General features: G+C 44.2%; 1 protein-coding gene across 4 annotated transcripts; it reads right to left on the bottom strand.

The window, feature by feature from the left end:
• Positions 1–38,460: 38,460 nt before the first annotated feature.
• On the bottom strand, positions 38,461–119,761 carry LONRF2 (LON peptidase N-terminal domain and ring finger 2). 4 transcript variants are annotated; one of them, XR_003857169.1, is made up of 14 exons: positions 118,455–119,760; positions 103,564–103,682; positions 102,136–102,258; positions 99,739–99,897; positions 98,594–98,677; positions 97,826–98,048; positions 86,667–86,769; positions 86,070–86,184; positions 80,574–80,695; positions 67,662–67,820; positions 66,442–66,604; positions 61,824–61,973; positions 52,321–52,511; positions 40,341–40,473 (listed from the first exon to the last, which is right to left on the bottom strand). XR_003857169.1 is itself a non-coding variant. In XM_029604788.1 (13 exons), the coding sequence occupies exons 1-13, from the start codon at positions 119,161–119,163 to the stop codon at positions 40,315–40,317; spliced, it is 2,388 nt and encodes a 795-aa protein (XP_029460648.1). In that variant the 5' UTR covers positions 119,164–119,758; the 3' UTR covers positions 38,461–40,314. The 4 variants fall into 4 exon arrangements, 3 of the variants coding, with proteins under 3 accessions (XP_029460648.1, XP_029460649.1, XP_029460650.1); XM_029604788.1 differs by lacking the exon at positions 52,321–52,511 and having other exon boundaries at positions 38,461–40,473; positions 118,455–119,758; XM_029604789.1 differs by lacking the exons at positions 52,321–52,511; positions 61,824–61,973 and having other exon boundaries at positions 38,461–40,473; positions 118,455–119,761.
• Positions 119,762–144,179: the final 24,418 nt, after the last annotated feature.

The following is a 144,179-nucleotide window of genomic DNA, read 5'->3' on the forward strand; positions in this document are numbered from 1 at the left end:
CAAAACATTTCTGTGTGTAAAATTTGCATATATGCGCGTCAGTAGCTCTTACTCGCTTTTATAAACATCAAACGTATGGGTGTATTTTTGGTTTTGCAAGCACATTTACCCCCGGGGCATTTCGGAGCAGGGCCAAGAAGTACATGTCCACGCAAACTGCGGTTTTATAAGAGGCTTTCACGCGAACGTTCGTCAGCTTATTTATGTAATTTTACACCTGATAATTATCGTGTGCGACTGATATCAGACTCATCTATTGCTTGCTATTGGCTGGGTGTGAGGTTTGGATGAACTGGAGGAAGTTCAGAATGAAGAACTAGGAGGGTCTGGATGACCTGGGGAAAAACTGGGCGAACCAGTGGAGGTTTCTGCAAACTGGTAATTTCAATTACGCGCGCATATGTTAAAATATACCGACAGTGTTTTACGCAAGCAAGGCAAAATGTTCTTATTGCGTAAAATGTATCACATAAGGGTACATTTTTAAAGCCCGGCACACGCAAATACCGGGGGGATACGCGCGTGGCCGGGCTGTGCGCGCGCCAAGTGCATTTTTGACACAGCCCGGCCACGCGTGTTTCTCCCGGTACACGCGGAAGTGCCAGGGTCTGTGAAAGGGGGGGGTGGGCTGGGGGAAGGGGCTGGAGCCGGCCAGGACAGCAGCCTTTAGGCCCTGCCCTGGGGATGCGCGCAGCAGCAGCCGGCCAGTGCGCTGAACTTACTTGACCTCCGAAGAGGAAGTAAGTTTTACAACAGAAAGAAAATTCAAATGGTTGGGGGAGGGATGGGATTAGGGGGTCGGGGAGGAGAAGGAAAAAGGGAGGAAGAGTAGGTGAGGGGATAGGGAACTGGGAATAGCCCGTACTGACCAGAAGCTAGACGGAGGGCTATAATGTCTGGAATTTGTCTGGAGTTTAACCCCCCCATCAAGCACAGCTAGTTCACATTTACACCTCCTAATACAACCTGAAGACACTTGTTCTAACTCCACAGCCAACAGTGGCGCTACAGCTGAAAGTTGCATGCATATGCAGGCACAACCCCTTCCCTTACTGTAGTCTCGGCCGCTGGCACACACCTTCCCGCCCATGGCCCAAGTTCAGTAACAAGCTCAGCAGCGGCACCAGCATCTACCTGCCCGCCCACCGTCCATCAATAAAAAGACCCGCGGAACTGCTGGCTTCTTCTCTTCCGCCTGTGACACAACTAATAGAGGTTCGGCATGGCAGTCAACACCTTTCCTGCCTGCGCCAAACAAGAAAAGTCTCCTGCGGCGTCACCAACATCTCACCTCCAGTCCATGGTACAAAGAATAAGGCATCAGCACTTCTCCCTCCTGCAGTGCAAAAGATAAATGCCGCCAGCGCAGTACCTCACCTCCCGCCGTGCAGCACAACAAGAAGCCCGGTGTGTGTATGTGTGTGTGCTTAGAACTGGGACAGCCTATGAGTGTGAGAGAGGTTGGGGGTAGGGAAGAGCCTGTGAGTGTGAGAGAGCTTGAGGGGGGAAGCCTTGAGTGTGAGAGAGCTTGGGGGGGGGGGAAGCCTGTGAATGTAAGAGAGCCTGGGGGGGGGGGGGAGATAGCACCTGTCTGTGTGAGGAAGAGAGCACCAGTAAGTGTGAGAGAATCTGTGTGTGTGTGTGTGTGTGTGTGCAGGCCAGAGTTTGTTTGGGTGTGTGAGAGAGCAATAACATAAGAACATAAGAACATGCCATACTGGGTCAGACCAAGGATCCATCAAGCCCAGCATCCTGTTTCCAAAAGTAGCCAATCCAGGCTACAAGTACCTGGCAAGTACCCAAACACTAAGTAGATCCCATGCTACTGATGCTAGTATTAAGAGTGGCTATTTTCTAAGTCAACTTGATTAATCACAGTAGGGATGTGATTCGTTTTGAACGAATGTGCAATCCGCAACGTATAGGTCCCTATTCGTTACATTCATGAGGTTCTGAAATGTATGGCGAACCCCACAAACACAGCGTATCACTAACGAATAAAACCCCCACCCTCCTGACCCCTCCAAGACTTGCCAAAAGTCCCTGGTGGTCCAGCGGGGGTCCTGGAGCGATCTCCTGCACTCGGACCGTCGGCTGCCGGTATTCAAAATGGCGCCGATAGCCTTTGCACTTACTATGTCACAGGGGCTACCGATGCCATTGGTCGGCCCCTGTCACATGGTAGGAGCAATGGACGGCCGGCCCCAATTTAATTTACGGTACTATGTTGAACCTACCAAGCCTTTGTTGTTTTTCTTGTGGCGCATAGGGGTATGGATACGGATAGGACTGGTGGCAGGAGAGAGCAAGAGGAGGGGGTGGGAGCAGGGGAAAGGAGAAGGAGGGTGCAGAAGGGAGAGGAGGAGATGGAGCAGGGAGCCCCTCCCCCCAACAAAAATGATGACCAGGTCTCTCTTCTCAGCCTCTTCCTCTTTCTTCATGCCAACAGCCCCCCCCCCCCCGATCCCACCTCTCTACCCACCCCCTCTTCTCCTTCAGCCCCTTTTCTCTCCTCCTAATCCCACACCCACTTGCTTTTGTCCCCTTCCCCAGCCCTCCACTCCCCAACCTTACTCTCTCCCCCTTGCCCTGCCTCCTTTCCCCCTCACCCACTCTCGTTCACACCCCAATAATCCTCTCATTCACGCTGACCCCTCCACCTTGAATCGCACCCCCACAATCCCTTCACTTCCTCCCTCTCATCCTTATCCATGTCCTCCTTGTTTCATTTCTATCTTCTGTTGGCCATGCCTGGTGAAGTACAGCAGGAATGCAAATGAGCAGCCTAACACTAACTTCATCAGACTCCATCCCCTCACCCATATCCTTTTCTCCCAATCCTCTCCCATTCTCCTTGGTACTGCTGTGATAAAACATCCATCAGAGTCAGTCATTTACCCCCCTGGCCAGCTCCTAAAACAATCGCAGCCTTGCAAGGACACGGGTCTCTTTCTGCTCCGTGGCTGTCGGTGCCTGATGATGTCATCAGATGGTGACAGCCACGGAGCAGGAAGAGGGACTGAGGTTTTTCCATACCAGCACTGAGTGAGTGACAGGGATCGCGGCAGAGGTACTGCAGGAGCTGCTGCAGTGGCAGCTGCTGCCTCTACTAGGAGACTGAGATAGCACCGGGCCAAAAGCTTCACTTTTGACGTTCCTGTTGCCATGACCCCAGCACGCCCCTGCTTCCGATGCCTGCCAATTAGGATGAAAATCGGTTTAAACCAAAAATGAAGGTCCCTAACTGTATACAGTCTGGCTTGTTGCAGTTTCCAACTGCAGGTTTCTATTTAAACTTTATGGTCACTATTGTCCGTATTTGGTGAGGTTCTCTCTGCGTTCTGTATGTGTGAGTGAATTTAGTAGTGTGTAGTTTCTGTGTAAGGATCTATAGCAGCCTAGCTTATTTCATTTTCCTGATAGGTGTATTAGTGTTTTAGGGCCTGGGGTAATATTTGCAGTATTGTCGTTACTTAGGTAGGGTTTTTACTATTTGCATGCTGGCAGTTAGTGCTGTTTTGCTTTGGGAGGTTTACTATATTGTAATTGTAATTCACTTTTACTCCTGGCTTTCTGGTGGCCAAGCCCCCACCCAACACATGTTACAATAAGGTTAATCATTAGGTATACAACACAAGAAGGTAATCAACACAATAAAACTAATAATTTCAAAAACTGTCTTGCTCTCCATATCTGGGAACTTGTGATTTCTTGTCACCCTGACCCCAAGATTGTTGTGGATTAGTTCCTACTCCCTGTTCCATGTAATGCCTCTGTTTTGTCACTTGTAAACCGATATGATGTATATTCGAATACCGGTATATAAAAGCTGTTAAATAAACAAATAAATGTGTGATGTGAGGTGTGTGTGTGCTGGGGCATACAGAAGCTTTCTCTTTTCTCTCTCATACACACATGCGCTCGCTCTCTCACACATACATACATGTGCTCACACATACACACACACAATGCTCTCTCCCTCCTTAGACACATGCTCGCTTTCCCCATTCACACACACACACATGCTCTAACATCATCATCACCTCCCTCCAACCCACCAATGTCCCCTTCTCTGTTCCTGCCTCCACTTTTCTTCACACTTCCTGGAACTTTCGCCTCTCTCCCTCAGGACATCACTAACATCCCTCCCCTTGCTGCCCTCTCCTTCTCCCAATTCCATCAACATCCCGGGCTCAAGTTACCCTCCCTCCCATAGCCTTTTCCTGCCAGGTGGCCTGCACTGCAATGCTCTCTGAGCCTGTCTCCTCCAAAGCCTTTGCTGCGGTAGAGCCTCCCCTTTCATGTGCTTTTATTTCAGCTCTCACTGCTGGATCAGCTGGGCCCCAGTGTTCTTCTTTGAGACAGCAGCCAGCCGCAGCCACAGTACCTGCTTAGTTCCCTGCACTGCCTGCCCTGCCTCTGTGCGGTACGTGCTTAGCACTGCGCATGCTTGGCTGCAAGTGTCTCAGCATGCCACACGGGAAGCGCTGTTACTTTTGGAAGGCAGGGACATTGTGGCAGGCATGTTAGTAGCCGCAATGCAGAAGTCTCCAGTATGGCTGACGGTAGTGGTGCCCTTTGGGTCTGGTGCCTATCCCGACCTAAAGCACCTAATGCCCTTGTACCACCCTTGTGATGGCAATAGTGGATAAATGGATGTGATAGATGAAAAAGACAAGATGTTGGGAATATGTATGTTCATCTACCCAAAACAGAGGAATCTTAACTGGGCAGACTGGATGGACCAGTTTGGGCTTTATCTGCCATCATCTGTATCCTGCTATGAGACTAGTCACTGGCTCAAGGGATAAGCAACAGTAGTGGTCAAAATACATTTAATTAGTTGTTTGAAAGTTTGTGAGACCTGATAAGTGACAAATATTTGTGATTCTTCTTCAAATCAAGTGCATGTATTCTTAATAGTGGGGGATACAGTTATTAAGTAATTGTAATTTTCCTGACTGTTCTAATGGAATGATTTTGGAATGATTATATTTGGGATCATTTTGTTGTACCTCGCTTTGTACACAGTTTTCTAGTAATAAGGCAAGTAATACGTTTTTGTTTTTGTTGTTTTTTTAAATAAATAATCATGTAAAAGGACTAAGGTGAAAATTTTACTCCATGCATCCAAGTGTTCGGAATTTTCACAGTTGAAAGTTGGCAGCCCCAGGAGGAAGTAATGTCATCGACAGAGATGGCAGCCTAAATCACGAGCTCCCAGCGCCGCTCACTTAATCTGCCTTAATCCGCTGTAAGTGAAGCTGTTTTTTAACTCACTGTGATAACCAATAGTCACGTCGAAGTCTTAGCAGCGATGACATGTCTTCCAAACACAAAACCATCGAATTTCAATGCTTCTCCTACTGTAAAGACGGAGAGGCATCGGCCAAGGGACAAGATGATGGCACCTGCGAGACCCAAGATGGCGCCGCTACACTGCATATAGAGGAAGAAGCGCCTAGCCTGGACCTCGCTGCCATTCCGGACTCTGAAATTCCCACTAGAACAGAATTCTGTGAGTGCTTTTCTAACCTGCAAAAAGAAATAAAAACATATTGGCAGGAAATGCTAGAACACATTGCAGAAATTCGGGAGGACATAGCTACACTAGGTCACCGAGTAGATGACCTGGATACCCGTCTGGACAGTCAGGCTGAAATAGCTAAAAGTCTTAAATCAACATGTGCCGACCTGCAGGAGGATAATCAAAATCTGAAGGCAAAGCTGGCTGACCTGAAAAACAGCGCGAAGAAGGAATTTGCACTTTAGGGGTGTTGTGCCCGTCGGTCGCAGATGGCTGCGACCTCTCATGCTCACCTCTTTTTTCCCTGCACCGTCAATCATTGGGAGAATGGCGACCTCCGCCAACAAACGCCAACTTCCTCAGTGTCCCCAGGACAGCGTGGGTGCTGCCGACCGCCATCTTCTTTCTTCTGGCATCACCTAGGCGCACGTGCGCACAGGGCCTCCTTATGAATATGTCATGATGGGAACCTTGGGGGCATCCCCTCCCGTTGAAGTCAGCACCGCTAGTGTATTTATACTGACTGGCCCATTGCTAAGACGAGTTAGCAAGGAGTTCTCTCGCTTGTTAAATCCGCTCTAACTTGGATCTTCTGTTCCAGACTCTCCTCCTGGCATTTGGATGCTCTGAGTGCCCACTCCTCGGGGGCTCTTCCGCATCTTGGCTATCTGCTCCTCGGAGGGCCCTCCTGCCTGGGACATCCTGACCCGCTCCTCGGGTATCTCTGCTGGGACTTCCTTGTGTGAGTTCATTCTCCACTTCTACCACAGTGTACCCCATTCCTCAGGCCACTAACGTTCTTCAGCCTATCTATGATACTCTATCTGTGCCTCAGGACTACACCATCAATACAAGGTCTATGGCCTGGTTCCTGTATTACCAACCTCTGCCTCCTTGGCATCTATTGTACAGTGTCTTCAGCATACCCCACGCTGCGGGCCACTACCGGATCTGCACTCAGACGTATTTACAACAGCTTGCAGGAATCCCCGGGTGTACCCCGCGCTGCGGACCACTACCGGACCTCTGTATTTACATCTTCATCCTGACTACAGTATTTAATCAAAGACTGTGTTTTATTACATTTCCCGCTCCTCGGGTTATGTGCTGTCTTTTCTCCTTAATAAAGTCTCTCTCACAGCTGTGTCCTATGTCACTGAGACCATACCCACCGACGGTGAGGCCCATGGGGCTCCTCCCTGTGGGCAGAGACATCTCTCACCTCGGCCAGGGGTTCACAATTCATCAAACCCATAACAAGGGGTCTTATAGAGTCTCCGGGGACCGAGGACTGTAGGCAATAATTGTACATTTTTGCCAGTTCCTCCTAGCTACATCCAACACCGAGGCTGGACCTAACGCTCCTGATATTCAGCTTGATATAGGGCTCATCGTGCCCTCCGTGCTCCAATGGCTAACCGTCATCGCGATATCGTGGTTTACTTCCACGACTTCTCTGTTAAGGAGATGGTGGCCCTAGCAGCAAGAAAACAAAACACCTGGCACTGGGAGGACCAAGAAATTTCCATCTTTGCAGACCTCTCTCAAGCCACCCTCCAAAATAGACAAAATTTAAAGGAGGTCACTGCATTCTTAAGAAAAGAAAATGTTAAATATAGATGGCTATATCCATTTGGACTTTCTTTTGCTATCGAAGGCATCTCCTACAAGCTGCATTCTCCAGAAACCCACGGTTTTATCTTCAAGAGGCTTTACCAGCTCTACAATACCTGCCAAAACAGCGAAACAGTCCAATGTGAGAGCTGTACTTCCCCTGTGGCAGAGGGTGGGAAAACGGAACAGCAGGTTCCGCCGACATTCTGGAGGGTCTGCATCCAGCCAGAGGACATAATCTATAAATCTGGGTAAGGTCACAATTGTTGTTTTGGATTCCTATAGTCTGGTGCTTTTATGCTTATGACTTAGGATTCTTCCTTCTACCTTTTTTAATTAATCTGACGAATCATTTGCTATACAGCACTCTTATGTTTAAACGTGTGTGTGGCGCTGGAGCTCCACTCCGCTGATGATGATAATTCCTCCCTGGAAAGATGTTGCAAAGGCCTGCAAGGAGGAATATGCAGACCAGTTCCAATCTGGGGGGGGGGTTTAGTAGTGGGTTGGGATTCTGCTGCCTGTCTGCTCTTTCTAACAGTATTTACACTGGATATCCTGTTTTACTCTAAATCCACTTGCCTTGAATGGATAATTATATTTACTATTATTCCCAATTTGTGCTCTTGAGAGGCTCCTTTGTATGGAAAATTACACAGCCTCCTAAAGCTCTCTTTGACCTACAGACTTGAGAGCTTTGGCAATAATGAGATATTTTAGTAAATAACAATTATTGATAATGTAAATGCCACCCTTTCGCATAACTTCCATCAATGCCAAGGGGCTTAACTTGCCTCATAAGAGGAGCTTATTATTTCGAGAAATGAGACTGAATGAATCTGAGATCATGTTTATACAGGAAACACATTTGTCCCGTTGCTATGAATATCTTCTTAAATCACCTAGATTTCCCTAACAATTCTTTACCCCCTGCAGTAAGTGTGCAAAATATACAGGGGTCTGTATTTTATTTTCCAAGAATTTCATATGCGAGTGCACCGTATGTATCTCCGATCCTCAAGGAAGGTTTCTTCTTCTACGTATTGTGGTTAATGGATTACCGTATACCCTAATCAGTCTATACGCCCCCAACAAAGAGCAGGCCACTTTTGTTAGTCAACTGCAACAACTTATTCTCATACATTGTACTGGGGCCCTAATTTTGGGAGGAGATTTTAACATAGCTCAATCCCCCAACCTCAACACTTCGAAGAACACCTCTTCCCTAGATAAATCTCATGTAGCTGCTCTGAGAACCCTTATGGAAGATCTACAGCTGGTTGATACCTGGCACTTATGCTACCCTAAATCTTGGTCCTATACCTTCTATTCAGCGACACATGATCTATACACAAGAATCGGTTATCATTTCATGGACAAATCACTGACTCATAACATCAGGAAAGTGGATGTAGGCATTATCTCCTGGTCTGACTATGCCCCTATTTCTTTAGACATTATGTTTGATCACTACGATACATCCTGAAACATCAGGAAGAAGCAACATGCATTTCGTCATAAAATTCAAGTTCTCTGTATCAACATTCTCTCAACTTGTCAAGACTAGTGTTATGGTTTTGAGGTGTTTGAGTGGATTCATGGTTACTGTGGGGGATGACTACGCCCACGGGGAGGAGCCCTGTGGGGAGCCACAGTACTGGGCTAGACACGAGATGCACAAACACAGAGTTTTGTCTTTTATTGTACAGCTGATGTATACCAGAGGTGACAGTAGTGAGGTGATCCAGAGGTAGCAGTCCAGGGACCCTCGGCAGAGGGAACCCGTCTCACCAAGATGGTATACAGAGATCCAGGTGTAGGTTCCCAGCACAGCAGAGCTATAGATGAGACTGAGAAATAGATTACTCACTAGATGGTAGCTGTAAGGTTGATGATTCCACAAGGCAGAAGTAGATGGTTTCAGGCACCAAGGCAGGGAGAGCAGGCCCTCAAGGAGTGAGTACCTGATCCCAGTAAGGCACCTGAAAGAAAGCAAAGGGCCCCCGAGGAGCGGGTACCCAAGTTAGAGAATACCCCGAAGGGCAGAGGGGGCTTCCAGCGGCAGCACGGAAGTGGCAGAGCAGCTTAGACCGGACAAGTCCAATTCTTGCTAACTCAAAGAGCTAGCAAACAAGCGCAGGCTAAATACCCGGATGGCGTGACATCACTCGAGAGGACGCCCCCGAGGTTCCCGCCATGACATGGATAAAGACATGGGTGGCGTGCACGCGCACCCTAGGAGGCCCTTAGGAGAAACATGGCATGAGGCTTTGCCATAGCCTTGGGAAGGCTAGCGGGGAGAGCAGAGAAAAAGGTGAGGCACAAAGGTTGAAGCCATCTGAGACCGAAGGACGCAACACTATCCTTCTAATCCCTTTACAACTCAGACACCTCAATAACCACAGAGGTGATAGAGGGTTACCTGAATTCCGTTCCAATACCGCAAATAACTGAGGTTATGAGGGAATCATTGGATTGTGAAATCACTACTCCTGAGATCCTTGCTGCTATTAAAATCTAAAGGTGGGCAAGACCCCAGACCCTGAAGGCCTAACAGCTAAATTTTATAAGCAATTTGCCCCTTTATTAGTAGCACACCTACAAAAGGTTTTCAATTACTTATGCAATGGAGGATCTTTATTACCAGACTCTAATCTGGCTAGTATCACAGTCATTGCAAAACCGGGTCGTGACCCTTCTATATGCGGTTCTTATAGACCTATCTCTTTCATAGACCTTAAACTGCTAGCTAAAATATTAGCAGACTGTCTTAATTGCTTTATCTCCCAACTCATCCATCAGGACCAAGCAGGATTTATCCCAGGTAGAATGGCCAATGACAATGTCTGCAAAATTTTGAATATTATATGGGGGCCCCATAAAAATCACTTAGCGACCCTCCTATTAGCTACAGATGCTGAAAAGGCATTTGATATGGTCCACTGGCCATTCTTGTTCACTACTTTTAAATAAAATGGGATTCGGGGTCTCCTTCCAAATTTGGCTGCACTTCCTCTACCACAATCCTAAAGCATGTCTAAAAATCAATGGAGGGTACTCTGACCCTTTTGAAGTCGAGAAGTATCAGGCAAGGTTGCCCTCTTTCACTTCTACTCATCGCTATTTTCCATGAGCCATTGGCCGTTACCATAAGAAATAACCCCCTTATCTCCGGATTTCAATTGGGGCCCCAATCATTTAAGTTATCACTGTTTGAGGACGATATTCTATTTACTATTAGCGATCCCCATGCTTCATTGTTAGAAATCGAATCGAACCTGGCATCCTTCAGTGCTGTCTCTGGCTTTAAAATTAACTGGGAAAAGTCAGAACTTCTTAATATCTCCTGTGATCCACACTTAGTATCATATTTGCAGTCGCACCATCCTTTTAAATGGGTGCAGCATAAGTTTAAATATCTGGGCGCATACATTGGCAGACACTTGGAAGACCTTTACTCTCTAAATTATGGACCACGCTTAAAGAAAATTGGGCAAGACTTAGATAACTGGGACCGTCTTACATTAACCTGGCTATGGAGGATTTCAACAATAAAAATGAAAATGCACGTATTACCCAGATTTCTTTTCCCCCTCTTGGTACCCAATTCCATTTTGAGAATCTGGTAGAAGAAACTTTTCAGGTTTATCTGGAAATGTAGACCTCCTAGGGTTGCTCGCATCTCTTTATACCAGCCTAAATCTGCAGGTGGCTAATTTACAGTGGTACTACACAGCTGCCCAGTTGCGCCCATTATTGGTTGGCACAATTCTAAACTGATTAAGTACTGGGTTCAAATGGAACAATTCTGACTCCAAGATATGCCTTTGCAGGCTACTCTTTGGCAACCTCGTCGTTCCTGGCATCACTGCCCTAATATAGCACCCACTACCCGACACACCCTGAATTTATGGACAACTTGGAAACACCAATTGGTAGGTCCAGCATCTTACTTTCTATCTACTTTTCTTTTTCATAATCTTTTGTTTGCTCCCTGTTTACCCCTTCCATCCTTCAAAGCTTGGAAAGATAAAGGGATTTGTTGTTTTGAACAAATATATGCTTTTAACGAATTACAGATTAAATATCTACTCTCTCAATCTGAATTCCTTCCTTATCTTCAGATCAAACACTTCATCTCTGAGCTACAGGTGAAATCTCTCTTACCCCTGAATAAATCTCTCTTTGAAAGTTACTACTCTCATGCCCACAGTATGAAAGGACTGATTTCTAAAATGCATATGATATTGAATGCTCGCCTAAAGAGTAAGTCCGCCCACATAAAAGCTTGGGAACATGATTTAGGACCTACACTTCTTGATGAAGACTTGTCTTTTGTTTTTCAGTCAATCAAGAAATCCTCTGTCTCCTCTACACTACTTGAGAATAGTTATAAATTATTATATAGGTGGTATTACATCCCGGATAGGCTGAATAAACTTTGTCCTCACATAAGCAATCAATGTTGGAGGGGCTGCTCTGCTCAAGGTACTTTTCTGGACATGTGGTGGATCTGCTCTCCTATTCAAACCCTGTGGTACCAGACATCCACCATCCTAACTCAGATTTTACAGAAAACAACTGAGTTATCCAGGGAATCGGCATTATTGAGCGTTCCACTCTCCTTTGAAGATCCATATGCCAAAGTCTTGATTCAACATTTCTGTATCGCCATAAGAATGGAGATAGCCTTATTTTGGAGACAGGATCATCTGCCGACGAGACAGGAGTGATCTCTCATATGGACAGACTATGCACTCTGAGCAAAATTACTGCTTTAAAACATTGTACTACGCCCATGTTTATTCTGTGCTGTTGTTGGTTGGTCCTTATTTTTATGTCTTTTTATTGTCTATGTTTTGTCACCAATTTTTAATTTTATGCTTGTTTTACTGTAAATCGCTTAGGCCTGTTTTGTGTTAAGCGAGTGATAAAATTTAATAAATACAAATACAAATCAAAAGCTCAATCGATTTCTCTCTGTATGGGACCCTTACCTGAGTTGGAGACAGACTAACTCATAATGATGTTTTGAATAAGTTGAGATCTCAGTCATTTCTTCTTTTGATTATTTGGATTTTACAATGCTCTGTCCGGTGTTATACATTTTAATGTACTAATCTTCCACTATATTTCCAATTTTGAATGCACGACGGGAAACGGGGGAGGGGGGACTTTATGTAAAACTTTGGATGTAACTGAAACATTCCAATTGTTATAATAGCAGTATACTTGTTAAACTTTTGCATATTGGATTTGTGGTTCTGTAAACACCAATAAAAATTTCTAATTGAAAAAAAAAAAAGAAAGTTGGCAGCCTTAGAGGAAAGGTGAGAGTTGCAGTCTGTGGGGCTAGCCCTCGGGCCACCAATCGTAACAATAAATACATAAAAAGATAATTTTCTGGATTTTTAAGTGAAAAAGAAAGAATTACTTCAGAGATTATTTGGCCGGCTGAAAGAGAGAGGGAATTTATTAACAGCCTGGGTGAGGCAAAAGTTAGGTTTTCCTTCTTAAAAATAGAGCATAACGGTCTGCTGGAAGAGGTGAAAATTCAGAGAGAAAACGTGGCTATTTATGAGGCACAAGTGCATTCCGTGTCTCAGCTAAAAGCAGAAAATACATCTTTGCAAGAACAGTTGGCAGTTTTACAGTTGACCATGATTTTTATTTTAACCTTTGCAAAAGGCAGAAGGAACAGATAATTAACTGGGAGGCACAAGTACATTCCTTGTTCCAGTTGAAAGAATGCAATAAAAATTTACAATCTCAGCTGGCAAAGGCTGAGTAGCACATAAGAATGCATGTTGAATAAATACATTCTCTTAGTCATCAGGTAGACACAGAAACAGAGTAATTATGTAAGAGATTAAATGCAGAAAATGAGATAGTACAAGCTGAATATGAACGACTTAATAATGAACTACAAATTAGCATTTAAAGTCCTTCAAACACTTAAAAGACAAAGTCCTGAATCTGCACTTCATTCCAGCAGTTGAACTGGAAATCTGTGATTTTAAACAAGCCAATAGTGTCTCGAGGAAGTATCAGTTTATTAGCAACCATCCTAATGCAGACGCATTCCCTCCCAGCCTTGGATGCCTGCAGTCAGGCTGGGTTGTCAGGAGATGCCTGAGGTATATGCATGAAAGAGATTTTGCATGAGAGAGGTAATGAGCATGCAAGCCCATCGCATGCATATTCATGAGAGAAGTCCTGAAAACCTGGCCTTTTTGCGTCCCCTTGAGGATTGGGAGTGAATACCGCTGCCCTAAAGGCTGTGACTGGCAGAAGGAAAACTGTTCCTGAGCATACATCCCTTTTCCTTGTTAAGAAAGAAAAGGTTCCTCCCTTCTGTGACCCCTCTCTCTGGATTGCTATTGTTCCAAGGGTGCACAAAAGAAATGTATATCTGGAGTTGACCACTAGAAATCTCTTCCCTCTCACTTGTCCCCCCAAGGTGTGGGTTCTTTCTGTAGGGATGAAGGCAGACCTTCTTGGCCCAGGCAATGGTGGGGATTCTTCCCTAAGTGTGTGTATCTCACTGGCTCGCTCTCTCTTGATCTCCGTGGTGCTGTGCTGTAGGAACATGCATGTTGGACACAGATTGGGTGTTCAAATTAAATTGACACTGATTCTTCAAAGTGATATGAATGTCTAACAATCAACCAAAAAAATGTGAGATTGCAGCTGTCTTTCTTACAAGGGTTTCTCTTTCTCTAGGTAGGTGTCCCTTCTTGCAGATTCCTGAGGTTTATCCCTCCTTTTCTGAGTATATAAACGGTCCCAGTAGGTCAGGAAAACCCTATAAATGAGGGATCCCCTTAATCCCATAAAAATCCTACCTGAGTCCAAATGTTCAGTCTCTTTCACCCAGCCTGTGTCCTGGTCCCTTGGGGTGGACATCCAGTTGTGGGTCCCCAGATTTTGTTCTTTCTTCCTGAACTTCTGATGACTGTGACCTCTTTGAAGGAAAGGTCTTTTGAAAGACAGAACTAGGCTATTACAGCCCAGTCCCAAGCTGAGGAGGAGATGGATCAAAAACCTCCTTACAAAACGAAAGGAGACAACTCTTAAATCCCAAAATTCTCACTATGGGGTGACGCTGTCACCACTGCTCCTTCTCTGGACCAGAAGGATGGCTCACAGGTCTTCAGCTCCCTGGCCCTTGGATCCAGGAATTACCATCAACCAAAGATGACACTAGTCTATCACAAAACTAAAACATCTTAATAAATTCTCTCTCAAAAAAGGAGGCAGATTCTCAAAGCAGACTTGGCACTGATGGGAATCTCCTCAGCAACAAAATACTGAATGAGGCATGTAGGCCTCACTCAGTATCGGGGAAACCAACAAATAGCTCCTTCTTCCTCAAAGGCTAACTCAAACTGACCACATTTACCAAGCCACTAGCCCCCTCCCCTCCCCCCAAGTGCGCTAAGGAGATACCATTCACAGCCAGCCTTAAAGGCAGGTGCTGTAAGGAATGGTCTGTCCTTCTAGCTATCACCTACCAGAGCAGGGATCTAGGGCCATCTAGTGGACAACTAGGGGGGTCCCCACACGTTCAAACCAACTTTTCCGAAAAGATAAAATGTGACCCCCATCCTCATTCCTGGTAGGGAAAAGGATGATGGGTGCTTACAGAATGCAACAGCTAGAGAAGATGTCTTTAGTCATGAGACTCAGCTAGGAATCCTCATAGAGAGAGTGAGTACTACTAGCCTGAGCTACCATTAGATGGCAGATAAAGATAGAAAAGGAATAGTCTCAGATTACAGATAGATTTAATGAAAACAATTAAGCCACTTAAAATGCTCATTGTACCTTATGAAAGAAAAAAAGGAATGGCCATTTATGAGCACATTAATCATGTACATGTTTTAATGTAATTAGAAATATATATTGCCTGACTTTCCAAGGGGTGAAAACTCAATCAAGGCAGCTAGAAACATAGAAACATGATGGCAGAAAAAGACCATATGGCCCATCTAGTCTGCCCATTAATCCAATTCCCATCACTCCTTCAGAGATCCCAACATTTATCCCATGCTTTCTTGAATTCAGATTCTATATTTGTCTCCACCATCTCCACTGGGAAACCATTCCATGCATCCACCACAAGTAATCTTGGTCAAGCTGTAATCTTGTGGTCAAGATAACAGAGTAGCCCTGAATTAGGAGAATATATATAAATATACAGCCTTGTGCTACATTACATTACAGTCAAATTGCCATCAACTTACAGTCAGTGATTAATGTACAAATTACTTCTGAAGTATCAAGCTAAAATGAGTGGCTGTCAAAACAGTCCAGTCCCTAGTGCATCCAAGCAGAAACCTGTTATCTCCACTCTTTCTACAGGTGAGTGACTAATTAAATGTTCTTGTTCTTGTCCATAGATATCTAAAACAAGTCCAAATTATTTTCTTGTCTAAATAAACATCTGAATTTGGATTACCATCCCAAGTATTAAAGGTGAAAATTCACACAATGAGGTCAATATTCAAAAGCCATTTAAACGCCAAGGTTTGAGATATTCAGCCCCTTAACTGGATAGCCAAATACCTTAGTCATCAGGATCATGAGCCAGGCTTTGAGTGGATATCCTCTGTCACCTGTAGTTCAGAAAGCAGTGAAGATTAGAGTTGGTTATGCCATAGAATGGACCATCACAGAGCAAGGTTAGAGTGACCTTTCTTGCCCCAAGCTATCAGTCCATCGAGATATGAGGGAGACAATAGCAAGGGTTAATTGATGTATGGTGGTAGAGTTAAGTGCATTTGTACCTAGAAGCTAGCCCCCAGATATGTATCCTTCCTGAAAGTGGTCATGAATTCTTCACTGCAAGATGATGTAGACATCGTGAGTGGATCCCAGAAACCTAGGCATGGTGTCCAGGATGATGCCTTTGGCATCACATACAATTTTCCCTCAAATATTTGAAAGACTGCATGTGCAAAAATGTTATTTTGGTGCAAATTTTTATAAACCAAGTTCAAATTTGTGCACTATGAGCCAGCATAATGCAAATAGTATTGGGATTTCTTGTGTACACTATGTTTTGCTCTGTGTGTGTGGTTCACGACCTCTGGGCGAATGCACATGTGAACATCTTAGAGGGAAGGGTGATTGAGGAAACCCTTGTGGTTGTGGTAGATGGCCTCATCTACTCCTGGTGCCCTTATAGGGATGTGAGTGTAATTGATAATTCCTAAAACAAAGGGGAAGCATGCTATTTGATAGAAATCAATCATGGTTTGTGTTATGCTCCGGCTTGTGGACCCTTGGCCGACAAGAGGATGGTATACCTTTCAGAAGGTCCGTAGGCTCTCTTGTCGGGTGGCAAGGCAGAACAGGAGGCGGGACCAGCTGACCCTTGGCACTGGAGGCTGAGGCGAATACGGAGGCGACGAAGAGACGAGATGAGGCGCTGAGTCTTCACCACTGGTGGTCTGCGGTCCCCCCGGGAGGAGCCCGTAGGGACCCGACCGCTGGGACTTAGGTGGACCTAGGGAGGTCAGAGCAATGGTGCAAAGGCCAACTGGAGCTTCACCATGGAAGCCCGCGGTCCCCCCAGGAGGAGCCCGTAGGGACCAGGGCCGCTGGGACTTAGGTGGGCTCTTGGAGACGGAGTCTTGGAGGAGTCCTAGGTCGAGTGCCAAAGGGTCGTCGCTCACCAGTCCGAAGTCGTGCACCAGAGAATCACCGCTTGCCAATCCGAAGTCAGGAACCAGAGAATCACCGTAAGCCAATCCGAAGTCAGGAACCAGGAACACCAAGACGTAACAGGAGCAAGAAGCAGGAACACACCGAGGCAAGCAGACTCAAACAACACTCGCAAGAGACGTTGCCAAGTCAAGGAATGAGCAGAGGAAGCCTCCCTATATACTTCCTCTGCTCTGGATCATTGGAAGCAGGTGAGTCTAGTTAAAGGGACCAGGTCCCTTTAAATGCAAATGAGTTGATGGCGGCCATCTTGGATCTCCCCGGTGGAGGAGAGACACCGCTGGGGGAAGCAGGATGGCTTCCCCTGCAGCGGGCAGCACGGGCCCGGGTCGGAGCCCTCCCCCGGGGCTTTCATGGCGCTGAGAGTCAGGTAGGGAGCACAACAGTTTGCTGTTGTTGGCATCTTCTCTGAAGGAAGGATATATAGTGTTGTATTTTCCTGAGCAAGGCATCCAGGACCTGATCTATACACATAGAGGTGGCAGACTGACTGATTCAAGCCATGACTCCTGGAGGTATCTGGAAGGTGTTGTCCTTCTATTTACACTTTCAGATAATAGAAGTACTAGGGGGCATTCCATGAAGTTAGCAAGTAGCACATTTAAGACTAATCAAAGAAAATTCTTTTTCACTCAATGCATAATTAAGCTCTGGAATTTGTTGCCAAAGGATGTGGTTAGTTCAGTTAGTGTAGCTGGGTTTAAAAAAGGTTTGCATAAGTTCTTGGAGGAGAAGTCCATTAACTGCTATTAATCAAGTTGACTTAGGGAATGGCCTCTGCTATTACTGGCATCAGTAGCATGGGATCTACTTAGTGTTTGGGTATTTGCTAGGTTCTTGTGGCCTGGTTTGTCCTCTGTTGGAAACAGGATGCTGGGCTTGATGGACTCTTGGTCTGACCCAGCATGGCAATTTCTTATGTTCCAATGGCAAAAAATGCCAGGGCGGTAGTGATCTTGATGTATACCAGCAAAGTGTGGCTCCTTGGGGTGGTAGGCTGCAGGTCCTGCTCTAACTGCTGACATAGGTACAGTATGCTTTCCTTGTTAAACCTGAACATGTGCATGACTTGCTCCTCTCAAAGATCCAAAAGCTGTGTCCTAGTCCTGTAGACTTTCTCCTCCTCCTCCTTTGCTCTCTTTCTCTCCTCAGCCATATAGAACTGAGTACCCATAGGATCATTAGTGTTATCTTAAAAAGTCACTCTCCGTCTCTCACAACCCAGTTATGTTCCAGTTACACACAATCCCACCCCCCTTTATGCCTGTTTCCAGGGGCGTATTCTTGCTGACTACCGGCCCGGGGATTCGCCGCCCAGGCCAGCCCCGGAGATACCACGTGGTCTGCAGAGCATGGCTCTGTCACAGCCGCACTCGGCAGCCCATGTGACTAGAGCGACCGGCCCACCGGGGGGATGCCCGATCCCCCGATAGGCCAATCCGCCCCTTCCTGTTTCCCACCAATCTGTTCCTCTAACCCCCAGCATAAACCTGTAGGTGCCAGTTATCAACCAGCATGGCCCTGTCTATCCCGATTACCCTCACTGCAAATCCCCCCCATGTGATGCAGTCTGTCCCTGTAACCGTTCTGTGTGACCCAGGATTTCCCAGTGTCCCAGTCTGTCCTTGATAAACTTCCTCCCACCCCCGCCTTTTCCTGTGTCCACTCGCCTGGAGAAGCCAGCTCATCAAATGCCAAGTCATAATTCAAAGTGAAAATTTGCACTGGTGTGCGTAAATTAGCAGTAGCAAATGTATGTCGCACATTTGTGTCGACATATGTTGCTTTTAAAATAGATCATTACATGCGTACACATAAAGTGCCAGCGTCTTGCCTGACAAGCCTCTTTTTTGCGTGTGTATTTTTCCTCACACACGCATATACACACGTGACCCTTTTCCAAAATATGGATTGCTTTCACTCGTGCCACATGCGTGCGTACATGGTCTTTTTTATGCGAGTAAGCCTTTGAAAATTCACCTTTAAATGTCTTCTAATTAATATTAATCTCAACTGCACTGCTTCCCCTCCACCAAGAGTCCCTCCAAAGCACATATTCCATTCATTTCATTAAATCTCCACCCACAAGTTTAACTACAAGAAAAGTGATATACATTAAACTGTAAATCACTTTATAAAACAATTAACTTCAAAGAAAAAAATGTGCCATCTCAATTTTCAATTACATCACACCCAACAAGCACAGTTCCTGGCTTGTGTGTCTACACAAATACTTTATGAAAGTTCAAAAGATAGGACACAATTAGTCATACAAAAGCTTCCCAAACTGATTTGTGAATCAGGAATTTTGCGCAAGGATGAGACTGCACAAAACTAATGAAAAGCAGATCACTAGTTGGGAAGTTGACAGATCACAAAATTAAGATTATGCCCTCTACTTCTGCTCAAGAGAGATTGTGGCTACAGTGCGAATATCTCATAAATATTAGCAGCAGGAAATACACACTTTGCTAGAATACCTGGGAATTGAAACCCTTAAAAGCCAACTGGAAGTTCATTTTAGGTGTAATAAGTAATTTCCTGTAGATAATGGAAAATAATCTGACTCCAGGTCTCTGACAAGTTGGAGGTTGCCTCCACTACGGGACTTGAGCTCCGTGGCAGATGTAGGCTGGAGTGACAGTACCATGAGAGACGGGGGAAACAGCCGTGACAGTGCTTTTGAAAGGTGGCCATCCCTAGCACCCAACCAAAACGGGAAAGAAGCTATTTTAATGGAAAGAGAAAGAAGATAATGAGAATGGAGGGAAGAAAATGGAAAGGGAAACGAGAGGAGAAATTCAAAGGTGGAAGTAGAGTAAGAATAGCATTCCGTGTTTTGCAGTAGACATCATAGTACCAAAATTCTTCATATGTTCATTATTTGCAGGTAGGCGGCATCAACTTACAAACTAAAGGAAACACTGGAAAGCCACGCCAATGTGTCACTCATTTTGCTTGGCTTTTAGGCATTACTGGCTGTTTTTAAGGATTGTTTTTAAATCTTAACACATGAATGCAGAGAGTACACATATGTTTGTGTCATATTTAACTAAGAAAAATTATTTATATGTAATTATGTGACAGAAAATATCTGTCAGATACAGGCACTTTTACTCTGAAGTAGATCTTATTATATGCTGCGTTGGTTTATTTGGGGAGAAAATCTTAAATCACTACTGGTCTCGTAGCTTAAAAAAAGATGACCAATAGATAATGGCTTCAGTTCAGATTCTTCAGAAGAGTCTACACTGAGGAAAACAATGCCACCAAGAATAATAACGATTTACAAAATGTGCATTTCTGCAGTCTGTACCATGGACATCTTAGGGAGGAATGTTCCATAGGTCTGGCATTATTTTGTCATTCTGTAACCTCCACAAACTGCACTGCCCGTTTTTCATTTGTTGATGAAGAAAGGCAGATGAAGACACCTGCCTTGTTTTTAACTAATCTTAAAGACACAGGAAGCAAAACTAAAGGGTCTTATTCATGCTCACCAGGTGTGTCAGTGGCAGAGAGGGCTCCTGAACTCATGAGCCAGGTCTTCTACCAGAGGCAAAGACCATTTGAGACAGCTGGGTGCAATTTTGCAAGTCAGAATTGGCTCTCCTGCCCTCATCCTCAGTCAGCGATCTCTGGATGGTGTAAGTGTGTGTGTGTATGGGGGTAGGGGATGCTACCTGGCTGGGAGCAATTAGCTTGAAGGAGCCTTGATATCAGAAAGGTGAGGAGATTTTGGCACAGGGGAGGCCTAATTGTTGAATCAGAGGAATAGTGATTGGGGGGGGGGAGGGGGGTTTAAAGCCCTTATTCTTTAATTGGAAGGGGTGGGAGATCAGAGCCCCCATTGGGTCTCATGATACTGGCAGTGGTAGTGGCATTATCTGTTGCAAAAGACTGGATTTAATGCCTGATGTACTAAAGGCTTTATGTGGCTTAATACATAGCTCTCAAGTCAACAAAATAACTGCTGAGGAGGAGTGCCTCTGCTGTGCATGTCAAAGATCTGTGTTTGATAATATAGTTTACAGACTGAAAGACTGTCATGGGAAAAATGTGCCTTCCATGGTACAGAAAATAAACACTAGTTGTAACTGGATAATAAAAATTGCATATTCTGATCTGTGAAGCACACAGTACGAAATTTCTAATCAAGGGCTGTTCCAGAAAATTAATGGACACTATGGATGTCTCTTTAATAGGCCTTAACTGGCTAGTATTAGCATGCTTACTATTTATTTTATTTATTTATCAAACTTTATATACCGTCGTTCGGTTTTGCCATCACAACGGTTTACAATTTTCGATGGGATGCATTAGTTAATGAGTTAACATATACATTAAGAACGGAATAGCAGTTAGTGTAGCATACATTAGATGGGGAGTTAGCATATACATTAGGAATGGAATAACAGTTGATGCATTATTGGGTTAGTTGTACATATTTGCTGTAAGTTTGCTGTAAGCTTACTATGTAAAATATAACTGCTCTTGAAAGTCTGGAAAGGAGAAAGAGCACTAGTTAATCTGCCTTATAGGCAGTGACCAAGAGATACGAGACTTCCTAGTTAATGACAGGTCTAGTTTATGCCAGAAAATAGTCATACATCAAAATGGTGCCGCTGGGGTGAATGCCTGGAGTTAATTAATTCTGGTGTAACCCCAGCGACGGCATCAGTTTATGAAGAATGAAGAGAATGCCGTTGTTGGAGCTGTGAAGCCTGGGCTTCAAGCATGGGCCTGACCCTAGGCCCAGGTGTTGGGAACATAAGAACATAAGAAAATGCCATACTGGGTCAGACCAAGGGTCCATCAAGCCCAGCATCCTGTTTCCAACAGAGGCCAATCCAGGCCACAAGAACCTGGCAAGTACCCAAAAACCAAGTCCATTCCATGTAACCATTGCTAATGGCAGTGGCCATTCTCCAAGTGACCCAGCCTCCAGGCCAGGCTCCGGCATAGGGCCTGGGTCCAAGGTCCGATGCCGGCGGGATCTGGGACCCGGACCCCTGGGCCGCAGAATTGGTCCTGGGCTTCGGCCTAGGCCAAGACCAATGTTGTGGCAACCTGCCTCAGGCTACGCAAGGCAGAGCCTTTGGCCTGGGCCGAGGCTTCACCGGAGGATGCCCACCATACCGGGTAAGTGGGGGCTGGGGGGGGGATCCTTGACCTGGCATTTTTCCCAGAGATGGATGGTGGGAATGGAAGGCCCCATTTTCTTTTTTTTTTTTTTTTTTTTTTTTAAATGTTGGATTCAGTTTTTTTCACATGAATGAAACAAATTAAATATTCCATGAACCAAAATTTATGGGAAAAATCCTCCCACAAACAAATCGAAAAACAAAAATGAATTTTTTTATCCTGCCCCCTAAAAGCCAGATGAAAGTTGTCTGGTTTCTATAAATAAATTAAAGCAACTGAACCTCACAGCTTATGAGGTAAGGAGGACACATTGTGGGTTAATCTGGAAAGAGAAAGGATCATCTGTTTATATTGCTATAAAATACAGACTTCCATCAAAGACAGAAGAAATGGACAGAAATTTAATAGAGGATATTCACAAAATTTCTATGAAAGAAAGGTGCTACCGCTAGGTGATTTAAAGCAAGTATACTTTGCTCAGACTTTTGTTTAAAATATGGAGACTCAGGAGGAACCTTGGATCATATATTCTGGGCGTGTACAAAGGAATTTCAATACAGGGAAAGAATAAAAAAGATTTCTACTCAAAATTTGCAGTCAGTAACAGCGGCCTTGGCACTGGCTCCTACTAGACAGGAGGTTCGCAAGATGGTAAATAGAAAAAGTATTTTTTCTGAGGTGGACCAGTACCATGGAACTCGGTTCCCTTAGAGGTGAGCGCTGAAACAAATTATTTCAGCTTCAGGAGAAAGGTGAAGGCGGGGCTTCTTCTCTCATAATAAGGGTCTCATTGTTTGTCACGTCTGGGGTGGATTAAGTCCGGGTCGGGTCCATGATGGTCTTGTTGAATATGTTATGAGGGGTTTTTTTTCAGTGGGGGTAATTTTTATGGTTAGGAATGATCGTTACATTGATTGCAATTTTTACAATAATATTTTGTATTTGTGAACCACTCTGGCCTGATCTGGTATCTGTTGTGCGGTATATAAGAAATAATAAAATAAATAAATGGTCAGTAATTGGACCGCCTATATAGCTTTGACTTGAAGAGTTCCTTTTTGGGGATTCCATAGCTTTTGGAGTTTCGTTGGAAGGGAGGAGGAAAGTACAATAATTTTCTTGTTCCGCTAAAGGCATGCCTTGCAGGGGAAAAAAAAGTTATTTTGCTTATTTGGAAAGTGAATAATTCAACTTCATTTTGGCACTGGAGGAATGCATTGCATGGGTTAATGTGAATGGAGCTTTATGCCACTAGGATATCTGTGAAGCATGAATATAAATTCCTGGCAGCCTGGGAAGGTTACAGCCAAATTCTCTCCCATAAAATCAGGAGTGAGACTGTTAACCAGTTGTGATAGGTGGCTTGTTTTACATCTTAAGGAAACGCAGATTCTCGTACATAGACCTACTTTCAGTTGGGAAGATGTGACTATGGGCGCTATTGTGAAATGTTTTTTCTGTTGGTTTACACACAGGGATTGTGTGGGGGAGGGGAGAGATATGAGAGGATTACAGGGTTGGGGGTGAAGAGGTCAATGTTTTGAAACTTTGGTTGGTGGGGGGGGGGGGAGGGGAACTGTTGAACATAAGCCTGTGTACGATTGCTTGGTATGCATGAGAAGCAAAAACTTGCTGAACACTTGTTTGTAATTTATTGTGCAGTCAGTAAACAATGTGACCATAAATCTGCCAGATGTTGCCTGGGATATCTTGGCTGCGGCCTTGTCTCGAAGCAGGGAGATTCTGGCTTCTCTGCAGGGAGAACTGTTCCATCAACTGGAAACAGAGTCCATACGAGAAGTAGTACCCGACCTGGCCCTTACCAATGGGAAGAGCGTGATGTGATGTCGTAGTGGATGATCATCTGGGAACCAGTCAGCACTGGATGATGCGGCTCAATATTAGAACACAGGCGGTGAAAGTTCATTCAAAGGCAAGGGGCCTAGCCTTCAGGAAAACTAATTTTGTTACCTCAAGGAGCTAGTAGCTGGATGGTAAAATGGAAGTAACAATAAGTCAAAAAGCTACTTAAAAGCACTAGTGAGAACTGGTTACCCCAGTGGTGCTGCTAGAATAATTGAGAAATTGAGCGCATTCCATTCAAGCGCCTGATGAGGTTTCTTGAAACATAGCGTTATGTTGCGTTTGCAGACTGGAAGTCCATCCTGATCGCCTGAACAACTCCAGGGAAATGATTTGCAACTAGCGATTGAAAGTGCTAATTTTATTTGCAATATACAAAAGTTTTCAACAAATATAGGCACCAGCTGGACCTTGCAGCATCGCGCAAGCACGAATCTCTCATTAGGCATGGCCCGAATGGTGGAAGCCGAGGAGTTAAATAAACATTCTCTCCATGCTTCCTGGATGGTATGATGATTCACATGGCACAATTTTTATAAGCAATTTCTTGTTGCTCCTAGTGCCGCCCTTATTTCATTATTTTGGGAAAACAGAAGAGCAGGGGAGAAAAATAAAAGGAACTATTGTAATTCAACTAACCTTTCTGATAGAAAACTAAGAACAAGAGGCCGCTATAGATTTCTAAAGAAGCTGAAAATGTAAGGAAAATAAGATTAACCTTTCATAAACTACAAGAGATTGCAGAAAAGAGGAAATATCTAAAATAAAGTAAGAGAAGCTGGGAAACTAGTCAAGCCAGATAAGATGCAAACTGAAGAAAAAAATAGCAAGTATGATAAAACGGGGATAAGACTTTTTCTTAAAGATATTTTACTGACAACAGGTTGTGCAAAAGTGGCATTGTGAGACTCAGAGAAGGAGTGTGTAGAAGCTGACAGGAAAAAAGCAGAATTAACAAATATTTCTCTTCTGTGTTCACTGAGGAAATGCACAGAAACCGGACACAAATAGGGCTGAAAGTGAGATCAACTGCAATTTTCAAAACACTGGGGTCAATTTTAAGACTCACGCGCACGGTTCCTGGCGTGCATGAATGATATAAAATACAATGTCCGCGAGCACATACGTGCCAGATTTTAACACCCGCACGCTCATGTGCGGGCAGCCCACAACTCGCGCACGCGGAGGGGGGAGGTTTTCAAATTATGCGCGGCGATGCGATCGGCCTTTTTTCCAGTTCCCCACCCCCTACCTATCCTTCCTCCCCTTTCCCTTCTCCATCCCAGCCTCTAACCCCTACCTAGCTACCCGAAATTTTATTTCAATACTTACTGCCCCCCCTGGCTCGCCGCTTTTGAGAGGCCTGGCACTTCGGCGCAGAACAGGGGTTACGCGTGGGGCCGGGCCCTTCCAAAAATGCGCGCGGCACGCACAAGGCCCAGCCACGCGCGTAACCTTCCGAAACGTATGCGTGTGGGCCTTTTAAAATGTGGATGACTGTGTTTATGAGGAGCTCCCTAAACTGAAACTAGATAAAGCGATAGGGCTGGATGGAGTGCATGCATACAGTTACAGAGATTTTAGAGTAGTTCTGGCAGCTCTGCTGGCTGACATTGTCAATGTTCCTTTAGAGCCGAGAGTAATGTCAGAGGACGGGAGACGGGCAGATGTGGGCCCTCTTCGCAAATGTAACAGGAGGCTGGGAATGACAGGCTATTTAGTCTGCTTTTGATGGTAAGTAAATTAATGGAACTGCTGCTAAAACAGAATTCAGTTTTCTGAAATCCAATTGATCACAAGATTGGTTTTTTTTTCCCAGTGTTAGGTCTTGTCAGATGAATCTGCTTAATTTCTTTGTTTGGGTGACCAGAGCATTGGCTTATACAGCTGTTAGTTGCAATGTACTTGGGTTTCAGTAAGATCACTGATGTTGCTCTGCATCTTCAACTTATAAACTGAGTGGTCTGATATGGACCCTAAATTGATTGACTAGGTTAGAAATTGGTGGAGTAGGAGGAAAACAAAGGCTAGTGGTAAATGGACTTCATACTGAGGAGATCGGGATTAGTAGTGGTGTGCCTCAGCCATCTACCCTGGGATGGTTTCTTTTCAACATTTTCTATCATCATGTTCCTATGTTTCTAACTTTTATGTATGTTTTCCCATAGAGAGACCATGGATGAAACCCCTTGTTGCATCTGTCCTATTTGACTTTACATCAACAGACAGGTCACACCATCTCCAATCTATAATTCTACCTCTTAAATGGGTTTGTCAGACATGTCTAAGATTAATGGTGTAAAATGCAATACAGGACTGTGTCTCACTGACATTTTGAAATGGCAGCATTTTATTAAAAAAATAAATAAATAAATAAATCACATAATTGGTCCAATCTGAGCTGCAGATTCTCTGGCAGAATGAGCAGTAAGGAGATGAGGTACAATACTAACATAACTTTAAACAAAAACTTAACCTATATTAAGTGTAGTCTTGCATTTTTATCTGAGAGTGTTAAATATTTACAGTATCAAAACACTGTTAACCAGCTAAAGCCAGCTGGATGCTTAAAGAAGTATATGTGATGTCAGGTCTTATTCACACAACCTATTAACAGCTGAAGTAACATGTCAACCTTTCACAGCAAAACAACCCAACTAAACTAGAGCTTAGTAATACAATACATTTTTACATTAAGAGGGCTACAGTGGTACATTCAGCTTGCTTTATTCCAGACATTACATAAATTAACATCTCACTTATACATAAATTAGCAATTGACTGTAGTCATTTGACTGTAGTCAAATGACTACAGTCAATTGACTGTAGCAATTGACTGTAGTCAAAATCTCACTTATACATTTATTTATTTATTTATTTAAATTCTTTTAATATACCGATGCTCAAGACCATGTCTTATCGTACCGGTTTACATCAAAACCAGGAGAAAACCATAAATTATAAGAATGAAAGTTACAATGAACAGGGAGAGTAATACGGGACAATTGAAAGTAGAAGGAATTAGATTAAGATAACGCTTTTTAAGGAAATGCGAAACAGGCAACTATAAACAATTGTTTTGCAAGGAGGCTAATTTAGTGGGTACAATTAGCTAAAATTGTTTAATCTAAACGTTTCCTTAAGGTGGAAGATAAAAGGGTCGTGGCGGGGAGGGAGGGAGGTAGGAGAGGAGGGTAGGTGAAAGCGGGGGGGGGGGGGGTAAAGTCATTGCTAGTTAGGGAGAGTCTCATACTGGAAAGGCTTGAGAGAACAGCCAAGTTTTCAGTTTCTTTCTGAAGGAAAGAAGACATTGTTCCTGGCGTAGATCTGGGGGTAGTGTGTTCCATAGCTGTGGTCCGGCGGAGGACAGTGTTCGTTTTTGATAGGAATTGTGGATAAAGGATTTGTGTGGAGGTGCCTGAAGAGTTCCTTTGTATGCTGATCTTTTCGGTCTATTGGAGTTATGGAATTCGAGTGGGATTGTGAGTTGTAGTGAGGATTGATTGTAGATGGATTTGTGGATTATGGTCAGGGTGTTGAACAGTATTCTATAATGGATGGGAAGCCAATGTAGGTTTTTTAGTATCGGAGTGATGTGGTCCTTACAACGTGAATTAGTGAGGATCCTGGCTGCTGCGTTTTGCAGCATCTGTAGAGGTTTAGTTGTGGAGGAGGGGAGGCCGAGCAGTAGCGCATTGCAGTAGTCAATCTTTGAAAACAGAATGGCTTGAAGGACTGAGCGGAAGTCCTGAAAGTGGAGGAGAGGAACTGTTTTAGAACATGTAGCTTATAGAAGCATTCTTTTGTGGTGTTGTTGCTGAACTTTTTGAGGTTCATTCTGTTGTCCAGAATAGCACCAAGGTCTCTCACCTGACTTGCTGGAGGTAAGATTGGGTTGCAGGCGAGGGGGTTATTGTCATTAGGACAGATGACGAGGAGTTTGGTTTTGGATGTATTAAGAACTAGATTGAGACTAGAGAGTAGAAGGTTGATGGAGTGAAGGCAGTTGTTCCAGAAGTTTAGGGTGTTTGGGAGGGGGTCCTTGATGGGGATTAATATCTGAACATCATCAGCGTAAACAAAGTGGGTGAGGTTGAGATTTTCTAGTAGCTGGCATAGGGGTCGCAGATAAATATTAAACAGAGTTGGAGATAAAGAAGAACCTTGGGGAACACCTTGATTGGATTGGACGGGGTGGGATTCTTTATCATTTATCCTGACTTTGTAGTGTCTGTTGTTGAGGAATGATTTGAACCAGATGAGCGCCGATCCTGTGATGCCAATTTCTGCCAGACGGTTGATGAGTATTGAATGATTGACTGTGTCAAACGCTGCCGAAATGTCTAAAAGGGCCAGGAGGTAGGACTGGCCTTTGTCGAGACCTGTCATAATTTTGTCTGTTAAAGAGAGTAGGAGTGATTCCGTGTTTAAGCGCTTCCAGAAGCTGAATTGAGAGGGGTAAAGAATGTTGTGTGAGTCTAGGTAATCTATGAGTCGGTTGTTGACCAGTTTTTCCATTAGCTTGGCGATAAAAGGTAAGTTGGCAATGGGGCGGAAGTTAGCCGGGTTGGCTGGATCCAAGTTAGGTTTTTTTAGAAGCGGTTTTAGTGAGGCTGTTTTTAAAGAGTCCGGGACTGAACCTTGCATGAGGGAGCAATTTATGATGTCAGCCAGGTGTTTGGCTATGGTGTTGGGGATGGTAAGTAAAAGTTTGATAGGTATTTGGTCTGATGGATGAGACGAAGGCTTCATTTTCTTGATTATAGATTCGATCTCCAGTGATGAAGTGTGTTCAAGATAATCTAAAGTTGGTTTAATGGTATCAGGGGATTGGTTAGGGGCATGTGGAGGCTGGGTGTTTGATGAGGTCATGGTTGTGAGTAGGTTCTTGATTTTGTTGTCGAAGAATAAGGCCAATTCTGTAGCTTTGTTTTGCACTTCTTCTTCTGGGATGATTGGAGGAACCGGAGTGGTGAGGGATGCTACATATGAAAAGAGAGTCTTGGGGTCATACATATAGCTGTGAATTTTTTTGGCATAGAAATCTCTCTTGGTTCATAGAATGGTGCTCTTATAGAGGTTCATAGCGGTTTTATAAGCGACCTGGGCGGCTGGTGAGGGGTCCTTATGCCAGCGCAGTTCTTTATGTTGCAGGTCTTGTTTGAGCTTTTTCAGTTCTATAGTGAACCAGGGTTTTTTTTTGGGACTGGCTGGATTGATTTCTTTCAACACCATGGGGCAGATTTTATTTGCTACTGAGCAAGTGATGTTTAGCCATGAAGTCATAGCAGAGTCGGCATTGGAGAGGTCCAGATTGGTTAGGTCTTTGGAGAGGCTGGTGGAGAGGGCGTCCATGGAACAGGGTTTTCTGAACTGTATAGTAGAGTTAGGGGAGGAGGGAGTCTGGTTTTTTCTTATTGCTAATTCCGAGGAAATCAGCAAATGATCAGACCAAGGGATGGGGGTACAGGTAGGGGAGGTGGTGGGTGAGATGGATTCATTTATGAATATGAGGTCCAGAGTGTGGCCTGCTTTGTGCGTGGGTTTATGATTTGTTTAAATCCCATGGCATGTAAAGAGGATAAGAGGGCTTCACAGTTGCTTGAGGGCGAAGGGACGTCAACATGGAGGTTGAAGTCTACTAAAATGATGGCTGGGGAGTCCGTGTTGATGTGTTTGGCTATGATCTCAACGAGAGTAGAAGGATCAGATTCTAGGAGTCCGGGGGGAGCGTATATTAGACATATTTGTAACTGATTGGATTTGGATTTGAATAATCCAATTTCTAATTTGGTCGTTGATTTAAAGGTTTGGTGTAGCAGTCTAAGTTCTTTTTTTGCAGCTAGCAAAATTCCTCCCCCCGCTTTTCTTAAGTCTAGGTAGAGAGAAGTCGTAGAGTTGCATTGGTAATTGGTTAATTAAAGCTGTATCTGTTGTTTGTAGCCATGTTTCAGTTATTGCACAAATATCCAGTTGGGAGTCCAAGAGGTGGTCGTTGAGCAAGTGTGATTTTTTTGATAGGGATTGGGAGTTGAGTAGAGTTAGGGTGATTAAAGAGAGACCCAGGAAATGTGTCTTATAGGGGAGATCATGATGGGGATCCATGATTTCTTTGAGCATTGAATATTGAGCATGGGTCGATTGAGTCTGTCAATGAATGGGAAAGAAATAATGGGGATGGGGTACGATTGTAACATGTTGACTCTAGTAGTAAATTTGGATGAATTTCTGGAGGAGATGGGTGCTAGAAAGTTGTTGATGGGACTGAGTGTAAGGCTGGATGATTGTGAGAGATGAATGCTTGATAATTGCTGGACGGGCTGAGTTTTGGATGAGTGCTGGGCGGGCTGAGTGAATCCCGCGGTAATGGGTCGTGCAGCGTGGTCTGCGATGCGAGGTGAAGGTATACACTCCAGGCTTTGAATGAAAATATTATAGGTTTCCAGGTTGCCCTTCAGGGTTGCACGAAGGGGCGCACAAAGGGGCCTGCCCCTTTGACGCGCTCCTTCGGCGCATGGCGCCGGGCAGGAGCTGAGATTTAAAGCCCTTCAAGGGCTGCCGCTGATAGGCTGTCAAAAAAATGCCAAAAAAAGGTTTTAATGATCCAAAGACAACGACAAACCTGTTCCGTAGGAAAAAAATCAGCAGAACCAGGGGTCACGATTTGAAGCTCCAGGGAGGAAGATTCAGAACCAATGTCAGGAAGTATTTCTTCACGGAGAGGGTGGTGGACGCCTGGAATGCCCTTCCGGAGGATGTGGTGAAGACCAGAACTGTGAAGGACTTCAAAGGGGCGTGGGATAAACACTGTGGATCCATAAAGTCAAGAGGCCGCCAATGAAGAGTGGGTGACTCACCAGAATGACAGCTACTGCCTGGAGACAATACCCTTATTCAATAAACATACACATGCTTACTGTGACTCCAACATCGCTCTAAGCTTCAACAGCAAGAGGAAATGTGGAAAAATGGATTTACACTCACAAAGAGGGGAGTAGCTGGCTTGTTACGGCGGTTACTACCCCAAACCAAATAAGCCTGATACTTCACCTTCAATGCATATACAGCATAGTTCTCTGCTTCAACGACAGGGGAGAAGAAAAAGGGTTCGCACTCACAAAGCGGGGAGTAGCTGGCTTGTTATGGCGGTTACTACCCCAAACCAAATGTGTCTGATACTTCACTTTCGATGCATATCCAGCATGGCTCTCTGCTTCAACGGCATGGGAGAAGACTGATACATCACGCATTTCCAGCATAGCTCCCTGCTTCAACAGCAGGGGAGAAGAAAAACAACCAATAAGGACTGTATAACATAGTCTGGGTAAAACAAATAAGCATGGGTGTAGCTTGCTTATTGCGGCGGTTACTACCCCTACTACCCCTAACTAATCAAGCTAGATATTTCAATGGTGGGGGTGGAAGGTAAATAGAACCAAGAGCTAAGAGAAACAGATAAGTATGAGAGAAAAAATGTGTGAAGCTTGCTGGGCAGACTGGATGGGCCGTTTGGTCTTCTTCTGCCGTCATTTCTATGTTTCTATGTTTCTATGTCCAGGAAGGCGGGCCCACGTGGGGGGCTGGACCCGGAATCGAGCGTCTGCGTCGGTCCTCACGGTCACGGTGCGATCGTACGGGTCTGTGAAGGAGGAGGAGGAGGAAAGCTTCGCGGTCGGAGCCCAGACGGGTGCGGGTAAGAGGGTTTTGTATTAGGCCTTACCCTGGCGGGTCTAGGCACCGACTGCGCAGGCCTGCCTTCTCCCTCCGACTCTACATAAAGAGCAATTGACTGTAGTCATTGCTCTTTATACTCTGGCATTGCTCTTTACACTCTGGCATTTTTCCCATTATTGATAAATATTGTTATAACAAAATGGACTCATTGTGCATTTTATTGAAGACGATGTAAGAGAAGTGCCAAGCCAGCTTTTATATAATTAGGCTTCAGCTCAGATAAGCGTACAAGTTCACTGTGGCACGTGCCCATTAATAATTTCTTCCACCTTGCTTGCAGAATCTTAACAGGTGCACCAGCTCCTTGCTCTCCGTCAACTTGCATAAACAGCAGTTTCCCAACTGCAACTTTGTAAGGCTACACAAAATGTCAGAAGACAGCTATACACTTGAGTAAACATTCAACTTTGTAGAAAGAATTTTCCATACACCAGAGTAGGACATATGCATATACGGAGACATATCAAAGCAGGAAGAGTGGTTTAAGATGCCAATAACCTGGAAAGCAGCTGTAGTGCCTGGCGTACAATGGATGAGAAAGGCCTCAATGGAAGTTGTCTTGATGTGGTCCTTCATACAAAAAAAAAATCTGAAATGAGTGCTTCTACGTATTTCAAACTACTACACAATTAAATACCATAAAATGCACTTTTCTTCATTGTAAACCACACTTTCTCAAGTACAATTTGAGGTAGGTTTCAAAAAAAAGATGGCATGAACGTGAAGCATTTTCCTTCTAAGAGTTCGGGAGGGTGCGTTTGGCCTTCCAGCCCGACGAAATGAATGCTGGTGCTCTAACTCCTAATATACAAGCATGGAAGTTTCTAGACTTAGATTAGTGTTAACAGCACATTATAGTTGAGTTCCATTTGACAACACGGACAAGGATTTTTTTTTTGTGTATCAACACTGAAATGCAAAATCAGATTAAACACTTTTTACATCTTCACCGTGTGAATGCCCACAACCTAGAAAAGGCAAAGCTGTTCCAAGAAGAGAATACTGAAGTACATTCATACGCAAATTACTTATGGTTCTAAGTTTCATGGTGTCTGTTTGCAGAAGAATGAGCCTCGAATACTTTTATTTTATTTATCCAGTATGCACGTCACAGTTCCAATCCTAAAATGTTGCTGGTACAGTTAACAGATCTAAAATTATTTGTGCATGCCCTTTTGTGTCTAGAAACGTAACTGTACCCGTGGAACAACCTATATTTTCTTCGCTTTAGTCCTTTAAAAATATTTGCAGCTCTTTTCCGAAGAAAACTGAATTAAAGAAAATTAATTCTATGTGCAGATTTGTTGTTACACAGGACACAATGTCAGAAGAAAAGACCATAGGGCCTATCTAGTCTACTCAGCTCTGCAATGCAAAGCAGTCCTTTAGAGATTCCCTGTACTTCTCCCCATGCTTTCTTGAACTCCAGTACCTTCCTTGTCTCCACCATCAGAGGAAGGTAGTTCCGTGCACCCACCACCTCTCTCTATAAAGAAATAATTCCTTAGATTACTCATCAACCTGTCCCCTTTCACCTTCAGCCCATGACCTCTCGTTCCAGTTCCTCCTTTCCAATGAAAGAGACTCACCTCCTGTGCATAGAAATCTTGGAGATATTTAAATGTCTCCCATCCATCTCCCCTAACCCATCTTTTCTGTATGGTATACATGCTTAGATCTTTAAGTCTTTCCCATATGCTTAACAATGAAGACAATTGACAATTCTAGTAGCCATACCCTGGCTAGACTCCCATCTAGCCTATATTGTTTTTGCACGTGTGATCTCCAGCCCTGTACATAGTATTCCAAATGATATTGCACCTATATAATAGCTGGTCAGTGCAGTTTGTGGAGGTTAAAGAATGGCAAAATAATGTAAGACCTATGGAACATTCCTTCCTAAGATGTCCATGGTACAGACTGCAGAAATGCATTCAAGCAGCTTTCTGGCGTTTGCTATAGCCTGATCCAGATGTCTGGCCACTTCAGATCATCACTTAAGCTCACCCCCAGCTCCCACTTTAGTAACACCCCTCTCCTCCCAGTGAACTCAGATTACTGTGTTGCCTCCCACTCAATTTCAATTTTCAATGTCAATTTATTAATTGCATTTTCTTGCATTTCACAAAGCAGAGCCATGGATAGTTTCGAACCTAGTCAGTCATTTCAGGGTCCATTCCAAGGATGCTTAGTTTATAAGTTGCCTATGCAGAATCGTATCAAAGGCCTTGCTGCAATCCAAGTACATTACAGCTCCTGCTCTCTCCGATCCAAGTCTCTGGTCACCCAATCGAGAAATTTAACAGAATCATCTGACAAGACTTAGCTTTGGTAAAACCATGCTGCATTGAGTCTTGCCATCTATTGGATTCCAGAAACTGCACTGGCCTCTGTTTTAGCAGCAATTCCATTTACTGTATTTACTCACCACAGAGGTCAGAAATGGCTCACAATTCTCAGCCTCCTCCTTCCTTCCACTTTTGGGATGAGGAACTATATTTGCCTGACTCCAGTCCTCTGGAACTACTCCTGACTCTAAAATACTGAAAAATGATCAGCCAACAGAGCTGCCAGAGCGTCTCTACATTCCTTAAAACCCTCAGAGATATTCCGGCTGACATTAATTTTTCTACTTTTAGTTTAGCTAGCTCCTCCCAACTGGAAACCATTTGGGATGTACCTCGCTTCCGCTGCTATTTGGGTTTATTTTCTGGCCCTTTCTCAGTGAACACTGCAGAGAAATCTTTTTCACACATTTAGCTTTCTCCTCCTCAGCATTTCCCAAATCTGTGCTGGGGACTTTTCAGGATAGCCACAATGAATATGCAGGAGATTAATTTGTATAGCATGGAGTCTCAGTATATTCAAACTTATCTCCTGCATATTCATTGAGGATATCCTGAAAAGCCCACTGGTTTGGGAAGTCCGGCTCTGTCTATTCCTTCCCTTCGTCTCCGAGTCTCAGGTGTTGTCCTTCCATTTTACCAGATTTATTATATTTCCTTCCATTTGCATCTTTGCTCTCCTGACTACTTTCCCAGCTATTGTTGCCTCTCTTCATTTCATTACCTTTTCACCCTACTTATTTAGAAAACTATAGCAGCCTCTTCTTTCTCTTACTTTCTAAAGAAAAAGGTTAGTTGTCTTTATATCATCTCCCTTGCCACTGCTCTTCTACTTCCCCCCTGTATTTTCCATCCAGCTAATAAGTCCTTGAGGTACGCCCTCATTTTACCAAAGTTAGTTTCCCTGAAGTCTAAAGATCCTCACCTTTGAATGAAACTTACTGCCTCCATTCTAATGCTGAACCACACAAGCTGGTGATCACTGGATCCTAGATGATCATCCACTAGGACGTCAAAGTCACACGTCCCATTGGCGAGCGCCAGGTCTAATAACACCCCCCTCCCATAGGGGGTTCCATTACCAGTTGTTGGAAAGAGTTTTCTCGGCAGAGCATACATAATTTCCCTGCTTCTAACAGACACAGTAGTCCGTATGTTGTAATCAATATCTGGCAGACTTAAATCAATTAGCAATAGCACCCCCCTTTTATAGCAATTTTGTGATATCCTCCATTAAATCTCTAACCATTTCTTCTGCCTGGAATAGAGATCTGTATACCACATCAACCCCATCATTCATCAAAAAGTGTTAGTAACGCACTGATAACATGCGCGATAAGGAAAAGGGGCATATTTATGGAAATGTTTAAGTTACTATGTGGTGTGGTAAGTTTACCACACGATGCAATCATCCCTATTTTTCACATCCTGTGCTAAGGAGGGAGAGACAGAGACAATCTCCAAGGCCCTCATAGTAGTTAAGTATTTATATCTCTATAGGAGGGCCACCTAATAGGTCGAGGTGAGTACTATCTTCTTTTTTTTTTAGGACACAAAGCTTCTTCTCTACCCTACGTCCCTTGCAATTCAGTTTGCTTGGATATTGTTTTGACATTAAAGAGCTACTCCTCCCCATTTTCTGTCCTCTCTTAGCAAGTTATAGCCAGAGATGTCCTTATCCCAATCATGAGAATCAGTGAACCATGTCTCTGAACCCTCAACAATGTCCAAGCCCGCTTCCACCATTAGGGCCTGCAAGTCGGGGGATTTTGTTACCCAGATTATGAGCATTTGTAGTCATAGCTTTCCAGCTACTTTTCCTAGTCAACATTTCTGCATTTTTGAACTGATTGATTTTGTTCTTTTCTCTTCCCTCTTCCTATTTTTCTTTGGGGGTGAGATGCCAAGTTCCCTGGCCACCTCCTGCCACCCCTGCTCCTTAGTTTAAATGCCTGATAATGTATGATGTGAATGTTTCACTTAGCATCCTTTTTCCTGCCATTGACAAATGTAGTGAAACAATACACAAAAGAGAGGGAAAAGGATCAACGTCCAATGTAAATCTCAAACCCACTTAATTGACAAATGACAATATCATAATCAGTCTTTGCTTTAAAAGATTTGCATCTGCAGCCTCTCGCCTCACAATGGGCCGCAAAGCTTCAATCAGCTTATAAAGCAGAGTGTAATACCTTTTTAATCATTTATTGTCATATTGTCTATCCCTATTCAAAACTTTATTTCAAATAATTTGTCAATAAACTAATTCTAAACACCCCTAAAAAAAGGTATACCCATATGAAAAACTTAATGCTACTCACTTTTCACTCCTCATTTTTCACTCTGTTTTAACCTAAATTTTCTACAAAAGAATACTTAGCCAAGTCAACGTGAAATGTAAATAAAATCATTCCCACATGAGTCACGTTTCGATTGTAAAACAATCTTCTTCAGGGGATCATTTCACAGTACTCGTTACTTGACACAGCTGATATTCTTCAATATCCTGGACAAATAATGTCTCACCGCTCTTATTCAAAAAATGGCGCCACAGCGTCTTGGCGCCATTTTTTGAATAAGAGCGGTGAGACATTATTTGTCCAGGATATTGAAGAATATCAGCTGTGTCAAGTAACGAGTACTGTGAAATGATCCCCTGAAGAAGATTGTTTTACAATCGAAACGTGACTCATGTGGGAATGATTTTATTTACATTTCACGTTGACTTGGCTAAGTATTCTTTGTAGAAAATTTAGGTTAAAACAGAGTGAAAAATGAGGAGTGAAAAGTGAGTAGCATTAAGTTTTTCATATGGGTATACCTTTTTTAGGGGTGTTTAGAATTTAGTTTATTGACAAATTATTTGAAATAAAGTTTTGAATAGGGATAGACAATATGACAATAAATGATTAAAAAGGTATTACACTCTGCTTTATAAGCTGATTGAAGCTTGCGGCCCATTGTGAGGCGAGAGGCTGCAGATGCAAATCTTTTAAAGCAAAGACTGATTATGATATTGTCATTTGTCAATTAAGTGGGTTTGAGATTTACATTGGACGTTGATCCTTTTCCCTCTCTTTTGTGTATTGTTTCATTATCTTAGAGAGGTGTTTCTGCTTCGTTGGTTATTGACAAATGTAGGCCATCATTACCATTATAATCTTTTATTGGTCCATACACAGCCTCAACCACCAATGTATCCAAATTCACATTCTTTACCCCAGGTTTTCAGTCAGGCATTGAAGTTATCATGGCATGACCTTTCCTTTCCCTTTTCATAAACAGGTAATACTTCTGAAAAGGCAATAGTCTTTGCCATGTGTCTAATCTTTTTCCCTAGATTTTGGAAATCTTTCTGTACTTTATAGGTATCGTTTCTAGCAAGGTCATTTGTCCCCAGACAGATTTCTTACTTTTTTCTATAATTGCGTTGACCACCTGGTTTGCATTTCTGTTAGCTGAGGATCTGTAAGGCATTTAACTATAGTGTCCCCATCGCGAAGGTTTTAAAATTCCAGCATATGGGCACCCAGGCACTCAGTTCAAAATTAGCCTGATAGTGAATTTGCCTATATAATCAAGTTTGAGTTGATGTTTCGAATTGTAATGAGGTAAGGTCTTAATAATTAATGGCATTGTTTTTTGTGATTCAATTTAAACTGGAGCTTTTGTTTTGAATATTTAAATTGTGAATATAAGAGTTGGTGTCCTGTACTTGTATCTATGCATATGTTTGCTGTATGAGTTTGTTTTATTTTTGGGTGATAATTGTATTTCTCATTTTTTATATTGATTTCATCTTTTTAGTGAGGATGTTGGTGGGGGATACTAATGTGTGTTCAAGTCCAATGATGTGATTTCTGGGACAATTATATTGACACCCCGATGAAACCTCTTGGCGAAACATGTTGGGTCTTTTTGCATTTGCTGGAAACTATAATCTGGTTATCTTGAATTTTCTATATCCAAGATCATTGGAACCCTTTGAGAAGTAACTTGTTGAATTTGCTAGCAATGATCATTTTGAATATTTTGTATCCAAGATCATTGATGATGATTTTTTTAAAATATATTTTATGAAACTTGCAATTTTTTAAAGCACATTTTGGTTTTTTGGATTAGTGGACTTTATAATCATTTTTTTCCTTGTTTCTTTTTTATTTTTGATAGTTTTTGTGTTGTCCTGTGTGTGTCCCCCCATTGGCATGTGTTTTTTTTGTTTTTTGCCTATGTTTTTGTTTGAGTGTATACATTATTTGTCTATATTTCTTTATTATATATTTTGGTGTCTTATAATTTACATATGATTTTATTTTTTTATGTATTTTTTTATTTAATGTTATGTTCAGATGATTCAAAAAATTAGTTTCTTATATTTGTTTAGAATTTTAATTTGTATGGCTGCATACATTGTGAGTTTTTAACACTTCTCCTCCCAAAAAAAAAGCACCTCCCAAACACCTCAAACAAACCCAGCCTCCCCATCACAAAACAAAAGTCCCCCATCTTTCAATAATTTTATTCAGAATTGGCATATTTGTACATAGTCACACCTCGTTAACAAGAATAACATCAACTGCTATGACAGATCTGCCTTCAGAAGGAGGGATCAGATGCAAAACCGGTGCTTCTGTTCACCCTTCTGCTCACCTGTGTTCTGGGGTGTATAAAATCCACGTATGGAATGGACTGAAAAGCCAGGAAATACTTCCACAGCTGCAGAAACTGCCGGGAAGGAGCCCACATGAGGCCACTTAAGGACCTATGGAAACTGCAGGCTTCTGCTATTAGGCTTTGTGTAGGGAGGATACCTAGGCTCTCACATAGTCTAGAGGACTTTCTACCAGCCAGACTGCCTACTTGCAGGCCGACGCAGACTAGCAAGATCCTGGTTTACTTTTGCAAATGGTTGTTGGGTGTATGCAGGCTGGGATTTCAATGTGTCTCTGCTGAAACCTTTATTAGCCCTTCCATCTATTGCCTCCAGAGAATTCAAAGTGTGCTGACTCTGAGAGAGAAATACTAGGAAGAAACAAAAGCTCTTTCACTTTTACCTGCCATGCTGCATTTTATTTCCTTATCTACGCACCAGAGAGACAGAATATCAACCTCTTTTTAATGTATAAACTCCACATACCCACAAAGAGCACGCCTGCAACCATTTCAAATCAACTTCTGAATTATTTCTATGTTCTCTTTTTTTTTTCAGTATCACAAAACATCTCCTTTCATTCCTATGGCATTGTTGCTGGTGAAATTATTTTAGATTTATGTAATGCCTCATCACCAAACAGGTTCTTAAGGCACTTTCCAAACTGGAATCAGTTTATTACCACTGTCCAATTACAAGCAGGAAAAACATATATATATATATATAGAGAGGGAAAGTAATTTCCTCAAGGTCATAGGGTCAATTCAAGGGCAGAGCTGGGACTGCAGCTGAAGCATCCTGAACTCTTATCCCATGTTTCAGTTACTGGTGTACTGTACCACTTTCATAAAAGCTTAAAAAAAAAAAACCAACAACAACCGTCCTCTCTCTCTTGGGCACTCGTATCATTCTATCAGATCCTGGATGGACGTTCAGAGCAGAGAACATCCCAAGTCCCACACGGTCACACGTGGCTCTCAAGGTACCCGACTGCTGGCCCTCAGTCTCAGGGAGATCTGAGATATTAGACAGATGTCTCTTGCTTATTTTTATTTTGCTCTCCATACAGTGGATGTTCCAAAGATCAATGAGAAAGACAGAGACAAAAAGTAGTCACTGAGAGCAGCATCAGTAAAGCACAGATTTGCTGTTGAGTCCACGCTAATGCATTTTCTTTTTTCTTTTTAATCAATGGCGAGAAAAACAGACAAAAGCAATCATTCGTTTAGTGTTCCCAAGTCTAAGGTTCATGGTGTTCCTGATCAACCTAAAATTTGCATCAGTGAGGGACTTGCAAGTTTTCCTTGCCTTGTCCATGAACTTGCAAGGCTGGAAGTAACATCAGTGACTGCATAACAATTATTTTCCAAGTAGGTCTCTGTAATTATGGCTTTCTGTTTGATAACTGCAGGACACAGCTTGGCTGAGGCTCAGATTTCATCAGGATGGCAGGCACAATGCATTTCAAGAGCTATTGGCTGAACCCAATGCTGGTTGACAATCCCATTCATTAAACAGGCCTTGATGACATGAAACCGGATAGAATTGTTGCTAGTTCTCATTACATGACATTTTTAAGAGACAAAAAATGCAAGTATTGCCTCCACAGCATGTGTCAGTGCAAAGAAAATCGTTACAGTACATGTCATGTCATATTTCTCCAGTAGGATGTAGCCTGTCAAGGGGTGGGGGAAGAGCTACATCTGTCATCTGGGCCTTTTGCGCGTAACAAACATCAGTACCCGCCTGATGGCAAGGAGACGATTTGCGAGGGACGTCATGGCAAGTATAGTCAGCTGAGCCTTGTTTTCAAGTGGCAACACAGCCAATAGCCACCAACACCACGCAGGTCCACTGGCGTTACTCTGTAAAGGAAAGAGAAGGAAAATGTATATGCCGCACTGACACTGCACACAGGCAACAGAAAAATGGTGACATGGAAAAAGAAGCCTTATTTGTGCCAATCCGGCCTCCTCCTTGCATTGATTGACTGGACTATCAGAACATTTTCATTCTGGGATTGCTCATTTGCACCTAGCCAAAGCTACATAACATCGATACGTTGCGTCACAAAATTTGGAGCAGCCTTGGAGGATCATGAACTTGGGCAACTTTCATTAAGCAAACACTGCATCTGCATACACCAAACTTATGACCAAACTGACAAGTGCAGTCAAAACAGACCACTGGTCCCTATGATTGTCAGGTTGGCCTTAAATTTTTGTATCGATTTGCAACACTGAATTAACTCTGATTGACACTTGCTGTACTTTCAGCCTCCATCCCCAATCCCAAAGGCAAAAGAAAGAATATTTAATAGTAATTATAGACCAAAATTATATATAAAAAAAAAACACTGTACATACATTCAGAGGAGAGGAAAATAAGCATGTGTTAGAAACTCAGAAACATGTGCTAATTCAACCCCTATTAGTTAAGTTACCAATGTGACCAGTAAATGCATGTACAGTTTTCAATGCTATACATCAAATGTTGCTGCATCAACAAACAAAAAGCAAGCGAATTTTGAATTTAGGGCCGCTGAGAAGAGGAGAAGAGGAGGAGCCGGAGCAGGCTGCGAGCAAGCCTGACATCGGAGCGGCGGCGTCCAAGCCGCGAGGAAGAGCTGGGAGTGGCTCCTGCCGCGGAGGTGGGGCTTCCGAGTGGCCTCCAGGCCGCATGGGACTGGCAACAGCGGCGGGCTCGCTGCGGACCATGGCGGCGGCTCCAGGCCACAAGGAAGGCTCGAGTACGCGGCTCCCTGCGCGCGCATGTTATAAAATCGGGCATCCATGTAAGCGCGCCGGGTAGTGCGCACACATAGACATCCGCACGTACCTTTGTAAATTTCCCCCAAAGTGTGTAACAGAATGGCAGAAAAGGGTCTGCACTAATAGCAAGAACAATATAGCATAAAACAGTGAATAATGCACCGGATACAATGCTAAATCATCAAAGAGCGCAAGGAAGAGGAACAAGCCATTTACAAAACATCTGCAGACCATCATCTGAGAAGCAACCAGGGCCGGTGCTAGCTTTTTTGCTGCCCTGTGCAAACAATTACTTTGTTGCCCCCCCCCCCCCCCGATTAATTCAGTCTCTGTCCCGGGCCCATCAAATAAAGCCCAGCACTCTCCTGCAGTCTATATTTTTAAAAAAATGACATCCCCCCCCCGAACCCATGGATAGGAAAGGTTATTTGGGACCTTAGGCAAACCTTACAGCCTTACACGCATGCCCCCTACCCCACCCCCCACCCTCCCACCCCCATTACAAACATACACAATTAAATTATGCATTCATAACAAATTTTACATGACAAAGAACATTCAAAAGTGCAGTCTGCTGAGGCAAAAATATAATTTACAACATTCATATTATATTATCATGCACTGCTGTGGTGTCAACCAGAAAAATCTGCAAAAATGATATTTGGATCTCCTATGGAATTAGACTTTTTGTAATGCATGTTGGGTGTGTTCTTGGCCCTCAGAAAGCCATGAATAAACACAATTCTCATTACATTATAGTAAAACTCCCATATCAAAACAACCCTAACAACTTTATCTATGAGAAGGCAACACTGCACATATTTCACCAGGCTCTAGAACATCAATAAAACTATTAGGAAACCAGGCTGCTATAGATCCCTACATAGATATTACCTGCCAGCTAAATACCTCACCTCGGTCACTTATGCAGAACACAGAGAGACCCTGACCAAATACAGAATAAAGAGACCAGAAAGTATAAACAGAAATGTGCTGAGAAGAACTGAACTGGAACCCACAACAAGCCAGCCTCTAAAGGCAGAGCAACACTGGAAAAACCGAAACATTACCATTCTTCATAAGACATTTAATAATAAAATCAAGAAATATAGAACAATCATAATATTAAAATCATATTCAAAAAAGAATATTTCAAACCAGTTATTGAAAAGAACATTGAAAATTTCCCAAACACCAATAACATTTCAAAATATCTGATGAATAAAAATTCCAATAATTAAAAAATATTCTATTGCCCCCAAAAATTAAATATTTCAAAAAAGTAGAAATATCAAATCACACCCAATAATTAAAACTAATAAGCATTAAAAAAACCTCCTGCTCGCCATACCTGGGATCTTTTAATTTCCAGTCACCCTGAGATTCGGGGAAACAGGCCTACACACATTTTATCTCCTCTCTCACATACACAGTCTCCCTCTCCCTCACATGTGTTTGTGCATGCCTGTGACACATAGGCTCTCACAGGCACACAAACACAGGCTCTCACACAGATAGAGAAATACACAAACACACAGGCTCTCACAGCCTTTCACTCACACACATGTACAAGCTCATACACAAGGTTTTCTGTTGTCATTGGGCCATGGTGGGATGAGCTCCACCATAGTCCCATGAACCTCCAGTTGTCTTTGGGCCGTGGTGTGGTGAGATCCACCAAAGCCAACCAGCCTGTTTGCAGGGGGACGGTAGGAGGGGGGGGGGCATGGAAGCTATGTGCACTGCAGGTAAAGTTGTGCGCAGGCACACGCTTATGCACTCTAGGGAACACCAGGCCTCATTTTCAGCCACCGGTGGCCTCTGTCCTTCTTCGGGTGCCGGTGGCCTCTGTCCTTTGGCCACAAGTGGGTTAGACTCCGCCAGCGGCCCTGTGACCTCTCCTGCTGCCACCGGCCTGTCGCCCCATGCAAATGCACGGTATGCTCATCTGGTTGCACTGGGCCTGGAAGCACTGGGGGTGGGGGAGGTATTATGACTGTCGCTGCCCAACATCTCCACTCCACCCCTCCTTACCTCTCTGGCGACTCCTCCTGCGGTTGACGGACGTTTGGCTGCCGCAGCGTCTGCCTGCCGTCCTCTCCGGCGTCCCCGGGCCGGCTTGGGCGCTGCCTCCCGCCATGCTGTTCAGCTGCCTGAGGGCACACGCATGCCGCACGGCCCTGCTTCAAGTACCTTCAGTGCCGCGAACCTCAGGGGCGTCCCCCTGTGATGACGTCATGCATCCAAGATACAAAAGGCCTACGTAATTGCTAGCTAATCGAGTTAGCAGCAGGTTTCCTAATGGATGGGATTCGCTCGCCATACCTTGCAACTCTGCCTCCTTCGGACCTACTCTATTTGGGGTACCCGCTCCTGGGGGCCTCTCTCTCTTGCTTATCTTTCAGGTCGCAGTCTGGAACCGGTACTCGCTCCTCGACGGCCCATATTCCTGGACTCGCTACTTGGACTCCACTTCTGCCAGGAAGACACCGCTGCCTATAACATCTGTGAGTTACCATCTCTATCTCTCAGAGCTATTCCCTGGAACCAGGTACTCGCTCCTAGAGGGCCTGCCTTTACTCCAGCTCCTGTGCTCCATACTGAGAGACCGCTGCATGAGTACATTACCAACGAGGCTCTATTCCTGAACTCCGCATATCCTGCTACTACTCACAATATCAGTTCTCTCTATTACAGCACAGCCATTGTGGGATCGCTGTTCCAGAGCCTGAGGGACTACAAGCCCAACCGGGCTACTTTCCAGTTCACTACTGCCACCTCTGGTGGTTCACCTATCCTGTATAATAAAAGAACTAGTGTGTTTGTGTCTCCTACGCTGAGCCTGACCTGTGGCCCCTCTCAGGACTCCTCCCCCCCCACCCCCCGTGGGCATGGTCATCTGCCACAGGTCCAGGGATCCACCCAAAACCCTTACAAATAATAACAGGAGGGCTAACTGGTGGGAGAGGCAAGTGGTCAATTTGGACTAGAGAACAGCTGAGGGTCTAGAGAACAGCAGAGGACTAGAGAACGGACTAGAGAACAGCAGAGGGTCTAAGTCAAGAACAGAAGGGGGCCTCACCCTCTGCTAAGGGCTGAAGGCCTCAGTAAATAACCAGATTTACAAATCTGTTGGAGTTTTTTGGATTTATATTAAATATATGGACAAGGGTCAGCCAGTTGACAGTTTATCTGAATTTTCAAAAGGCATTTGAGAGGCTCATTAGGAAATTAAAGTCATGGGATAGGAGGAAATGTCCTGTTGTAGACTACAACTTGTAGTTAAAAGATAGGAAAAGGTATATGGTGGAGTATCCCAGGCCTGGTGCTTTTTAATATATTTAAAAATAATCTGGAAAAAATAGTGATGAGTGAGGTTATCAAATCTACAGATGACACAAAATTGTTCAAAATAGGAGGGAGCATGAGAGATAGAAGTCCTTTTGTGTCCAGAGGGCTGCAACTGACTGCCTGAGACACCTGCCCCTGCCCCTCAGTGAGTGATACCATCAGCTGGCGCTTACCTTCCTACATAAGATCGGGCCCTGCGGTGCACTGCCAAAGGGGAGTGCCCCTTCTGGAGGATTTGATTTCTGGACTTCCATTTGATTCTTTGTTGATGGAGTGGAAACGAAAGTGAAAACAGTGGCTTCTTCTCTGGCTAACAGTAAAAGTAAGATCTTTGGTCCTATTGTTTTACATTTTCACAGGGTAGTGGGCTCCGTGGATAATGCTACACCTGATTCCTCACAGTGTTTTGGGGCATCTCTGAGCCCAGGTCAGAACCAGCTACCTGTACAAGCTACTGGGTTGCCACTTGAGCCTTTAACATATATGGCTCCAATTAGACCATCTGGAGATAGTTTGGATTTAGTAGGATTAGTATCTGAGATTCCACATCTGCGTCTACAGATGAAGTCTCCAAGACAGCAGAGGATATAACTAACCCTTTACCTTTTGATCAAGATTTTAGTAATACAAGGGATCCAACAGATATTACAACTGTAGATGTGTGGAGGTTAGAGGTTAGAAATTAACTTCCCTTGTATTACTAAAATGGATAAGACTCTTACTAAATCTTTAAACTAACATATTTTCTGCTGAAACTAAGTTTAAAAATGAGTGAACCTGAGGAAGAACAACAGCGTTGGAATTAACGGTGGGCACTATGAGGTCTCAAGTTTCATCATTCAATAGATCTGAATAATGCTCATGTTACAGATAGCTTATATCTGCATGGTCAATATGAGAAGCTGGAGAATATTAGTCGCTCAAAAAATCTGTGTTTATTGAACTTTGTTGTATCACGTTTATTGCCATCTATGGAAATATTTAAGTACCACCTATGGGAGGTTCTAAGTTTTCCATTTGATAGAGAAATTGTATTATCCAAAATTCAGAATGTTTCTGGATTTAAGACAGATTTGGTGATGAGGAAGGACTGAGGACACACTGATTCCTACTAGTCCTAATTTATCGTATTTTTTGGAATCATCTATTAGTTTCTTTTGTTTCAGAAATGGACAAATATCTAATCTTGCAGAAATATGAAGAGAGGCTGAAGGATCTGAATGTGTGTACCCTGGAGGAGAGGAGGTGCAGGGGAGATATGATACAGACCTTCAGATATCTGAAAGGTTTTAATGATGCACAATCGCCAAACCTTTTCCATTGGAAAGAAATCAGTAGAACTAGGGATCACGAAATGAAACTCCAGGGAGGACGACTCAGAACCAATGTCATAGAGAGGGTGGTGGATGCCTGGAATGCCCTTTTGTAGGAGGTAGTGAAGATGAAAACAGTGAAAGAATTCAAAGGGGCAAGGGATGAACACTGTGGATCCTTAAAGGCTAGAGGATTGAAATGAAGAAAAGAGTGCCTGGGTGTAACTTGCTGGTGGGGCGGTTACTACCCTTAAGCAATAAGCTTTCATATTGTTGCTGCAACTCCATCGATGCTCTCTGCTTCAATGGCAGTGGGAAAAGAGGAAAAGGGAAATTGGATTCAGACAGCAGCCAACAAGGACCCTGACTTTTACGGCCTGAGGAAACAAATAAGCAAGGGGGTAACTTGCTGATGCGGCTGTTGCTACCCTTAACCAATAAGCCTGATATTTTTTATGCAACTCCAACATTGCTCTCTGCTTCAACAGCAAAAGGTAACTGGGAATTGGATTCAGACAGCAACCAACAACGGTCTTGACGTTTATGGTTTGGGAAACTGATAAGAATGGGGTGACCTGTACAGCGCAACAGATACTACTAAAAGCTTGGTGGATAGACTGCATGGACCGTTTGATACTTTTCTGCTGTCATTTTTATGTTTCAGATTAGAGAGGGTGGTACAGACAGGGCAGGGCCTGATATCTCAAGAGTCATGCCAGATCGGCAGGGATAGCATGCATTGGCCCCAATTAGTTCCTCTCCTGAGGAGGCTGTTATCTAGTGCAGCTCACCCAGACATCCTGATAATACATCTGGGGGGCAATGATATTGGCCTAATGTCCTGTTGCCAGGTTGTTACCAACATTAAAAAAGACTTGAGAACATGAGATATGCCATACTGGGTCAGACCAAGGGCCCATCAAGCCCAGTATCCTGTTTCCAACAGTGGCCAATCCAGGTCACAAGTACCTAAACATTAAATAGATCCCATGCTAATAATGCTGGCAACAAGCAGTGGCTATTCCCTATTGATTAGCAGCAGTTTATGGATTTCTCCTCCAGGAACTTAGCCAAAACTTTTATAAACCCAGCTACACTAACTAACTACCTTAACCAACAAATTCCAGAGCTTAATTGTATGTTGAGAGAAAAATAATTTTCTCCAATTTGTTTTAAATGTTCTACTTGTTAACTTCTTGGAGTGCTCCCTAGTCCTTGTATTATTATCTGAAAGAGTAAATAACCGATTCACATTTAGCCGTTCTAGACCTCTCATGATTTTGTAGCCCTCTCTATTATCCCCCCCTCAGCCGTCTCTTCTCCAAGCTGAGAAGACCTAACCTCTTTAATCTTACTTAGCTGTAAGATCTGCATGGCACCCAGTGCGTGCATCCACTAGTCACAGATTACTCCATGCTCCTAGTTTTCTCATTCAAGATTCTTGAGAAGGGAAGAGGTCCATATTCAGAGACATTTAGCGGATAACTCACAGGTTATCCAGCTAAATGCCAATTTTTGAATATTTTGGTCACATATCCAGTTAAACTTTAGCTGAATATCTCATTATCCAGCTAAAATTTAGCCGGATAACATAGAAACATTCTGGGAAGAGTTAGATTAGCTAGATAAGTTATACAGCTAACTCTGGTGGTACCATAGTGTTTCCCTAAAGTTAGGTGGGCAGCGTTATCCAGCTATCTTTAAGATAGCCATCTATATTCAATATTGAGGCTGCACCGCTGAATATCCCAAAATTAGCCAGATACGTTTATCCAGCTAACTTTGCAATCTGGCCAGTAACAACACGGACCTCGGAGAGGCCAGGATTAACAGACAGGCTGGTAATGCAGCAGTTTGCTCAATAGCGGGTATATTTATTTATTTATTTAACTTTTTTATATACCGGGATTCATGCAGAAATTGCATATCATCTCGGTTTACATTGAACTGAAAACGACAAGCATGAAGGAATGCAAGTTACAAGAAACAGGTTAATAAAACATGACTAGGCGGATGTGTATTAGCCAGATCAGTCAGCCCAGATGGTGTACATTTGTCAGTCCATTCGGAAGATCTTAGCAAGCCTGGAATGAGTACAGGAAGGAGTGGCTGGTATGGGATAGTTCCCTCCCCTTTTTCACCCATGTGGCAAGAAGGGTCCATAAGGGTTTAGGAGAATGAGTGCTCAAGCCTCTGAATAGTGAAAAAGGGGGGGAGGGGTTTTCTATAATGTCATACTGGGGTCAGTTATGTAAGTAGAGACTTGAAGTTAATGAAAGAGCTGTTAAGTCAGATTTGGCCACCAGCTAAAGGGATCTCGCTGTTATATACTGGCATTATGGATGTTAAATTTGAGATGGACCATATCAATGATTTGTGGAACAAATGGAATAGGGATTTAGATATATGTTTGGATAAAGAAGATTGGTTGAGAATCTGGAAATTGATGCATAAAATGTCTATAAGTATCAGAAGGATGGAATTAATGGTGACATTCATAAGACAGGTTTTTTTTCAAAGTTTGGCACAGAGGCCTCCAATTTATGTTGGCAAGGATGTGGGAGGGTTAGGATATATTTGCATGTGTAGTGGTCATGTAGAGTATAGTTGTGTCTATCGTTTGGGGAGATGTTGAAGGGAAATTGCTAGGATGATTAATTTTCTGACATATCTCCCCTTTTGGATTTGCTTCGTTGCTGGGACAACTCCTCTATTCCTGATGAGGCCGAAACTGAAACAGTTAAGTTGGACTTAACCTGCTAAGTAGCGTCCACTATATATATTCAGTGGCCTCCAATTAACCGGCTAAGAGAATAATTTTTAAACATGTGCACACATATTTTATATCGTGCATGCAAATGACACATATACTATTTAAATTACATGAAAAGCTACCCAACATGTTTGCGTATCAAAAAATACGCAGCATGTATTTTAAACATAGCCATCTAAGTTTTGACTTATTCAGCTATGTGGTGACAAATATCCGGCTAAGTAGAGCTGTTTAAGACTTATCCAGCCAAGTAAAATAGCCAGATAAGTAAAAGAAAAGTGCTACATAGGCGGATATGTAAGACAGTTTGATTGCTAGCGTTTGAAGACTTATCCAACTGTGTTACTAATTTGGCTCTGTAGTTCTTTTAAAGATTATCAAGATAAGTGGCGATAAAGCTGCCACTTAGTCGGATAAGTAAAACATTACACAGATAAGTGGGGTACATCTGCTATGTGCATGTATTTATACTCGATCATTTAGACAAGGAAATTTAACCTGCGTTATTTTCCTTAGCATTTGATGGCTTTTACGTGTGTAAATTATAAAGTGTTATGTGGGTGTGTGAAGGAAATTAACAGTTAAACCAACTAATCCACCAGTTTGCCCAGTATATCTCTAGGCCATCAAGGCCCCCCTGGTTCTTCAGCCTGCACTTGCCCCCATTTTCCACCTCACCCAATCAGTATTTAGCTATAAAGAATTATATTCTGACTTACACCTAATCAGCAGGTGTAAATATGCACAGGTAACAGCTGTATGTGCATCACGTCTGCAGATCTTAAAATAGCAACTTATACACGTAAATGTTGATCCTGCCCTGGATCACCCCTGGTCCACCCCTTTTTTATGCAAGCAAATTTATTCATGCACGTTTTGGGCCAGCCGTGGGAAATATTGTATTACCATTACTTGCACGTGTATATTTAAGGTATATAAAATACTAGGGATGTGCAAAGCCCGAACCTTTCGGTTCCAGCTTCATTTTTGGCCCGCCGCAGGAAATATCATATTTTCCGCGGTTTGGGCCTTTATAATTCGGGGAGACCTGAATTTCGGGTTAGTGCACGCTAACGGGAGTTATCGCGTACTAACATTTTAACGTTAGCACGCACTAACAGGAGTTAGCGTGCACTAACCCGAAACAGAATTTTTCCCGAAATTTCGGGAAAAATTTGTTCGGGTTTCGGTGTCCCCCAAACCAGGACGATAGCACATCCCTATAAAATACCAGTTGCATGAATATGCACTACTTGTGCGAGCACACGCTCATTTTTACTCATGCAATTCTTAAAATTCACCTTTAAGCTTTTAGCTGGCTAACTTCTGGGTGGGTAATGGGCGTATCGAGATGGCGCTACTTAGCTAGATAAGTTATCTAGCTAAGTTAAAATATTGAGCCAAAGCTGATCTGGATATCTGGATAGGTTAATCCTGTAGGGAGGTATCTCATGTTTGCCACTGAATCAAATATGAATCATAATAGCCAAGAAACTGAAAGGCCCCAAGCTCTGTCATAGCAAAAGACTTTACCCAAGTGAATTTTTAAAACTGCACTGTCTCAGTGGAAAAATGAAGAACTTTTGCCCTGATACATTGAAGAACACCTTATCAGATCTGCCCCTGTTTGTAAACATCTCTCCAACCAAAAAAAGCAGACTGAGAGACAACAGATTAATCCCACAGATGAGCCAAGGTAAGCAAAGGTAAGAAAGACCCTCACCCTTGGAAGGGGGGGGGGGGGGGGGGGAGTCGAGACGGAGGAAACGCTGACACAGGCAGAAAGCTTGGCATACAGATGTGGCAGTTCTCCCTCTCAAGAAATGGGGAGGGAGAACAAGACCTGCAATGTGGTAAAAGATCCTCCACCCACCACAAGGTTATGCATGAGATTATGCATACTCATCAGCTGAGAAGCATAAGACAGGGGGGCAAAGAAGAAGAAAAGGAGGAGGGCACAACCCCTGAACACAAACCCTGGAGAAAACCTAGAGCGCGGATCCCGAGAGCGACCCTGAAACCTGTGCCAAAGCATCCCTGAAAGCGAAAGGGGGGGCCAGAAGCAGATCAGCACTCCCTGCTATCAACAAGGGAGAAGACTAGGTGTGGCCTGGAGACCACAGAGACGAGGTGCCTGCTCAGGTGCGGAGAGTGGGACAAAATCCTGAGACATGGAGGGGGCAAGGGCATACCCAGACAGCCCAGCAAGTACCAAAGCCAGAAGCAAGTCTCTTTCTGGGACTGCTTGCCTGCTCTGCCAGTACCAAGCCCAGGAAGCAAGTCATTCCTTTCACACATTCCCCAGCTCTCCAGCAACAGCTTGCTTCAGAGGTGAACAGAGGGATATCGCCTGAAGTTGGAATCAGGGGTAAGTAAGTTAGGCATAAGTGTTAATATATTAAGCAGGCTAAGGTATATGGCATGTGTGAAATCACCTACGGTACTGAATTTTCTTTGGGGAAAACTGAGGCTTAGTGACCATGATGTTAGAGACAGGAATTGTTATATCATATCAAATCTGATAAATAAAAGTCTATTTCTGAGGAGAATACATGTTGTCTTTTTCCTGGCTTAGTAAGTAATGTGGGAGGGCAGCTGGCAGTGTCCTGTAGCAGACATATCCTGCACCCCTAAACTTGCTTATAATCTTGCTCAATAGCAGGTCTAAACTTAGGTGGGTAATACTTATCCAGCTAAGTAGCAATTTATCAGGGGATATAAGTTAGCCAGATAAATGGATATTTATGGAATACCTAACCCAATAAGTTTAAATCTTTAGTCATCCAATTGCTTTTGACAGCCCATTTTTACTATTGATCTTCATTGGAAATATGTTCCGGAAGTATGTCCCCAAATTTGGGAAATCAGTCCCAAGAAACAGCTCTCACTGAGAGGTTATCCTACTGTTTGAAGAAGCAGTTATCCAAATTCGAGCATATTTGGACTCCATTTTTGAATTCTTATAACTTGAGTCCATAAATAATTGATTTTCAGTTTATTATGCTGGGTTATAGCACATCATTTTAAATTTTTCTTCAAAAAGACTTTTATTGTAAGTCACCGCTATTGCAATTTGTTCTGTGACACTAACTTTGTTTATTTCTTTTTATTAAGTTCTGATTTATACTGTCGGTTTGTTCACACCTGCAATAAAATAAAATCGTTTTTAAAAGAAGAGGAGATGGGAAAGGTTTGAAGGGTCCAGCAAGGGGACAGGCCATTGCCTGCATTGAATACCAGCATCATGGCCTTGCAATTCAAGGTGAGCCTTGTGAGACTGCCTCCAATGGAGGCAGACCTTTCGACAAGTCATGCCCCAAAAGCTGCTTAGGCAACCAGAAAAAAAAGGGCAAAGCCCCAACGAGAGAGAGGCCTCAGAAACTTGCACTTAATTAGTGACTTGGCTGGCCCCGGAAGGCCCCCTCACTTCAAGTAGCTGGGGGAGGTGGGGTGAGGGAAGGTGAGGAAGGGAGGGAGTATTAAACAGAAGAGAGGCTTGGGCACCTGTTATTAGATTCTTTGTATGTCATCCAATAAAGCTGCAGCCATCATATCCTTGTCATTGGGTCTTAAGTGTGCTTGAGTGTGGTGTGTTCACTTCCTCGTAGGGAGGGTCAGCAGTAAAAGGGAGGGACATCATGGCTGCCCCAGTTGCTGAACCTAAACAGGGATTAGGACTGTACTGTAGGATCTTTCTGAAATACAGCAAGAAAATGGATATTACAATTATATCGCAAGATTTAGAACTGCACAGCAAGAGTTGTTTCAACTCCAGCAGCCCTCTTACATGGAAATGTAGTAATGATGGCAGAAAACGACCATATGGGTCATCCAGTTTGCCCAGCAAGCTTCTTATGGTAGTAACTGCCACTCCTTGCAGGTTAACCCCCAAGCCCTATATTAAGGGTAGTAATATTAGAAATCAAAACTAAGTAACTGTCAAACCCACAACAAAATTACTGCTAGCAACATCTTTACAGAGTAAGCAGATTTCCTGGTAATTCATACAATGCTGTTGCTTCAACATGCTTTGCATTTGGATGTGCCCGTAAAACCAGTCCTGCGCTTTTTCCATAATGTCTGGGTATCAGTACCCTAGACAGTAAGAGTCAAGGCACATGCTCTGGACTTTGGAAAATTTGTCCTGGAGGCCAGTTAGAAATTAAGGGCAAAATGGAGCAAATAGGATCTGGCGTAAACCAATGCAGGCCTTGCTCCAGTAGCCTTGATGGAGATTCTGCCCTTGAAATTGGCACAGGTAAGTGAAGTTTATCTCCTCCTGCCCCCGATAACCTCCTAAGTACATAGAAACAACTGGCGATTCAGTGAAGAGCTGCATAGGAAGCACCGTGGCCCAATATGTTATCAATTTGGAAGCTTGCTTCGACAATTGAGGCATCAAGGAATGGAGCATCAGTGGTGCTGGGGACTGATGTACCAGTGAATGGTGCAACAGCTGCATTTTGACACTGAGGGTCAATGCTTCTTTGGCATTAGGTGCACCACCAGCTCTGAGAGACAGCACTTCTTTTTACTAGGCCGCGAACCTCACAAAACTCACAATGGGGTTATAGACACCTGAGGATGGTGATTTTTCTGGTTGCCCAACCTCTGAGGAGGTGAAGAGGCCCTAGGCCTGCTCCAGCAAGGGGGTGAGGGAGGATTACTCAAGGAACTCCTGCTCAACTTGCACCTGGGGAGCTCCACAAGGCTCCTCTACAGGAAGACAACTGGCTGCAGCTCTTTGCACAATTCCTCCATATCCTAGGTCCTGAACTTCTGAAAGTGTGAAGGCATTTGGTCACATTGATAGTAGTTGGCCTAATCGTGATTCGGTCCTAGGCACTAGTAACAGATGTCATGTCCATCTACAATGAAAATGTTCTTACTGCATACACAGTCTTTGAAGCCACTGATTATGGGCTTCTTCATGCCAGACATTTCCCTGAAGAAAATGTGTTTTTATTTTGATAGCACTGAAAATTGTTGTTAGGGAGCTTCCAAGGCAGTGAGACAACATAGTAATTGAAAATGTTTGAAAAAATTAAGATACCAAGAGATAGATCAAGAAAAATACAAAGATAGGATACACATCTGTGTTGATGCAAGGATGAAAAAAGGCTGAGGTGCTCATGAGGCATCACGCACGTGGGAATTCCTGCACATGCTCAGCAAAGCAAAAGCTCTATGACCTAAGAGAGAAGGGTTCATCAGATGACATCACCCATGTGTCATGGCTAAGTCAGCCCTACTTGTTGATGAAGAATAACTGATTCTTTCATCTTAATGCAAAAGCCACATAGGCGATACACATCCCAGCATCTGTGTTATTTCTGCATTGACTCAATGAAGGGCACGCAGGTCTTGAAAGCTAGATACTGATGAATTGTTAGTCTAATAAAAAGTAGGGATGTGCAGTCATTTCATTTGCTATGCATGCATAACCTTTTTATGCACAAAAAACTTATTTGGGTACATAAAATACAATGTGTACTACAATTACACAAATCGGGCTGAATTTTCAAAAGGATTTACACACGTAAAGGACTTTTGAAAATTGCTATTTTTATGTATGTAACTCCTTTGAAAATTTACTCCATAGGGCTGAATTTTCAAAAGGATTTACATGCATAAATGGGCTTTTAGTTTATTAACATTTATTAATCGCCTATGACAATTGTCCAGATATATGCTACATTTATGCGCATAAATCTTTTTGAAAATTCAGCCCTTAAAGTAACAAAATAAATGGAAATGAAATAAACACAATGACAAAAACAAAATGAAGAAATTACTTACCTGATAATTTCGTTTTCCTTTGGCTAGACAGACAGACTCAGGACTAGTGGGTTATGCACCTCTGCCAGCAGATGGAGACGGAGCAAGCTGACTTCACAGTATATATATTCCTGCAGCGACACCAGCCTGCCAGTATTCTCTACAAATGCAACTATGAATATAACAAAAAAGCGTGATTAAAAACAGTCAACAATTACTGTACTGAACCACAGGAAACACTGAACTCAGGTAATGAACATATGTACCCCAATCTAGGGACTGGATGATCCCCTGGAACACAAAGCATCACAGGAGAACCAGTAGACCAGTCATTCACAGCTAAGGATGGGAAGCAGAGTCCAACTGTCTACACTAAGGAAAACAAAATTATCAGGTAAGTAGTAATTTCTCCTTTCCTAGTGTATAGACAGATGGACTCAGGACCAGTGGGATGTACTCAAGCTACTCCTGACTAGGGTGGGAGGCTGCCTGCGGTCCAGTCAACACCGCACGTGCAAAAGATGAGTCTTCCCAGGCCAGCACATCCAGACAATAATACCTGGAAAAAGTGTGTGAGGACCACCATGTCGCAGCTCGCCAAATGTCGATGCTGAGACAACAATCTAATCTCGGCCCATGACACTGCCTGAGCCCTAGTGGAATAAACCCTAACCTGAGTAGGCAACGGCTTTTCAGCCTCCACATATGTGGCCATGACTACCTCCTTAATTCAAAGAGCTATTGTAGCCCATGAAGCTGGTTTGCCCTGCTTCCTTCCATCATGAAGGACAAACAGGTGATCTGTCTTTCAGAAAGGTTTAGAAACCTCCCGATACCGCACAACATGTCTCTTGACATCCAAAGGACACAACAGTAAATACTCTTCCGCATCTTTCCCCTTATCCAATGATGGCAAGGAAATGGACTGATTCAAGTGAAAATCCAAGAATACTTTAGGCAAGAAATCACTCCTGGAGTCACCCGAAGGAATGGCTCCCAGCAAGACCAGGCTTGAAGCTCGGCAATTCAGCGCACAGAACATATCACCACCAGGAACTCAATACCCGCAAGGATAGGCCATGCAGTGGTCGAAACATAGGACCCGCCAAGAAATCCTATACCAGGTTAAGACTCCAAAAGGGAACTGGTAACCGTAAGGGAGGATGAAGATGATTCATTCCCTTCAGGAAATGAGCCACATCGGGATGAGACATAAGAACATGCCATACTAGGTCAGACCAAGGGTCCATCAAGCCCAGCATCCTGTTTCCAACAGTGGCCAATCCAGGCCATAAGAACCTGGCAAGTACCCAAAAACTAAGTCTGATCCAGGTTACTGTTGCTAGTAATAGCAGTGGCTATTTTCTAAGTCAATTTAATTAATAGCAGGTAATGGACTTCTTCTCCAAGAACTTATCCAATCCTTTTTTATACACAGCTACCCTAACTGCACTAACCACATCCTCTGGCAAATAATTCCAGAGTTTAATTGTGCATTGAGTAAAAAAGAACTTTCTCTGATTAGTTTTAAATGTGCCACATGCTAACTTCATGGAGTGCCCCCTAGTTTTTCTATTATCCGAAAGAGTAAACTGATTCACATTTACCCGTTCTAGACCTCTCATGATTTTAAACACCTCTATCATATCCCGCCTCAGCCATCTCTTCTCCAAGCTGAAAATTCCTAACCTCTTTAGTCTTTCCTCATAGGGGAGCTGTTCCATTCCCTTTATCATTTTGGTTGCCCCTCTCTGTACCTTCTCCATCGCAACTATATCTTTTTTGAGATGCGGCAACCAGACTTGTACACAGTATTCAAGGTGCGGTCTCACCATGGAGCGATATAGAGGCATTATGACATTTTCCATTTTATTCACCATTCCCTTTCTAATAATTCCCAACATTTTGTTTGCTTTTTTGACTGCCGCAGCACACTGAACCGATGATTTCAATGTGTTATTCACTATGACGCCTAGATCTCTTTCTTGGGTGGTAGCTTCTAAATTGGAACCTAACATTGTGTAACTATAGCATGGGTTATTTTTCCCTATATGCATCACCTTGCATTTATCCGCATTTCATCTGCCATTTCGATGCCCAATTTTCCATTCTCACAAGGTCTTCCTGCAATTTATCACAATCTGCTTGTGATTTAACTACTCTGAACAATTTTGTATCATCTGCAAATTTGATTACCTCATTCGTCGCATTTCTTTCCAGATCATTTATAAATAAATTGAAAAATGTGTCCCAATACAGATCTCTGAGGCACTCCACTGCCCATTCCCTTCCACTGAGAAAATTGTCCATTTAATCCTACTCTCTGTTTCCTGTCTTTTAGCCAGTTTGTAATCCAGACGATAAGGATTCACCATTGACCTGGCCTCGGAAACATGCAAGAGCTGCAACCTGTACCTTCAAGGAATTAAATGCCAATCCCTTATTTAATCTATCTGAAAAAATTCCAAAATGAGCAGGATCTTCACTAAACGAGGACGAACACCTTGATCCTCACACCAAGTCTCAAACACTCGCCAAACCCGCACATAGGTTAAGGAAGTGGAGAACTTCCGAGCACATAACAAGGTGGTAATCATTGCAGAAGAATAACCACTCTTCAACAAGCAAGCTCTTTCAAGGGCCATACTGCAAGACTAAATAGAGTCTGATCTTCATGAAGGAAAGGCCCCTGCTGCAACAGATTCTTGTGCAACGGAAGACGAAGGGGAGACTCTACTACAATTCTCCGCAAATCCATATATCACGGTCTTCTGGGCCAATCCAATACCACCAGGAGCACCATCTCCCTGTGGCCTTCAATCCTGAGAACTATTGTGCCCAACAGGGGCCATGGAGGAAAGACATACAGTAGCTTGTCTCCCGGCCAGACTTGTATGACAGCATCGATACCCAAGGACTTCAGATCTCTCCTGCAATTGAAGAATCGAAGAACTTCGCATTGCGAGAAGTTGCCAGCAAGTCTAGGAACAGAAAGCCCCAGCGACCCACTATCAGGTGAAACGCTTCGTCTGACAACACGTGTTCTCCCGGGTCCAGACTCTCCCGGCTGAGAAAGTCTGTTCTTACGTTGTCTTTTCCTGCAATGTGAGAGGCAGAGATCGCTTGAAGATGCCCTTCCGCCCATTCCATAAGACGGTCTATTTCCAGCGACACTTACTCGCTCTTGGTTCTTCCCTGCTGATTGATGTAAACCACTGTCATTGCGTTGTCCAACATTATTCGGACTGCTTGACCCTGCAGTCTGTCGCTGAATTGCAAGCACGACAACTGGACTGCCCGGGCTTCCAGCAGACTGATGTTTCAGATTCTTCTGTGTTCCAGTGCCCTTGTGCTGTTAGTTCCCAACAGTGGGCTCTCCAACCCTGGAGACTCATTTTTGTCGTGAATATCAACCAATTCAGCAACGTCAGGGAGACTCCCTTTCTCAGATGAACTTCTTGCAACCACCACTGCAAGTGAGAGCAGATTTCCATCGGCAAGTGGAGCTGAACCAAATAGTCCTGTGACTGTGGGTTCCAACGAGACAACCAGGAGTGCTTGCTTGAGAATGGCCTCAATTCTCCTATCATGCACATCCTTCAAGGCCGCTCCTCCCTCCATGGGAACAGTCATCCACTTAGAAATGGCATAGACCAGCGCATCTACCTTCGGAAAATACAAACGCTCCCTCACTGCTGGGTCCAGGAAGTACAGGCCCCTCCAATGTCCGACCCCCTTTGAAATTCACCTCTAGAGTGTCCCATTCAAGATCAATCAACTCATGAATGGCTTCCATAACAGGGAAAAAACAAAAGGCTTTATGCAAGGAAATCAAAATAAGATTCTTCTTTGGCTCAGACATGAAATCTGCCCAGGTACTCCCAGCATCTTCAAGGTCTGGGAAATCAGAGCCAGCAGTTCATTCCTATAAAAGAACCGCAACATGGTCTGATACTGTTCCAGTCCCAGAGGAATTTCCACATCCTCCAGGGAATCAGGATTTGCCTCTGCCTCATCAGTGCCATCTGGGTTCTTGTCTGGAATACTCGCAGCTAACTGAGGCATGCTTTGGTGCTTAAACATAGGACTGGAAGAGGAGGGGCCACCAGCTGAGCATCCAATCTGACCAGATTGAGAACTGTGCCTGAAGAAAGGATTGCAATCCCTGAAAAATACTCTACCCAAGAAAAGGCAGAAGAATCCAGGCCAAAACCAGAAGGTACTGGAGCGGGGCCCACTGAGCTGGCATCTCCTGCAGTCAGGGGAATTCCAAGGTCTAGCATACCTCCAGACAAGTCCTTAACCAGGCCATCATCCACCTGGGAAGAACCAGGCTTAGCTAAATCAGAGGAAGACAATTTTACCTGAGCGTCTAAGCAGCGTTGACACGTTAGAGGGCACTTCAGGTTGAAATGCCCGAATATGACAGGCAACACAGAAAGAAAGGTTTCTTGTTCACCAGCACCATTACAACAGCAGTTGACTGAGAATGTGTGTCAAGTCGGCCGGTGCTGAAAATTTTTAAGCACACAAATTTTATGCGCACAAAAATTAGGCGCCCCAGATTAAGCGCCGCAAAAACAAATGCACAAACGGTGTGACAAAATCTGGGCACACCACCGTTATGCTGAAAAATGTGCCCAGAGGAAGTATGCCCAAAACTGAGTGCACATGACATACGCAGAGCCAGATGCACTGCACACACTGACATTCCTGTAGAGGGCAGTCGAACACGCACCGAAGCGCACAAAAATGCCACCACGGCCTACCATATGGTGCATAGGAAAAAGCCTAACTACGGGACCTAAGCCACCCGGGCTGCTCAACCTGCCAGGTTGCCCATTTCCGTTAAGCCCCACAGGAGCGGGAACGAATGTCGAAATGGCACGCCGAGCACAGAGACTGGAGGAAGTCCTACAAAACCCTACAAAAATGATGGTCAGAGTCTTGAATACTCTTCAAGACTCTGACCATCATTCACAAATCCATATATCATCAATCCTCTCTGCAACTCACCATACCCCTCAAATTACACTCCTCATCAAGGCCTACCAGATTTGCATACAGAGGCTCCCTACAAGTTCCTCCCAGCAGTTCCACTAAACGTAACTCCATCGAAAAACGAGCGCTTTCCACTGCGGGACCACATCACTGGAACTCTCTCCCACCAGACCTACGCCAGGAACATTGTCATCTCACATTCAGAAAAAAAACTGAAAACTTGGCTCTTCACCCAAGCTTATCGCTAAAGAAACCCATGGTACCCGCAAGGACCTCCACCCCCCGGTTGATGTCCTCTTCCAGCTGCATTAAGTATCTGCTATTCTAGAACCGCTCATGTATATCAACATTACAATTGAATCTCCACTATGTAAATATGTATTTAAGTTTAACAGAGAAGCAACCGCTCCTTGCTGTTCGGCTCTTCTATACATTTAGAATAGAAATTGTTAATCTATCCTTTCTCTTCAAACAGCCATGTTCGACCTCCCTGTTTTAATGTAACTTTCGCTTCCTGTGTTAACTGGTTTCCCCCCTTGTTTATTGTAAACCGGTACGATAAGACCTTGTCTTGAGCATCGGTATATTAAAAGAACTTAAATAAATAAATAAAACAAACCCCTCTATACTGACTTTTTTTTTTTTTTTTAAACTTACCTGAGCTCAGCCCTTCCCAGCTGAGTACAGAGACGGTTTCTGGCTGCAGGGGGAGAGGGCATCTGTTGTCATCACCGTGGTTGGCTTCCTGCACCCGCTGCCTTTAAGCTATATAATCAGCTAAGTCCACCCCAGCAAAAAACAGCTACCAGACCAAGGCACACCTCTGAGGGACCACGGAAATCACCTCAGGAATTCTCAACTAGGGAAGGGACCAACTGATATCACCGCAGGAGAGCAGGGCTTTTAAATCTCCTGAAATCTGAAGCAATCCCCATAGGGAGATGAACGTCCACCATCTGCTGGAGACGGAGAATACTGGCAGGCTGATGTCGCTGCAGGAGTATATAAACTGTGACGTCAACTTGCTCAGTCTCCATCTGCTGGCAGAGGTGCATAACCCACTGGTCCTGAGTCCGTCTACACGCCAGGAAAGAAGCGAATACAATAGTCCGAATATAATTTGCCCACATACACACTTAAAAGGTATCACCTACAACTTGTTTGTTGACCTTTATTTCTACTAATTTGGTGAAAAAGCACAAAAAATAAATTGATCAAATTTATGGTGTTTACAGGTTTTTGGGTCAACAAAGATGATATTTGAGGTTGAGACACACATAGGTCCCTATTTCAGACATGGTTTCAAAATTATCTGCCCTTGTGTCACTGGATACCCAGCCACTTAACTGGATATCTTTAAAAGATATCCAGTGAAGTGGCACTCCTGTAGCGGGGAAAAAAAAATAACACACCTCACCACTAGGCTGAACTGTTACACCAATAGTGTACACTTCCAGCGCTATTACCAGAACACTGGAAGTGCCTGGGATGCGATCTTAGGTTTCAAAATGGGGTTATGAGTGGGTGAGAGGCTTCAGGGAAAGGGTGGCAGTGGTGGGGGTCAGGGGTGATGATGGAGGAGGCAATTTTTTTTTTTTAGTATTTAGTGGGGTGGGAGGGAGGGCTAAAGGGCCAGCGCCGAGCGTTTGGTTTAGGAGGAGTTTTGGGGAGGGGTTTTGTTAAATATGAGGTGGGAAGTGGCCTAGAGGTCCATGGTGAAGTTTCCTTTTTCCTACAGGGATGCCACTTAACCAGATGTTTTGAAACTATCCAGTTAAGTAGCCAGTTATCCAGCCACACAAGGCCGGATAGATTTAGACCTAACCGGCCATATTCAAAAGCTAGCTGGTTAGGTTTAAAGTTATTCAGCTAAAGGCTGCAGGATAACTTTAGGAAAGTATATTCAGTGGGACTTTTATCCAACTGAATGTCCTGAACAACTTATTCGGCTAAACTTGTCCACTCGCTGGTTTAGATTATGTACAAAACAAGGATAAATGCGAACTTTAGTATTGACAGAACCACAGTCTATTTTGTATGAGACGTTTCTGCACATAAAATCAGATTTTATGCATGGAGATGGCTTTAATATCCAGCCCCTTACTGCACAATAGACTTCATTATGGTTGTAGACCATTGCCTTGCACAGCGGCCTTATTTCAAAGTATGGATCACCTTAAGAGTTTTGTCATAATAAAGTTGGATTACTCATGCAAAAATGGTTTTACCTGTGGATCAGATTCCTTTTCTGGCATTGACCCAAAGTGACTAAGGATTTGTGCTTTCATGTCATCTTTGAGAGACGTGAACCAGGCAACAGCCTGCTCATACACTGAATTGTGGAGTTCGACAAGTTCTTCATACTCCAGTCCTTCCACCTGTCCAATAAACACGATGGTACACAAATATTTTTCATATCTGTTCATGATATATGAGGTGGGTTCCACAGTAAGGAATCTCTGCTAACTTTGAGCCTCAACAAATCCAAAAAGTAAAAACTTGTAGGATAAACACAAGCCACCATAAAGTTAGAAATGAGCCATTATTGAAAATTAAAAAACAAAAAGCCCAAAAGCATTAAATCTAGGAAAAATTATTAATTCATACTATTACAGCAGTAGTTCTCAACCCAGTCCCTAGGGAGCACCCGTGTCGGTGCAGTTTTCACACTAAAGAATAATAATAATGCCTGAGATATATTTACCTCTGTCCCTGAATGTTTACATACCATCACCTGTAAACAGTCTTTCAGAAAGCAGTTAAAAGGCTTTTTAAATTTAGGTAGGCCTCCAAGTCCAGGGATTGTTTGGGTTTTTTTTTCCCATGTTCTCTTGGGTTCTGGCCTAGTGGCTTAAGAGTTGATTAGCTTGTTTAGTCTTATTTTACATCTTTTAGTCTGTGTACTTTTGATTGTATTTTGTTTGTTTATTATGACTGTTTCCTATGAGAATCACTTTAAAAAGTGAAAAGGCAAAAGGCACATTCTTTTGAATAAATAAATGTACATTGGGTCTAAAATGCAGGTTGAGATATGCAAATATCTCAACCTCCAAGAAGAGACTGAAAAATTGCTGCCTGAGGAGAGAGTTGAGAATCTCTGCTTTACAGGAGAACAAGCAGTTTATTAAAAGCTAGCAGGTCACATTCTCAATCATTATAACTTACTCATAAAGGCCACACCAATTCAAGTTTGAGCTTTGTCCCTAGAACTCTCTCCAGGATTATGTACAAGGAACAAGACAGCTTCTCCCTCTCCTCATAAGACAGGTAATTTCACAAATTTAGTTAAATTCAAGGAATATTACAGTACTCTCCTACTCTTTCCGCTCTGTGTTACTATTCTTCATCTTCTCTACCTCCATGACGACTGTTCTAGCCATGTCTTCATAAACAGCTGCTACAAGAGCACAACCGGCAACATTCTTCCAAGACAATCAACAGAGCTAACTGATGACAGGCATCCCTGGCAACATCACTTTCTCTTCTCTCTCCCTCTACACCCCATGCCAATCACCTTTTCTTCCCTTCCAACCCCTGGCATCACCTGCCCTCTCCCTCATCCCTCCCTGGCACCATCACCTTCCCTCTTTCTCCACTCCTCTTCCTCACCAGCATCATTATCGTCATAATCTTCCATCTCCCCCACCCCGTCATCACCTTTTCTTTTTCCCTCCATCCCCTAGCATCACCTTCCCTCAACCTCACTCCTTGGCACCACCATCACCTTCTCTTTCCTCACCTCTCCATGAAGCATCATCACCTTCCCTTCACTCTCCCCCACACCCAGTGGTACATTCAGCTCTTTCCTCACCCCAACCCCAATCCTTGTACAGAAGAAGCCTGTGAGCAGGCTTACCCAGTGCTGCTGCTGCTTCCTCCTTTGCCAGCTTCCCTCTGCAATCTGAACTGCACGGGGCCAGCAGATTTCAGGAGACCACAGGACCCCATGCAGTTTCTGCTGCAGAGCAGAAAGTCAGCAGAGAGGAAAGCAAGAGCAGCTGCCCATAAGTGCTGCTCTCCGACTCCCCCTGCAGGCCACTAGGGAAACAGGAAATGAGACTGCAGCTGTGGCACACCTGCATTCCAGCCAGGGCACTTTAGTGTGCTGCGGCACACCGGTTGGGAAATGCTGCCCCAGGGAAACCTTACAGCCTTGCGCACGCATGCACACACACTCAGTCACCCTCTACAGAGACACTCATAATAAATTTTACTTGAAAAAGCATTCAAAAGTACAGTCTTCTGAAGCAAAATATCACTTACAACATGTATGTTATATTTATATGCACTGCTGTGGTGCCAACCAGAAAACTGCAAAAAAGGCACTTGGAACGCCTATGGAATTTATAATGGCACCTCAGAAAACCATGAATAAACGTAACTACCATTACAATATAGTAAACCTCCCATACCATAACAATACTGCCAGCACTCAAAACAGTAACAACCTTATCTATGAAAATGCAACATTCCTATTAGGAAAACAGAATAAGCCAGGCTGCTTTAGATCCCTATACAGAAACTAGATGCCAGCAAAATAACTCACTTCGGTCACATATGCAGAATACAGACAGACCCTGACCAAATGCAGAATAAGGAGACCAGAAAGTATAAACAGAATTGTATTGAGAAGAACTGAACTGGAATCCACAACGAGTCAGCCTCTATATTCAGAGCAAACATTAGCATTCCTCATAAAACATTAAATAATAAAATCAAGAAATATAAAACATAATAGTAAAATCATATTCATAAAAAGAATAAATATTTCAAACTAGTTAATGAATAGAATATCCAAAATTTCCCAAACCCCAATAAAATATTTCAAAAAATCCAAAAATTAAAAAATGTCCTAATATTTCCCAAAAAAACAAAATATTTCAAAACAGCAAAAATATCAAATTATACCCAATAATTAAAACTAATAAGGATAAAAAAAATCTCCTTCTCTCCATACCTGGGATCTTTTGATTTCCAGCCACCCTGAAACTGTCATGGATTTGGGGAAGTAGGGCCTCACAAACTATCCTCTCTCTCTCTCCCTCACACACACACACATGCGTATACAACACATTGATTCTCTCACACACTCCCTGTCTCATATACATGCTCATGCTCTCACACACACTCTCTCTCATATACAGGTTCTCTCTCCCTTACAGACATATGTGTGTTTGCATACCTGTGAGTACCTATATGTGATACATAGATTTTCATAGGTGCACACACATACATATACACAGACTCTCTCACACACACACATACGCACAGGCCCTCACAGACAAACACACAAGCACGTAAGCTCTCACACAGCGACACACACACATATGCATACAGGCTCTCAGTCACACAGATGAATACAGGTTGTGACGTACGTATACATATGCATACAGGCTGTCACACACACACACAGACACACACAAGCTCGCACTAAGATATACACACACATATATAAACTTTCACACGGATACACAAATACACGGCCTCCTGTTCTGTTCGGGCCATGGTGGGATGAGCCCCACTACAACCCGCAGGCCTTCCCGCTCTGGAGGTAGGGGTTTGGAGCTGAAGCCATGCATGCTTCTGGGAAAAGTTTGTGCACAAGCGCACATGCCGCAGATTACAGGGAACACTGCGATGGTGCGGTATTTCCTTATTTTCAGTCGCCGGCGGGTTGAACTATGCCGCTGATGGGTTGTTACCCCGTCGCCTCTCTTCCTCTTCAGCTGCTGGTAGATTTGGCGCCACCCCTCCAGGTAAGCTGCCTCATACTAATGCACCCAGCCGGGCCTGCTCACATCAGAGAACACATTACTCCTACACTCAAGGCTTGCCACTGGCTGCGTTCACTGGCACATGCACTGTAAAACCACCGTATTAATACACAATTCTCTTGCACAATATCTCATCACCATGGATCAGCTTCACTCTACGCATCCCCACTCCGAGCCTCACTCTACACTCCTCTAGGCAGTTTCTACTCAATGCGCCATCCCTATGTTCAGCCAGGTTAGCCGTGACACATGAACGCTCCTCTTCAATTTTCATTCCTACATTCGAACAACTCTACCCCTCTCTCTCTTTATGACTTACAAATGACTAAGTCATTTAAGAAGCTACTTAAAACTCGTCTGTTTAGTGAGACTTTTGTTCTTTCAAGCTAGATATCAGGACTTTCCTTGCCACCTTACACATGATCTTGGCTATATCCTGCTCTCGTTTAATGCTTCCTATTTATTTACACTAAGATTTTGTCAACTATGGGGTCCATATTCAAAAGCCATTTAGACAGACAACATAATAGTTATCCAACTATATGGCTTACTCGGCTATATTTAGCCCTTATCGGGCGAAATTCGGGCCGGGTTTCTAAGAAGGGGGCATTCTCTGGGCGAGCAAGAGGCATTCTGAGGAGGAGAGTAGTTAGCCACGTAGGTTAAACAGCTAATATTCAGAGTTAGCCACTTTAACTTATATGGCTAACTCTGGTCGGGCCATAGGATGTCGTAAAGTTAACCGGTTAGACATAACCGGCTCACTAAGATAAAACGAGTATATTCAGCGGCGTAACTGCTGAATATACCCTGCCAGTTAGCCGGATATGTTTATCTGCTAACTAGCCAAGCTGCACAGCAGCTGAAAACGGACCCCTATGTTTTTATGTTGCGTTATTTTATTTATGTTATTTATAAATACCCCAGGACTGCTCTGGTAACTGCATTACTTTATCCAGGAAATCTGGGCCTGTGATGACCTTCCTAATATCATTTGAAATACATACAGTAATAACATGGGTTTAATAGATCTATTTAAATTCAAGCGAATCCATCAAAATGTTTACGTTACCTTTTTGTCACTGAGGTATTCAATGTTTGCTGTGTTATATCCATCTCTCTGGCCATGGCTTAATACCCTGAATCGACTAAGTCCAACTGTATCAACAACAGAGCGCCCATCGGGGAAAAACTTGACATCCCTGACCTCTAACATACAGCCATAATCAGCAAAGCTGAAACAAAAAGAATTATAAAATAAAATACAGGGGGAAAAAAATACCCCTCTCTCCCCTACCCACAATGCAAAACATTTTAGTTTTATTTGCTTATATCCCCGCACTTCTAAATCAGGTTATCTCAAAACAGCTAAGAAATTCAATTACATCAAACATATTAAAAAGCACACATAATATAAAAATTAAACACAACCAAAAATTAAAAACAAGCCAAAGCAATAATATAGAAAATCCAGAAAACCTCTATAAATTATGTAAAATCTCACATAAGAACATAATTAAGTGAAAACATTTGTAAAAATGCATTGATAACAGAATATTTTAGCTGTTTGCTCATACATCAAGTTTCAGTGATGCCTGAAAGTAGTAATTTTATATTTTAAATAGATACAGCTGATAGAAAAACCAAGGGCGGTATCTCAAGAATCTCTGCCATATTCAACCATGACCCTTTTTTATCATAAAATTTCAGGATTTCACATTCAAACCCTCCTCCATCATCAAGTGAGCTACTGAAAAATGTAGCGCAGGTATAATGGCAAAGCCTTCCCATTAATCCCCTGGTCAGATGCTCCAGGACAATACAAAACGATGTACAGAGAGCACTAAAGAAAACAAATTCACCTTCTGAATTTTTTAAATTAGAGCAGTGGACCCTGCCAGCACAGGTGAGCATTAGGCAAAAGCTTATTTCTGAGTTCTTTTCCCTGGTGGGCTGTCCCATATCAAGGTGAAATAATTTATGCATTACTATTTACACTGAACAATTATCGATTCATGTCATGGGGGAGATCACAAAGTGGTGGATGAAGGGCTCCTCCCAGCTGACCCTGGCATGGGTTTCAGTGCCATTCTTTGCTGAAGGTAACTTATGAGGTGGCAGCAGATTATCTGGCACCTCTGGGAGCCGTACATTTGCCAAGTGCTAAGTAAGGCAAACAGAATGCCTTTCAGAGGACTGGTGAGCAGTGGGACAGAGCAATACTATAAAAGTGTAAACAGTGCAATCTGGGAAGTTTCGTTCTTGGAAGATGCATCACTCCAAAATGCTTACCCTTTTAGTTCGTCAGCTATGCACATGCCAAACTGTTTGGTGCCAGTTTCCATGCTTCTCCTGATCATTAACCGGTATCGAGGTTCAAAGACATAAAGCGGACAAGGGATGGTAGGGAAGGCCATGGTGCAGACAAAGATGGGCACATCTTTAGTTAGGCTACAAAAAAAAAAAAAAAAAAGAAAATTTGGTTTCACTTGGTAAAGACTGAAATGATATAAAATCACTAGTTTTCCTATTGTTGAATATAATTTCCAAATCACAGTCTCTAAAGATTTTACATTAATACTGCCCTAACATTAATGAAAACCAGGTGCTTTCACCTTCCTACACACACAGTCAAAATTGCACATCATTCTTGTCATGAGGACTGGAAACACGCTCTCAGGAGCAGGGCAGGAGCTGGGTTTATCTTCTGCCTAGCCAGCCCCTTCTTCCGCAGGTTGAGCCCCTGGGTTCTGGGGGCCTGTAGGGTTTAACTGGATAGGCTGGATAAGGCAGGCCAGGCTGGACAAGACAGGACAACATAAGAATATGCCATACTGGGTCAGACCAAGGGTCCATCAAGCCCAGCATCCTGTTTCCAACAGTGGCCAATCCAGGCCATAAGAACCTGGCAAGTACCCAAAATCTAAGTCTATTCCATGTTACTGTTGCTAGTAATAGCAGTGGTTATTATCTAAGTCAACTTAATTAATAGCAGGGTAATGGACTTCTCCACCAAGAACTTATCCAATCCTTTTTTAAACACAGCTATACTAACTGCACTAACCACATCCTCTGGCAACAAATTCCAGAGTTTAATTGTGCGTTGAGTGAAAAAGAACTTTCTCCAATTAGTTTTAAATGTGCCACATGCTAACTTCATGGAGTGACCCCTAGTTTTTCTATTATCCGAAAGAGTAAATAACCGATTCACATCTACCCGTTCTAGACCTCTCATGATTTTAAACATCTCTGTCATATCCCCCCTCAGCCATCTCTTCTCCAAGCTGAAAAGTCCTAACCTTTTTAGTCTTTCCTCATAGGGGAGCTGTTCCATTCCCCTTATCATTTTAGTAGCCCTTCTCTGTACCTTGTCCATCGCAATTATATCTTTTTTGAGATGCGGCGACCAGAATTGTACACAGTATTCAAGGTGCGGTCTCACCATGGAGCGATACAGAGGCATTATGACATTTTCCGTTTTATTCACCATGCCCTTTCTAATAATTCTCAACATTCTGTTTGCTTTTTTGACTGCCGCAGCAGTCTCTAACAGACTAGATTAAGCCTCAAAACTTAATAAATCTACCAATTTCATAAGCCACATATCAAACATAGGCGTGTCTGACATTAACCATTTCACTAGAATACATTGTTTTCCAATCAGGCAACATTTATACAGAAATATCCCATTGTATTCATCAATAAATACTTGTGTTCATTCCAAGTAAACAAACCTCAAAAAAAACTATGGAGTACCCAAGCCAAATTTTCCACCAATATTCTTCCGGAAATTAACATAAGAACATTGCCATAATGCATGCAAAAGTCTAGCATTAGGAGTTTTAGACTTCTGCAATACCCATTATGTATGCCTGTAACAGGGAAGTTATATTCTTGTGTAATATTCACAATTGCATTTCTCTCATGAATATTGAACTTACGGTATACCTTTGTATATTTTTTTAACATCCTCTGAAAGTAGTATCCTGAACATCAACACGCCATTGTTCAGCATGCGAGAACATTAGCTTATATGATTGAGTAGAATACAAAAATCTGGATATTGTTGACAGAGAATATTTTCCTAGTGCACACATATAGGCAAAACATTGAAATTCTCCTGAAGTAAATAAATTAGCATGTGAATCAAAAGTTTTCCCTCACATAACTAGAAATTTATAAATAAATTAAATAATCATTATGCAGGAAGTTTAACTGTTCTAGACAATAATTAAAGCAGTGGCATAGCCAGAACTGATTTTTTGGGTGGGTCCAAGGTTAACAAGGGTGGCCTGTAGGCATACAGGTCTAAATCTACTCCAGTGGGTTCCAAAGTAATCTACAACAGCCGTTATGCATCATGAGTGAAACTTTTTAGAATACTTTAACTCTTATTTCAAGCACTTATCAACATTAAAAAATCCTTATCAATTTGTATTTTATTTTTATTGCAATTTATAAATACACAAGCCGTTAAGCCCGTCACAACGGGCTACATTACATTTTTGTTTTCGGTCCATTTTCGAAAACAGCACCCTCCTACACTTTTTCTCCCTCATTCCCCCTTCCCCTCCGTCACTCACCCCCTTCCCACCCCTCAGTCTTACTCACTCTCTGTCTCCCACTGCCTCCTTCCCCTCACTCTCACCTCCCTCCCCTTCCCTCAGTCACTCCCCACCCTGTCTCAATCCCATCCCCTCTCCCTCAGCCCTCCTCCACTCCCTTTTTCTCTGCTCCACAACTTCTTACCCTTCCACTTACTCACATCCCTGTCTCTCACCTCTCCCTCATTCTCCCTCTCCCCTCACTCTTCCCCACCCCCTCCCTCCTCTCAGTCCCTCCCTCCCCCCCACTCAGTCCCTCCCTCCCCCCCACTCAGTCCCTCCCTCCCCCTCACTCAGTTCCTCCCTCCCTCCCTCTCACTCAGTCCCCTCCCTCTCTCTCCTCCCTCCCTCGCTACTGGCCGTCGCTGCCACCGCCGCTGCCACCCGACGCCATCGCCGCCGCCGCTGCCACCCGCCGCCATTGCCGCTGCCGCCCGACGCCGCCATCGCCGCTGCCACCCGACGCCGCCATCGCCGCTGCCACCCGACGCCGCCATCGCCGCTGCCACCCGACACCACCCGCCGCCATCGCCGCTGCTGCTGCCACCCGACGCCGCCATGTTTTTTGTTTTTTTACGCTGGCTAAGACCGACGTCCTTGCCCGCACATGCGCAGTAGAGCTGTGCTCTACTGCGCATTTGCGGGCCGTCGGTCAGAGCCCATTTATAAGGTAGATAAGAATATCAGGTAAAAAGCAAAGAACACAAACTTCATATCCAATCAATGTTATAAACCAAATATCAATGTATTCTTTCTGAATCCTCTTTCTAGAAAAGTAGAGATCACCTTAACTACAACAAAAGAGCAATAATCATAAGAACGGGTGCATGCAGAGTAAAACTATGACAGTTCACACAAATTCTGGAGTCACCTAAGCCAAAAAAAGAGACTCCCTCCACTGCTAAACATTTTGTGAAGTAACACAAACCCCTGCAAAAAAAGAAAAGAAAAAAACACCTAGAACCTTGCCATACCATAACATAACAGAACTGACTCTCAGGACTCAAATAACAGCAACCTTATGTAAAAGAAGCAATGCAAATACTACACCAGACCCTAGAACATTAATACACCACCTATTGGGATAACAGAGTAAGCCAGACTGCTACAAATTCTTTAGAGAAACTGCACCTCAGTCCCACAGAGAGAGAACAGAGATTGACGCTTACCTAATACTGAAATAAGGGACTACAATTTAGGAATAGAAACATGTAGACAAAACCAAAATAGAAAGCATGAGAACCAGACTCTGAACAGTGGAACGCTAAAGAGCAAAATACAAAATTATAAGAAATGCACATAACCAAAGGTAGCATATTCCAACTACTAAAATCTCAAAATATTGTGTTTTTTCCTTTGTCTGGTCTTTTTATTTTTCTAATCAATTGGTCCCAGTCTCTTTTTCCACTTACTCCTTGTCAGACATTTCTGAATTCTTCTCCAGGGTCACTCTTCTTTTTGTGTCTTCTATCTCCTTCCCTTCCTCTCTCTCTCACACAACACACACACACACACACACTCACACAAAGTTTCATGCTTTCTCTCGCAGATTCCCTTGCACACACAAGCTCTCACTCATGCAACCAGGCTCCCATTCAACCACACACATAAGATCTCTCTCACACATGTAGGCACCATTCACACACACCCACACCCAGACTCCCATTCTCACGCACAAACACCTACACTCAAGCTCCCATTCTCACACGCATGCACCAGGCCTCACTGCCAAACCTCTTCTTCCCTTGCCGCAGGGATGGGCTCCAGCTCTGCCGCAGCTTTACTCCAGCGGGGCTTTCTTTTTCGCCGCCGCAGGGATGGGCTCCCGTGGTGGCCTTGCTTCGGTGGGATGGGGCTTCCTCTTCACCACCAGGGGAGGGAGCTCCCACGGCGGCCTTGCTTCAGTGAGGTCGGGCTTCTTGTTCTTCAGCCACCGTGATGGAGTCAGCCCTGGCCAGGCCTCATTTGGCGTCAGGTAGCCCTGATTGAGTGGGCCCAAGCCCAAAGTGGGTGGGCTGTGGCTCACCCCGGCCCACCCATGGCTATGCAACTGAATTAAAGGAGTGCTCCTTCTTGTGCTGTAAATCAATAAAACATTGTACTATGCCTGTGTGCATTACCTCTAACATTTTATATCTGACATACAGAAATCCCAAATGGAATCTAGGATTGCCATGAAGTGTTACAAAAAAGACTTCTCCCACGACAGTCCCAGATATTTCCAGGCATATCTGGTGACTTTAATTCACAATTGGCCAGCAAGATGGAACTGGGAGCTCCGAACAGGAGACATGTAAGATATATACATGTACATGTATATACATGTAAGATATATACATGTAAGCATTTCCAGAATCGCAGGAACACTCTGACACGGGCCAAAGAGTAAAATTAGTTCACTACAAGTTCCATGACCACACCTCAAGTTCCACGACCGCCCACACCTCTTCAAGGCCCGATTACACCTCATCTGGACAACCCACTTACAACACACCTGTAGGAAAAGCCTCCCGCGTGGATGCACTAATTCTTTAGTTCATGCATTACTGATATCTAAACACATAAACATTGGTCACTGTTCAGCTCATCATTTATTTTTAGTTATCTCCACATGAATCCACGTTATTTGACAGCCCACCTGTTTGATTGTTCCACTTGTGGATGCATTAATTCTTTAGCCCATGCATTACTCATAACCAGGCACATAAACATTGGTCCCTGATACCTGTATATCCCAAATTAACACATCATTTATTCTTAGTTATTCTCTACATGTTTCACGTATCATAACGAGTTACTGTTGTCTTTACATATATATTTTATACTATTCTATTTATTATTTATTTTATTTCAAGTTAGTTATTTACACCATTATCTATTTTATTACATGTTATTTACTATATAGATTCTCGTCATTTGATGAGTCACTGTTGTTTATTTAATATTTATTATTCTCATGTTCTGAAACTCCGTTTATTGTAACGCCTCACCGCGATTGTTTTGTTTATGTAAACCGACCTGATTTGATATTTGTATCGAGAACGTCGGTATATAAAATGCTAAATAAATAAATATATATATATATATATATATATATATATATATATATATATATATATATATATATATTTTGGAGACAGAGGAGTCATCAATTTTTTATCCATAGTTAAATCAGTAAACAGTGGTTTATCCCCAAGCCAATCAGCTACATATCTTAACAAGCAAACAATATTATAAAAATGGATGTTTGGGAATTCAAATCACTCCTCTTCCTTAGGGATCATTAATTTGTGTCCGGCCAACCTAGCCCTCTTCCCATTCCATATGAATTTGGACCATTCTCTCAAAATCAACTGTATGTCTTTGTCTTTTTATAATCGAGGGAATCATCTGTAATAGTTACAAATGTTGAGAAAGAAACATCATTTTAAACAAAGCTATCCATCCCATGAGAGAAATAGGAAATGCATCCAACTTATTTTTCAGCTGAAAAATTTTAATGACCGGATACATATTTAGAGAATACATAGGGTCTCTATGTATTTTTAAGCCTAAGTGAGTGAGAGTGTGTCCCACCCATTTTAAGGGGAATTGAGTCCAGATATCTTTTAATTGCCCTGTTAGATCAAGGGCTTCAAATTAATCTAAGTTAAGATGTAAACCTGAAAAACTCCCATATTCAGTAAATAAATCTAAAACTTTCTGTGAGTGCCATTGAGCATCTGGCAAAAATAACAGTATACTGTCAGTGAATAGCAAGGTTTTGAGAAGGGATGCTTTAACAGACCCTTCTGCCTCAGAAGCCAACATTTCTAATTTCGCCACTAAAGGTTCCCAAAGGTTAATATAAATAGCAGTCGTGAGAGAGGACAACCCTGGCGTGTTCCTCGCTCTAGAGAAGGCAGTTCAGAAAGCATAATATTCGTGCTTCAAGATTTGAATATAATAGCTGAATAGAGTTGAAATCTAAAACCCGCAAAAAGGACCAAAACACTATCAAAACGCTTTCTCAGCGCCAAATCCAATTAAGATAGGATCTTTAGTTAGCCAACTTTCCAGCAGAGCTAACACTCTTTGAACATTAACTACAACTCTCCTGCCTTGGCCACTTCACCTTTAGATATTAAGAAGGGTAGAAGGGAGAAGAGACGGCTGAGGGGGGATATGATAGAGGTCTTTAAGATCATGAGAGGTCTTGAACGAGTAGATGTGACTCGGTTATTTACACTTTCGAATAATAGAAGGACTAGGGGGCATTCCATGAAGTTAGCAAGTAACACATTTAAGACTAATCGGAGAAAATTCTTTCACTCAACGCACAATAAAGCTCTGGAATTTGTTGCCAGAGAAGGTAGTTAATGCAGTTAGTGTAGCTGGGTTCAAAAAAGGTTTGGATAAGTTCTTGGAGGAGAAGTCCATTAACGGCTATTAATCAAGTATACTTAGGGAATAGCCACTGCTATTAATTGCATCAGTAGCATGGGTTCTTCTTAGTGTTTGGGTAATTGCCAGGTTCTTGTGGCCTGGTTTTTTGGCCTCTGTTGGAAACAGGATGCTGGGCTTGATGGACCCTTGGTCTGACCCAGCATGGCAATTTCTTATGTTCTTATGCTTTAGTCTGTTTGCCAGTACTTTTGCATATAGTTTAATAACAAGGTTTAATAATGAAATAGACCTGTACGATGTTACCAGTAGAGGATTTTTTCCAAACTTGAGGAGTACCACAATATTGGTGGATCTCAGAGAAGGCAGCATTTGCCCCTCTTTTGCCATAGCTTTAAATAATGCATGCAAACTCGGAATCACTAATTGACATAGCTCTTTATAAAACTGGTCAGTCAAGCCATCAGGCCCCAGTAAGTTAAGTACTGATAGCTCTAAAATGACTTGTCTTATTTTCTCATCCTGAATAGACTTCATTTAATTTAGTCAACTGAGTGGGAGTAATACAAGATGGCTGACTACTTTTGAGAAACGCCTCCCTTGTTTGTTCATTATTCAGGTCTGCCAATGATTGATAATATGTCCTGAACGCATAACAAATACTCCTCACTGATGACATGCACATTTTGCCCTGCCCATCTTGTACTGCTGTAATAAAAGATATATAGATTTCACCAAAGCAGCAGCATCTTCCCTGCTTTGTTTCTGTGTAGAAAGAATTTACAAAGATGCTAGAGGCTATTTAGCCCGTTGGAATAGTTTAACACTGAAGAGTTGTTGGGTGGTCCAAAATTTCTCCCTGTCCCCAACTGTTGACGTTTTAGTTAGTGACTTTTGCAATGCCTGTGTCATTGCAGTCAACTTAAAGAAACTCTGTAAAATTATTTTTTGCCAATAACGTAACTAATATCTCCACACAATACCACTTTGGCTGTTTTCCAGAATAAAACAGGAGAGTGAGTGTCGACAGCATTATGGCAACTAAATTCCACCCATTTCTTTTCAAGATAGGGAATAAATGCCTCATCTTAGGTTAGCCATCTTGGCATTCTCCAATTTGAATATGATACAGAAGGATTTAGACTGTCCAGGCTGTTGCACTGAGGATGGAAGGGAGCACTAGGGGGCGCACCCCAGCCCAGGACGAGTAGTGTGTACCCTTGCGGTAACACATACCTCATCTGGGAACGGAGCAAAACCAAGCCCTGCCAACCTGCATGCCTCAGTGAGACCAACAACGCAATGAATGGTCCTCCGACCATTCCTAGCCTTACGGACCTGCCGCTGGATAACGGCAGAGGTGGCAGGCCAGGCAGAGGTGGTTAAGGACTGGAACATGGATGCTGAAGACAGTGGAGCTGACGAAGACACATCAGGGAGTCAGATGAGATGAGGGCTAGGCACAGAAGATGAGGCTAAAACTCAGCATGGTGAAGAGTCCGGGCAATTCTTGTGCAGAACAGTCTAGGACAGAACTTTGTAGACCTGGTGAGACAGGTCAGAGAAGCGAGACAGACGACGATCCCCAGTGAGAAGGATCAGGACCAGGACATCAGAGGAAAGAAGACGAGGATATCAGAACAGGCTAAAACGTCAGGCCTCCAGGCACTGATGGAGGACATAGAGAATTCTTGGACGTGATGGAAGATATCCACCCGAGCGCCCTACACACCTTGCGGATCACATTGGAGAGACATCAGACATCATGACGAAGAGGATCTTTGACCTGATGGATGGAATCTCCCACCAGCGCCCTACACACCCCAGCTGGGGTGGTCACAGACACTGCGCGCCCTACCAACCCAGCCGGGCTGGTCGCTGACCATGCACGGAAAGGAACTGGAGCTTCAGGAGACCTCTGGACGAAGGACTTCAGAACGAAGACATCGGGAGAACCAGGGTGACAGGAACACGGCACAATATGACACATCAGGAACATAGACTTGGGGACAAGACGAGGGGTCAGGAACAATGACTAGGGACATCCAGCGGAGAGACCAGGAACAACAAATGAAGAGGAATCCCATGAAGAAGACAGGAAGCAAATCAGGAGCGAAGAATACAGGGAGTCCTAGGGAAGACCAGCTCCAGGAAGGAACTTGCTCCTTGCAAAGGCAAGTTGGAAGTGAAGGCTGAAGCTTTTTATACTGCTAAAGAGGCGGATCCAATGATAATGTCAGAGGTGCACCACTCCCTCGCTGTCCCTTAAGAAGGGAGAAGAGGCGCGGCTTCGCCCCTTAGGAAAAAGGGGCTGGACCATGGAGAACGGCATCTCTGCCGCGGAAGACACTGAAGCAGGACTGGAGCAGGAAACTAGGCCTCAGACCAGTCCTTCATGTTGGAGGCGGCTTCCAAGCTGCAGAGGCAAAGCTCAAGATGGCTCCCTGCTGCAAGCGACCCTGGGAACGCAGGCCCCTCCCCACGGAGGGGACGAGGTAACTTCAACCTAGCTTGATGTTATCCCAGCTAGAGAGTCCATCAAGCTAGGTTGACAGAACATTGCACGAATATCATCTTTGGGTGAGTTTCCTCACTCCGAAGGTCATCAAATCTTCACAAGAGAGCACTGTTCTGTTTGTATGTCTCACCCTGAATGTCAAAGTGGCCCATAACCCCTACACTAATACCTAAACCTCATGGCTAGTCTCTCTCTCTCCCCCCCCCCCTCCTGAGCTCATTAACAATGGTACCCCAGTGGTTGAATGTAGGAAATACAACAGGTCTGGCACTTATTGCAATTTGTGCTAACTTAGCTTTTCGCATAGGTAATTAGTGCAAATTGCGATAAACTGTATATTAGCATAAAACACGCCCCTTTTGCTATCGCATGCGATACTTATTGCATTTTGATAAATCCAGGCCAAAAATAGCCAACAATTTTACATCGAGAGATATTGCAAAGGTCGGTATAAAAATGCTGCAATTCCATATAAGTCAATTGTCCCCCTTCCCCCCGTAAAAGCAACAGTTCCACCATGGAGAACTAAAACCTTGGAACTGACAAAAAAAAACCTTGGAACTGACAAAAAAAAGTGACTTACGAAATCCAATGGCAACTAAATCTGCCCTAATAAAAAACTAAAGTAGGAAATGTCAAACACACATCAGCGGGTTCTCCCGCTGCCTTCATTATCCACAAAGCGTTACTAATTTGGCATACGAGATAAAGTAACCAATTCAGGGTGTGCCCCAGCTAGCTGCTCCATGAAGATTTTCATTGGGTCTACGTTCTGGAAGTCATATCGCTCTCCCTTATGCCATATGCACAGCCTCGTAGGGTAGTGGTGCAACTTTTATGTTTTTTGGCACAAGCATGGTGCACAAGGGGGTAAACTTCTTATGCTTAAGCATCACTCAATTAAAATAATCCTGAAATATGAGAATCTTTCTATTTTTGTAGTGCAGATTTTTTTTTTATTTTTATAAAAGACTTGCAAAATAAGCTCTTTTTGCACATAATGCGGGAGTTTCAGTATCGCAATGCATGGTTTTGTTTGACTTGCCACCTTAAGCCCAATACAATGGATGCACTCGAAGATCATTTTGCCACACAGATCAGAGAGGCCTAGTTAGGGAAACAACCATTCCTCCCTTAACTCTGGTAAATCAGTGTCCAACACGTCTTCAGATTGCCACTTTGAGGCACTCCCACAGAGTCTGTGCAGAAGTACCCTCCTGATCATTAAACTGAAGATATGCCCATATATCAGTTCTCAAATGTTCACAGACCTTATTATCATTTAATAAAATATTCTTCCAAAAGCATCATCCTTTGTCAATTTGTTGAGTTGAGCACTCCATCCCAGATAGGGGCATGGTCAGACTAAGTGATATTGCCTACATCTGATGAGATCCTCCCAGCCAAACAAGAAATGAGGTTTAGAATAGAAGATAAGGTCCCACTTAGTAGGGTTAGTCAATCTCCAGACATCTACCAACCCTAATGAAGAAATAAAGAATTTAAACTTACTTCTTGTACTCTTAAGGCAGGAACTCTGCTTACTGTCAGATCAAGGCCAAAGGGGAAGAGTCATTTACCCTTAACAGAAGGCTTGGGAGTAACTTGCATGGAGTGGCAGTTACTACCCTAACATTTATGATAACCTTTAAATATTCTCTTCTTTCTAAAGAGATGGCAGAAAGATCATTATAAATTTCAGTTCAGTGATCCTCCCAATTTAAAGCCCAGTGATCTAACTATTCATAATGCCTTTTTGTATTGCAATGTGGAGGAAGAAGGAAATAATATCCCTTGCCTTCTTTTTGTCTGGTGATTCCAAGGCTCAATGGGCTAGGCTAAGCTTAGTTTCAGATATATAAAGCTCATCATCTCCCATTCCCAGAACCTCTTTTCAAAACAGTCCACATATTCATCTGTTTCAGGCACTCATTGAAAGCATAGATTGATTGCTTCTTCTGGAGTGTTTCTCAGTATCTTCTAGCTTATCCATCAGCTCTCTTTTCACTTTCTCCAAGTTCTGAAAATCTTTCTGTAACTGTGTTACAGATTCGGCCTGCTCTTCCAGCCACTGCTCAGCCTCCTCTATTCTCCTGCCTCTTTCAACAATATCTTGTCACAGCTCAGTCTCTAAAATGTTCCCTTTAACTGATGAAACGTCTGATTTTAGATCACAGAACCAAGTCTGGAAGTCCACACAAGACAGATTCTCATTCTCTAGCATAGATTCAGCCAATTCATCCACTGTCCCAGGGCTCTCTGAACCACACATTACTGCCGCAGTCCTAGTATCTCTTGCTCCTGATTTTCCCCCTGCATATGAAAAGTCCTTAAAATTGGCTTTTTTTTCTTCATGTTGCCATCCTGGTAATAAATCCTTCACTAGCAAAAGATAAGGTGGGAGAAAGTAACAGAAAAACAAGAGTTTTATTAAAACAACATGGGGAGAGCTCACACCTCCGGCAGCCATCTTGGAAGGGTGACATCACTCCCCCCCCCCCCCCCCAAAAAAAAGGAAGCTCTCTTACTGTGTAATCAACTCCCAGTGACATATGCCCTCGTTTTCAGAACTTGGAACAGGTTGCTTACTGAACAGTTCAGGGTAGCTGCAAAAGTACTAACTGTGGGTGTGAATCTGGGAAAAGGATGTAATGCAACAGAAGTAAACAAAGAACATTTACCTCCACACACTGACTTTTCTTCTCTCACATACCTTCTTAGTGTTAAAAAGAAAATAAAATCCTGCAGGTGTAGCACAAAATGAAGAGCTGACCTGTTTTACAAAGATGCACCAATATCTCTAACAGATAGTAGCTACAGGCACAAAATCAATACTGACAAAACACTGGGCGCTCACGTTCACAGTGACCTTCCCCTGCAGCTACACGTACCATAGTGAATGAGTCAGGTCACCAGAGACTCTTCTATTTATATCAGCTGTTTAAAGCCAAGCAAACTATCAGAACTCTGTGTGCCTTTTCCAATTTCTGATGTCACAGGGGAACAACATTTGGTACCGGAAAAAAATATATGTATCTCACGCAGTTTTCTTTTTAATGTAAGGCTTACCATGTCTTTTCAGAACACGTCATGTTACAGTGTCGGAGAGAGACTGCATTTTAAAAACCCAGCAGAAGAAATGTGTTTAGATGTGTACAGTATGAAAAATCATTCCTTTTAATAAAGAAGGATGGCTTTTAATTTTACAAATGAAGCATACCCTTCATCTACATATCTTATTGCTTCAAAAATAACTTAGCGCATCCTGCAGCCAAAGTTGACTTATTTCATCTAGTCAAGCGACAAAATTCAAGATGACAAGTTAATGGAGACACCCTCCCCCCACTGGAATACAATAATTTGCATTAACAATCACTCGCCCAATTAGAAAGCAATCATAATTGCCCCATTTCACAGCACTTCAAGATCTGTTCGGATGTTTAAGCCACTTCTAAGTTTACATTTCTTTCTTTTGCTGTTGTCAATTATCGCTTCTTTTCTCCGCTTGTTTTCAGCTGCCATTGAACAGTGTCCTAGCCTGCTCAGCACTCAAAATCGGATCATGCCTATATATACCTCCGCATGCCTGGGAAAAGGAGTCCCAGCTTTACGAGACGGACTGAAATTTTAAGAGCTATTAAACGGCAGCGGTAAATAAAACAGAATCTACCACATCCATGTTAAGAATGAAGCACTTACTTTGATAACTCCTTCATTTCTTCTTCATATACTTTCTTCCTTTCAGCCAGTTCCTCTGGAAAATATCTCACAATTAATTCTTCAGTGAGGAGAGTCTTTTTATAAGCCCTGGTTGCCAAGTACTGCAGAATAAAATCAGATAAAAGCTCACCAAGTGGACAATACTCAAGTGGATGCATAGTCCTGCAGCAGTCCATACATTACTAGGTTGGTTAAGGATCGATCCAGCAGAGTGCTCTGCACAATCATTTGGAAAAGGTACACAAGCCAGTGGATTAATGTTACCACATTACTACTCTCTCACCTTTTTCCCCCCAAAATGCAAATAAATCCAGGGTTTATGCAAATTGGGGATGGAACAGGTGCCCTCTGAGGAAAGGCTAAAGAGGTTAGGGCTGTTCAACTTGGAAAAGAGACAGCTGAGGGGGGATATAATAGAGGTCTATAAAAACACGAGAGGACTAGAATTGGTAAATGTGAATCTGTTATTTACTCTTTCAGATGATAGAAGGACTAGAGGCATTCCATGAAGTTAGCAAGTAGCACATTTAAAACAAATCAGAGAAAATTCTCACTCAATGCACAATTAAGCTCTGGAATTCAATGCCAGAGGATGTGGTTAGAGCAATTAGTTCGCTGGGTTTCAAAAAGGTTTGGATAAGTTCCTGGAGAAGGCCATAAACTGCTATTAATTAAGTTGACTTAGGGAATAGCCACTGCTATTATTGGCATCAGTAGCATGGGATCTACTTAATGTTTGGGTACTTGCCAGGTACTTGGAACCTGGACTAGCTCCTGTTGAAACAGGATGCTGGGCTTGATGGACCCTCAGTCTGACCCAGTATGGCAACTTTTTATGCTCTTATTGGAAGAAAAGAATACCTATCACATACAGGGTTTCAAAAGTACAACTGGCAAGTACTTACACTTAGTCTGACTGGACCTATTAAACTGGTTACTTTTTCAGGGTTAAACAAAAAAAAAAAAATCTACAGAAGGAGGCACACACACTGGCAGGTACCAAGTGTCCTAAATGGACTTGTGAGATTTACCCATGTTAAGTTCTCAATCTGGGTCACGAGATAAGTTTCGTCTCATGCAATTTGTCTACCACTCTTCAATATATTCTAGTGCTCTTCAAATACATTCAATACAACACATGCTATTTTACAGTATATTTGGAATACCATCATTTGGCCTCACTGGAGAGATTTGTTCAGTGCCTGCATAATAGTTTTATATGCAATTTAAAAAAATTAAAAAAAACCACTAGTCTTTATGGACCTTTCACATATAGTAAATCAGGGGTGGGCCAACTCTGATCCATGAGAGCCACAAACCGATCTAGTTTTCAGGACATCCACAATAAATATGCATAAGATAGATTTGCATGCACTACCACCGCTGTATGCAAAGCTCTCATATGCATATTCATTGTGGACATCCTGAAAACCTGGCCTGTTTGTGGTTCTCGAGGATCAGAGCTGGCCACCCCTGCAGTAAATAAACCTTCTTTGCATTTATCTACTACGATTACGTAAGGAACTTCTATCCTTTCATTTGACGTGAAGCACTTATTACGATACAATTTAGGACATCTGGCACTTTCCGGTATGTATTCCACCTTCTATATTTTTTTCTGATTTATTGTTGTTAGTGAGTTGTTTTTGCCTGTGGGGTTTTTTTTTTTTTGGTTTTTTTTTTACTAGTAGTTCACTCTCTCAGAGTTGCCAAGTTAGCCAGTTCCAGGAGGGAAACATTTTGGCCAGTCTTGATTTTGAACTTACATCCCAAAGCAGTGTGGTACTTGTAGTCCCCGATTCTACCCTATGAAATCAGTGCTGCAGGTCTCATAATGCATCGGAATGGGGTTGCCGAATACAGGAATGGCCTAAAATCCTCCTCCTGGAATTCGCTAACTTGGCAGCTCTGCTTTTTCTACAGGCTGCTGCCCTGCAATTTTCTAGTTCTCCAATATCACACGGGAAGACGTGATACTAGAAAGGAAGTGGCATTGCATTATCTGCATTGAATCAGACTGACTGGATTTTACCATCAAAATTTACATACACTGCACGAAGCTGTCAAATATTAACTTCAAAGCAAAATATGTGATTGACTCAGACAGCATTCTAATTGCCCCTATATATTTCAAACATTCTCACAATACCTGAGGCTATAGTTTCCGTTTAAGTACTGAAATACCTGGAGACACACTGCAGGATATGCATTGAGGACATACCATGTCCTTTTCTGATACTGTTAAGGAAAAAGTAAGGAGTAAGGATTTCACATTCTGAAACAGACTTTTGGCACCCAGTTTATTCACCATACATGGATTTGGCTGGACACTAAGGGAAAGAAAATAAATGTCAAATGCTGATAAAGCAAGTTTGCTTACTGTAAACAGTGTTCTTTGTAGACAGCAGAATGAATTATCCATGACACGTGGGTGATGTCATCCAACGGCACTGAACATACCCTTTTCTCTCAGCTCATAGAGCTTTTGCTCTGAGCATGTGCAGAAATGTCCACACAGACATTGCCTCATGACCTCTTCAGTCGATTTTAGAGGAAAGGCTAGCACGTGTTTAGCATAGCTAATTCATCCTGCTGTGTCCGGAGAACACAGTTTACAGAGAAAGCAGGTTTGCTTACCGTGAACAAGCAGGGCTGAATTAGCCATGAGAGATGGGAAGCTGAGGGCTGCAGCGCAGCATTTTAAGGTGAATTTTAAAAGAGATGTGTGTGAAGAAAATAGCAGATGCTCACAGAAGGAAGGCCCTGCCCTGCTTGGTGTCAAGCCAGAATCCCAGATATTCCAAGGACTGGGAGAGCTTGAGACTGCTTCTGTCCAGGTTTATGACCCAACCGAATTCCTGAAGCAAGGAGGTCAGCCTGTTGGTCACCCGGAGACTCTCTTCCATGGACTTAGCCCGGATCAACCATTTGTCCAAGTACGGGTGCACCAGGATTCCATCTTTTCTCAATGCTGCTGCTACGACCACCATAATTCTTGGAAAATGTTCTGGGGGCAGTGGCTAGGCCAAAGGGCAGGGCCCGGAACTGAAAATGGTGACCCAGTACTGCAAAGCATAGAAAATGGTGCTCTTGATGGACTGAAATATGTAAGTAGGCCACAAATAGGTCAGGGGAGGTTAAGAACCCTCCCTATTGTACAGCCATTACCACGGATCATAGGGTTTCCATGTGTAAATGATTCACTCACAGATGTTGGTTGATGCTCTTGAGGTCCAGGATGGGGCAAAAGGAAACTTCCTTCTTGGGTACGATGAAATAGATGGAATAACGCCCCATATTTTCCTGGGGTGCAGGTACTGGGATTATAGCCCTTATCCTGATGAGCCTTAAAAAGAATAGTCTCCACTGCCTGCTTCTTGTGCTTGGAGTGGCAAAGAGACATCATGAATATGACCAGAGGATTGCTGTGAAATTCCAGCGCATATCCTTCTCAAATGACCTCCAGTACCCATTTGTCTGAGGTGATCTCGACTCACCTCTGGTAGAAGAGGGACAGTCAACCCCCTATGTCCTTGTTTCGAGGATGGGTCAGCAAATTTTCATTGAGGAGTTCGGGACAAACCTGAACCCGAGCCTGCCTCTCTTTTGAGCTGTCGACTACGAAAGGACTGAGATCTCCCAAAGGGCAGAGACTACTGAAATGTCAATTTTCTGAAGGGGCAAAAGCATTGGGAGCCCCTGGATCGACCCCCTAAATGTTTATTTGCTTTGAATATTTAATATGTAAACCGATATGAAGTTTTTTACATCGGTATAAAAAAGTGCATGCAATAAATACATTAAAAATAAATAAATAGGTGAGGGACACTAAAACTGCTCTCTCTTATCTTCTAGTAGCCAGGGAACTGGAGACTCGCCCCATTTACTGGCCAGCTTTTCCAATTCGCTTCCAAAAAAGAGTGATCCCTTAAAGGGCACGTTTGTGATATTTGCCTTGGAGGTTGCGTCTGCTGACCAATTCCACAGCCATGGCTGTCTTCTGGCCACCACCACTGAGGCCACTCCTCTGGCCGAAGTATGGACTAGATCCGAGCCCACATCAGCTAAAAAGGCGGTGGCGGGTTCCACAACCGCTCTGGAATTCAGTCCCGAGCCTTCCACCTCCTGAGAGAGTAGGCACAAATGAGCTACCAGGACACAAAAAGAAGCAATCTGTTAGGTCATTGCTACTGTGTCAAAAGCCTGTTTAAGGATGGACTCATTCTGTCTATTGTGCGCATCCTTTAAGGCCGCTCCTCCCTCCACTAGGATAGTTGTTCGCTTAGAAATGGCACAGACCAGCACATCCACTTTACGGAAATGCAAGCAAACTCTCTCTCTCACTGCCGGATCCAGTAGATACAGAGCTTCTAACGCTCGTCCCACTTTAAAACTTGCTTCTGGGACATCCTATTCCAGATCAATCAACTCCTGGATGGCTTCCAGTACCGGAAAGTAGCAAGAGGCTTTCCATAGGGAAATCAGAATGGGTTCTTCTTTGGTTCTGTCAGAGTCCACCCCAAGAACTCCCAGCATCTTCAGGGTCTGGGAAACCAGGGCCAGCAATTCGTCTGTATGGAAAAACCATAGCATGGTCCAATATGGTTCTAACTTCCAACATCCAAGGAATCTGTATCCTCCTCTTCATCCGTGTCATCTGGGTCCCTGCCAGGGATACCCTTGGTGAGGCAAGGCATGCCTCGAGGTCTGCCGAAGGACTGGGAGAGGGAGGGCTTACTGGCTGAGGTTCCATCCGGACAGAGGAAAGTGAGGTAGCATACTGGCCTGTACGAAGGCATGAAGGCCCTAGAAAAATTCCTTCCAAGAGAAGGCAGCCAGGTCCATGCCTAGCCCAGGAGGAACTGGGGTAGGTGCTGCTAAATTTCCCTCTCCCATGAATGACCCAGTATCGGATTATTCAGATCTGGGGTACTTCCAGTTAAGGCTGTGGCTAACCAATCCTCTGAATGAGAGGAGCGAAGTCCGGGGAGGCCAGCACTCCCTGGCCTTCCTCACAGTTCTGACACAAGTTGGAATCCAGGTTCGACTGTGAAGCCCTAATATGACAAGCAGCTGGAGACGAAAAAATACTAAAGGGCTGAAGTTACTGCAGGGGTGTTTCTAGGGTGATGTCAGCTTTGAAATCTGACTCTGTCTCCATCTGCTGGCAGGGGAGTCCATTTGGCTACATGCTAGGAAATGCATTTTATAAAATACACGTATACGTACGCTTGAAATTTGTATCGCTTGAAACCACATAAGCATACATACCTGCGCACTCTGGAGGAGACAGGATGCTGGATTTGATGCACCACCAGTAGAACATTTCTTATGTTCCTTATACCTGCATAAATGTGGACCCATACAATCTCTACGCTATAAATATAAAATGGCCGGTTTCTACATGGTGCTTTGGCAGATGTCTGGCGGTGCAAAGCTAACCTTCACCAGGCTTCGTTTAACTAAGCAGCTTACCTCAGATAGGTTTTCTTTGCAAAGTGGGCAATGTGGATTATGATCAAGGCAGCGCTCAAGGCATTTGAGGCAAAACGTATGACCACAAGGCGTTGCAACAGGTTCATAGAACAGCCTACACAAAACAAAGGATGGCAGAGGAAAAGATTACATGTTGCCATTTAGCATTTCCTTTTTCATAGCACAAGAAATTTTAGTGATGGGAGACAGATTGCTTGCACCTATTCCTTTGGCTTTCTATTTTCTTTTCATATTTCATCATTCCGCTGTACAGGAAGAATTGTATCTCTACAAAGCTCATTCTAAATTAAGCAGTTTTTTAAAGAAAAGCTGTGGATGAACTTGTAAAATGTTACCACTATTGGTAATGCTTCCCCAAAGCTGCAATATTTTCCTGCACTCTAATGAGGAGGCTTCTTTAAAACTGATTTTTTTGGGGGGGAGGGGAGAAGGGGTTATAAATAGACTGAAGAGCACACAAAGAAAAAAAATCTGACCTATTTGGATTGGTTTCCGATGAGACTTTCCTGTGTTCAAACACCCCGCTAAGTGTACAGATACAGCAGAGTTTGCCAGTCCAGTTTCATGCGGCCATACCTCATACAGAGGGAACATTCAAAGTCAGATGCGTCCGCCAGGACTACTGGAATCTCTCTTGGCTTAGATGTGCTGGCAGGATGTTCAGATACAATATCCTCATCTAAATACAAAAACAATTGTTACAAACTAGACTTTTAAAATCAACGGCTTGCATAAAAATAAGCTAATAAATTGAAAGGAATGTACCATGGGCAACACATCCGTGAAACCATAAAACCACAGGAATTATTTGCAGGTATAATCAGAGCAGTGGCTGAAGCTGCTCAACCTAACAAATTTCATGTTTCAATGATAAAGGGAATGGAATGGCTCCCCTATGAGGAAAGGCTAAAGAGGTTAGGGCTGTTCTCAGCTTGGAGAAGAGACGGCTGAGGAGGGATATGATAAGAGGTTTTTAAAATCATGAGAGGTCTAGAAAAACTAAAGGGGAATCGTTTATTTACTCTTTTGGATCAAAGAAGGACTAGGGGGCACTCCATGAAGTTAGCAGAAAATTCTTTTTCACTCATCGCACAATTAAACTCTGGAATTTGTTGCTAGAGGATGTGGTTAGTGCAGTTAGTGTACCTGGATTTTAAAAAGGTTTGGATAGTTTCTTGGAGAAGTCCATTAACTGCTACCAATCAAGTTGACTTAGGGATTAGCCACTGCTAATCCTGGCATCAGTAGCATGGATCTACTTTGTTTTTTGGTTACTTGCCAGGTACTTGTTGTAACCTGGATTGGCCACTGTTGGAAACAGGATGCTGGCCTTGAATGACCCATGGTCTGACCAGTATGGCAATTTCTTATGTTTTTATGAATCGCCGAAAACCCCAACTAGGAGCACTACAGGAAAGAACTTAAAGGGATCCAGCGACTGAATAATACAGAAAAAAAATGCAAAACACACAAGAAGGAAAAGTTTTCCACAAGGCCAAAAAATAGCTAAAGTGAGCTCACTCATACTGCAAGGCTAACAGCTTCATGAAAAGAGAGAGACTGGAGTAGATGCATGGTATATGGCATACTGGGCATGCTCAGTGTGCTCACAAAGTTCTAAAAACTTTGACGTAAGTGTTCTACCTTGGGTGACATCATCAGTTGGAGCCCCATGTATGAGAACTACCATCCTGCTTGTCCTCGGAGAAAAGGAGGGTGCTTGGGTTTGGGAACAATGCCCGACAGCATATTTAGTTTAGTAGGGTGGGAATTGAAAGATTGAATCTACAGACCCGCAGCGATAATTTGGACGCTCCCTAGCTTACTGAATATGAGCCTTCTAATTTAATTCTCAGATGTATAAACTGCCTTTCCAATAATGCCCAAGGAGGAGTACAAGAACATAAAGTTACAGTAATCAATAAAAATCCACAGCAAATAAACATACAAATATGAAACAAATTTAATACATAAAATCAATTAACACAAGTAAAACACTAAAACTAGCTACAAATTTAACTGCACAATGATAAAATAATGAGAAATTACTACTTACCTGATAATTTCCTTTTCTTTAGGACAGTCAGATGAATCCAAAACAAGTGGGTTAAGCACCTCTTCCAGCAGATGGACACAGATGGAACTGACATTTCAGTACATATACCCTGCAGTGATATCAGCCTGCCAGTATTGTCATCAAAAGCAACTATGGACAGACTAACAAAATTCTTGATTAAAAACAAGTAACCATTTTAATACTCAGCCAACACTGAGCTCAGACAAGAATAAGAACATAAGAACATGCCATACTGGATCAGATCAAGGGTCCATCAAGCCCAGCACCCTGTTTCCAACAGTGGCCAATCCAGGCCATAAGAACTTGGCAAGTACCCAAAAACTAAGTCTATTCCATGTTACTGTTGATAGTAATAGCAGTGGTTATTATCTAAGTCAACTTAATTAATAGCAGGTAATGGACTTCTCCTCCAAGAACTTATCCAATCCTTTTTTAAACACAGCTATACTAACTGCACTAACCACATCCTCTGGCAACAAATTCCAGAGTTTAATTGTGCGTTGAGTAAAAAAGAACTTTCTCCGATTAGTTTTAAATGTGCCACATGCTAAATTCATGGAGTGCCCCCTAGTCTTTCTATTATCTGAAAGAGTAAATAACTGATTCACATCTACCCGTTCTAGACCTCTCATGATTTTAAACACCTCTATCATATCCCCCCTGGGCCATCTCTTCTCCAAGCTGAAAAGTCCTAACCTCTTCAGTCTTTCCTCATAGGGGAGCTGTTCCATTCCCCTTATCATTTTGGTAGCCTTTGTCTGTACCTTCTCCATCGCAATTATATATTTTTTGAGATGCGGCGACCAGAATTCTAATAATTCCCAACATTCTGTTTGCTTTTTTGACTGCCACAGCACATTGAACCGACGATTTCAATGTGTTATCCACTATGACGCCTAGATCTCTTTCTTGGGTTGTAGCACCTAATATGGAACCTAACATTGTGTAACTATAGCATGGGTTATTTTTCCCTATGCACCTTGCACTTATCCACATTAAATTTCATCTGCCATTTTGATGCCCAATTTCCCAGTCTCACAAGGTCTTCCTGCAATTTATCACAATCTGCTTGTGATTTAACTACTCTGAACAATTTTGTATCATCTGCAAATTTGATTACCTCACTCGTCGTATTTCTTTCCAGATCATTTATAAATATATTGAAAAGTAAGGTCCCAATACAGATCCCTGAGGCACTCCACTGCCCACTCCCACTGAGAAAATTGTCCATTTAATCCTACTCTCTGTTTCCTGTCTTTTAGCCAGTTTGCAATCCATGAAAGGACATAGTCACCTATCCTATGACTTTTTACTTTTTCTAGAAGCCTCTCATGAGGAACTTTGTCAAACACCTTCTGAAAATCCAAGTATACTACATCTACCGGTTCACCTTTATCCACATGTTTATTAACTCCTTCAAAAAAGTGAAGCAGATTTGTGAGGCAAGACTTGCCTTGGGTAAAGCCATGCTGACTTTGTTCCATTAAACCATGTTTTTCTATATGTTCTGTGATTTTGATGTTTAGAACACTTTCCACTATTTTTCCTGGCACTGAAGTCAGGCTAACCAGTCTGTAGATTCCCGGATCGCCCCTGGAGCCCTTTTTAAATATTGGGGTTACATTAGCTATCCTCCAGTCTTCAGGTACAATGGATGATTTTAATGATAGGTTACAAATTTTTACTAATAGGTCTGAAATTTCATTTTTTAGTTCTTTCAGAACTCTGGGGTGTATACCATCCGGTCCAGGTGATTTACTACTCAGTTTGTCCATCAGGTCTACCACATCTTCTAGGTTCACCGTGATTTGATTCGGTCCATCTGAACATTATCCATGAAAACCTTCTCCAGTACTTACAAACATAAGTCTAGGGACTGGATTAAAATTTACCAGTAATCCTTCTAACACAATCACCCAAGAGGATGATAATGCAATCATTCGGAAGCCACCGGAGGGAAGCGGGATTCATCTGACTGTCCTAAAGAAAAGGAAATTATCAGGTAAGTAGTAATTTCTCACTTCTTAGTGTCCAGTCAGATGAATCCAGAACAAGTGGGATGTACCCAAGCGACTCCCAAATAGGGAGGGAGGCTGCCTGCGGTCCAGTCAAAACTGCATATGCAAAGGCTACATCCTCCTGGGCCTGCACATCCAGACAATAATACCTGGAAAAGGTGTGTAAGGCTAACCACGTCGCAAATCGGCAAATGTCAACAGGGGACAACAATCTAACTTCTGCCTATGACATTGCGTGATGTCACCAGTAGGTCTAGGAACAGAAGACTCCAGCGGTCCAGAATCAGCTGAAATGCCTCGTCTGACAACGCCCACTTTCCTGGATTCAGACTCTTCTTGCTGAGAAGGTCTGCCCTTATGTTGTCTCTTCTTGCTATGTGTGAGGCTGAAATCATCTAGAGATGCATTTCTGCCTATTCCATAAGTTGATCTATTTCCAGTGACATTTTTGGCTCTTGGTACCTCCGTGCAAATTGATGTAAGCCACAGTCTTGTGTTGTCTAACATTATTTGGACTGATCAACCTTGCAGCCTGTCGCCGAACTGTAAACATACCAACCGGATCACCCTGGCTTCCAGCCAATTGATGTCCCAGAGAGACTCTTTATTCCAGTATCCTTGTGCTGTCAGCTCTTGACAGTGAGCTCCACAAGCAAGTAGACTTGCATCTGTTGTCAGTTCTAGCCAGTCCGGTGGGGCGAGGGAGACACCCCTCCTTAGATTTTTTTTTTTTTAGATTTATATTCCACTTTTCATACTTTTTATTTTCAGTACATTCAGGTACTGTAGGTATTTCTCTATCCCCAGAGGGCTTATAATCTAAGTTTGTACCTGAGACAACAGAGGGCAAAATGACTTGCCAAGGTCACAAGGAGCGATAGTGGGACTAGATGATCCACCTGCAGCCACCACTGCAGTTGGGAGGAGACCTCCATCGGCAAGTGGAGCCGAATCGAATAGTCCTGAGATTGCGGAGTTTCACCAAGACAGCAGGGAGCACTGCAGACGATGCATATGCACCCTTTCCCACGCTACCACTTCCAGAGCTGCCGCCATTAAGCCAAGGTAAGACCACACAGTTGGGCGCAGAGTGTTCATCAACAGATGGAGCTGCACCAGCAACTTCTGAATTCAAGCTTCTGGCAGAAAAACCTTGCCCAGCTTATACTGAACCAAACCCAGAGGTATTCCAACATCTGAACAGTCTGAAGACTGCTCTTGGCCAGGTTCACTACCCAGCCGAGCTCCTGCAATAGGGAAATCACCTTGCAAGTCCAGGCAGCTCTCTTCCAGTGACTTAGCGCAAATCAGCCAGTTGTCCAAATATGGGTGTACTAGGTTTCTATTCTCACTCAACTCTGCCGCAACTACTACCATTACCTTGGAAAATGTTCTGGGAGTGGTGACCAGACCATAGGGCAGTGCCCAAAACCGAAAGTGGCATCCCAGAACTGTGAACCGCAGGAGGCGTTGATGTTCTAGTCGGATGGGAATGTGGAGATACACCTCGGATATATCCAGAGAGGTCAGACATTCCCCCGACTGCACGGCCATTATCACCAAGCACAATGTTTCCATACAAAAGTGCTTCACTTGCAGATGACTGTTGACCCTTTGAGGTCCAGGATGGGATGAAAAGAGCCCTCCTTCTTTGGCACAACAAAATTAATGGAGTATCGCCCCGAATTTTCTTGAGTCGTGGGTACTGGGACCACAGCCCTCAGACTGAGAAGCCTTGTCAATATACCCTCCATTGCCTGCTTCTTCTGTGGGGAGCGGCAGCGAGACTCCATGAACACGTGCTAAGGAACACTGCGAAACTCCATCACATATCCTTCTTGTATCACCTCCAGGACTCCCTGATCTGATCTCAACCCACCTCTGATAAAAGAGATGTCCCCCTATCTCCTGTTCCCAGGGGTGGGTCGGCAAACCTTCATTGGAAGGTTCAGGAAGTTCCACTACCCGAGTCTGCACCTCTTTTGGGCTGTCGGGGAGAACTGAGACCTACCGAAGGGTCAAGTTCTCAAAGATTGCTCCTCTATAGAGTCGAAAACACTTGGATCCTCTAGCACGAACTCTCATGTTAAACAAGCACTGCGCCTGCTTCTTATCCTCTGGCAAACAAGGAATTGAAGATTCACCCCACTTACTGGCTAGTTTCTCCAACTCTCTGCAAACAAAAGCTAGCTTGGTGAGGTTAGCCTTGGAGGTCACCTTGGCTGACCTATTTCTCAACCATAACTAACACCTGGCCGCTACTACCAAAGCCACCCCTCTGGCTGAAGTGCAGACCAAATTACAGTCTGCATCTGCCAAGAAGGCAGCAGCTGATTCCATAACTGCTCTGGAGTTTACCCCAGAGTCATCAACCTCCTGGGAGAGATGCAAACAAGAGCAAGCCACCAAGGAACAACAATAAGTGATCTGCAAGGTCATTGCCACTGCTTCAAATGCTTAAGGATAGTCCTAATCTTTTTATCATGAGCATCCTTCAAGTCTGCTCCTCTTTCCACAGGAATAATAATCCGCTTGGAGACTGCAGTGCACACACAAGTGCATCTACCTTCAGAAAACATAAGCACTCTCTTACCATTGGATCCAGAGAGTGCAGGCCTTCCAAAATCCTGCCCCTGGGGCATCCCACTCAAGATCAATCAATTCTTGAATGGCTTCCATTACTGGGAAAAAACAAGTGAGGGTTTATGCAAGGAAACCAAAATGGGTTTTCTCTTTGGCTCAGATACTGAATCTGCCCAAGAACTCCAAGCATTTTCAAGATCTGGGAAACCAGAGCTGGCAGTTCGTCTCTATGAAAGAACTGTAACATAGTTCTATAAGGTTGTAATCCAGGGGGAATTTCACCATCCTCAAGAGAGTCAGGATCGGCGTCATCATCCATGCCATCTGGATCTCTATCCAGAGGTCCCGCTGCCACTCTAGGAGTACTCCAGCGTTTAACAGAAGGTTCAGGCAAGGATCCTACCTGCACCTGCTCTGGGAGCATTGGACAGGGCTGAGGACTGCAGCTCCTGGAAAAATTCTATCCATGAAAAAGTAGAAGTATCCAGACCAGGAAATACCTGAGGTGTACTCACTGAGCTACCTTCCCCTGCTGAGGAACCAGTTAGGGAAGTTCCAAAATCATGCACCCTACCTGAGTCATCTTTACCCAGACTCACATCTGGCTGGGAAGAACCAGGCTTAGTGAAATCAGAGGAAGACAATTCTCCCTCAGCCTCCAAACAGTGCTGGCACAAATTAGCAGGCATTTCTGGCTGAGATGTCCGAATATGACAAGTGGCGCAAAGAGAAAGACACTTGGGCTTCTTAGGTATAGGCGCCATTGTGGCCAACAGTGCGCTGAGCAGCGGCCAGAGGCATGCGTCTAACTGTTGTTGTTTTTTTTTGGGGGGGGGGGGGGGGGGGGTTATATGCACGCTCAACCTAGGCACCCAAAAATTATGTGTCCAACACTTAGGCTTCACACAACTAGACACCCAAAAATAAGCGCACAAAAAACTTAAGCACACAGTACTTCTTGTGCGCAGAGGAAAATGAGTGGCCATACGGCATCGCTTAATGTGGACGCACAGAATACAAGGCCCGACTGTGCATCCAAAAACTGGGCACACAACCTGAGTGCACAGCTAGATGCACATGTCGGACCGACAATCTTGTAGAGGGCAGCCTTAGAAGGTGCGAAATGCTGTTGCGGCCTATCAAGCAGCACACAGCGAAAAGCGTCAGAGCAGGGCCTTGCCTAAGAAGGCTGCTCAACCCGCTAGGCTGCTTATGTTCCTCGACCTCCCGGGGAATGGGATGAACATCGGACCGGCACGCCAAACACAGAGACCCGGGGAAGCCCTACACAACAAAAACCTTCTTCTAGGAGAATGTATATATATATATTTTAATTTATTTTTTTTAACTTACCGGAGCTCAGCTTTACCTGGCTGAGTACAGAGACGGTCTCCAGCTGCGGGAGAAAAGAACAGGTGCCACGCTTGGCTTCTTGCATCCGCTGGTTTTCAGCTGCTGAAACAGCTAAGTCCAGGCTGGCTGAAATCAGCCACCAGAACAAGGCACTTGCTTGAGGAACCATGGAAATCACCTCAGGAGTGTTGCGGAGTGCGCCCTCAGGCCCGGTTAGGAGCTCGGAAGCGTGGTCCCATCTAAGGAGGATGTGAACCCTTGTATCACGGCACGGCTCAGGTAGGAACCCCAATACACACCGCGAGAGGTAAGCCAGTATGAGCACAGGTGGAGCAGGAACAAGGCTGGAGCGAAGACAAGGCGTGCCTTATCCGGAACACGAACAAGGCAGGCTCAGGCCTCCGCTGGACCTATACGTGCCAATGAGATCCTGCAACGCAATGCTGATCTTGAGAGTAGCCCTCCAGCTACTCGAGAGTCCTTCCGGACCCGTTGCTAGGGAACGATGAGTGCATGAGGCCAGACGGAGGCTGAGGGCAGGAACATGAAGACTCAGGATACTCGGAGGGTTCAGACGTAGACTTGGATACTCAGGAGACTCGGACGAAGACTTGGATACTCAAACAAGGACTCAGACAAGGATTCAGGAAACTCAGAAGACTTGGAGGACTCAGACAAGGATTCAGGATACTCAGAAGACTCGGACAAGGATTCAGGTTGCTCAGAAGTTTCAGGCACAGATTCAAGAGTCAGGCAAGAGTACTGGGTGAGAACTGCATCGCAGTGCGCCCTACACAGCCACCCATGGCTGGTCGCAGACCACGCTGAATGTGAAGCAGACTCCACACGAGGACGTGGAACTTGAGACTGGAACATGACGAAGATACTCTACTGCTCTCTACTGCACCGGGGCGTGCCCTACACACCCACCTGTGGCTGGTCGCGGACCACGCTAGAGCGGAGCAGGTTCTGGCAGAGTCTTAGGCATGAACGGAAGCAGGCACAAGGGAACTCCGTAGACCGGGACAAGATTCAAGACTCAGGATACTCAGAAGCAAGGCATTAAAAACAGAAGTCTCCCGGAGGCTTGCGCTGCAGACAAGAAGGCCTTGTACCACGAGGCGCCCAACACAGCCATCCCATGGGCTGGTCACGGACCACGACATAGCACGCCAAGAGAGGTGGACAGACGAGGGACCTGGGAACTGGACGAAGAGCTGAAGATGAGATGGTCGAAGTCAAGACAGGAACATCGGACATCAGGAACATGGCAGCTCAGGACACGGAACATCAGGACATCTGGACACGGAACATCAGGAACAGAAGACAGGTGAAGAGGGAGCTCCAAAGAGGGATGAGACCAGGAACATCAAGGAGATGAAGTTCAGGAACACGAAGATCCATCAAGACACAGGAGACCATGGAAGACCTAAATTGGAAGGAAGATCACAGACACTGTGCAAACCCGATCCAAAGGCACTGAGGATCAGCAGCAAGGCCCTTTTATAGGGCTGAAGCAGGATCACGCTGATGATATCATCGCTAAGGGCCGCGGGGCTTTTGCCGCCGCTGGCCCTTTAAATCTCAAAGTGAGATGCACGCCCGCGTCTATGCTGAAGCAGGAAGAAGCAGGAGCAGAACAGAGGACAGCAGTGTGCAGGCCACGTGGAAGGCCCGACGAGAGGCGGCTCCCTACCGCAAGGAAGATGGACAAAGGCAGCGGCAGAGGCAGCTTCCCTGCCGCTCAGACAGAGGACCCCGGCAGTGGCACCAGCCGTGATGGAGCAGGAGTGGCAGTGGCGGCTTCAGCAACAAAGGAAAGCTCCCGACGGCGGCACTAGGACCGCGGGGGAGCCGGGACACAGTGGCATGGCTTGCCGTGAGAAAATGGCATCGGCAGCAAAGCTGGCCGCGTTCAAGCTGGAGGTAGGTGGGGGACTCTGCTCACGGACAGGACCACAACAAGGAGTTCTCAACTTTAGAAGGAACCATTTGGTATCACCGCAGGAGAGTGGGGCAAATTTATTTTTTAATTCTCCTTTTCTTTAAAATGAAGCAATCCCCAGTGGGGAGATGCACGTCCACCATCTGCTGGAGACGGAGAATCTGGCAGGCTGATGTCACTGCAGGGCTATATGTACTGTGACATCAGTTTGACTGTCTCCTTCTGCTGCTGGTAGAGATGCATAGCCCACTTGTTCTGGATTCATCTGACTGGACGCTAAGAAACTCGGGTTGTAAAAGCTAGTTTAAAAAACTAAGTCTTAAACATCTCAAAGCTGCTAATATGCTTCTAATCTGGTTTCCCTAGGAAGTCTTTTCTATAACTGTGGACCTTTTATCTCCTTCTTGCCAGATGTGTAGTAGAAAGGCAGGCAGGGGAGAGGAGGTTTACATAAAAATGCTCCCTATGTTGAGTTCAAAATTCGAAGCAGCGTATACCAAAACAACCAACATTTTAAAAAACATGGAGGGATCTTTCTCCCTCATTGCCCTATAAACAACAGTTTTAAACTGAGCTCAACAGCGTACACATGTAATTCTGTCAGGATAGGATGATTTTATTTCTGACCCCCCTACTGCTAGGCACCACTGTCACTGCCCTAGTTTGAACCAAACTAGAGAGTCTCCAAACTAAATTATCCAGTAAACCCACAAAGGGAGCCTTACAATAATCTGATTACATGTGACCACAACGCCCACCCTCTTTTGATAGGATCTTCCCCTTCCCCAATGTGTGAATTCTAACAAGGGAGGCCAAATTCCTTGCATGACTCAGCCAGCCATCGCTCTGCACACAGGTAACCGGGCAAGTTAGCCAGCTAGTGCTGAAAATTAGTGCCGACTAGCTAACTTTCATCCACTCTGATCTAACGCCGCCCCCGCCAAGAATTTGAGGGGCTAAACAGAGCTGTCATGTCAAACATGGCGGTTATAATTAGGTGCCCAGCAGCAGTGCATTTTCAAAGGTAGGCGGCTAGGAGCTTTTGAAAACCTGCCCCATCATGTAAGAGAAATGCAGTGGGGACCCACGTTCAAGGAATCTTGTATGTATTTGCAGTACTTTACCTGGGCGGAAACCCCTTACAAGTCCCAAAAGCTTGCATAACAAACGGATTCTTTCTACCCAAGTACTGTTTTAAATAAATATATTTATGGTGGGCTAATATGGCAACTCTCTTCCTATTTTTTTTTTGAAAGAGGCAGAAAACAATTCCTCTTCCCCTTGGCACTCCGTCGTCTGGAAGCCACTCGAGCCCCCTCATTTTGAAAGGGCTCTTATATCATGTTTTTTTATTTAAACTAGGCTCAGTAATAATTAATTGTTAAATTGTTTGTTTGTCTGTTCAATGTAAACCGTAATAATTAACTGTTAAATTGTTTAAATTGTTTATATGTTCAATGTAAACCGCCCACCGAGGCGATAGTTAATTTTTTTCCTTGTAAACCGGAGTGATATGTATATTATACAGGAACTTCCGGTATAGAAAAACCCAAAAATAAATAAATAAATAAATAAATATCATGTTATGTCGGTTGTGTTTTTATTCATTTGCCTCCTACTTTGGGAGCAACACCGAGATTATGTATTGGTTTGCCCCCATTCATTTGTAAACATTCTGCCAGGATACCCTAAAAAGCAATACAAGAGAAATTTGGCATAAAAACCCATCCTGGCTCTTCCATACACACACACTACAGACCTTGCTTGGCAACTTTGCTGAGCGTTTCCAAGCTCTGTAACTCTGAACTGCTGGCAAGCTTTCTCTTTAAACTGGCTGCCGGTAAGCCGCTGAGTACTTTTCCCAACGTCGTCTTTGTGTCTTCCAACTGCAGATCACGTGTATGTTGCCGGACTGAAGAACCAGCGCTTCCAAACAGGCCACCCTCTTGGGATGAGACTTTGGTTAATCTGAACACAAAGTCCTGCAGACGAGACACACACACCATGAGGACGTCAAACATGGTAGACTTCCCCCTCCATCGCCACCTTCTCTCATTTGCATCCAAATTAGTCCTTCTTAATTAACTGCGCCTTGAAAACAACTATGTGAACAGGAGGCGTAGCCTAGTGGTTAGAGCAATGGGCTGTAAACCCAGAGTTCAAATCCTCGTGACCTTGGCCAAGTCACTTTAGCCCTCATAGCCTCAGGGACAGGAAAATAATTACAACATCCGAAGTGCCTGAAAGGTGAACTATAAATAAATACAGTGTAAGCCACTGTGGCAGCTCTACAGGATGCTCATCTTTCTGCATCCCTTCCTTCATATAAAGCATGCTTGTTTTTTCTTTTATAGAGTGAATCTTATCACCAATCTTCCAGGTGCATAATATTACAGAAAAGCAATAAAATATTGTCACGAGTTGGGCCTCAAAAGGGGCAGGTCAATGAATATAAAGTGTAAAGCGTAGCATGATTTTTAAATATTTGTAACCCTTTTTTTTTTTTTTTTGGTAACGCAGCCCATACCTCTGTGCCAGCATATGCATTCGGTGCAGGCAGCAGTAGAGCACATGGCTGGACCCCATCATCACAAGCCTGCTCAGCCCGATTCTAAAAAAAAAAATTAAAAAAAATCACAAGGAAAAAAAAATTCACATTATTCTCATCTGTCATTTCTCCAAAATCAAGGTGGTGAACTGGAAAAAAACAAAACAACTTGTTTGACCCTGAACTTCTGTTGAGGGTTACAATTTCCTCCTGGTTCTTGCCCACTTTTTGTGCTGCTCGATTCCACAGACTAGGAGAATGATTATTAACAGTTCTGTGGCAGCCCACAAGGCTAATGCTGATTATTAAAAGATAAATAAATAAATACCATTTGTAAACAGCATGCTCTGAATTACACTGCAGTGACAAGTTAACAGTAATGCACAGTTAGGACAAGTTAGCCTTAAAAATATTAGTGGCTTACTACAATATACCATAATTCTAAGATATTCAGAAAGTGGGATCAAGAAAGAAGACATCTTGGCTTCTGATCCGTCTGAACAAATCATATTAGCATCCCGCATTTCACTCTACACGCCCACAATTAGGCAGCAACACCAATGTTGGTTTTGCCCACCATCTCATCTCCTTATCCTTGAAGTTGGCTGCTACGACGAGCACCCCAGAATTGGCTGCAGATATGTTCCAAAAGAAGAGCAACGCCTTGACAGGGGGAGGGGAGGGGAGGAAGGCACAGGGAGTATGTTTAGCGTAGCATATACTGAGCTGTCAAGAGATGGTATGCGGCAGCAGAACTGCTACTGCCACTTGGCAAAGCATGGCGGGGCGAGGGGGAGGAGCACGGGGAAGGCACTTCCTGACACTTCAGCACCGAGTGCTAAATTCTTTAACTACTGCACTGGGGCTTTAAGAGTCTTTTGGGTGTAAAGTACCATGGGACTGATGAAAAGAAAGTTGCTCCCAAAAGTACAGAATGGTTAGAAGACTCCTGAGAAATCAAGACCTATTTGGAACCAAACCATGAGAGTCAAGGTATATACACAACAGTTCCCAAACTAGCTTTCTAGTTAACTGAAGAGCAGCTCCACAACAATGCTAAAACGACTACAGCAAAGAAGCCGAAGGAGTAACTCTCCGATGGAACCTGTACGGCAGCTCTGTACCTTTAAGCCCCCTGCACTTGAACCATCTTCTCTAGTCGATGTGCTGATGCTGCATAGAAAGGTTGGTTTTAGCCTTGTGTAAGACGAGGTAGCATGGAAGGGAGCCGCGAGACTGTCACGTACGTTTTCAAAAGCCGGGAAGAACATCTCACACATTATCTAAAGAGAAAAAAAAAAAAAAACCCAAACAATTTCAGTTCTTACTAGTACGCAAACTTTGAGAGAACGCAGCAAAATATGGTGACCATATCCCTAAAGCCTCTGGTTTCTTGAGATTCCATGACCCTAGGAAGAGCCGCATAATCTTCTTCTGTTGAAGAAAGCAGAGTTGCTTACCTGTCACAGGTGTCCTCGGAGGACAGCGGGATGTTAGTTCTCACACATGGGTGACATCATCAGATAGCGCCCAATGCGGAAAACTTATGACAAAGTTTCTAGGAATTTGACTAGGCACATTGAGCATGCCCTATTCCACACGGGGTATCATTTCAGTCTCGTAACATAAAATTACAATAAAAACAAAAAATTAGGAGAAACCCAGTTCTGCAGGGTGAAGGGCAGGTTTTGTGAGGACTAACATCCTGCTGTCTTCAGAGAATACCTGTTCCAGGTAAGCAACTGTGCTATCTCTGAATACAAGCAGGATGGTAGTCCTCAGTCCTCACACGTGGGTGTATCCCTAGCTACAGGCTGCTCCCAAACACAAAAACGGGACCAACAGACACCTAACCAAGTGTCAACAGCTCAGCAACACTGGTAATGAGGGTAACAGAGGGAGATAGCCTGAACCCAAACAATGTGCCTAGGTTGAGAGAGCTGGATTTTACACCTCAAACAGGCTCCGAAGGACAGACCGGCTGAACCTACTGTCACGTCAGCCATCCCTATCCAGACAGTAATGAGATGTGAACATGTGGCGAGAACTCCTCGTCGCGGCCTTGCAGATCTCCTTCACTGGAGCTGCTTGCAAGGGGGCCACAGACGCTGCCATGGCTCTGACAGAATGACAGAATGAGCCTTGACATGATCCCCAAGATGCAATCCCGCCTGGGCATAACAGAAGGAGATAGAATCTTCTAGCCAATTGGATATTGTCTGTTTGGCAATGGCAACGCCCAACCTATTCTTATCAAAAGAAAAAAGTCGGGTGGTCTGCTATGGGCTTCTGTTCACCCCAGATAGAAGGCTAAGAACATATGAAAATGCCATACTGGGTCAGACCAAGGGTCCATCAAGCCCAGCATCCTGTTTCCAACAGTGGCCAATCCAGGCCATAAGAACCTGGCAAGTACCCAAAAACTAAGTCTATTCCATGTAACCATTGCTAATGGCAGTGGCTATTATCTAAGTGAACTTAATAGCAGGTAATGGACTTCTCCTCCAAGAACTTATCCAATCCTTTTTTAAACACAGCTATATTAACTGCACGAACCACATCCTCTGGCAACAAATTCCAGAGTTTAATTGTGCGTTGAGTAAAAAAGAACTTTCTCCGATTAGTTTTAAATGTGCCCCATTGCAGTCCAAACTGTGCAGTGCTCGTTCGCCTTGGTGCAAATGGGGCCTGGGAAAGAATGAGTACAGAGACGGTCTCCGGTTGTGGAGGGAGGGGTCATCTGCCGTCACCAATGCACTTAGCCTCCTGCACCCCCTGCCTTTCAGCTGATCTAGCAGCTAAGTCCACGCCAGGAAACCCAGCTACCGGACCAAGGCACACCTCCGAGGGACCATGGAAATCGCCTCAGGAATTCTCGAACTGGGGGAGGGACCTTTAGGTATCACCACAGGAGAGCAGATCTTTTTTCTGAATTTAGAATTTCAAATTTCTCCTTTCAAAAAGCTCAAAGCAATTTTCATAGAGAGATGCACATCCACCACCTTGCTGGGATCACTGCAGGGTGATGTATACTGTGTCGTCAGCTTGCTCCATCTCCATCTGATGGCAGAGTAGCATAAACCTACTGGTCCTGAGTCCATCTGTCTACTGCTAGTAAATAGGTTGTGGCACACTGATTACGCAAATTTCCTTCAAAATTGAAAGAGAAAGCCCCCAAACTGTGCAGCCTAATTTTTTTAACCCTTGCCGTAGAATCCATCTTTGAGCTGGTGGAAGAGACTTAAGGGGACGGGTGGAAGGAGGGTGGGTGGTGGCCTGCCATGTCCTATGGTGCAAAGAGTCAGGATTTTAATGGACATGCCCGGCTCATTAGAATGGAGGGAAACAGCTCAGACGCCAAGACAGTACCAAGAACCATACTAAAAATGCTCTCTCCTGAAAAGCACATCTTTTCTCAGGCCTAGAGCGAGGAGCAGCCCAGCCAGTAGAAACTTCAGCACATTATCTAGAGAGGCAGAGTCAAATAAGAAAAAAAACAAACAAAAACAACACCACCTCACCTTCTGCGCTTCTTTCTTTACCAGGCTCCAGTTAGGATTTAAGGCGACACAATAGAAAAACTCCTTCAGCGCCTCCTCACGCCTCCCCACGGCAGAAAGAGCTCGAGCTTTCACATAATGGCCCTGGGCTCACATGGAAAAGAAAAAAAAAAAAAGACAAAAAAGCAATTAAGACCGTCCGTCGCCTCTTAGAACCCCTGCAGGCGGGGGACTCGGTTTGAGAGAAGCAAATCAACGCATTACATTTTTGACAAGGATGCAATCTGCCAAGAAGAGGTGGGGGGAAAATCAAACAGCAGGAAGAGCTCGGCCTCCCGAGAGAAGGAAAGGCTAGGCCTTGTCCAGTCTCTGCCCGCTGTCCCAAAAGAGGCACAATGAGCTCGCTGTGGAGAAAGACCACTGCTCTGGGCATTTCCTGCATGACTGCCTATAGCTTCTCTAGCACCGGGAGACGGGTTTAGGATTCTCTGCCGTCCCCCCCAGGTTAGGTGGGAAAACAAGCAGCATAAGATCTAAGGCGCAGCCCCATCGCGTCCTGAGGGAGTGCAGGCAAAAGTGTGAAACTTCTGACGCCCGCTGATCATCATTGCCCGTCTTTGATATCACGTTACCAAAATAGGTTTCCAAAAACTTGATGGCGTCTGCGTCATTTATTTTTATTGGGTGAGGGAGAGGGGTCGACTATCCGTACAGATAAGACGATCTCAGGCACGGGGAGAGGAGGGCTAGGGATAGGGAAGGAATGTGAAAACGAAAGCGGAGCAGGGATGGGGGGGGTGGGGGGGGAGAGAAGAGGGAAAGAGGACCAAGGATAGGAGATGGGGAAGAAGATCAGGCATCTGGGATGGGGGAGGAGGGAGTAAGAGGGGTTGAGTTGCGAGATCTGGGAAGAAGAGAGGTTCCATGATCTGGGAGACAGAATCTGAAATCAAGGGAGAAAGGATCTGGATTGCAGTTGGAGGGGAAGGGATGGAAGAATAGGCAGATATCCTTACCTTGCTCTGATACTGTTTCCCCTTACATCCTCTCTCCAATCTCCCAGTCTGGTATCTGCCCCCCTTCCACCCCCCATGTCATCTCTCACACGCGTTAACTCTGTCCTCCTCCCCCCTCTCACATCCTCCCCTAAATGGCAGGACGGGGAGGCTGGATCAGGGAGCAGTGTAGCTCTTCTTTACTCTGCTCTATCCACTCCAGTCTCACCCCCCTCCCTCCTGTTCCCCGTACGCTGTCTGGGAAGGCAGGGGGCTAGATCAGGAAAGCAAAAGGCAGTTCTCTGCCGAGTGAGATTCAGCACAGCCGGAAGGCGGCAGATTTTCAATCAACCTGCGGGGCCCCCAGATTTTTTGCCCTAAGCCACAGGCCTAGTGTGCTGATTGACAACCTGGGCCTGCCAGCACTTTCCTCTTCACTAGGTGCCACTGGTACCTCTGGCCAAAGAGGCTTGTTTCTGCAGACTGCATCCACCTCACAAAGGGCTTGCTCGTAGTCTTCCATGGCCATGCACAGCTCAGCTCGTTGCGCTCTTAAGAAGCAGTCAGAGGGGGCTGGAAAAGAAAGGAAAATATTGCAAAAATGGGGTTGTCTCCCGTTATGGACAGGTTGATCCAGTCCTGGGTTTTCTCCTCTGCACGTACCAGCTCATGAGTCACATTTCCCAAAGAATGGCAGGACTACAAATCCATGTAATCTGTGTGTGTGTGTGGGGGGGGGAGAAGAGCTGCAGGCAAAACCAGGACTGGATCAATCTGACCTGGCAACCCTGGCTTTCAATAATGAGTTCATACATCGAAAAGGTACACGTGAATAGGGAAATACATAGATTTGTTTCTATGAAGGAATATTTATGTATTTATTTGATTGATGTCTATTTTGCTTTTTCAGGCCTTCAAAGCGGATTACATTCAGGTAACGGAGGTATTCCCCCCCCCCCCCCCCATATCTCCAGAGAGCTCACAACCTAAGGGAATCATTTACTAAGCCATGATATTTTATTGCAGGAGGAGCAAAATATTGCAAGGGGGGTGTTTCTGCAATATTTAGCCCCTCCCTGACAAAATATCACAGCCGTCTTGCTACGTGATTTGTTTTTAATCGCTGGAGAAACACAACAAAAAAAAAAAATTGCCCCCAAAAAACAGTGCCTACATGGGCGATGGTGGCCCACCTGGGTCAGGGGCCACTATCACGTTAAAGGACCCCAGATCCATAACCCCCCCCCTCCGCAAAGTAGCTGTCTTCCCCTCACCCGGGGGTCTTGGTAGACCCCTGCCCACCCCGGGGCTGCCTGCCAAGATGACCCCACAATATCAAAGTTAAAAAAAAACCAAGATTTTAAAATCATGGAGTAATACACTGCTCCCCCCTACCCACCCCTCTCCCCCATCCTAACCTCCCCCTGGGACCCCCCCCCCCCCCTTCCAAAAAAAATTAATTCCCTGGTGGTCTAAGGTAGCCCCCCCCAATCCTCCTCCTCCCCTTCCCCCTCAAAATAATTCCTTAGAGGTAAAGTCCCATCGGCGCCTTTTTGGAATATGGCATCAATCGGGCTGGGGGTGTTCCAGGTCCACCTTGGACTACCAATGCTTCTTTTTAAGGTGTGGGGAGGGGCCCTGGACCACCAGGGTGTTATTTTGAGGGACTCACATTAAATGGGTACTCAGAGTCTTCACGACAGCCTCTAAGACCCAAGTCCCTTTCCCACTGCCAGGGTTACCAGCTACTTCCTTTCTGACATCAGATCATGACAGGAACACAGAAGGCCTTGCACGTGGCACAGGGAATCCCATCCTGTGGCCAAGGAAATTCCCAAGGTGCCCGGGGCCTTATAAAACATCCCCCACAGGACATAAATTTCCAATCCTGCAGGTTCAGGAAGCGGCTGCAGAGCTGGACTTTGAGAGAGCCAGGGAGTCAGAAGTGCAGTACCCGATGGCGTTTGTTATCCCTAACAACTCAACACGGGTATTAATTTGTCAAAACTACATGATTCGGGGGGGGGGGGAAGGCCGCTCTGGAGCAGCACCAAGATGGCTGCCTGAACAACTAGCTTCTCAGAGACTGGCTAAGATTTCATGCACCAACATCCGACTGAGTCACTGTTTTGTAAGCGGCTTTATATTTTCCCTTTCTTTATGATGTCTGGCACCGTATCAGGTAAATCTGAAGCGGCATTTGCGGTTGCTGTCAGCACAAAGCGAGTAAAACAAGGCCCTCCGCGCGCAGTAGGTCAAAGTCACGGCATCGGAAGTTTTGATTTTGACCGAACTTAAAACAACTCAAAGAAGTGCTGCAATCTAATGTCGATGATACCGTCACAGATTTACCACGGCGTGTTTCGAAGTTTCAGTGAACTCTTGGAGAAGGTGGAATCTATCACTTCATCTTTATTTTCGTCCCTGACCCCTTTGCAAGCCGGGGCCAAGAAAACTGACATTTTGCAACGAGACCTGGAGAACATTTCAAATCTGAATTGTCGCAGTAACAATAGAATCCTAGGGATCCCTGAAGGCATGGATATCATTTCTTTTTTTTAGCTACAGTGATACTCACCTGCTCAGGATTACACTTCTCACTCCCATTTGAAAATTGAAAGAGCTCATCGAATTCCTTACAGACCCCTTAAAAACGCTAAGTTCCCTCGTCCAATTATTTTTCAATTGCTGCGGTATGAAGTCCTCGAGGTCCCTACCTCTGCCCAGGTTACTATGCCAGTCTCCTATAAAGGGAACTCTCTTTTATGTGATTTGGCTTTAAGACCACGTATGCAAGCCTGGGGGCCAGATATGGGCTTCTCTACCCAGCGAGAATGCGGGTTACACATCATAATGAAACCCAAACCTTTGACTCCCCAGAGCAATTAGTCATTGCCTCCATGAAATCCGCACCATAGGTGATCGCTTAACTGCTCTGGATTGGACCCTTCATCTTCTCTTTTTCAACCATCGGTTGTATAGATTCCTCTGAAATGGAGGGAATCACTATTGCAATTTATATAGTCGCGATTTTTTAGTTTATTTTTCTCTTTTTCACTGATGCTGTTTAAATGTTGTTTCTTTGCTGCCACTGTGACATGGTTCGGATTTTGATCACAACTTCTGTGCACATTGTCCTTAGGATCCTTCTTCCCTGCTATGAGGTCCATTTATTTTTTCAAGATGAATCCATTCCCATTGTATTGGGTTTTGGTGTTTTCCCTTTTTTTTTTTTTTTTTTTAACAGGGGTTGTTTGCACTGCTATTCTGCAATATAAGCTATACATTCTACTGGCAATCACTTACAATAGGCGTACCAAGTCAGTTTCTCTCCTTTTTAATAGCAATGAACCTTCCTCATACACTTTACCTATTTTTTCTGATGTCTACGATATCTGATGTTCATTGGTGTCACTGAATGTCAATGCTCTCTCACACCCTATGAAGGGGAAGAAAATCCTTACTTGTTTAGTCTTTCAAATCAGACATTGTACTGCTACAAGAAACCCATCTTTCTTCCTCAGAAGCTCAAACAAAATTGGATAGGGGAGCTACTGTATGCACCAGCCTATAAGGAGTTGCTATTCTCTTCCACTATATTTCAAGAATATGATCCAGGAGGGAGGACTTTTCTCATCTACAGGCTGTATGCTCCTAATTCAGATAGTCCGGTCTTTTTCTAACAGGTCACATCTCATTTTATGCACCATAACCCCACTCAGGTGATTCTGGGCAGAGATTTTAATCAACTTTTGCCTCACAAATCTGCTACATTTTTTGAAGGGTTTAATAAAATTGTGGATAAAGGTGAACTGGTAGTGTATTTGGATTTTCAGAAGGCGTTTGACAAAGTCCCTTATGAGAGGCTTCTAAGAAAACTAAAAAGTCATGGGATAGGAAGTGATATCCTTTTCTGGATAGCAAACTGGTTAAAAGACAGGAAATGCGAGTAGGATTAAATGGTCAATTTTCTCAGTGGAAAAAGGTAAACAGTGGAGTGCCTCAGGGACTGGTGCTTTTTTAATATATTTAAAATTATCTGGAAAGGGATATGACAAATGAGGTAATTAAATTTGCAGATGATACAAATTATTCAGAGTGGTTAAATCACAAGCAGATTATGATAAACTGCAGGAGGACCTGCACGACTGGAAGATTGGGCATTCAAATGGCAAATGAAATTTAATATGGACAAGCTGAAGGTGATGCATATAGGGAAAAATAACCCAAGCTGTAGTTGCAGGACTTAGGTTCCATGTTAAGAGCTACTACCCAGGAAAAAAAAATCTAGGCGTCATTGTGGATAATACATTGAATTTGTCATCTCAGTGTGCTCCAGCAGTCAAAAATCAAACAGAATGTTAGGAATTATTAGGAAGGGAATGGTGAATAAAACGGAAAATGTCATAATGCCTCTGTATCGTTCCATGGTGAGACCACACCTTGAGTACTGTGTACAATTTGTTCGCCGCATGTCAAAAAAAAGATATAGTTGCATTGGAGAAGGTACAGAGAAGGGCAACCAAAATAATACAGAGGATGGAACAATGAGAAAAGGATAGAGAGGTTAGGGCTGTTCAGCTTGAAGAAGAGACAGCTGAGGGGGGATATGATAGAGGTCTATAAAATCATAAGAGGTCTAGAATGGGTAAATGTGAATTATTTACTCTTTTGGATAACAGGAGGACTAGGGGGCACTCCATGAAGTTAGCAAGTAGCTCATTTAAAACAAATCTGAGAAAATTATTTCACTCAATGCACAATTAAGCTCTGGAATTTGTTGCCAGAGGATGTGGTTACAGAAGTTAGTGTAGCTGGGTTTAAAAATGAATTGGATAAGTTCCTGGAGGAGAAGTTCATTAACTGCTATTAATCAAGTTGACTTAGAGAATAGCCACTGCTATTATGGGATCTACTTAATGTTTAGGTACTTATCAGGTACTTGGATTGGCCACTGTTGGAAACAGGATGCTGGGCTGAATAGACTCTCGGACTGACCCAGTATGGCAACTTCTTATGTTTTTAGGTTCTTATTATAGACAAACAATCCAACTGCAAACCATCTACTTCTAAATCTCAACTGGTAATAGACCAGCTTATGCATTCACAAGGTCTCGCTGATCCCTGGTGAATCCTGCATCCCACAGATAAAAATTTTACTTTCTTCTCTGCCCCCATACTTCATATTCGAGAATTACTTTTTGATATCTGGGAACTTGATTCCTTCTACCAATTTGGCGACCATATATCCCATTTTGATTTCAGATCATGCTGAACTTATCGCCACTATCTGCATCGACCCACATGTGGATATATAATTCAGCTCTCCTAGAAGAACTGTCCTTCATGCCTCACCTTCGGGCTCTCATAGATGATTTTTTCCAACAAAATGTAACTGATGACATTTCCGTTTTTGCAGTATGGGAAACCTTTAAGGCCACTATTCATAGAGAGATAATTAGCTTCACTGTAGCATTAAACAGCAATACCAGAGCAGAACTGAATAACCTCCATGCAGAGGTTTTACACTTGGAGAAAGCCACCATCATTAGAAGAGACAACACTGTTGCATTCATTATATAAGGCCAAATATGCTTATAATAATTTGTCGAGTAAACAGTTGGGGAAATCTATATTTATCCAGAAAGCTCGTTAGTATTCAGAGGACAATAAGTGTGGTCAGCTATTAGCAAAGTTTATCAAGGAGCGTAGTGAAAGGAAACGAGTTCAAGCAATAAGTGTAAATGCTTCACATACTGTTGTGAGGTATGCTGACATATTGGATCAGTTCCGCTTATTCTATCAAAACATATTAGTCTGAAATATCTAATGATTCTTCCCTGTACTTTACTTTCTTCAACTACTCATCCTACTCTCTCTACGAAACAAAAATTGAAGCTAGAGGAGTTTCTCTCTCTAATAGAAATGTCTAAGGCTTTTTCTTTATTAAACTTAGGAAAGCTCCTGGCCCTGATGGATTTCCCGTAGTTTTCTTTAAAACATTTCAAGATTTGTTACTACCCCATCTCCACCACTACTGTGCCGATTTATTGTTAAATCCATTTCTAAAGCCCGTTTGCTGATGCCTGCATTGTATTTTTACCAAAACCGGGCAGAAATGCTAATTTAGGCCCTGATTCATCAAGGCATTTTCCCATAGACAGAATAGGAGAAAAGCCCTAATGAATCGGGCCCTTAGTGTCTAACTATAGACCCATTTCTTTTTTCACTGTTTATAAACTAATTGCAAAACTGTTGGCCAATAGGATGGTGAATGCTATGTGTGATCTGATCCATCCTGATCAATCAGGATTTATAAAACGGCACTGTATTTCTAACAATGCACGCCTTTTTCAACATCTAATTGCTTGGCACAAAATGTTCCCACTTCATGATACCTTTATCTGCAGATGTTGAGAAAGCATTCAATCTTGTGGAGTGGGAATATCTTTTTTTTGGTTCTCAGATGGTTTGGATTTGGGGACACTTTCCTATCTAGCATTTGGCTTCTCTATTATGCCCATCAGGCAAGCATATCTGTAAATAATAAACTTTCTTCCAAATTTATTCTATTTAGAGACACGAGACAAAGATGTCTTGTCGCCCTTGCTTTTCAGCTTAGTTCTGGAACCTCTTCTATTGGCCATCAGGCAGCATCCTAAAATATCAGGCATTTTGATTGGGAATGAGAAGTTTAAGCTCTCGGCGTATGCTGATATCTTAAATCTTAGCAACCCTGACACTACTCTACCTAATCTGATCTCTATTTCTTCTTTTTCCAATATCACAGGTAATCAAATTAACTGGCAAAAAAATGAAATCCCTCTGAATTTTATGGGCTGCAATACTGCTCTGGATAAATATCAAATTAAACATATCCATGAAGGTCTTAAATATTTGGTTATTTCATTTTTGCTGATATTTCTCACACTGTTAGACATTGTGAATCATTCTGTTATGTATGCTCCAGGAAACTTTTCTTCAGTGGTAGCCTTACATCTCAGTGGTGGTGTCGCCTTGACACTATTAAGATGGCTACTACACCCCATATAAATTATGACGTCTCTATGGTACCATTTTATTTCTCCGCTTTCTTTCATAAACAATTAAATAGGATGCTTACTGACTTCTTATGGCAAGGGAAGACGCCCAAAATAGCACTTTCAAAACTTAAAGTAACAAAGAGAATGGAAGTGTCAATTTTCCTGATTTTTAAAGCTACCATCATTCATACATTTTACAGCAGGAATACCACTAGTTGCATTCGGTATTAAATATTTCCAACAATCCCCGTTGGCTGATCACTAAACGTCATTCAGTACAACCTTTTCCTTTGGAAATTATCCCTGGTATGTCCCCACCTTCTTCCTTCACAGAGCTTATTTGGAATGTGACCAATTTTTCAGTCCAATATTCCCTAAATGGAAATGTTTCAAATTCTCCTTTCCTTGGTATCACTTTCATATTAAGATTGCCAACAGAAGTTTTTATTGGAAAACATGGCATCTGTAGGGTATCTGACTCATAGAACAACTGATAAAGGATACTAAGCTACTCTCCTTTGACAATCTGTTTTCTCAGTTCATAGTCTAAATATCAAGCCCATCATTGGTTGTAACTTTATACCTCAATGAAGGGATATTCTTTTGAAGATGCACTTCCTAACTACTTTTCCAAAACTAGCTTACGCTGATAGAGATATAGGTCCAATGGGAGATTTGACATTCATATATATACACACACACACACACACACACACATATACCCATAGTACTTAAGCAAATCAGATTCCCAAAGTATATTACTTTACTTAATACCTGGCTTTCAGAATTAAATTGTTCTGAGGATGAAGTTGACTGAGTATATTTAAGAAATTCTTCCATTCGTATCTCACTATCTTCCAGCATTACACAAACTATTTTTCATAATGCATACAGCAGTTTGGACTCCGTGGAAAGTGTTTAGAGTTAGAATCTCTAAAGATCATAAATACTGGTCCTATATTAAGTAAAAATCAGCGTTATCGCACATGCTTTTCCCATTGTCCTCTTGTCTTTACTTTCTGGAAATCCATATGGAGCACAATATCATGCATACTCAATACTGACTGCTCAATTATTTATCAAATAATCATACTACAAGCTGCAGTTTTTTCAATTTCACTTTCACCATCTAACAAAAAATTATTGGATTTTTTTATTGGCTATGGGTGTAAAAATGATTCTTGCTAATTGAAAGCATAATGTGCTACTTATTGAGCATTTTTGGTGGAAGTCTGTATGTACTATAAATATGAGAAGGCAGAAGCTACAAAATTTCACCAACTTGCTAAACGATCTGTGGTGAGGAGACCTTGAGAAGACTCCTTAGAAACTGCATCCCTGTAACTCATGCTATATGAGTATTGCCTTCTTTATTTGTATGCTTCCGTTGCTACTTCAAATATGTTGCCTTTATCTCTCAAACTAAGCTGCTCGCTGTGCTATGATGTTTTGTTTTATAACTCTTCATTGCATTACCTTTAATTCAATAAAAGTATTTGAACAAAAAAAAAAAAAACAACCTACGTGGATCATTTATCAATTAGGCAACTCGTGGGGAGAGAAGTGCTACAGCTTTCAAAAGTTTGCTTCAGTGCCAATTTTCTTCCTCTAGCTATTTATTCCTATAACAAAGTGGTTGACATGCAAATATGTAACCTGTCCGATAAAATAATCCAGTGACAGCAGCTCTGGCACAGCTTGCTTCAGTAGCTAATAACCGCTCAAGGCAGTCTCCAGGTAACCTGATCGCCTTCTGCCACTTCTCTATGCAGGTGCACCGGGCTAGAACAAGAGGGTCACGATCACGTTTGAGGAGAAAACGTGTCCGCGTGACATCTTAAGACAGTGGAAGGTGCAGGGGGACAAGAGGCATTTCAGAAGCACAATGCAAGGGTGGGGAGAGATGGAGTCAGGAAACAGCGTTCTGTTTTCTTTCCGTGAAAGCTTTATTTATGGATCTAACTACACCAGGATTTACTGAGCACACCACGCTCTGTTCTAAACTTTGGAAAACTGATTCTTATGCAGCCACCTGCTTGCATCCAAACAGTGCTAGCCAACATAAATCTTGTCTAGAGAAAGGAAGTCAGAAGGGTTATAAAAATGTTTTCAGACGAAATCACTTGTTTGTCCTAGGCACAGTAGCTTTTTGGGAGAGAGGGTGGGGGGAGAAAGAGAAAGAGAGATGACCTGGCAGTTTCCTCCTGCTCAATACGAGCCAGCTGCAGTTGGACCATAGCAAAAAACTTCTTTTGCAATCACTTGGCAGGTGGGGGGTTCCCACCCAATTTGTATGTCCCCACTCCCAGCTCACTGAGCCCCAATAGTGCAGTGACAATCCTTGGCAGGGATCACACAGAGCCCCACTTTCGCAGGCCCCAAATCGGGCCACTAGGTGTCGCTATTGCAATGACAGATACTCCCCTTCCTCCAGGGGCTGATTCTGCAGCAGCACCAGCCCAGGGAGCAAAGAGCAGATCCAGGAACTGAACCTAGGTTCTCCATGTGGCAGCAAGCAGTACTAGACCTCTAGTTTGTTTGGAAAAATAGTGGAAAGTGTTCTAAACATCAAAATCACAGAACATATAGAAAGACATGGTTTAATGGAACAAAGTCAGCATGGCTTTACCCAGGGCAAGTCTTGCCTCACAAATCTGCTTCACTTTTTTGAAGGAGTTAATAAACATGTGGATAAAGGTGAACCGGTAGATGTAGTGTACTTGGATTTTCAGAAGGTGTTTGACAAAGTTCCTCATGAGAGGCTTCTAGGAAAAGTAAAAAGTCATGGGATAGGTGGCGATGTCCTTTCGTGGATTGCAAACTGGTTAAAAGACAGGAAACAGAGAGTAGGATTAAATGGGCAATTTTCTCAGTGGAAGGGAGTAGACAGTGGAGTGCCTCAGGGATCTGTTTTGGGACCCTTACTGTTCAATATATTTATAAATGATCTGGAAAGAAATACGACGAGTGAGATAATCAGATTTGCAGATGACACAAAATTGGAGGGATCAAGGGCCCCTCGAGTTGTGGATCTGGGTTGAGCCAGGGGTCAGCCCTGACTCCCACTCAACCTTTTCTTTAGCCACAGTTTTTTTTTAGGTAGCGGTCCTTTAAGGCAATGGTGGTCCCTTGAGGTTGGGACTGCTACTGCACCTAAAGGGCCGCTCGGCGCGTTCTTTTGTCCTGCGGTGCTTGGCCGCAAGACAAACGAATGCACCATAGAGCCGCAATCATTTTTAAGGAGGAGGGGCCCGACTGTAGCAGAGACACCACCCACCACACACTTAATAGCTGGATTCCCTCCTGCGAAAAGAAATTTTCGGCTTGATGGTTCTAGGCTTAAGTTTGTAACTAAAGGAATGGAGGGTAACGCGACTTATCAGAGGTCACAAGAAGCATCAGTGAGAAAAGAGGGACTTGACCCCTAGTTATCTACTCTAACCACTAGACTACTATTGACCACCACCCTCCCTTCCATCCCTGACTCCAGCACGCTCCTCCTCCTCTACTCCATTAACTACCTCCCTGCCTCTATTCACCTGATGCTGCCAGTCTGTGCGACCCTGAGCCCAGCTTATTACAGGGGTGGGGTGAGATGCGGAGGGGCCCAGGAAGGCCCCCGTCTGGGTTTAGCTCAGCCCAGCCCATCCTGGGGAGATCTAGGTCCCAGCTTAATGGCAGATGGTGGGGAGAGCAAAGGGACCCGGGGGGGAGTCCCAATTCTATTTATGGGAGGGAATTTAATTTGTTTATTTTGGCTCAGCAAATAAAACCAAAACCCAAATTTTAAAACACTGAAACAAAAATACAAATTAAACGAAAGTTTTCCTCATCTGCAGAGTTGTGAATTTGGACTGCAAAATCGCAAGGAAGCAGTACAGCACAGGGGATGAAATTCTTCTATGAATGAAACAAGAGTGGGATCTGGGGGCGATGGGATCTGATGATCAGAAGGTGGCCAAACAAATGGAGAAGTTAACATCAAAAGCCAAAAAGCTTCTCGGCTGCATAGGGAGAGGAATGGTCAGCGGAAAAAAGGGAGGTGATATTGTTCTTATGTAGGTCCCTGGTGAGACCTCGCTTGGAATACTGTGTACAATTCTGGAGGCCGCACCTTCAAAAGGATTTAAACAGGATGGACTCAGTCCAGAGGGGGGGCTACTAAAATGGTCAGTGGTCTTCCTTCTAAAGCATATGGGGATAGGCTTAAAGATCTAAACATGTGCACCCTAGAGGAAAGGCGAGGTAGGGGAGATAGGATAGAGATGGTCAAGCACCAGGCTGTAGGGGAGGGGGGGGGGGGTCACAAATCAGGAGGGGATCTCACGTTGTGACTCCTTCCTTTCACTCATTGCCTGTGGGGTTCCCACTCCCCGCAGACAAAAGAAAAAAAAAAACTGCAGCAGCTGACGTGCCCGCAGGGTAGGAACCCTGCGGGCACGTCAGCTGCTGCAGTTTTTTTTTTTCTTTTGTCTGCGGGGAGTGGGAACCCCACAGGCAACCCCACAGAGGCTGAAGAAAGAAAACGTGGGAAGCAGATGTGCCCTGCAAGCTAAAGGAGGTGAAGGGAGGCGGGCAACTGGAGGGGGTGAACCTTTCACTCTCCTGCCTCCCCCTTGCTTCAGACTGAGAAAGGAGAGGAGGAAAGAAGAGTGATAGGGTAGAGAGCGAGGGAAGGGAATAATAAAGGGGAGAGAAGAGAAGGGGTGAGGGAAAGAGGAGAGCTGAGGAGGGAAGGGGCAAGGAGGGAAGAGAGGAGGAGTGAATGAGGGGAAGAGGGATGAGTGAGAAGGGAGGATAGGAAGAGGGAAAGAAATGAAAGGGAAGAGGATGAGGGTTACGGGGATGACAGAGGGGAGGGAAAGGAGGAGTGAGAGGGGAAGGATCCAGAGAAGGTAGGAGACACGAGTAGGAGGGAAGGAGCAGCAGCACGGTTGGCCCTGTGGCCAGAAGACAAGAGCAGTAGCAGAATCGGCCCATGCCCTGGGAAGAAAAAGCAGGGGTCGCCCCATCGACTGCATGGGCTGAAGGCAAAAGCTGCCACAACCTGCGAGCTTCAGAGAGGGAGAAGAGCGAGTGTGAGAGCAGGAATGTACCAGAGAATGAGTGTGTGTTAGTGTGTGTATATGAGCCAGAGAGCCGAGGGCAATGTTTGGGCACCCCCTCTCCTCCCTGACAATCTCAGGCTGACTGGAAATCACAAGTTCCCAGGTACAGAAAGCGGATAATTTCTTTTATCCTTATTAGTTTTAATTATTTGGTATTATTTATCTGCTCTTAAAATGTTATTGATTTTTGGGACCTTTTTAAAATGTTTATATATTTAAATATTGAATGCTCTATTTGTCAGCAGTTTTGAAATATTTCTTAGTATGTTTTTACTTTTATGAAATATTTTCTTAGTATGATTTTACTTTTATGATTGGTTTCTTAATTTTTGTTTTATGAGGCATAGAGATGTTTCTATTTTTCCATTGTTGCACTGCATACAGAGTCTGGCTTGTTGCGGTTTCCAATTCAGTTGTTGTCTATGTGTTTCCATTTATATTTTATGGTCTCTTTATTCTGTGGGGCATGGAGTAGCCGCCGAGTGGTTTGAGTACTATAAACCAGGGACACCAGGGTTCAAATCCCACTGCTGCTCCTTGTGACCTTAGACAAATCACTTCACCTTCCATTGCCCCAGGTACAAACAGATTGTGCACCCTCTAGGAACAGGGAAATATCTATAGTACCTGAAAATAATCCACTTTGAAGTGGCTGATCAGTGCAATTTTAAATAAATATTTGGTCTGAGTTCTACATGTGTGTCCAAGATGAGGTATTCTGCTAGCATGTAGTTTCTGTATAGGGATATATATATATATATAGCAGCCTTGCTTGCTCTGTTTTCCTAATAGGAAATGTAGTTGGGGGGGGGGGGGGGTTAGGCCTGGTTTAATATTTGCAGTATTGCCATTTCACTGTTACAGTTTGAGTACTGGCAGTTAGTACTGTTTTGGTACTGGAGCTTTACTATATTGCAATTGAAATAGCCCACATCTAACTTGCATTACAATAGCCTTAATGCCATTATGGGTTAAAGCATCTTTTTTTTCAGGGTTTTCTGGTTGGCACCACAGCAGTACATGTAAATATAACACACATATTTTAAATGATATTTGTACCTCAGTAGACTGTACTTTGAACGTTCTTTTTCATGTAAAAAAAAAAAAGGTTATAAATGCATAATTTTTAACTGTGTGTAGGGGGGGCCATTGGGGGGAGGGTACAAGACTGTAAGGTACGCCGAAGACATCTAATACCCTTGCACCAGCTCTGGTCCGGAGCCACACGCAGACAGTGCACATGGAGAGAAAGAGGAGACCATAGGTTATGGTTTGTGCAGGCCATGGTGGTACAATCCTTAGATTAATAATAACATACATCAGAAAACTGAGAATTCCTTTTTTTTTTTTTTTTGGCAAAACAAATTCCCTGCTTCTATTTTCAGTGGCAGACCTGTACTGCAAACTTCTCCGAGTACTTAGTACAAAGTTATTGTGATTTGAAGTATCTGGTTCTAATAGCAGTCCCTGTGGGCTCCCTCAGAGCGGCTCAGCTTGGGTGGGTTTCCTGTCTCACTTATTTCAAGGGGATCCCTCCCCATCACCTTTTCTCCAGTTCTCCTTCCTAGCCTTTGCGACAACAGCAGCCGAGTAGGATTTTTCATGTTCTGTTAACCAGCTGGAGGCGGGGGGGGGGGTGTATTTTTTTATGAGGCCCCCCTACAGGGTGAATAGGGTATGCACAACAGTTCATTTCTTTTCTGGGATTTGTATTAGTGTGAATTTCTGTGACTTTAAACATTTCTAGCGGGGGGGGGGGGGGGGGGGAGCACAAATGAACTGGACCCTGGGCACTGGAGACCCTCTGTAACCACTCACACGCTCGCCTTAAAAGGGAACAATGCTGACAAGCCCATACACAAGCAGTCTTACACTTTAATGCTTCAAACACTCACAAATTTACACTTTTAAACCTGAAGTAATTGCTACCCATTAACAGACAATCCACTCTACAGCTTAAATATAGTCCTCCCTCAGCAGACAGAATACCCTTGAATACAAAGAAATGTCAGCACCTCCCAGTGCAATGTCCTGGTCAGTTCCTCAGGAGGTGGAACTCCTTCAGGTATCATTCTGAGAGCCCATGACAGCTATAATTTTTTCCCCACAGATCAGGTGGTTAGGAAAAAAAAAAAAGAGACCCCAAACTGAAAAAAAAGATGAAATGGGAGAGAGGGGGAGGGAGAGAGAGAGAGAGGGGTCCACACCTCTGCACTGGTAGTCCAGCACATAAACACAGATGGCTTCAGATACCTCAAGTCAACAGCTGGTTATGAATATATGCAGGTGAGGCTGGTTTTCCAGTGATGCCAGAGTGTCATTGCTTGAGGGATATTTGAGGGTCCAGCATCAAAAGGAACATCTAAGATCACTTAGTCTCCTGTTAAAACATGCTGCTTTAATCAAGAAGCAACTAGGGGTACCCTAGCCTAGACCACAGCTAATTCACACAGAGGAGACTGATAAATCTGAGCTGCTGGGTGAAAGTTAGGAGAGTTTCCAGCTACACTGGCCACCTATTTAGTTGCTAAACACCTCCTTATAGGTGCACTCCATACCCTGCACAGCATCAGCTGGATTCAATTCACTCAGACATGGAACTCATTCCTTTTTGCTAATACTGTCTTGCAGTTTTCATTTGTGCCATCACATGCTTCTCCAACTAAAGAGCTCCGGGCGGTGTTACAACAACTCAGAATCTAGGTCAAGAAACATGCATTAGGCCATCTGTCAGGCTTACATCTGCAATAAAGCACATTAAGGTCAAGGAATGTGTCAAAGGTCAAGGTACCCTGCACTACAATAGGTACATCACAATGAAACGTGATCACAGACTGGGCACGCTTCTGGTAACAAATATTGTACAAGGCTAACATAATAGACTTTTCTTAGTACAAACAAATTTGATAAGGGGAGTCGGTACAACTTGTTTCAAAACAAATTACATATAAATAGGATCACGTGACTGCCAAGGGAAGGCTAAAACAGTTCATTCAAACAAAGCAGCTGGATAGAAATGGTTACCCCCTTATTAGACGACCAAATATTGAAAGTTTTAACTCCCAAGACGAACATGCTTTGTGCAGGTCTTATTTTGAACACAAAAGTTTACGAACAGTATCTAACCCTCCCCATAATGGGAGCGGGAGAGAACCAAAAGGTCGCACACGGCAGCCCCGCACGCTGCAGCTTACCCAGTTCGGCGGCTTGGTCGTATTTTCCTAATGCCCCCGTCAGATCTTGCTGCTGGCGCAAAACGTCCCCCTCGACGCACAGTTTTCGCACTCGGCTCTCGGTCTCAAACCATTTCTCCAGCAAGTTGCCGAGCAGCACGTTGACTCGGGCGCCCTGCGAGGGGCCGGGGCAGGCGGCGGCGGCCCCGGCTGGGCTCCCGCTCTCGCCCCCACACAGCGGGCACTCCCCGCGCCCTCTTCCCTCCGGGCAGCATTTGCAGAAAGTGTGGCCGCAAGGCAGCGTCGCGGGATCGAGCAGCAAGCGCCGGCAGCCGGGGCAGGAGAAGAGATCGGAGCCGCCGCCGCCGCCGCCTCGCTCCGGCGGGGCCCCCGCGGGCAGCCGGAGCGCCTTCTCCCGGACGCCCAGCGCGATGCCCTCCACCAGCGGCCGCAGCTCCTCGGGCCGCAGCCGGGCCAGCGCGGCGGCCGCGGCGTAGGAGTCCAGGGCCTCGGCTAGGCGGCCGGCGCGGGCCAGCGCCTCCGCCCGCCGCAGGCACAGCGCCCGCTCGGGCCGCTGGGCCAGCCGCGAGCCGTAGATCTCGGCGGCCAGCTGGAAGTCGCCCGCCCGGGACGCCTCCCCCGCCACGCCCAGCATCTCCGAGGCCAGGCCGGGCGGCAGGGGGAGATCGGGCGGCGCGCGGTCCGAGCGCTGCCCGCCGCTCGCCTCCATCGCCCGCACCCCCAGCGTTCCGAAGACAAAGGGCCGGCGTTCCGAAGACAAAGGGCCGGCGTCCCGCGCCCCCGCCCCTCCCTGGTCCCCGAGCCTGCGGGAGAGGAGCAGCGCGCGGCCCGCCGCTGCGATCGCCCTAGGACCGAGCCGCGCCCGCTGGGACCGCTTAGATCGCACCTTCGCAGACACCTGCTCGAGCTTCAGCCACCGCCGGCAGGAGTGGATTTTATTTTTTATTATTATTTTTTTTTTTTTAAAGTCCCCGCAGGGCAGAAGCCAGAATCCGATGCCCACTTCGGGAGAAGCGTCGGTTCGGAGCTTTAAATCGTCAGTCAATCGGTGGGGGGGGGGTGGGGGCACAGACAAAGACCCTCCAGCGGGAGAGCCGCTTCGGTCGCCATAAAGGCGCTGCTCGGGCTCCCCGCTCGCTTCCACTCTGCGCTTGTATTTGATGCTTTGTTTTCTTTTTTTTTTTTTTTCCGCCTCTTTCCAGGGAAGCGGCTGGCGGAGTTTAATCTGCCTCTTCGCTCGAGCAGCGCTGTGATTGCCTCTTCCTGCCCATCCCCGCTGCCGGCTTCGCTTCTGCCCGCGCTCCGCCGCGTGACGCGCGGGCCGACGCCCCGCCCCTCCCCGCTCCCCGAACTGGAGCGGTTGTGTAACGCCGGAGCCCTGCTCAGACTCACCGTGACCCGCGCGAGACGAAGAGGGGGGGCCTGTGCACTAAAGGGTTCTTCCCCCCCCCCCCCCATTCTGTATCTACGGGGAGATGATGCTTAGTAAATGACCTCCAGAGTTAGAACTAGAAAATAAAAATACAAAAATCCTCACAACTACAGTGCAGGGCGGATATTCCATCATAAAATATCAGGTCAAGAAGTACTTCTTATGGTATAAGTGCACATCTGGGATTCAATGCCAAGAAGTGCAGCGTCAGGCATCTGGGGTGCTGCAATCCAAAAGAGCTGCATGTGATGGGTGATGAAAAACTAATGTGCGTGGCTGGGAGAGGACCCTTGGGGTGATAGTGTCTGGCGATCTGAAGACTGTGAAGCAATGTGACAAGGCGATAGCTAAAGCCAGAGGAGTGCTGGGCTGCACAGAGAGAGGAATAACCAGTAAGAAAAAAGGAGGGGATGCCTTTGTACAGGCCTCACCTGGAGTATTGTGTTCAGTACTGGAGCCCATTATCTCAAAAACGACAGAGACAGGATGAAGGCGGTCCAAAGAAGAGCGACCAAAATGGTGTGCGGTCAGCATCGGAAGAATTATGAGGAGAGAAATATTTTTTCACGGAGTGGGTGGTGGATGAATGGAATGCCCTTCCGGAGGAGGTGGTGAAGACAAAAACAGTAAATGAATTCAAAAAGGCATGGGATTAAATACTGTGGAATATCCCTGAAGGCTGGAGTTGAAATGAAGAAAAGGTTGCATGGAGGTAACCTGCATGGAGCCGCAGCTACTACCCCTAACAGAAGGCATGGGGATAACCACCCATAACCAATTAGCTTACATGATTTTGACACAACTGCAGCATTGCTCTCCGTTTTGACGGCGAGGGGAAAAAAAGGGGAATTGGTTTTAGATAACAGCCAATGCTGGGCCTTGACTTTTGCAGTCCGGGGCACTGATATGCAGACATTAGGGATAAAGCGCAGGACTGCTGCTACGGCCAAGTCTAAAAGCAGAGCACATTCAAGCAGCATTGTCTGAATTATCAAGACGGCTGTTGTTCACCCTGTGAAAATGTTGCTCGCATTAATTTTGTTATAGGTTTGACAGTTGCTTGGTTTTGATTGCTAATATTGCTACCCTTAACATAAGGCTTGGGGGTAACCTGCACGGTGTGGCAGTTGCAACCACAGGAAACTTGCTGGGAAGACTGGATGCTTTTTTTTTTTCTGCCATCATTACTGTGTTACTTTGACAATCCCCCTGCTGCATAAAGCTTCATACAACATATCATACAAATGATATGTTATAGGTGTTTTACAGGAGCCGCGATTCTTTAAAAGCACACTGACAAACCCGAATGCTTTTAACTGCATGCTGTTAGGTTTTCTGCCGTTGTGATTTATAAAGATCTTGCGGTGTCATTTCCCGTGTTAAAAATGTATTTGGGGTTTCTCTTCCCCTTGCACGTGCTCACTACGAAACAGCGGTGGGTAGGTATTTCGTAATGGGAAACATTTAAAAAAAACAAAAACCATGAATCAGAAGACATAAAAAGGAGAGAAGGGGCTGTGGGGGAGAACAGCATTAAAGAAATAAATGCCTAATCATAATTATGACGAGTGCCGACACTGGTCCTGGTCACATCAAAGACAGAAGGGTTTTAGTATACAGGGAAGAGCTGGCTCTATAACCTTCTGAGTTCACGTCCTGGCTGCAGGAGCAGGGGACCATGGAAGAGGATCCTGGGCTGTGCCACTTCTTTAAAGGATGGTCCCTGTCACACACTCCCCTGCCTGGATTCATGCAGAGGAAGCAAAACTACTTTAACCCAGGCTAAGACACCATTCATTCATGTATTTACTAGTAGAGACCCACAAAATACTTACAGGCAAAATAATAGCTTTATTGCAACACAGTACTTTCTGTAAATACAGGATTCCCAGGTTATTCTTTCACCAAAAACTGTAACAGAGTCATTGGTCTGTCACAGAGTAGCACCTGTCACGTCTTTGCTCTAGCCTGGGAGAGGAGATAGACAGTGCTAGGAAAAACTTTCTTTTTCTGCAAAAACTGGGACAGATATTCAGACTTAAACTCCTCTCCCCCGCCAACTTACCACATGTTCCTTCCTTTTTATAAACTAAACACCTTTGCCAAATCTATTGTAATAATATCTAATATGCAGTCAGAAGGTTTGGGTTAAAACAGAGGCTCCAGGGTCTGGGTTAAAGTAGAGAACCTAAGAAAATAAGAATTGCCATATTTCGTCAGACCAAGGATCCATCAAGCCCAGCATCCTGTTTCCAATAGTGGCCAATCCAGGTTGCAAGGACCTGGTAAGATCCTAAACAGTAAACAGATCCCATGTTACTGGCGTGCACTAAGCAGTGCCTTAAGTCTGCTTGATTAATAAATATTTCTGGACATCTCCACCAAGAATTTGTCCAAGCCTTTCTTAAACCCAACTACACTGTCCGCCTTAACCACCTCCTCTGGCAATGAATTCTAGATCTTATTTATGCATTGAGTGAAAAAGAATTTTCTCTACTTTATTTTGAATGTGCTACTTACTAACTTCATGAAGTGTCCCCTAGTCATTGTATTTTTTTTAATGAGTAAAATAACTGATTTACATTTACCCATTCTGTTCCACTCATGATTTTATAGACCTCTATCATATCCCCCCACAGCCATGTTTTCTCCAAGCTGAATAGTCTTAACCTCTTTAGCCTTTCCTTCATAGGGAGCCAGTGTTCCATCCCCTTTATCATTTTGGTCGCCCTTCTCTGTACCTTTTCTAATGCAACTATATCTTTTTTGAGTTGTGGCAACTGGAACTGCACACAGTACTCCAGGTGTAGCCTCACCATAGAGCAATACAGAGCCATTATGACATTCTCCATTGTATTCTCCATTCCTTTCCTAATAATTATTAATATTTTGTTTGCTTTTCTGACTGCCGCTGCACACTGTGCCAAGGATTTCAAAGTATCCACTAGGGATGTGAATCATTTTTCTGACGGATGAAAATATCATATGATATTTTCTCATCAGTCAGGTATCGGGGGGGGTCCCTGAAAGTGATAGGAAACCCCCACAACATTTTCATGTGATTTTCTTATTGTTTTGGGGGGGGGGGGTGCGGGAAGAAAGGGCACACAGAAAAACAACCCGCAAACCCACCCTGACCCTTTAAATTGAATTATTTAGAATCCCCCACCCTCCTAACCCCCCCAAAACTTTTCTAAAGTACCTGGTGGTCCAGCGGGGATTCCGGCCATCGGCTCTCAGGCCATCGGCTGGCACTAATCAAAATGGCGCCGATGGCCTTTTGCCCTTACCATGTGACAGAGGCTATCGGTGCCATTGGCCGGCCCCTATCACATGGTAGGAGCAATGGATGGCCCGCGCCATTTTTTAAGACAGGGCCAACGCCGAGGAGGATGCCGAGCCCCAGCGCGAGGACAGCTGCAATGAGGAAAGCTGCGAAGGAGCCGGGAACGCCCGTGGACGCCATGGCCGAGCAGCACAGGGACTCAGGGCAGAGCTGGGGGACGGTCGGGCCAGGTGAGCAGGACCAGCCGCGGAGCGGACATGGCTGGGAAGCGCAACACAGTTCAGATGTATTCCACACATTAAGAAAGGTGGAAGGAAGGCAAAACGATTACCATCATGGTTAAAATGTGAGGTGAAAGAGGCTATTTTAGCCAAAAAAACATTCTTCAAAAATTGGAAGAAGGATCCATCTGAAGAAAATAGGATAAAGCATAAGCATGAGCATTGATAAGACAGGCGAAGAGAGAATTTGAAATGAAGTTGGCCATAGAGGCAAAATCTCATAATAAAATTTTTTTAAAATATATCCAAAGCAAGAAACCTGTGAGGGAGTCTATTGGACCATTAGATGACCGAGGGATTAAGGGGGCTCTTAGGGAAGATAAGGCCATTGCAGAAAGACTAAATTAATTCTTTGCTTCCATGTTTACTAATGAGGTTGTTGGGGAGATACCAGTTCCGGAGATGGTTTTCAAGGGTGATGAGTCAGACAAACTGAACCAAATCACTGTGAACCGGGAAGATGTAGTAGGCCAGATTGACAAACTGGATGGTATGCATCCTAGGGTACTGAAGGAACTAAAAAAAGAAATTTCCGATCTATTCATTAACATTTCTAACCTATCATTAAAATCATTCATTGTACCTGAAGATTGGAGGGTAGCCAATGTAACACCACTATTTAAAAAGGGCTCCAGGGGTGATCTGGGAAATTATAGACCAGTGAGCCTGACTTCAGTGCCAGGAAAAATAGTGGAAACTATTCTAAAGATCAAAATCATAGAGCAAATAGAAAGACATGGTTTAATGGAATACAGTCAACCTGGATTTACCCAAAGGAAGTCTTGCTTAACAAATCTGCTTCATTTTTTTGAAGGGGTTAATAAACGTGGATAAAGGTGAACCAGGAGATGTAGTATACTTAGAATTTCAGAAGGCATTTGACAAAGTTCCTCATGAGAGGCTTCTAGGAAAAGTAAAAAGTCATGGGATAGGTGGTGATGTCATTTCGTGGATTGCAAACTGGTTAAAAGACAGGAAACAGAGAGTAAAATTAAATGGACAATGTTCTCAGTGGAAGGGAATGGGCAGTGGAGTGTCTCAGGGATCTGTATTGGGACCCTTACTTTTCAATATATTTATACATTATCTGGAAAGAAATACGACGAGTGAGATAATCAAATTTGCAGATGATACAAAATTGTTCAGAGTAGTTAAATCATAAGCAGATTGTGATAAATTGCAGGAAGACCTTGTGAGACTGGAAAATTGGGCATCAAAATGGCAGATGAAATTTAATGTGGATAAGTGCAAGGTGATGCATATAGGGAAAAATAACCCATGCTCTAGTTTACAATGTTAGGTTCCATATTAGGTGCTACAACCCAAGAAAGAGATCTAGGCGACATTGAAATCGTCGGTTCACTGTGCTGCGGCAGTGAAAAAAGCAAACAGAATGTTGGGAATTATTAGAAAGGGAATGGTGAATAAAACGGAAAATGTCATAATGCCTCTGTACCGCTCCATGGTGAGACCGCACCTTGAATACTGTGTACAATTTTGGTCGCCACATCTCAAAAAAGATATAATTGCAATGGAGAAGGTACAGAGAAGGGCTACCAAAATGATAAGGGGAATGGAACAGATCCCCTATGAGGAAAGACTAAAGAGGTTAGGACTTTTCAGCTTGGAGAAGAGACGGCTGAGATGGGATATGATAGAGGTGTTTAAAATCATGAGAGGTCTAGAACGGGTAGATGTGAATCAGTTATTTACTCTTTCAGATAATAGAAAGACTAGGGGGCACTCCATGAAGTTAGCATGGGGCACATTTAAAACTAATCGGAGAAAGTTCTTTTTTACTCAGCGCACAATTAAACTCTGGAATTTGTTGCCAGAAGATGTGGTTAGTGCAGTTAGTATAGCTGTGTTTAAAAAAGGATTGGATAAGTTCTTGGAGGAGAAGTCCATTACCTGCTATTAAGTTCACTTAGAGAATAGCCATTGCCATTAGCAATGGTAACATGGAATAGACTTAGTTTTTGGGTACTTGCCAGGTTCTTATGGCCTGGATTGGCCACTGTTGGAAACAGGATGCTGGGCTTGATGGACCCTTAGTCTGACCCAGTATGACATGTTCTTATGTTCTTATGAACTGTCCTGAATTTCTGAACATTCAGCGTTCACTGTCATTAAGATCACTCACACTCTTTTATTGATCCTAAAAAAAAAAAAATGCTGTGCTAGCACGTGGTACAGAACCAAATTATTACTTAAACTTTTCTGCCTAGCACCTTACCTTGACTGGAATACTCATTCACACACACACAGTGCTGGATTTTAAAAGGGTTAAGCACATAACCGTCCTTACGGGTGCCAGGCCTATTTTAAAAAGGCTCGGCGACCCGCGTAAAGCCCCGGGACACGTGTAAGTCCCGGGGCTTTACAAAGGGGCGGTCTGGGGGCATGGGTGGGGCGAGGGCAGGGTGGGGTGGTCCAGAGGCGGGATGGGGGCAGGATCAGAGGCCTCCGACATAGCGGCCATTGCCGCTATGTCGGAGGATCGCGTGCTGGCAAGCTGCCAGTGCGCGCAAAAGGTAAGACAGAGGTCGGGGGTGTGGGGGTTTAGAGTAGGGCTAGGGGGGGAAAGGTTAGGGGAAGGGGTGGGAAGGTTAGGTTAGGGGGAAGGAAACAGAGGAACATAAGAACATAAGAAGATGCCATACTGGGTCAGACCAAGGGTCCATCAAGCCCAGCATCCTGTTTCCAACAGTGGCCAATCCCGGCCATAAGAACCTGGCAAGTACCCAAAAACTAAGTCTATTCCATGTAACCATTGCTAATGGCAGTGGCTATTCTCTAAGTGAACTTAATAGCAGGAAGGCAGCGCAGCTCAGCCTCCGTGCGCAGGTTATAAAATCGGGCCTACATGTGCACGCGCACATGTAGGCCGCGCGCGCTTCTTTTAAAATCTACCCCACAGTTTCTTCCTATTGTCAATGTTCTTTCATTAAATGTGTTTTTCGCTTTTATTAGGCCTTGAGGACAGAGGACTCTGACAGCACCTCTGCTCTCTTGAACATCAGGCTCACAAATGTTGAATTTTATAACTGTCTTTTACTTTTCTAAACTCAGAAGATCCTTGCTCTTGCTGATGTCATCTTATTAAATAGTACTGGGCACAGTCTACTAGTTGTCTTTAATGTTTACTACTGGGAGAATTTCTGTATGGGTCTATTATTTTTAACATTAGAATTTTTTGTAAGTTTCTTACTCGTTATAATGACTTTTATTTTCTATTTGAATCCTGCACTACAGCTCGGATTAGTGTAGCTGCGCCTGCCCAATCACTGGCCCCTAGGGAAGCCATTGTCAGGGCTCCATGGTTACCGCTTCGCCTTATCCTCTGGTTACTATGGAGATTCCTGGGGTTTTTTAGATGTTAGGGAGTGGACCATCCTAATTGGGGGTGTTTGGGTAGTATCAAATTACTTTTTAATTAATTTCTTCACTATTTTGAAACCCTTAAAATCCTTCTAGACCTATTAAAATTATTCCGTATATTTATTCTTAACTTTTCCTATGTTTTTTTTTATTCTTTAAATACCCATACGGTTTACACGATTACCATCCATTAACTTTAAATTTTCACTTTTGACCCTCAGCAGGTTTTTCCTATATATTTTTAAAGGCTCTGTTTGTTTCGTACAATTAGTTTTTATCTCTAAAGGAGTAAGGCTCCCAAAGGGGAAATTTACATATTAAAATAGTTTTGGGGGCTGGGGAGTTGGTGTCAGACAGGTGGTCAGGGTCCCCTTTCCTGACCACCACCATTGTTTCTTTTCATTTGTATTTAATTTTCTTTATTTTATCAAAAATTAATAGTTCCCCCCCCCCCCTCCCACCTGAACCATGGGTTTCCACTGACATAATCAGTGACGTCAGGGGAATCGTGGCCTACTCAACAGTTAAGTTGGGGGCATCTCTTAGGCCCTCCAATTATTTATTTATTTATTTATTTATTTATTTATTTAAGTGTTTTTATATACTGGGGCACGTTGGGAACATCACCTCAGTTTACAGGTAACATAACGCAGCTACAGGCTTTACAAAAAACACAGGGGGTAACAGCAAACTGAGTAACCATGTAATAATAGCGTGCATTCATTTTTATTTTTTTTTATTTAATTTTTTTCTTTCAGATTAAACTAAATCAAAATTTGCAGCGGCAGCAGCATTCACCCAAATGGTCCTGTGCGACCCCCAGCAACAATGACCCCCGACTCTCCGACGAAGCTCCATACGCAGGAGGAGGATGCCGCCGGCAGCGGTCAAGGTTTCCAGCTCAGCTGACCGCTGTTGGTCAGCTGATTCCTCCCACACAAGTTTCCCCGACGCTCGGAGCTCAGCGGCGCTATGGCTCCTCTTCCCTCGCCGGCGGCCAGGCCCAGCTTCAGGCCCTCTTTCTCTCTCCTCCTCCAAAAATACCTCCGTAAAACCACTCCTCACTGCAGCTCTCCCAGCCGGCATGACTTGGGCCCACCTTCCTCTCTCACAGCCTCGGCTCCTCTGCATCTCAGCAACCAGCGCATCCCATCTCCCCTTTAATTGCCCAATCTTTCTCCTCCTTCACTGTGACTTGGGCCCACACCGGGATGGGGGGGGCCAGACTTCACAACGCTCACCCCATCCTGCCAAACCTGAAAATTAGTTGCAGGCCCCAGTCTCTACTCTTGGTCTTTCTTCCACACCGCTGAACTTCCATCACCGTTGCCGCTGAGAAGCACCAGGTGCTCAGCCTCAGGAGCTCAGGCAAGTTATTTATTTATTAGACCCTATTTACATTATATAGCTGCATTGTCTTTTTTTCACTGCTCCAGTTTACTCAAATGGCAGCATGCTCTTTAACCTCTGTCTCCCTTGGGAGGTGGGTTTCACTCTCCCCTACTTAAATTTCTTGTTGTCCTCAACAAGACGCACTCTATTGCATGCACCTCCCCTTTAAACTAAAGTGTCAAGGCATTCCTTCACTACTTTTAGGTAATAGGCAGTCACTTGTTTGTGTACTACTATCAGGGGGGACATTCACTGGGTTTCCAGGGCTATCATAAGTGAACCTTATTGTGGGCTTCACAGTCCTACCTGTTCTTCTTGGATCTCGGGGTGGCAGTGGAACCAATTCCAGTTTATGATTCTCTTTGGGGGTGAATCTCATCTGTGGCACCTCTTTCCCTCTCTTTTCCAGGTTGCCATCCCTCTCTTGCCATCTGTACCACCCTCCATCCTATCTTTATTCTTGGGGGCTTCTTGGATTTCCCTCTCCTGGGTTTCCATCCCCGGGAACTATCTTACTAAGTCCCCATCATATGCCTGTTGGTTAGGGGTACGGTCTCTCCGATGTGACTCTCAGGTGAACCTCATATGTCCCCCACCTAACTCTCCTTCTGAATCCTCACTATCATGTTCACTATATCTGTCTTCCAGTGGATACTCAGGTGTCCCTACCAGTTCCTGATGGGATTCCTGTCAAACTCCCAATGAGGTTGGGTCTCAGGTATTACTGTTCCCCTTCTTCTTGGTTGAGGTTGAGGGGTTCAGCTATAGCTTTGGGTTCCTCCAGGGGAAATACCAACTGTCCAATGGGCTGGCGATGGTTTCTGTGTTCTGTTTTTTACTGGTCCTTCACCCCACTCTGGCCTTACCTGGTAAACAGGCAGATTGTTCAGTTTTTCCTCAATAACATAGGGGGTAGACCTCCACCTATTAGCAATTTTGTGTATCCCAGTCAGCACCCAGTTCTCTAAGAGTTCTCTGTCCACTGCCTTCAAGTCATTCTGCCTCACCTTCTGGTCATATCGGTCTTGTTTCTCTGGCTTAATTTGTAGGCAGATTCCACAGTCAAGCTATAGGCTGCCCCAACTGTTCTTTTAGCCTCTTCACATAGCTTTGAAAAGTCTGAGGCAATGACCTATCTAATGAAACCCCAAAACACAGATCAATTGGCAACCGGGCTTCTCACACAAACATCAGAAAAAAGGGTGAAAACCCCATAGCATCATTATATGTGCAGTTGTAAAGATGTACCAACTAGCTCACCTACTCGCTCTAGTTCCTCTCTTGAGCTGGTTTCAATGTCCCCAACATGTTAAGTGTCCTGTTAAACATCTCTGCCTGGGGGTCTCCCTGGGGATGATAGGGAGATGTGTGTGACTTCCTAACCCCAGCCACCTGCAACATCTCTTTAAAGAGTCTGCTTTCAAAATACATCCCCTGGTCAGAGTGTATCTGGGCTGGGAGACATAAGAACATGAGAAATTGCTATGCTGGGTCAGACCAAGGGTCCATCAAGCCCAGCATCCTGTTTCCAACAGAGGCCAAAACCAGGCCACAAGAACCTGGCAATTACCCAAACACTAAGAAGAACCCATGCTACTGATGCAATTAATAGCAGTGGCTATTCCCTAAGTAAAATTGATTAATAGCCATTAATGGACTTCTCCTCCAAGAACTTATCCAAACCTTTTTTGAACCCAGCTACACTAACTGCACTAACCACATCCTCTGGCAACAACTTCCAGAGCTTTATTGTGCTTTGAGTGAAAAAGAATTTTCTCCGATTAGTCTTAAATGTGCTACTTGCTAACTTCATGGAATGCCCCCTAGTCCTATTATTCGAAAGTGTAAATAACCGAGTCACATCTACTCGTTCAAGACCTCTCATGATCTTAAAGACCTCTATCATATCCCCCCTCAGCTGTCTCTTCTCCAAGCTGAACAGCCCTAACCTCTTCAGCCTTTCCTCATAGGGGAGCTGTTCCATCCCCTTTATCATTTTGGTTGCCCTTCTCTGTACCTTCTCCATCGCAACTATATCTTTTTTGAAATGCGGCGACCAGAATTGTACACAGTATTCAAGGTGTGGTCTCACCATGGAGCAATATAGAGGCATTATGACATTTTCCGTTCTATTAACCATTCCCTTCCTAATAATTCCCAACATTCTGTTTGCTTTTTTGACTGCTGCAGCACACTGAGCCGACGATTTTAAAGTATTATCCACTATGATGCCTAGAACTTTTTCCTGGGTGGTAGCTACTAATATGGAACCTAACATTGTGTAACTACAGCAAGGGTTATTTTTCCCTATATGCAACACCTTGCACTTGTCCACATTAAATTTCATCTGCCATTTGGATGCCCAATCTTCCAGTCTTGCAAGGTCCTCCTGTAATGTATCACAGTCTGCTTGTGATTGAATAATTTTGTATCATCCGCAAATTTGATAACCTCACTCATCGTATTCCTTTCCAGATCATTTTATATATATATTGAAAAGCACCGGTCCAAGTACAGATCCCTGAGGCACTCCACTGTTTACACTTTTCTACTGAGAAAATTGACCATTTAATCCTACTCTCTGTTTCCTGTCTTTTAACCAGTTTGTAATCCACGAAAGGACATCGCCTCCTATCCCATGACTTTTTAGTTTTCGTAGAAGCCTCTCATGAGGGACTTTGTCAAATGCCTTCTGAAAATCCAAATACACTACATCTACTGGTTCACCTTTATCTACATGTTTATTAACCCCTTCAAAAAATGAAGCAGATTTGTTAGGCAAGACTTCCCTTGGGTAAATCCATGTTGACTGTTTCCCATTAAATCATGTCTTTCACAAATAATCATGTATTTCACAAATAATTTCTCCCATAATACTAAGGCAACAGTCTCTGCTCTTTGGTCCTTGGTGGGGTGTGCCTGTGCATACCTGGTGAAATGGTCTGTCACAACCAGAATGTTCTCTTTAAGCTGGGAATCCATTTCTAAAGTCAAGCAATCTATACACATCAAGTCCTTAGGGCCTTTACTAGTAATGTTTACCTTCTCTGCTGCTCTGTGCAGTAGTGTCTTTCTTTTTATACAACTAGTACATTTTCTACAATGTATTTCAACATCTTATGCTTCCTTAGGCCAATAGAGCCTGCCCTCACCAGTTGTAGGACCATCTCTGCCCCCATATGCCCCATGTCGTCATGGACTGAATTTTTGTGGTAAACATAATTGTTCCGGATGAACCAAATTGGTATCTTTCCTTGCTCTGGACAGTACCTGATTCCACACAAATAGACAATCCCAAACTCTGATTGGCAACCGAGTGTCTGGGTGGCTCTGATGGACCACTTGTGCCTCCCAGATTTCTCTTCTTGACCCTGAGCACATCACCAATTAAGAGATCAGTCTGTTGTGCTTGTTGAATGTCCTGCAAAGTCAATCTTGGCGTGCTAGTGGAGACCAGAGACACAACATCACAGTAAGCAAGGGGAAGACTGTCGGGGGTGAGCATCCCCAAGCTATTTGCAGCATAACATAAATTCTCTGGATCATCTTCACTCCCATTCCCTGCCTGATTACACACTGCTGCCAAACAGCACACGTATCTACTTGTGGTTAATAGGCTCAGGCCACACAACTATATACATTTCTACAAGACATTAAGACCATTTAATATTTGACAATTTGGGGTTGTTGCCCCCACAGTATATCACCATATAGAATAGAAGAAACGTCTTGAGTTCCCGCTTAATCAAGTATTGTTATTAACCTCCCATTTTTTTTCACAAGTCTCACTCATGTAAAAAGATGCAACTGGGCTGGTGAGCAGTATTGGTCTGGGGGATCCATTGTATCTAAACTGCTGCCATCTCTGCAGTGCCTCTTCCACTCCACTGAAAGGTCCGTGCCAATGCTGGGGTCCATGTCGTCCTGGGGACCTGACTACTTCCCGATCTTTTGCTATGGACCACACCCTCCTGGGGTTGAGTCCCCCTCCTCCTGGTGAACCCAACTGTGCTTCTGGACATGCTGCTGGGGTCCCTTTTTTCCTGGGGGACCATATGATCTACCACTGGGGTCCCATTCCTCCTGGGGGACCACTCAATCTGTCATTGGCATCCACACCTTCCTGGAGGACCGCTCGATCTGCCACTGGTTTCACATCTTCCTGGAGAACAACTCAATCTGCTGCTGTGATCCACACCCTCCTGGGGGAGCACTCAATCATCTGCTGGGGTCATCTTGCTCAAAGAGGACCCAGGGTCACCTCCCAATCTGCTGCTAGGGTCCCCTTCCTCCTGGGCTACTGCTTCACCTCTGTATCTGCTGCTATCATTCAGTTCTTCTCCCTTGGTAGGAGGATTTTCCCTGGCTTGGGTTTACAGCTCCACTAGGCTCATGGTTGTTCATTTGCTGTTACCCAGCCTGCATGGGTCACCTTCTCTCAGCCAAATGGCCAAGACCCAGGCAGGACCATGGAAAGAGGATATGTGCACATCCTTCCATCCTGCCTGACCTTTGACTTCTGTTGGCTGAGAACTGGGTACCTAAGGGTCTGATTCCGCTTGTTAGTCAGGGTGAGAATCTGTTTGCTCCCTAGGACTGTTTTTGAGTACAATTTTTCTTACAAATCCCTCTTTTATTCAGTATTCTCCACTGTAGGACTTTTCTAGTCATAGCTCTGTAATTTAGGTTTTTGCTATCTTTTGATTTAACGTGATATTTCAGTGCAAATTACTAACAGTGGTCCAGGAGGCTGTGACATCCAAATCCCCTACCTGAGTCTCTGACTCATCAATTCAGTGGTCATTTAAGCACCTTCACAGTAATGGGGTCTGGCTACCTCTTCAATCTCATTCTGGGTTTCTTGGGCTGGCGGCTCATGTTACATAGCTGCATTGTCCTTTTTTTTCTCTGCTGCAGTTCACTTAAATGGGAGATGGGTTTCATTCAGGATGGGGGCAAGACAGGTGGGCTAGCAAAGTAATCAGCCAAGTTAGCCTTGGTCCCCTATCAACCCCCCCCAAAAAAATCAGTTCTGGCTATGCCCTGCCACTTCTCCCCCTTCAGCTGTGCTTCTCCTCTCTCCTTTGGCAGCAAACTCTGGCTCCCATGCAGATGGCACTGCCTTCTGCATCTGTTCCTGAGGGACAGCCTAAAGCAGTCAAAGAAGAACACTATGAGCCAAGCAATGCTATCCTCTCAAATACACATCCTCCCCTGGCTCCAGTCCCTGCTGTTTCACACACCCCTGCACTGACCTTCTCTCTTTCTCTCTGTTACTCATTCACATCTATTCTGAGTCAATCCCACATAAATCCATACCCCCCCATTCCTTAACCAATCTCTTCTCTCACCTATAACTCTCCCCCCTCACTTCATAGTAGATCCCTATCATCCCCCCCCCTCCCAGCCAATCCCCTCTCTCATTCTCCTAACCACCACTGATTCCCCTCTCTCGCCCCCTCAGATGCCTCCTCCTCCTCCTAACTGGCACCTGCAGCCTGTGCAGCTCCCAGGGCACCGCCCCTGCTACCTCTATAGCAGACACACCACAGTGCCACACTGTCCCTGAAGCATAATGTGGTCAACCATTGAGGCCCCCATTGCCACCATCATGACATCAAGCCTCCCACTGCTGTAACAGTGCCAAGTCTTCCACTACTACTGCCAGCGCACCTGCTGCAGTCTGCCTCTGCTGGTGCTAAGGCTGCTGCTACCAATGCAGTCATCCTCTGCATTACTTACTCTCCCTGCCAGGCATTACTGGTGCTCCTGTTTCTGATGTACAGCCCTGGAGCCTAACTCTACATCTGTGCCCTGAAGTCCAACTTTTACATCAGCAATCATTGTTCAAGACAGACCAAAAAATTATTATAATAGAAGATAATGCCACCTTATGGTCAATGGTGGTACTGCAACCTCTCAAATTTCCCAGGCAGACAAAAAGCACAATATTTTTCAACGTAAGTATATTATAGGTTTTTAAATGAATAAATACATCAAGTATTATAATAATTGATTTATATTATTTTTAAGAGATATTCTAGCAGATTGTATTTTATTCACTCTTCATCTTCAATCTCCTTTTCCCAATCAATATGTCTGGGTGGCTCTGCAGAACTCGAGCCAGCATGAGGGCGTTGGAGGGGGCACCTCCTTCAAAGCACCCCAATTCAGCATCGTTCCTGGGCCAACAGGAGATGCCGCTGCCAGCCATGATAGGGACAGGAAAAATATCTAGGAAGGTAGAGAGAAATGGAGGAGAAAGGTACAAGGAGAATTAAAAAATAACCCCGCAACAAGTTTGCCATCCCCAAGACTGGAGGCACTTTTTTGAAAGGAAACCTTTTAAAATGTGGTCAGCCACATGAACGGGGCCCAAACCTCAGTGCCACTGTAGCACTGGAAAGTATGCAAGTCCCATGCATACTTTCCCTCCCTGCCCCTTTTTTTACCACGGGTAAAAATACACATATTGGGGCGGATTTTAAAAAGCATTTACATGCGTAAATCTGGGTTTTAGGCATGTAAATGCACTTTACTCAAGTAAGTGGGCTTTTGAAAATTGCTACAATATATGCCATTGAATCGTCCATAGGATTTATTCGCATAAGTGCACTTTACGTGAGTAAATGGCTTTTGAAAATTGCTACAATAGTAGTTACATTTATGCACGTAACTCCTTTGAAAATTACCCCCATTATGATCAGTTTGGGTACTTTTAGCCACAGTAAGGGGCAGGGCAATATTCAAATTCCCCATTACCTGCAGAAATGCCCTCTTAAAGGCCGGTGCGGTAAAGTGCGTTCAGTCAAAACGCACCTTTTTTTGCCTGCGCTTCAGTGGGTATTTTCTGCGCGCAAAACTTATTCCTGACGCAGCAAGGAGTTTTGCGTGCAGAAAAGGTGCGCTTCTAATCGGGAGCACTGCTTGCCGCCCTCGCAGGGAAATCTCATGCAAAAGAAGGTATTAAGCAGTCCCCGCCCCCGCCCCGATGCAGAGAGACCGCATCGGGCCAGGTCACATTTTTAGCGCTGGAAATTTAACTCCATCTCAGACCTGGAGTTAGGTTTCCAGCGCTACTATGCTGACACTTAGTTTTTAAAACAGTTTAAAAATGTCCGTGGATAAGTACAGATTTATCCTGGTAATGGTGAGAGCTTACCTACAGTACCTGAATGTAATCCAATTTGTAAAAGCAGAATATAAATCAAATAAATTTAATTCAATTAATTACTTATGTGGGTAAGTTACTGCTGCTACTCTCATGCATAAGTGCAGACTTATCCGGCTATCTGTTGCGGGACATTGCATGTTATCCGACTAAGTAACCGTGACGTGCACCAGACAGACAGTAAGAACTGACTTATTCAGCTATCTGGCAGCTGCCTCCTGTTGCCAAATAGACATATAGGGGCAGATTTTCCAAGGGGTACGCGCATAAGATACGCGCGTACCCCCCGAAAACCTGCCCCAAGCTCCTCCTGCGCGCGCCGAGCCTATGTTGCATAGGCTGCCGGCGCGCGCAAAGCCCCTGGATGCGCGTAAGTCCCGGGGCTTTGCTTGGGGGGGGTGTGTCGAGGGCGTAGTGCCAGCCTGGGAGCGTTCCAGGGGCATGGCCGAGGCCTCCGAAACTGCTCCCGGGCCGGGGAATAGTGCGCCAGCATCGGGCCCGGGCAGGCGTAACTTTTAAAATAAAGGTAGGGGGGCGGTTTAGTTAGGGCTGGGGGGTGGGTTAGGTAGTGGAAGGGAGGGAAAGGTGGGAGGGAACAAAAAAAAAAAATTCCCTCCGAGGCCGCTCCGATTTCGGAGCGGCCTCAGAGGGAATGGGCAGCGCGCGCAGGGTTCGGCGCGCGCAAGGTGCACAAATGTTCACCCCCTTGCGCGCGCCGACCCTGGATTTTAAAAGATACGCGCGTGTCTATTAAAATCCGGCGTACTCTTGTTTGCGCAGGGTTGTGCGAACAAAAGTACGCCCGCACGCTTCTTATAAAATCTACCCCATAATCTGTATTTATCTGGCTAAGTGGCGGCCATGGTTGTCACAGAGGGGTGCCCCCTCCCTTCCTGAGTTAAAATGTGTGTTCGGCCTGTGCCAAATGCACATTTTAAAGTTTTGCACATTTTTAGACTCCCAGTGCATTAGTATATCATTAGCTTACTGCATTGGGAGTTAAAAAAAAAATTAACCTGAGCATTAAAAAAAATGTTCCCCGGAAACCAGCACACAGTTTTTTAATGCTCAGATTATTGCATCGGCCCCTTAGGTAGTAAAGCAAGGTGACTCTTTTATATGTTGGTGAAAGAAAGAGGTGTTGAGTTGGGATTCTATGTGGAAGGTCATAAGAAAAAGCAGAAATACTGAATAAATACTTTTGCACAGCATTCACTGTTTGGAGGAAGTTTCACAGGAGGATATATGAAAGAGACAGACACCAGTCCATTTATAAGAAAAGAAATTTCACATAGGACTAGCAAACTTGAAAGTGAAAGAGTCACTGGGGTCCAGATGAGATATATTGTTGGATATTTAAGGGCTTCTTTTTCAGTCATGCTCTGGAGTCGGGAGTGGCTCCAGATGAGGAGAAGACTGGCAAAGGTAGTCCCTCCTCACAAAATCAGCAGGGAGGGGGCACTACCTTAGAATAGATTACAATAAGCCAGTTTCCCTTTTTGTGGTGGGGGCTGATGCAAAAAAGCTGAGTGTTCAAACTGTGTGATGAAATTCGATGTGAAGTTTCCTAATGCAAAAGCTAATTCTTTTTTTTTTTAAACTCCCCATGCAGTAAGCTGATGGCATGAAAATGCATCTGGATTTATGCACAGAAATCACGGGTTTGTGTGCCCAAATCACGTTTTCCATGCATAAAAATAAGATTTCTGTGCACAGTGCAGAAAGCATTTTTTGTGAGCATAAGTCATATTTTATACCTGGAAAACACACTTTTTGTGTGTGTTTTCTATGCATAAAATCCCAACTAGAGATCCCAGCCCTGGAACTCGGAGTTAAGTTGCCAGGGCTAAGAGAACAGGAGCTAAGCCAGTGCCCCTCTCTGCATCAGGGATTAATACCTAATGCCATCATTAACATGAATTTCCATGTGAGGGCGCTATTGTTGTGCACAGGCCTTTTGTGTGCAAAACTCTGCTGCATTGGCAGTAGAGTTTGGAATGCGCACAAGTGAGGGTTAAACTGTGCGCTGTGCTGAGCGCACCTTTTTATTTTTTGCATTGGGCCCTGTGGTTTGGAAGTTTAATGGAATTACTACTAAAAAGGAGGTGATAATGCAGAATCTTGAATCCAACAGCTTACAAGATCCAGGGCAACATGGGTTTAGCAAAGGGAGATGATGTTAAGCAAATCTGAGTGATTTCTTTGACTGGGTGACCACCAGTGGATTAAATCAAAGGAGAATATCCCATGTGGTTTCCTTAGAATTCAGTAAGACCTTTGAGACAGGAGGCTCATTAGCAAGGTGGAAGATCCTAAATGGTTAGAAACTGATTAAGTAATAGGCAGCAAAGAGTGGTGGTAAATGAAGTTCACCCTAAGGAACTTATAGTTGGGGGGGGGGGATTTGTTTGTTTTTCCTTCCCTTTGTGTCATGCAGGAAAGACACAAAGGGATAGGTGACCTGCCTATTTCATCCCCAACAGATGTGGACCATAGGGGGAGCAATGGAGGAGCTGATGCCCACCTGGCCAGGGACCCCTAAGGAAGGAAAAGTGTTTTCATTAACGATTATACGTAAGATGTGTTTTTCCTCAGGATCTGCATGGGGAGAAGAAATAATGTGCAATCTTCCAGCGTGATCTCACAGAGAGCCCTTGCAGGGAATTGGCTATTTTATTTCCCTCTACCTTCAGGATCCTAACTATGGTGTATCCTTATGGCTTTTTCAAGGCTTGACTGTCTTTGACACGCTAGCTTTACCCCTTATTCAGTAAAGGGTAATAGCGCGTCGAAAACGCGTGTCCACCCCGTCCACCCCCCCGTCCACCCCCGAACCTAATAGCGCCTGCACCATGCAAATGCATGTTGATGGCCCTATTAGGTATTCCTGCGCGATTCAGTAAGTAAAATGTGCATCCAAGCCGCACATTTTACTTTAAGAAATTAGCGCCTACCCAAAGGTAGGCGCTAATTTCTGCCGGCACCGGGGAAGTGCACAGAAAAGCAGTAAAAACCGCTTTTCTGTGCACCCTCCGAATTAATATCATGGCGATATTAAGTTGGAGGTCCCAAAAGTTAAAAAAAGTAAAAAAAAAAAAATTTTAAATAGGCCCGCGGCTCACGGGTTGAAAACTGGACGCTCAATTTTGCCGCCGTCCGGTTTCCGAACTCGTGGCTGTCAGCGGACTCGAGAATCGACACCGGCAAAATTGAGCATCGGCTGTCAAACCCGCTGACAGCCGCCACTCCTGTCCAAAAAGAGGCGCTAGGGACGCGCTAGTATCCCTAGCGCCTCTTTTTGCCGCGGACCCTAATTTAAATAAATTAATTCACTGTATCGCGCGCACAGGAGAGTGTCCTGGGCGTGCCCTGGGAGCGTGGGCTCTCGCCCGCTCTCCCACGATTTTTACTGTATCGGCCTGTATGTTCTTTTATTTGTTTGCCACATTTCACTATAAAATATGTGAAATGTGTATAAAGTTACCTTGCTGTCATCAGAAGAAGTGCATCTAATGGAATAAGGATGTCCTCATGCTTGTTTGCCTTAAGGGTACCCAACCTTAAATTGTTATTGTGTCTCGCGTCTTTTCTCAGATTCCCTCACTGTATCTGACTGTGTTTCAAATTGACATATCTACCTCGGGGGGTCAGGTAATACTAAGTGAGTTTTCACGTATAGGTTTTTGGAGATCTGGAAAGATTCACACAGGGGGAGTGTGACCCAGGTCCCGATTCTGGTTCCATAGGCCACTGATATTACACCCCATAACCACTACCAAGTCCATGTTTAACCTCTGCCCACGGAACATAATTGGCTGTGTTGCTGTCAGTGGTACATGTTGTAATATGGAGTTTGACCTTTAAGCCTGGGTGATGTTGTAGGGTGACATATAGTGGTATAAGGGGGGAGACTTTTTACCTAGGTATTTGCTTTGTTGCTGGGGAGGGATTGGTCTCTGGAGGAATTAAATCCATAACTCTATGCCTAGGCTTACTGATTCCACCAAAGATAACAGGCAGACTTTGGAAGTCTCCTCATTTATCTCAGTCTCTGAATGGAGTAAGTGATTGATCTTGTTACTCATGAACTATGCTAGATGTCTGCCAGAGATAGGATTCACTGTGCTAAGGAATCTGTAGTATTGCTGCTGCCTGCTCATTTACGCTGTGAAAGCCTGTGGGGAAAACCGAACTTGTGTGAGACAACCTATTTTTGTGTTTACTTTACATTTTGGCATTATTGGAAGCCCCAGCACCATGAGCGGCCTGAACTATTTTCCAGGGTTTGGGTTTGCTTGAGGTGGAGTTTGCCAGACCCCTAATGTAGGCTTGAAGAAGCTACCTATTGGTGGACGGGGGGGAGGGGGTACCATTCAGCTGCAGTGGATAGAAGCTTCTCTATCCAGTAACGAAAAGCCTCTGAGCTCTGTCCACTACACCATCTGCTTGATGACTTTTAGGAACCCACAATCAGTGCAAGAATTAGAAACCCTTTAATACCTGGTTTTATATTTTATACCCCAGTTGAAGGTCGTATAAATAACCTGTTAAATTATGGTACAGTAGCCACTTAACTTTAGTATTAGAAACACTTTTCCTAGTTGCAAATGCCAAGTCTAGTATTACTCCCTCCCTTGGGGGTTCTGTTAGGAGTTAAGGCCATGGGATATGAAGGAATGTATCTGTGGGGGAAGAGTGTCCTTTTGTAGGACACTGTTTGACCAGTTTTATGATCACTTACCTGCTCATCTTAAAGTGGAGTATTTCACTGACGTCACTTGGCTCATCTTATATCTTGCATTTGAATAGCTCCTGCCCATGCCTGCGTAAACATTGATGCAAATCTTTTGGGGTTTTGATCCGTTTTTATTATTCACTTTTTCAAGTATTTTTTTCAAGATGATTGTACTCGTTCATGATTAAGCGACCAAACCTGTTGCATTCACAAGTGTCTTCTGGTGTGTTATGATTAAAACAGTTTCTCCTATACACACCCTATTTAAATAGGGTGGAGGGAGGTGGAATGAACGCATCTTCTTCACTTGTTTTAAAACAATTCTTTTTGGTTCACAGTTTTGATGTGGCTGTAGAGAGTTTTTCTTGGTCACGGTTATGCTGTTAAGATTTGGCTCTCAGGGCCTTACTTTAATTGTATTCTGTTACCATTTGCCTAAGGAGAGCCCTTTGAATGGAGTCCATGTTCTTTTACTTCATTGTCAGCAGATGGGATGCTCCAGTCAACCTCTGGCAGATTAAAAGTCTCCCACTACCAACACCTTCATTGCAGTCTTATGCCTGGCCTTGACTAATCCTCTATCCAGCTCCTGTGCTTGTGCTGAAGGTTACACATCTAGAAATGGCTGTGCCATCTCCTCTTTCCAAGATAAGCCACAGGGCTGCTTCTGTTCCCCATAATGCCTGAATTTCAGTTGCTTTAATATTATTTTTTATATACTGCTCCCCTTTTCTGTCTAAGCTTCCCGTCTCCAGCTGCAGCTCAAGCGTAAATTCTGCAGTAAGAGAAAACGCTGTGGCAAAGTTTCTGAAACTCTGCAGCAATTTTGCGGCAGGCTTGTGTATCAAGTAACATACATTTGTATTTTACTTTATTATTACTTCTACTTAATATTTCTCTAGCGCTACATGACATACACAGCGCTGTATAAACATACAAAAACAGAGTCCCTGCTCAATAGAGCTTACAGCCTAATAAGACAACCATCCAGGACAAGAGACTTGGGGCATTTCATAAAGCAAGACAATGGTTAAAAAGAAAAGAAAAGTTAGTTAACAAGACAAAAAGCAGGCAATCAGGTATAAGATTTAAAAGTGGTTGCAAAAAGGTGGGACTTTAGATGGGATTTAAACATGGCAAGAGATGCACCAGTTCAGGAAGACTGTTCCAAGCACACGGCACAGCCAGGTGGAAAGCATGGAGTCTGGAATTGGCAGAAGAGGAGAAGGGCACAGGTAGGAGTGACCTGTCCAACAAGCGGAGTGCATGAGGACGGGTGTAGAGAGAGATAAGAGAGGAAAGATAGTGAAGTGCTGCAGAGTGAAGGCATTTATAGGTGAGAGAGCAGCTTGAACTGTATGCAGAAGCAGACAGGGAGCCAATGCAGTGACTTCAGAAGAGGGGTTATGTGAGCATAGTGACTTTGGCGAAAGATAAATCATGCAGCTGAATTTAGGACAGATTGCAATGGAGAGAGATGGCTTGCAGGGAGACCTGTGAAGAGCAGGTGGCAATAGTCTAAGCAGGAGGAGATGAGAAAGTGGGTAAGGGTTCTGAGAGTGTGTTCAGAAAGGAAAGGATGGATTTGGTAATATTTTAAAGAAAGAACCAACACGTTTTAGCAGTGTTTTGGATATGCATAGAGAAGGAGAGAGAGGACTCCAAGGTTATGGATTATTTTACTTTATCAAAATAAAGCTGTTTTGTTTTTTTTTGTTTTTATATTTCTTGTGTGTGCAGATAATTTTTGGGGTTTTTGTTTCTTTTTTGGGGAAAGGATCTTAGTGATTGATGCTAGGGAGGAAGGAGGGAAATGGGAGGAGAGGGCTGTAGAAGGTATCTCAGAGGCAGCTAATGGAAGGGGATGAGGGGAAAAGAGAAGGAATGGAAACCAGAGGAAGAAAAGAGGGGAGGAAAGAAAGCGGACTCAGAGGGCTGAGGAGAAAGAGGGGGAGATCTGGGATCAAGACACAGGAGAGAGGGGGGGGGATGGGTCCCCTCTCACATTCCTCCTCCCAATAAGTCCTTTTTTCACTCACTTTTCATTCCACACCCCTTCTAATTCCCTCGCTTACCCCCCCCACACACATGCCACTCTGATTCCCTCACTTGCACTCATCACCTTTTCTCCTCTTGTCTTCCCTCCCCTCCCCATCAGGACTTTGTCAGAGACAGCAGCAGTGTGGTACATCTCCAGCTGCTTCCTTTCCCTGCCCAGCCCGTAGGCCTAGCATCAGGCTTCGATGCTGCTGGGGGGGGGGAACAGTGCAAATCATAAGAACATAAGAACATGCCATACTGGGTCAGACCAAGGGTCCATCAAGCCCAGCATCCTGTTTCCAACAGAGGCCAAACCAGGCCACAAGAACCTGGCAAGTACCCAAAAACTAAGTCTATTCCATGTTACCATTGCTAATGGCAGTGGCTATTCTCTAAGTGAACTTAATAGCAGGTAATGGACTTCTCCTCCAAGAACTTATCCAATCCTTTTTTTTTAAACACCGCTATACTAACTTCTTAATCATGACAGCCCCAGGCCTGCCTTGCTTAAGAAGAGAAAGCAGGCTGAGGCACCTTCTCACCACTGCCTGCTCTTCAGAAAGCCCAGATGAGTATGACAGGAAAAGACGTTTCAGGCTGCTGCTTACATCCGTAGCCCAGTCTCCCGCTTCAATTCCGGGATGATCCATCGCTCCCTGGCAGGACCGGGGAGGCTGCCTTAGGCTGCGTGGTTACTCCAGGGGAGCAGTGGAAAACTATTGTGACACATTTGTACTGATTATGGCAGCGCTCTCCACGCTGCACGTTTTTTAATGGCACAATTCTTTATTCATTTCTTTCCGCAAAGCCTGGCACCCAAGTGGTGAACATAGTTAGGAGAAGTAGCCGAGTGATTAGAGCAAGAGACTGAGAAGCAGGGAAGCAATGGTCCAAACCCCACTGTGCTTCTTGGGACCATGGGCGAGTCACCTCACCCTCCACTGCCTCAGGTACTATCTTAGGGGCCCCATTCACAAGGCAGTGTTAGGCCATGTACTGAGTGGTAAATGCTGTTTATTGCACGCTAAATGGATTGATGCCATTAGAGTCGCAGCCACCTTTCCCTGTGGGAGAATCGGAACACTAATCCACATCCTGATGCTCCCGGGCCATCACTTAAAGGAACTGATGGCCCTGAGTGAGCCCCCTAAACGTATTCAAACACCCCCCCCGGGGTCTCCATAGACTTCCTACTGCCCCTGGAGGCAAACAGCTGTAAAAATATTTTTTAAAAATGTTTTAAAAATCAGCATCAGGCCCCACCCCCAGCCCCCTAACCCTCCCCTTCATTACCAAAATCTGGGACCCTCCCGAAGACCAGGACCCCCACCCTAGCCCACCCCCAGCTCCTCCCCTTAGTCACAAAATTAGCCCAGGTGGTCCAATGGGGGCCTTGAGCACCCCCTAGTCTGCAGGCCCAGTGGCAGCCAGTTTTAGGAATGGCCCCACCCAGCCTTTGCTCTTATCACGTGAGAGGGGCAAAGGGTAGGCAGTGCCATTTTGAAAAATAGTCACCACTGGATCTGGAGCCTAGGGGACGCTCTGGGGCAAAATACCACGGCTTAGTGAATGAGGCCCTTAGATTGTTAGCCCTCTGGGGCCCCTGTAAATATCTAAACCACCTGCATGGAATCTGAAGTTCCTAAAAAGCAGAATATAATTATACCATACTGTTTCGTGTGCAGTCTTGGTATGCCGCAACACAATGTCATGGTATAGATTGCATTAAAAAAAACAAACACTTCACTCTTACCATGATAAGAGTAGAATCCTGCTACCAGCCACCGGAGAGTGCCTTCTGAATACTGTGCTCAGTGTCCATCTCCTCCAGGGGTAGGAGCCACCTCATCCTCCTCTGGTACCCCTGGCATGGCAACTCTTCCCGGTTACTTGACATGTGGCCTCTTCTCTACTTGCTCCTAAGTTCCCTCGCTGCGTGCCACTCCACTGCTATTGACAGTAGTCTGGATTCAGTGACGGATCTACTGCTTTGTGCCGTTGTCAGTG

The sequence above is a fragment of the Rhinatrema bivittatum genome, chromosome 5, assembly GCF_901001135.1.
Source record: "Rhinatrema bivittatum chromosome 5, aRhiBiv1.1, whole genome shotgun sequence".
In the NCBI taxonomy this organism is placed as follows: domain Eukaryota; kingdom Metazoa; phylum Chordata; class Amphibia; order Gymnophiona; family Rhinatrematidae; genus Rhinatrema; species Rhinatrema bivittatum.

Coding starts and splice junctions, on each gene's coding strand:
- LONRF2 (XM_029604788.1), bottom strand. CDS start 119,163: ATGGAGGCGAGCGGCGGGCAGCGCTCGGACCGCGCGCCGCCCGATCTC. Junction 86,185..86,666: donor GAATGTTCCCTCTGTATGAG/GTATGGCCGCAT, acceptor TGTTTTGTGTAG/GCTGTTCTATGAACCTGTTG. Junction 67,821..80,573: donor GAAATGAAGGAGTTATCAAA/GTAAGTGCTTCA, acceptor TTTTTTTTGTAG/CCTAACTAAAGATGTGCCCA.